Consider the following 122,548-nt stretch of genomic DNA (forward strand, 5'->3'; position numbering starts at 1 on the left):
AATAGTTCTGGTAATGTCCTGTTAAGTGGTATTCTTGTATATCTACTACCAATAATAATAATTTAAAAATATTCGAATTTCATTTAACCCCAAATGGGAACATGAATGGTCAAGTTTGTCCGCACGGAGCAAAAAATGTACAATTATAGTCGATACTATTTACAATGTAGAATAATTTACTCGTACCTATTTACACACCATTTTAAAAACTATATCACCTTAGTACCATGTTCTTGCAAATAAATATTTTTGATTTGATTACTAAACTGTATCAAAAACGAATGAACAGATTTAATTAATGGGACGCTAATTCATAAACACATATAAAACGCAAAACCAAAAACATAAACAAAGATTGAAATCTAATTATACTAACAAAATAATATGCAAAATAATTCACACACACAGACTAAATAACATAACAATCTATATCAAAATAACAAAATAAATTAGAAAAAAAACATATATTTTATGTAAATATAACGTTTTTTTGTCGAACAAGAGTAAATTCTTAGCATACTACTAACATACTACTAGTATCAAATGACATCGAGTTTTACTTCGAATGTCATTTTTATAGGCCTCGGTTCTATGTGATATATTGTTATAGTGACGCTACTACATAAGTTTAAGGTATTAATTACATATGGCCATGTATCATAAACCGTTTTCTATCGAATAACAGCATTTTGAAAGAGCCACTACTACAATGTTATTGTGAAATGATGTAGTAGTAAATATGCTTAATTTTTTAGGTGGAGATGTTTATCTGTTCTGTAGTGTATCGTAATTTTTTTTTTTCCTTAATTTTCTTATTAAGGAGTCTTAACGTAGTCAAACGAATCTTTTAGAAACAACTTAACAGATCATATGCAACGTCACGCCTTTTTATCCCCGAAGGGGTAGGCAAAGGCGCACATTACGGCACGTAATGCTGTTATACAATGTACACCCACTTTTCACCATTTGTTTTATAATTAGTCCCATGAAGTAGGGGTGAGCCTATTGCCATATATTGGGCACAATTCCAGACTACGTGCTACTACTGAGAAATTTTCAAAAAAACTAAAAAGACATCATATCATAATACACCAAAGCTTTTAAATTAAAAAAAAATCAGTGATATCTATAGGAGCTACCTAATACAACATTAGTTGAAAACATAGTTTTATTTCTCCACAGTAAACAAACACATACTTCACACAGCATAACATACGATTCTCAAATGATTTCACGACAGAAAATAAACACAAACAACTAAATTCAATTACAAACAAACCGTTGCAAAATAGGAAAATAGAATTCCAATGGAAACGACATACCGTATACGTATAAAGAGAAACAAAATAAGATCGTAAAATGAATAGATAGCCTCGATCCATCAATAGTATGGGGAACATCTTGTAACTGAATCCCGCGGTATTGTGTCACCGAGCCGGCACGAATTAGCCCGACGTGCTCCGAACATGTAGTGCAGGGGCCACTATCATACTCACCACTCGATTTATTGATAGGAAGATCATGTTCTGGAAATACCCCAGGTAGTAAAAGGAATCACATTATTTGGCCACTGTTATTTTTTAAAGCGTTGACTTGCACTTTTTTTATGATATAAGCCGATAAACGAGCAGACGCATCACCTGATGGTAAGCCATCGCCGCCGCCCATGGACACCCGAAACACCAGAGGCGGTACAAGTGCGTTGCCGGCCTTTTGGGGGTAATCGGAGATTGGAAAGATTCGGCAGGGGCTAATTGGGCCTTCGGTAGAGCGCTCACTTTTTAATTCGTCAAAAACGTACATTATTGCCAACATCTCAGGATAATTTTATACCTAATCCAAAAATGTTTTGCAAAGAAATCACGATGTGAATGTCTGTATGTTTGTAACTGAATCCATTATAAAAGTGCACCTTCCACAAAAAATAATTATTTTCAAGTGTTTTCTATTTATCCATGCCCAAAAAACTAACGTCAACACGTTAATTGATATTCAACCATTGGTATTAATTTTAGTATTCAACCTAACCTATCCTACCCTTAAACCTAATAGTCTGTGAACTCCAACAAGTCAGCAGTTCGTGCTGCAATGCTAACAGATTGTATTTATAGAGCAGTTACCGATTACCGAGCACTCGAGTAATCGAGCAATCGAGTGGCTCCGACTATTTGTTGCGCTAAACGATCTTAATGAGATGGTATTAGACCGACGAGATGTACAAGCCTGTATTGTGTAGTTTGTATCTAACTTACCAATGTATACTTAGTAAAGGGAGATGCATAACTTGGTTCAAAATAATCTTTATACTATATTAAACCTTTGGCTGTGACAAATGTACCTACCTCTTGCCACTCCCTGACGCTATAAGAGGCACAGGACATAATGCAATACTTAGGTTTCTCTGAGAATCCTTCAAACTTATGCCTGTATTCGGATGTATGCAAAATGATAAGTCCAATCGAACCTATTATGGAGACCGATAGCTTATTAAATATCTGTTTATTAAATATTTTGGCTGGGCAACCGAATGCCGCGTAACGTGTAGTGGGTTAGATTTCCGCACGGAACAATTCTTTGTGTGGTCCATAAATTGTTTGTTCAGTTCTGGGTGTCATTTATATGTGAACTGTATGTTATTATGTGACTAAGATAATATTCAAAAATACAGATTCATAAGTGAAAAACAATAAATCATTTTAATACCTCACCTATCTAATCTTGTAACATTAAGAGATCACGATAGCCTTCATTTTGCAAAAATCCGCCAACAATTTTAATAACACACTAACGCACCTACTTATTAAAAGCAACGATTTAACTAACACTGTCAAACCTTACGTAACCATTGATAAATGAGTGTTGCCAAACTATAATAATACTTTCGAAAAATTATTAGAAATATCGAGTGTTTCGCATAATAGCGGGTCTTCGCGAACCAATACTTTATATCTACGATTGTGTTCAATGGAGACATAGGTCACAAGTTCAGGGGGGGAGCCTTAATGACTTATTCATGATCCTCAATCGTGAGCACCTGGCTCTATTTAGACGATGAAGTCATACCTTATATGGTATCGAAATATTGATTTTTTGCCGAATAATCGATGATCGTTATTGTAATCGGTCACTTGATGAGCTTTCGGCAATTAATTTGGTTCAAGGAAAGGGAGTGTCAGTTTTGAAGATGTTTGGAATTTCGATGGTGACGGTGTCTTCCGCTAGAGTTAGGTATTTGGTTTGGAATTTAAATTCGATTAGTTAATTAGGTTTGGTACAATATTTACACTAGCATAGATTGGAACGTGATATTGAAAAGTCAAGATTGTGAGATAAAAAAACAAGATTGTCAGGTACACGAAAATTAACGAAAAGGTATGGGTGATATACCATTTAAAAGACATAATCTGAATTCCACGGGTAATAATATTTAAAATCTGTATTAACAGTTAAATGGTTAAATAATACGGACTTTTCTCCGAATTACATCCAAACATACTAAACTGTATTTTAATTAAAAATAAACTACTTTTCTCCTCATAAAGAAGCATCTGCGAGAGACTTTACCAAAAAGAAATCTGCGCTACCACCCAAAAACAAAACAAACACCAATCAACCACACACAGCTTTCCAAAACCAACACAAATATAGTTTCCTAGCAATTAAATACCCCATCAAACCAAGAACTATATTGGAAGACTATCAATTAAGAAAACCAACAGAAAATAAATGTAAAACATGTTAACAACGATGTAATCAAGTCAATCAAACGTTGTGAGTTCATAAATTATATAAATTACTAGTGCTTTGCTCGCGGCTTCGTCTGCTAGGCACTACGTTGTGTAACAACCGATATAACTCGCTATTTTCTGCAAAACATAGATACTGTATCATTATTCATACCTAAGAAAAAAAAAATATCGTCACGTGTTTATCCCCGAATCCCCTGCGCATTACTGCACTTAATGTCACTGTACAATGTACACCATATGGGTCCCAAATAATAGGGAGTAAGCCTATTTCCATATACTGGGCATAACGTCAGACTGCGCGTTACTACTGAGAAATTTTCCGCAATTCTGTGCCCGACTCGGGTATCGTACCTGAGACCCCTTGCCTGGTATTCGAACTTGCGGCCTGTCGATTAACGAGGCAGTCTCTCCTCGGACCTAAGAAAACAATTATGAAATAATACATCAATATACTTTTATTTCTACTAAACTTCTTATACTCCTTCATAGAATAACCAACTTGTAAAGCTATATTCTGTACATCTTCCATTACATACATTTTAGTAGAAAACACAAGAACACAACAATATATTACTTCCCCCATTCTTTACACAGCGCATGGGAACAAACGAGAAACATTTAGACGTACACTATTTCGGCGATTAGATTAATGATGCAGTACTAGAGGTTGATAACTCAATCGATGGGGCTCATGAATAAAAAACACATTAAATCGATGGTGTGATAAACAGTTCGGATGCCGTGAGTTATGTTTGTGTAACTTCAAGTTAAAGTTAAGCTCCTCGGTTACTTTGGAAAGAGTAATCTGGTCAAGCATGCTGCCCTCTTGTTACAGATTAGGTGTGTTGACTAAGGATGTTGTTGTATAGCTCGTGTGTTGGTTTTAAGTTAAAGCATTTATTTCAACTGATCCCCCAAAAACCGTTCACTTGTAATAAATGTCAAAACAGATTTTTTTCCATTACAACATTAAACGTAGGTCCTAGAACATCCTAAGGTCCTAAGATCGGCGCATCGCGTTCCACGCGCAATGGCTGATGGCTGATGCTCGATACCACGGAAGACTAGACGGCTTACCGGGGCTCCGGGTCGGAGAACGGGTGTAGCAACGGGGTGGTTTATGGTCAGTAAGAGTCTGACATTCCGTCTCACCTCAACCAAAGCGGGAGAAGTTACTAAATGATTTCCTCCATCAAAAAAATGTTTTATTAAATACCTAAATGACCAATTGGATATGAGACAATCATACACGTCAATTACTACAATAAAACTTCCTCCTCCATATTTACACAGACGTTAACAATAAACCTAAGCTTTTAAATTGCGAGCTAATGTACCAGCATGCTAGCTAGGTAGCACCGACCTGCCACGCTTCATCACCGCCTCCTTACAAACAGTTTTCCTCATCCTCGCAGAGCGAATGGATTATCACAACTAAACATACAAATAGAGGCGCAATGCGAAATTCCCATTGGCATTTAATCGATTTCAATGTCGATAAAACTTTCTAAGGCGCGAAATTTGAATGCGTGTCGGGTTTGCACGCGATATGCCGTCAGTTCAATCCGTTTTAATTACTTGTACGGGTAAACAATTAGCGATTACCTTGTGGGTTACTGACTTCTCCGTGTATAGGCGGTGGCTTTGTGTGATAAATTATCGTGTTTAGTTTCATACTTTCTTTGCGGTTGCGAATAATTTGATTTGGTAGCACGAGATTCTGTTTGCGTAGCGACTAACGGTGCTTTTCTATTAGCTTAGTGACAGATGGAACACCTCTTGTATTATTGTGTTAAGGATGTTTTTTGTTAGCCAATCTAGTGTTATAAAACTACTTCAGATTTTATAAGTGGGCCAATTCAGTTATACAAGACTACTTTGGTGTTTGCAGGTCTTTGAGTGCGACTATCAAGTGTGAAGTCTATATTTCCAATCAAGGAACTATTTTTTTACTTTGATGTTCTCAATTCGGTATCCGAAATTGAGCTTTGTAACCTTCCAATACTCGGGTGAATCAAGATTTAAAATTAGTTTGTCAAACTGCCACAAGGAATGGTATACATTTCTAGTGAAAATTAAACTAAGTCTCCTGGCTCCTGACATGAAACTTTTAAAACGCGAGCCTCTATCTTTATCTTTCTCATCAGCGCAAGGCTTTAGATTTTCACGTAACTTAAATTTTCACCACCTATTGTCTAAGAATAAAGAAAAACTTAAATGGCCAATTTTACCTTTATCAGCAGTGAGTACACTATCATCTGAAGCTCTCGACGAAGTGTCGATGTTGTGCATCAAGCCTAACCCGCGCCGTCGTTATACTGCCCCGTGGTCGGCGCACGCGCCGCGGGACGCTGCAGTGATAAAAACAAACGGACCGCCTTGTTTACCACTTTTAAATACTTGGGTTACATTAATTTGTGTTACTATTTGTTTAAATTGGTAGGGAAGTGATTTCGAAGTGAGTTCGAGAATTTTCATCCTTTTAAGTGTCCATTGCAAGTTTTAATTCTCGAAATAACAAAATATTAATTAATATACTGATATATATTTTTAATACAGCTGAAAATAATTACAATTTTGTAAGATTTGTTTCACAAACAAACATGTTTGCGAAAATTATAAACCCTTATTTCATTGAAGAAAACAAAATATTCATTAGACGCAACTGATAAAATACACACATTATAATTTTATTGGCATAACTACATACAAATAACTTTCCTAACACCACTTAAAGAAATTAAATGCCAATATATAATTTTATTAATTTGTATTGAACCATTAAGTGTTTATAATACTAAAAGTACACGAATAGTAGTATTCCATTAGTAGTGGTCCCCATTAAAAGATCTCACATAGAAAGTCGTAGTTATGGATCTAATTATACACATACAGTATGTTGTTTGACCCTTGTCTTGTTTGTCTGTCTGCGTGTCACAACTGTTGTTCTTGACGGATATTTGTAGCAGGTATGTTTAAGATGTGGTTAGGCATAAGTTACTAGTTACAGGTTACAATCATCTTCATCAGAACTAAAACTTGTGATCAAAACTTTCCTCGTTGTCTTGAATAGACAACCTTCCAACATCCAATGGCTACCCAGCAACTCTGATTATGTCGCTTTATCTTGAGACACTTTTTTTGGGAAATATCATCCAATGACTTCTCCAGCCTTGGGCGAGGTGGAGAAAGAGTGTCAGTCTCTTATTGACTAAAAACACCCCGTTCTTACTCCTGTTTTTCGGGTATTCACCTAGTAAACCCGCTTGGCATTTCGCAGCTCCGGCTACCCTTGCTCGCCGTCCACAGACCCGCACTTAAGATGGCCAGAGATCGTCACGCGATGCTCGAAGCTTGCCGTGAGGAGGTTCGTTCCCTCACCCGCCCCGCATTAGTGGCACCTACATTATTAAGAAATAACTCTAAGAGTAACATCTACAATAATATAAATAACAGATAACAAAACTTAAAATGAGACCCAAGCCTCGATAAAAAAGAAAACAATATTAAAAAGTTCGCCATTCACCGGCAGACGGCCTTTCGACACCTTCAATATTATCGACAAAACATAAACAGCTTATTAACATTCCCACCGTTTATTTGAATTATTCCAAAGTTAATTACATAGTATTTGTGTTAATAATGCGCAATACATCATCGCAGCAGTGAGGAGTCGGACGTAAATTAAAATCAGCAGACAGGGACAACGCCGAGAGCCAACACACTAATGCAACACAATTTATGGACCTTAAGAACTTACATTTTATTTTAATAAATAATAATTAACTTTACCCCGGTCAGAGGTCGCTACAGACTATGAAGAAATTACCTTTTTTATCTCTCTCATGTCGTAACTTAGTGATCTCGTTTCGTATGAGATATGGCGGCCATTTTTCTTGACGCACGCGCAACCGCCCGTCTTACTAATTGGTCGATGACGATATGTTTAAGTTGCCTTTATTTATGGCACTATTGAAAGTTTAAGAGAAACGATCGTGATAGATGACCAGCAAACGTTATTATTTTTGATAGCTTTATTTATACTAGAGCTTTAAACTGATGTAGACTGATGACTGTTGATGAAGCGAAAGACGTATGTAAGATTCGTAGCAATTGGCGGTCCACTGTCTCTGCCTACCCCCATGGGAGATAGGCGTGAAGTTATGTATGTATGGAGCTTTAAACTTTGAGAAATTATTAACTGATTTGCATTAATCTAAGCATCACCTCTAAGTATACTTAAAGAACTTATATCTACAATAAAAAAGAACTATAGACCAAACACCGAAAGGGAAAAGTCATTGGATGATTTTTGCCCTCAAAAAAAAAAGACTAAACGCCAACACCTAACAGGATGTAAACCACATCACATTAGAACCTAAACCACTAGATGACACATGAATGACATTCGATATAAATCAACATAAAACAAATCTGTATAGAAACACAGAGCTATACAAAACCAGTATAAACTGACCGTTGAATGTGCAGAAAGAACATACGTAGCGGGATCATGTTAAACTGGTTATGTGTAACTCTATGTGTAGTATATGTGCATACCACAAAATCTAGGCAGACGGTTCGACGGCGACGCGACGGGAACGAAAGATGCCATCGATCAAATGATTACGCACAAACTGCCGACAAATTGCTTGTGTCGAATGTTAATCTATCACCATGACTACAACTGACAACGGAGATCGATACATCCCACGATTTATCGATACATTTGCCGATTATATCGGTTGGTCGGTTGGAAAAACTGATGAAGAGAATGGGGATAGTGCATTTGTTGGTGATGTCATTTGCGTGTGTTACGTCATGGTGTCAAATATTTTTAGGCCAGTTTTTAATGGTATTTCTTCACTGTATACTAAAATCGTAATGTGCATTTTACCACTGTCAATAGCTGAATTATAATAAAATTAATAAAATCGCAAGCAGAGCAGCTTGGTTTAAAAATGAGATTACATTTTGATATTTTTAAATGTAACATTTTAACTACAGGTTAACGCTGCACATAAAAGGGTCAAGTTTGCATGTATTTTACATTGAGGGAACAGTCTATAGATTGACTTTCCTTGCTCGTTCTTCTCCATAAGAATCTACACTTTAGAACAAGCAGATAGTTTTACTAGAGGACTGACCAACAGACAGACATTTTGTTTATTTTTTAATATTGTAATATTTGCTTTGACGTTCAAAAGTGCCTTCCCGGTCTATTTGAAACAAATAATTTTAACTTTGACTTTGACTACGGATCTGATCTAAGTAAATAGAAGAACCAAACTTTTTTTATACTAACTTCTATGTAAAGCCAAGCTTAAATACCATTTTTCGGTAATCGATCTGTCGATTTCGAAACCGTTACATGTAATGACGAAATTGACAGGTGTTCTGATGCCAATTTCACACCACCGTGTAACTGCATATTGTATCTTAACACCCACTTTTAGAAGGTTTTGCATGTACAAATGTTGCTAAAAGCTACTGTTAGCTCCTAGATAATTGCCTTAGCAGTTGCAAATGCGTAACTAAACATTTAAATACAAGCATAAGTAAACTTCACTAATTATTGATTTTTTTGCACATCTATGGAACATATCGATGTGCTACGTACGTACATACGCTTGTAATCGATACGCTATTCGATTATGGGATAGATAGCAACTATCGATTGATTCGTTCCAGATGTGCTTTGTGATCTACGTACGGACCTCCCGATAGAGTTTGAGAAACAAGTGAAGGTGTGTTCAGAATAATTTTATTTTTCTTATTTAGGGAAACTGTTATTTTTCAGTTTTAATATGTATGTTAAGTAGCAGTGCCGACCTCTATACTAATGGCATTGTATTGTTTTCCGCAAGCAGCTTGCAAAGTATGACAAATTACGTCAATTACGGTAGCACTTAAAAAGGTCCATCTCTTACATTGTGACGCTCACGTAGCGTTCCACTTATGCTGATAATTTCTCAATTGCGGTGGCTCACACAAAACTGTCAGTCTGTGATCGCATTAATGACTGACCTCTTCACAGAGAGTTGCGCTTGCGACGGCGACCCAAGCAGACCATTACCTTAATATTTTCTAAACCATTCCAAAACTATGGTAACAAAAGCGGCGTCTATTAAGGCACTAATGTCGCGTTGAAATGAATCATTATTTTTAGTGGCATCGCCGCCATATTGGGAGGTCAATTTAAAATTTAAGCAGTCGGGACCCATTCTAAATATAAAGACTTTGTGAGGGCACATACGGCTTGCTATCTAGAATGGGTCCCGACTGCTTAAATTTTACGATGACTTTCTTGTTTTAGGGTTTTTTCATTTTAATATTATAAAGAAACGCAGTCGGGTTTTTTTGTTTTTTAAATTACTTTTTTTTATTTATTTATTTTTTTTTTTTTTTTTTTTATATTGAATGGGCCGACGTTTGGCCGCTATCTCGCCTGATGGTAAGTGATGATGCGGCCTACGGTGGAGCACGTCTGCCCATAAGCAACCTATTCACTCGGGCTTTGAAGACACCCAGGTTGTACCCATCAGGAAACACAGACTCCGGCAAGGAGTTCCACTCCCTAGCAGTTCGCACAAAGAAGCTTGAAGCGAAGCGCTTCGTGCGAGTGGGTGGGATATCCACCATGAAACGGTGACGCCTCGCCGATTGTCTTGTGGTTCGTTGATGGAAAGGACTAGGGGGAATCAAGTTGTGCAGTTCCCCTGCACACTCTCCGAAATGTATCCGGTAAAAAACGGAAAGGCTTGCGACCTTGCGCCTGTGTTCAAGGCTTTGAAGCCGGGCCTCCACAAGCGCATCATCATTGATGAGCTTCTTGGCACGCCTTTCAATGCGCTCGAGCGCATCCAACTGGTGTCTAGCCGAGCCGTCCCAAAGGTGAGAACAGTACTCCATACATGACCGAACCTGCGCCTGGTACAGGCTCAGTAGTTGTTTCGGTGTGAAGTACCGTCTCACCTTCGAGAGGATACCCAACTTCCTACCAGCCAGATGCGCCTTCGACTCTATATAAGAACCGAAGTTTAGCGTTGGCGATAGAGTTACGCCCAGAAGCTCAAGATGATCCGATATTGGAACGGATACATTTCGGAAAGTAGGAGTCAGTGGAAATTGACTCCGTTTGGCAGAGAAGAGACACGCCTGGGTTTTGGTAGCGTTGAACTTGACCAAGTTGGCGCCACCCCAATCGGAGACCGCCTTCAAGGACGAGTTCAACCGTTCGACCATTGATTCTCTTAGAGACTGGATCTGTGTTCCGCTAGTCCGCGCATCGGACACATACCTTTCAACAACTGTGCTGTCATCCGCATACCCAAAGATACCGGGCTTAAGCAGGTCGTTGATGTGCAGCAAAAAGAGCGTTGCTGAAAGTACTGACCCCTGAGGGACTCCGGCGTTGATGCCAAATTGGTCAGACGAGCAGCCATCGATGACTACTCGAATTGACCGATCCGTCAGGAAGTCTGCAATCCATCTGCACAGATCAGCGGGAAGTCCATACGCAGGAATCTTGCCGATAAGACTGTCGTGCCATACCCTGTCAAAGGCCTTAGATATATCGAGCGAGACAGCTAATGCTTCCCCGTGCTTCTCGATGGCCTCGCTCCAAATGTGAGTGGCATACGCAAGAAGGTCCCCAGTAGATCGGCTGCGGCGAAACCCATACTGCCGATCGCTGAGGAGGTCGTTACCTTCAAGGTATGCCATGAGCCTGTTGTTAAGCACACGTTCCATACTCTTGCAGAGTATGGACGTGACCGAGATAGGTCGGTAATTATTGGGGTCGGCACGACTACCTTTTTTGGGCACAGGCTGCACGTTGGCCAGCTTCCATGCAACCGGCACTTGACCCGTCTCTAAGGAAAGGCGGAACAGACGTGTCAGGATTGGAGACAACTCAGGCGCACAGGTTTTTAAAACCACGGCTGGGATTCCGTCGGGTCCACTGGCCTTATTCACGTCGAGATTACGCAACGTCTTATATACCTCCTTCTGTCGGATGCGAATTTTCGACATTTTTGTCTCGCAAACGTTATGTAGAGAAGGAGGCATAGCGCCACCAGTATCAAGACGTGAAGACTCCGCAAATAGGGAAGCAAACAAGTTCGCTTTCTCTACTGCGGTGTGAGCCAGCGTCCCGTCAGGCCCCAGGAGAGGCGGAAGTGAGGGGCGGCAGAAGTTCGATTCAACCGCCCTGGCCAGGGACCAGAACGCTTTACTCCCCGCTGGGTAGGAAGCCAGTTTGTTCCCTATTCGGCCAATGTGGTTGAACCGAGCCATCCGCAGTGCCTTTTTGCATGACTTGGCAGCCCGGTTGAAGGCTCTCTTCTTCTGAGGAGTGTCGCCAGCCTTACGGCGCCTGGCATCCGCCCATGCCAAGTATGCCGCATGCTTTCGCGCCTCAGCACGTCCGCAGTCGGCATCAAACCATGGACGAGTGCCACCGGAAGATGCTGCGTCCGAGAATGGGATGTAGTATTCCATGCCCTGACGCAGCACCCCCGCTACGGCATCCGCACAAGCTGACGGGTCACTGGATGAGAAGCAAACAGGCCGCCAAGGATAGGATGCAAAGAAAGATCGCATCCCATCCCAATCTGCTGACTTGTACCGCCACATCCGCCGAGATCCCCTGGGACTGCGATCCTGCGGCGAGTGTGTGGATACAGATTTCACCAGACAGTGGTCAGAACTACCCAGGGGTGATGAAACTGACACTGAGTAGCTGTCTGGATCTGTTGTCAGCAGAAGGTCTAAGCAGTTGGCAGTTTGTGTATCGACATCAGGCACCCTTGTGGCCTCATGGACCAGCTGGGTCAGGCCAAGCGTCAGCGCAAGCTTACGCATCTCCCTCCCAGCATGGTCAGTGCACTGGTATGGGAACAGCCACTCCTGGTGATGGGCGTTAAAGTCCCCCAGTAACACCAACTGGGCCGAAGGGTACCTCTGCCGAGCTGCATCCGCCGCCTCCACTAGGTATTGCGCTAATCTGGTCGTCTCCAAATCTCCGCTGTGCGACCGATAGACACAGGCATAGAGAATTTTCTCCATACCTGTGCTCATCAGTATCCACAATGTAGAGTAATTGGGGTCTTCAAAGTCTCGGAGACGCCGGTAACAGACGCCGTCCTGGACGTACAGGCAAACGCCTGCACGGGCAACAAAATTGTGCTCCAGGGTAAAACCTGGGTAGTTGAGATAAGAAACGTCGGACGGACATCTGATCTGGGTCTCCGAGAGAAACAAGAGTGTAGGGTACTCGGTCTCAAGATGGTGATGGACCGCATTGATATTTGAGTGCAAGCCTCGAATATTCGTGAGGTGCACTTTGAGGGAGAGGAGTGCAGCCGCTGTTGTACCCTTTTCTTTTCTCTTGTTCTCATGGTAGGAGTGTAAGGTTGCGGAGAGGATGGCAGTGAAATGTTCCTCCACACAGGCGACCCCAGACGCGCACTGCAGTTAGCTACATCATTGGGAAGCCAGCCTGGAGACTGCGGGGACGCCCATGAATATCCATCGGGCCCTCTCGTCCGGTCGCCAACCGGCACGATGGCGTATTCATGGGATTTTTCGCTAGATGGCGGGGCAGCCTTTCACGTGTGGCTAGCACGCTAATTGGGCCCCCAACTATCTGCGGTCGGCCAGCGGTGCACCGTGCCTCGGATCCCGCTACCCTCCGCGACTGGCCACCCGATGCAGCCACACCAGCGCGCGCCAGATCGGTCTACCCATAGTGGAACAAACACTTCGACCCATCCTCTCATACGGCGTCACCGAGCATCGTGGCGGAACACGGCTAGGCCGCTTGGCGACACGGTTTTGCTCGGTGGGTGGTCATAATGCCGTCGGCCGAAGCCTACCACCAAATTGTCACCTGGTTAGCACCACCCAGAGGCCACGTGTAGGGGTTCATTTTTTTAAGGGTGCTCTCCTACGGACGAGGGTGACTCAGCCTCCAGCAACTTATTTTTAGTTTTATTATTTTTTCATTTTGATATATCTAGTGTCACTCTCACAGTAAATACGAATCAAACGACCCCTCTCAAGCTGAAATCTATCGAGTCGTTCAGGTTAGAGAGTGAGCAATATTCGAATTTGGTACCAAAAATCCGCCATTTTGTTTTTTTATTATTTTTATATATCCAGTGTCACTCTCACAGTAAATACGAATCTAACGACACCTCTCAAGTCAAAATCCATCAAGCCGTTTAGGCTGCAGAGCGTGCCAAACAATTATACATACATACATACATACATACATACACTCGAAAAACATAACCCTCCTTCTGGCGCAGTCGGGTAAAAAGCGGCGTCTATTAAGGCACTAATGTCGCGTTGAAATGAATCATTATTTTTAGTGGCATCGCCGCCATATTGGGAGGTCAATTTCTCTCGAACAATAGGAGGTTAGGTCAGCTTCGCGCCAAAAACGGACAAAATGTCAACGGCGATCTAGAAACCGAGTCAAGTACGTATTTGTGAGTGAAGTAAATTGCCGCGGAGATGAATTAATCCTCGTTTATAAGAGTCGCTATTGAGAAATGACAAATTGCACAAGTCATGAAATAATGGATGGCCACGTTAAAATAATACTTTTATTTAAATGTGAATCTGGCAGTTGTGATGGTATCTGGCCCAGGGGTCAATTATGTGTACAGAAACAGTTTGTAAGACGCAATGTCCTCCAAGGAGTTGTACAAAGAAAACACGTGTAATATATATTTTGAAGAACAAGTTCATTTGACAGCCTTATACTATACTACATAAGAGACGATAGTAGTCACTAGACTTCCGTCTCAGTCATGAGACTCGTGACTGTTGATATCGAATTTCTGGGAAAGGAAATTGGAATGATATAGAAATTGAATTTCAAACTTAAAACGACCCACATTTTCAGAGGATAACACACGTGTGATAATTAAAGTTACTAAGAAAAGTAACAGAAAAATCTTCAACATTTTCAATTCGACAATAGAAGTAAACAATAAACATTAACCTAATACTTAGAAGCAAACCATCGATGCCAACTATGAACCATTTTTCAACCCTCAAACTGTATCACATCATACCAGTAAACACATGAGACCCTTCAGTACCTATCCAGATCCACCAGTTGACCCTTCACCTGCAGTTGACAGGCGAACAAAACGGACGCTGCGCCTGCGCCGCAGGGCTGCCCCACCCCGCGCTGAGAAAGCCGTGTCCTTTGCGCGCGCGCATTGACGGATAGCTCGCATTATTACGTCGGTGCCATCAGCGGGTAATGAGCGCACAGAGTAGGCTTGACGACAGAGACTGAGTTATGATTTTTAAAGCTAATTAAATTGTTTTATTTGTATACTAGAGACCCACCCCAGCTTCGCATGGGTGCAATGGCGATATATTATGCATGTTATGTATATATAAACCTTCCTCTTGAATCACTCTATCTATTAAAAAAACGCATCAAAATCCGTTGCGTAGTTTTAAAGATTTAAGCATACAAATGGACAGAAAAAGAGACTTTGTTTAGTACTATGTAGTGATAAGTAATGTATGTGATCAGAGTAATTAGGCAACTCGCTGATTCGCAATGTATCGCATATTTGCTTCAGATAAGAAACAATTTTTTTTTATCTTTTTAATTATTCTTATATTTTCATAAGAACAAATTCAGACAATAAAATAAAAGATTTCAGAACCACAACCTTTCACACCGGATCTTACGAACTAGCACCGAAACATATTTAATAATACCAGTTATATTATAACCCACTATGATAGTTCTGCTTTTTCCGTTAAATCGGAATGACCGTGAAGAAACCAAAACATACATAAATATGTTGAACGTTATACCTAAATTGTAGTGATTTTTCAATTATCCACGCTCCAAGGAAATTAAACTGTTGATTGTTGATTTTTTTTTTTTTGTTCAACTATTATTATCATAACAGGAAGAACTCATATCCTGTTCATATAAAAAGTGATCATTTATCGATTATAGTATAAAATACTTGTGTGTGTATGTTTGTATATCTGGATGGAACATGAAACTAATTGATTTCAAACTCTTGATGTTTGATTGTAAATCAGAGATTACTTTCTTTTTTTACTGTAACAATCGCTTTTAACTGCCGTACTCCTCTGAGTACAGCAAACATTAAATGATTACTTGGACTATTCCTTGGTAACGATTTTGTTCTGAAAACAATTGCTAAGGACTGGGTTAAGGAATCATTAAATGACTCTCAGTACGGCGGTAAAAGTAAAGTATGAACAAGTGCATGTTGAAAATCAACCTGTTACAAATTTTTGTGAAAACCAAAATTATTGTTTTTCTAAATACTGCTTGCACTTATGTGACGTAATTCTGGCTCGTTTTCGTATCAACCTAAAGCTCAACACAATAACATGGTTTGTACTTACAAGACATAAGTAATCAACTTATGTAAATAAAAGAGTACAATATTATTGCCAACGACTTGATTTCTCTGTTCAGTTAAACTACTCTATGCAATTGTCGGTCACATCGCTTATCGGAAAAACGTCTTGCGGCCTGTTATCTTTTATAGTTTGGCAAAATTGTCGAGCGTTATTTATTAAAATGACGCTTGCGACCTGCTCCGTGAAATATGCGATGTCGTAGGGACTTGTGTCAACAGACTTGTTACATATACATATTATATTACGTTATTTTATTATAGGTAAATATGGGTGGGTACATTTATGAGCAGAGTTTTAATATTTCTTAATTTAGTTTGCTAACAAACATTGTTGCAATAACACTAATAGACCAAAATCAGTAAAGGTGTACTATACTATAAATGGCTAGAATACTCCACAACTAGACAAATGAAGCTCCACATCATCATGTCACTCAGTTTAACAACTACATACAAAGTATAATGTCCCTTAAAATTACTCAAGTACCGAAAGACAAGCCTACAAATCAAGCTGGTCGTGTCTCGAGTCTGGGGACGATCCTTCAACAATTACTTAAAGGTCGTGACCAAAATATACTCATAAATTGTTATCGAAACGAGGGCGAAGCATGCCGATGACAATTATCCGCTATTACGCGTCCATCGACGATGCACTTCGCGAACATCAAACTGCAACTAATGTCTTAATTTAACCACAAAGTCTGTATCAGGGATGTTGCGAATATCTGCATCCGCATCCGCATATGCGGAACATCCGCATCGATTTTGGCATCCGCATCCACATCTGCATCCGCAAAAATCGATGCGGAGCTGATGCGGATGCGAATGTGTTGCAGGTCAGGACAAGAAAGAAAGGGGCGGGTCCGGCGAGTGGCGCGTGTCGCGCGCTCGTGCTAATTGACCAATAAGAAATCAATTATTTTAATTTCGATGTCAGTTATTCGGTGAAGCGCCGCGCCTCGCTATTGTTTTTGTGTTTCCGTAGCCAAATGGCAAAAAACGGAACCCTTATAGATTCGTCATGTCTGTCTGTCTGTCCGTCCGTATGTCACAGCCATTTATATCCGAAACTGTTGGGCCTACGTAATTGAAACTTTGTAGGATAATGTATTCTGGTAACCGGTATTCTAATTTCTAACAAAAAATAATAAATTTAAAAATAAAAGGGGGGCAACCCATACATGCAACTGATCCAAAAAAATTTTATTCAGCTGACATATCCGTAATGGGTGTCTATGGATAGGTCTTTAAAAAAGACGTTAAAGTTCCTTAAACCATTTTTCTTCAAAATCAATCGTTTGAAAGTTAGACGCTTCCAAAGTGGCGAAAAAAATAAGAGAGTGAGAAAACTAAAAAAAATATATGCTGTAGATTTCAATGGAAACTAACAACGAAAATTGATTTAAATGAGATACAATTATTAGTTTAAAAAAAAAACCGCAAATATAACTTTGTCGTTCATACAAACACTATATAAAACCAAGTTATTTTACAACTTTTATATTATGTCATCTACTTGCTGTTACGGAACCCTTCGAGTCGAGAGTTCGACTCGCACTTGGCCGGTTTTTGTGTTGTGTTGTGACAAGATTCGACGCGCACGTTTGTTAATCTTGTGAATATCAAGTTTATTACTTGTCTTTTAAATGTTTCTCCCAAAACTTAAGATTTTTGTAAAGATCCGCATCCGCTTCCGCATCCGCGGATGTTTGCCCCCTGGAATCCGCATCCGCATCCTCATCCGCGGATGTGAAAAAATCAGCATCCGCAACAACCCTGGTCTGTACCTCCGCAGCTCGCATTTAGAACGTATTCCTCTAACCTTCGACTTTGACACCCGCATAAAAATCTTTGTAGAACATTCTGAAATACATACCCTATTCCCCAACTCATTTTGAACTACATTTCCATATGGACACAGTTTTAAAGTCGAATTTAGATTAGCAAATACTTCTTTGCGCGTAAAAATAAATTTGTAATAAGAAAATAATATGGCGGCCCATCAGTTGCAGTTTCCCGCGTAAAAAGCTTCTAAACGATTGCAAATTGTTGCTAGTATTGGAATCGGTTCCGAGTTAATGGGCGCGTCGAGTTGGAAAACTTTAGCGTCGAAGTACAAGTGAGAAATCATAAAAGTAGCTTCACTATGTTTTATGGAGCAACCAGTCGTCAGCAAATGCTATCTCATCAGTGGAAAGCACTTTCAAACGTATCATGGTGGAGAGCATTGTTCGTGAAGATAAAATTTACGATACTTCGTAACGTACAGTAATGATGAAATTAATTAAGGTGTCAACATTACTGGTTATACGCAATTTTCATCAAGTTAGTGGTCTTGAGGCGTATTTCTCATAACAAAATGTCTTTAAATCCCATAAAATGAGCAGTTCAACAACCATGAAACATCTTTTATAAATTATGTTTTACATTGATTTCGAAATCGACTCGAGAACGACATAAAATCGATGGGATTAACAATATTACTGGACCATTAACTGTAAGCAGTGACAGTTTGTACCAGCAATTAATTATGTGGATGCACCGTGAGCATACTTAACTAGCGTAGATTTCCTAAACAAACAGTTACTTCATTAATCGATTCGTGGGAAACCTTGATACATTAACATTCGGTGTATCAAAATAAATAGATCAACCTGCCGACATTAACATCGCGCGAACGCGTCCAATAATTTAAATAAAGAGTAATGCGCGCGTTTCAAAAATTTCGAATGCCACAGATTCAATATGGCGTCAGTGTTTTTTAAGCAAAGGATTCCTGTCATTATGGCCATATATTATCTTCACGGGGCGCTGGATTTGAGATAAAATTGTTGGTAACAAATGTTTCACGTAGTGTTTGATAAATTCCACATGATTTTATTTTCGTTTTATTGGAGTATGACACCGTTAATTAAGCAACATATTTTAAGGTAATTTAAGGGTCGTTAAAAATAAAACGATGTTCTCTCGTGTTTTATGTTGGGTGTTACACAGTTATGACACAATTTTATCTATAAATAGTTCCGTTTATAATTTTATGTTTGTTTTAGTAAAGAGTGGAATGAACTCGTTTTATGAACATTATGAGATGCTCTGTGGCACATGCTGGGAGACTTGTAGTTAGTGTCCAGTAATTACAGAACAACTTTTCAGAGTAACTCGCAGTGGTGAGATGCGAAAAGTTAAAGATTGAATTTAATGATATGCTATTAGAGAGGCTTGCATCCAGTAGCAAGTGGGTTGATGATAAAGGTGATGTATTTTTCCAAAGTTGCATAAAGTCCGTTTCACCATCATACTATGGTTATGGTTGATATTCCACCAATTTGCACGAAGTGTTTATTCGAGTTTCCATGTGTGAACCGCTAAGGAATGGAACTCCTTGGTGGAGTCTGTGTTTCTTGTAAAATACAACTTATGTATCTTCAAGAACAGATTGCTCATAGGTAGGTGTGCTCCATTGTTGGTAACATCATCGCTTACCACCAGTTGAGATAGCTAAGTTGGATGGGCAAACTGCGATATCTAACTTATAAAATATATATGTTTTAAAGTACAATTATAATTATATTAAATTATATTCAATGCTTGAATGACATTTACATACAGGAAACAAATCTCATATTAGCAAATAAGTGAACTTGTCACAAACAACATATGACCCCATGATGCAACATGTTGGTCATCATTATCATGACAGTAACGCCAAAGTTCATGCGTGATCTATGCGTGCCGGTACAGCCTAGGGCACTAATTATCTAATATTAGTCCGTCTAGAAGTCAAATCTAGCCTCTTGTATATTACAGTCAAAGTGATCTAATAAGACTCAACAAAAGCAAGGTGTGAATAAAATTAAGTTAGGTAATGTGTTCCTTTTAATGTGACATGTACATTATTACACTACACTGAAACATTTTTAGGAATATCCTATGCTTTTGATATCCTAAGGTAAGCTTCCAATAGAAATTCAAGTAATGACATTACATTTCCGTATATTACATAATATATGTTGTTATGACCCCGAGTAACTAAAATAATGGTAGACAAAAACAACTAAGTATTTAGTATTTTACTTAGTAAGTTCTCCGACTGAAACTTTCTCCTTTTTGAAAAAGATTCAGCAATTTCTTTTTTCAATTTCAAAAAAGCAACAGTAACAAAGTTCACACAGTTTAGTACAATCACAACACGACAACAACGTTAGAATTTGTCGCGACAACAACATGGCAACACGGGGACAAGCTGTGGCGTCTGTCGCGTAACTCAACGTTCATATCTGGTGATCTGTGGACGCAGTGCCCCGCGGGGCAATCCTTTACGGGACAAAATTATTGTTATTGCCACCAAACTAATGTAATTATTTTAACCTATACAGCATGGGAGCGCTTGAGGTGATCCTAAATATCTCTAGATACGTTTTTTGTCTAATTATGATTTTTTGTTTACGTTATCAGGAAATCATTTAGATCTTTTGGGATTGCTAATGAATAAATTATTGGCAGGTAGAATATGAATCTACATATTATGTTTTTCCCTGTGTTTTTCACTATGTTTTTCCAAACTGCAGTAATGACGATGACGTAACCAAATGCAATACGTTCATCTCTATTATTATACTAGGTATTGCAAAATGAGGATTTAACATTGAGTATTATAGTGCAGCAGTGAAATAATGAAAAGTTAAGGGGCTCTTACATAATGAAAGAATATTAATAATCATCCTCAACGATAATATTGATTTAAAAATGTAAATCAATACATCTTCTATAATAATCTATCTTAACCTGCCGTCAACAAATCACGTCTACAAACAACCCTAAACTCTAAATTAATAACCTATTTTACGACACACTAAACAGTTGCCCAAATCACTTAAATCCTGTAGGTATTGGTACTAAAGCTTCTGAAAGATGGAGTCCACAGCCCCTCGGTGGGTGCACCTTGCGACCGATGGGCGACGGGTGACGGGCCAACCTGTGCACCGCCGCCGTGAGCCGGCGAGTAATTTATGCCACCGTGCGGTCGCAGTGTCCCGCGGCCTGCGCCGGCGCAGTGGGACACTTGTTACACCGATTTATGGGGAAGGAACGCTCCGCATTTTATTGTTTCTACTCCGGTAATGTCCACTCCACGAACAACTTTTATTATTTATTAATTGATTCAAAATGTCTCTTGTCGATTGAATAAAATTTTCTTTATGTCCCCATCTACGGTTGGGACGACATTTTTGTCTGTCTCCGTATAGTTTATTTATCAGATACAGCTTAATAGATTTGAGAAATGGGAATAGATCCGATGAGATATTTTTTTGATATGAGAAATTATGATCGTAACTTGGAAATGAGGCGCTTACTTTCTAAAAAGATTAAGAGCCTTTAGTTTGCCTTTTGTTACTGATAATGATCTCTTGTCATGCGTGGAATTTAATCAGCTAATTACTAATGCACAGCTTGAAACTTGTGGTATACCGGCGAGAAACTTAGATGACATTTTTAGTAAGATTCATATTTTCTGTTCTTAAAATGCCCCGAATTAATTTAGTACACACACGCGGCTTGCATACAAAATTTCGCCAAAAAAATGTCGTGACTCAGACGCTGAATTCAAATCTTTTCCTCGTTGTTTCATTCACGATTGCACCTGACGTGAGATAGTGATTTTACCAAGAACCGCTTACAAGGAAATCACAAGCCCCATCTAGCTAGGAGCGAGGTACGCCGTACGAAACATAAATGCGGTACATTTGACCACAAAATTGCTTCTATTTACTCTCGTTTAGGGTTAATCCGTGATTGCACGCCGGTTGCGGAGATGAAAGGTTGCAGTCGGCGGGTTAAAAATAGTGCTCGCCCTAATTGATGACCCTTCACCTCGACGGAGATGTCTGGTCGCTGGAAGTGCTACGGTGTAGATATTTACTTTTTGATTGTAAACTGTTTTTGCTTATACAGTATCCTACTTATCTATACATATTCTATTGAAGCATCAACCTCAGGTTTGATGAACCAGGTTAGTCAGTGTTATCATATACAAAATGGAAATATCATATATGAAATTACCTGCCGTAGCACGAAGTCTGAAGTTGTGCTGGGACTTTGACCATTGATCGAAAATTAGGCTGCGGAAATAAATAACACACTAGTTTATAATAATTATTTGAAAAAGTAAAATTTTACCTGACATTTTTGATACATAAATCAATTAGTTTTGTTTTACTTTCAAGGCTTGTTATTTTGTCTCTTCCAGCATCTCTAAATCTGCACAATTTCGTCGTGCTCCAGATGTGTGCTCGTGTAAGTAATGTTACGTTCGTGATCTACCTACATACATGTATAGGTACCATATACTATACACCACCTATAGCTATACTTGAATCTAACCTTCATCCTTGAAACTTCACGCGACCACAGAATATTTTGATCACACGCCGTTTACAGAAACCTTATTTTTATTATAGATTTTTTTTTTTTTTTTCAGGGGGAAAATCATGCAATCACTTCTCTCGCCAGGGCAAAGCGAGAGGGAGTGTCAGACTCTTACTGACTAAAAACCACCCCGTTCCTTCTCCTGCTTGTCAAGCCGGAGCCCCGGTAAACCCGCTAGGTAGTCCGCAGCTCCGGATTAAGCATCAGCCCTATTGGGCCCCATCTGTGGTGGTCTGATGGCTCTTTGAGGCGCGCGCGGAACGCGACGCGCCGCACGCACGGGTCTGGTTCTGGTCGGGCGGCGAGCTACCCTTGCTCACCGTCCGCAGACCCGCACTTACGGTGGCCGGAGATCGTCTCGCGATCCCCGACGCCCGGAGTGTCTCTCGCGACGGCTGGGGCGTGAAGAGGTTCGTTCTCTCACGCGCCCCGCCTCCTCCTTAGCTAGCATGACTGCTTCGCAGAAGGAGGAGACGGCATCCCAGTCCCCCTCGCTCCGCACCATGGTCTGAACCAATGCCGGACGCGAGAGGTCGCCGTCGCCGACCACATCCCTGAGGACACGGCGGTGCTCAGCCCATGCAGGGCACACCGCCACCGTATGCTCCACCGTATCCTCCGGGCGGTCCGCACAGTGATGACACCCGGGCGTTTCCTCCCGCCCAATCAGAAACAGGAACCTACCGAAACTTCCATGTCCGGTAAGCACCTGCGTCAGGCGGTAGGTGAGGACGCCGTGGCGCCTCTCTAGCCACTCCTCAAAGAGGGGACTTACCGCTGCAATGACAGCGAGCCCAAATTTTATTATAGATAGAGCTTTATTCTTAATGTGCTTAGGTTTATAATAAGAATCGTGTATCTATATACGGTCATTACTATTGATATATGTCATGTTTGATATAAATTCTAAGTCATACTATCTGTTTGACATCTATCTGGAAGTCATTGGAAGAGGCCTATGTTCAGCGGTGGACGTGTTAAGGCTGATTTGATGATGATGATGATATTGTTGTTTGATATGCAACTGTAAAGTAATAAAGGTGAAATGGCAGTAGGTAAATTTGTCCATAAATATCTATGACAGTTTGCAGGTACCTACGACTCAAAATATTTTGCTTGCCCCGAGCACACGACACAAGATTGTATTCTCACGTCTCTAATACTTCAAAACTAACCAGGCTTTCTTTTTCTCATAGGTAACAACCTTTAATTAATCGATTTCAATTATCTTTTAAGCGCATCAATACTAGATTAATCACAACACTAAATACATGCAAGAAACTAAGTTTATTACAACATCAGACAAGCAGCTTTTTCAAAATAATCGTTGGACATCAATCACACTTCTATCGATATCTAGAATCGAAATGATCAAATATCGAGTGTCACATTGATTAAACTATCATTCCAAGATTCTCTTTACAATTTGATGTAATTCAATTTTATCTGTCAATCGATAGATTCATGTGTCACGCGCTAACCCACAACACTATTATAATTAAATGCAAAATAAAAACAATTTATATCGATAAACAGTTAATCTATCGATAACCACGTGAGCACAGGCCGACGTGAGATATGTTCTGTGGACCAACGTTAATTACTAACACCAGGGCGACGGCGGAAATGTAACCGAGTGAAAATATTAACATGTAATAAACAACTGCGCGCGCGCACATAAGTCCAATGGAACATCTCATTTATCCAGAGAGCACTGATTAAATAAACTCCAAACGAATACTCATTAATATCGTGATCACACGATAAACCAAATCGTAGCCATTAAAACATACTGCCCTATACGCATTAGTCGAGTCGAAAAAAATCGATACCAAACAACCCGATTCGTCACGGCGTGTGATCGATTATAACGTCTACTCCAATTAATCGTTGCTCGATTATGGCTGTATAATTATATAATAATAAATCGTTTTGCATTATAAAGTTATTGATCTAATAAACGCGGCCCGTCTAAGGTTTCGAGGTGTTATTATTGGGGGTAATGTCTTCATTGCCTTTCATGCAAACCGACGCGTGATTGATGGCTGCCATATCGATATAATATCGATAAATTCGACTACGATATTAATATATTCAAATAATAAAACGTTGATGAGTAACTTGAGTTGTTGTTAAATTTATAGTGTACCATACCAAAAACGTAATATGCAAACATGTTTATGATTCGCGATAAACGTGGCGTTATAGCTCTCGTATCTCTGGAATATCGATATATAAAGTGACGTGCCTACGAGCCGCTAACATGCGGAGCACTAATAATAAACCGCGTAATAACTATGATTAACGCGAGTTTAGCTTTACATTAGCTCGTGCGGTGGACGTTAAGAAGTAACGCCTTTGGAACACATTTTAAAAATGTTAAAGTCGAACGTCCAGACGACGAAATTCACACGGTCGGTCAGTTTTATCGATGGTTTCAATCGGTAACTTTCACAATCGATTTTCATTACACTTTTATACCTATAAAAACGTTGTTTCGCTTCGACGTAACACAATCGGTTCCTATTTAAAGTGCAGCGCCGATTTTTCTAGTTAGGAATTAGTGTGAACAGTTTCTCAATGACCTTTGATCGCACTCCGATATCAGACGATTTATCTGATACCAAATCGCCGCTCAAACAAATTAAAATCATTAACAAAGCAATCCAATCCGTTGCGTTACCATTCACTATAAAGGCCGATAATTAAATATTTATTCGGTTCTATTAGGATCGATAGAACTGATACACTGAATCGATTCGTCACTGTGGAAATGTTCAAATTGCCGGCTATAAAAATATATAAAACGCCGTGAAATACATTTGACAGACGAGCGAGAACAAAATCTATATTTGCTCAGTCCATTGTCAGAAACACTTCTATATATGTATAAAGTTCTGTCTGTTCTGTTTGTACGTAGTACTGGGTGTAGCACCTTACACATTTAAGAAGTAAGTTTTGTGTTTTGCAACTGGTTCCCAAGTCAGAATGTAATCCCATTAGAGACGCTACCACCTCAGTCAATAGCACTAATGTAATATACGAGGAGCCGGTAGGTGTTTCAATTATATCGGAACGATTCTCTGCGCCCAACCACTGACCACATAAGTACATAATTTAAAATCCTCATTAGAATCGAAATAGTTTTTAATAAATCCAGCATATTCATTCGAAATTAAAATATTCACATTGGGGCAGCGTCGCCGCGTGTAAACGCTAGTTAATTATAATAGACGATTTATCGATATAATTGAAAGCATTTATCTACACTCACACATCGGAATCGGACTGTGTTCCCGTAAACCGTGATAAAAATCGATATATAATCGATATATCGATGGAATTTATTCGTCACGCGATCGTGATCGGCTGAGATTACTTAAATGCAACCTTTTGGCCACACGCTTTCTATACAAATAGTTGGAGCGGTGCGCATGCGCCCTGTATCAATTACTGAACACATGGTTCTAAAGTTTTGTAAATTGGAGTAGTATCGCTTGTTTGTTTCGATTGTATGTGTACAAATCGATTTTATTGCTTTATGGTATAATATTGGTAGAAAGGCTTAGGTACTTAATTTATTTGGTTTGAAGTAAACTGGAACAACTTTTAAAGATTATAAACGTAAATTAACCAAAAACTATAACACTGATACATTTGGTTCATATAATTGCGGTTTTTGTTTCTTGAAAATGAATCCCTTCAGTAGTTTTTGTGTGAAAGAGTAACAAACACTCATACTCACAAACGTTCGCGTTTATGATATTAGTAGGATAAAAATGTCCAATTCAGAAATATACTCGTCCTTACAACACTTGCATCCAAAAATAACTTGAACAGTTTAACAAACAGTTTAACATTACGGCGCTAATATATTTCGGTTAAAAGTTTCGATCTCGCGCGAAAATTATCCTGTTAATGTATGAACCAAGTTTAGCAATACTGTGTTCAAGATCATTAAATATTGTCAAATGTCAATATTATTACATTTAGATACTTAAATCTTAATAAAAGTTCAACAAAATAGCTTAAGCGCGTCACACAAAGAATTGCACCGTCCGGGAATCGAACCCGGTACACGTTACGCAGCCTACGGCAGCCGGTTGCCCAGCCACCGCCCCATCTGTGCCGTCTAAGTCTAGTATTATACACTTTAATAATATTATGCCCCACCTAGGAATCGAACCCGGGTCTCCTTCCTTGGCTGTGGCACTTACGATCACTGCACCAATGAGGCAATCAAATACAATTTCCAAACTTCTTAATAGAATTCAGTACAATAACAAAATTGAACCTGTACCCACTACACAGTGACGTGTAGTTAACGATCATCTCCTAACGCGAGATATCCGACGGACGCTCGCATCCGTCCACACAAACTTACACACGGCTTTATTAACATTACAAGTATACAGATTGTAATTAGATTTAACTTGGTCTATGAGTAGTTACATGTTTCAATTTTTCCCCCACTTTAAGCCAATTATAATTATCGTCACGCCTTATTATCCCCTAAAGAGGTGCATTATGGTACGTAATGCCACTGTACAATATACATCCACTTTTCACAATTTATGTTGTAAGTCCCATGTAAAAGGTGGTGAGCCTATTTTACTTCAATTATAACTCCTATGTGACAGCTGAACCGATAGGCAAACCTAAATTGGTTATTCCAATTAAATCAAAATAGGTACTTTTGATGTCAACAAATAAAGAAATAAATATAGTCTGTTAGTCTGTCCGTCAGTGAAGCTAGGTGATTGTTCCAAAGTGAAGTTTCGAATGGAGTCATAATCTGGATGCAGTTAGTTACAACTAAACTATTACTGATTAGTTTTTAAAATCAGAAAGCAACTACCTAAAACCTACATATTTCAATTTGTAACCCGAACCTTGCACACCTTACCTGGTAGTCACACGTACGAGAAATCGCCCAACGAGACAATCAAGTAAGATAAGTAGAATTTTGGAGGAAAATTATGCTTGCTTACGTAACTAAAGAAAAAGTTGTATAATCATGATTGTAATATTGAGGATCATGTAATATCCTAATAATTAAACCTTAGTTTCACATGTTAAGCTAAGTTCTTCAAGCCTTTAGGGCTTATATAAAACTCTCATGAATGGTTCCCACTGAACTTTTCGTTCAGAGAAAACACCTACTTGAGAACACTAAAAACATATCAAGTATAATATTATAAACAGTGTAATTTGCAAATGGTTTAAGACAAGCGTCCATTTACGGGTAACAACTTCCATAAACCTTGCACATGCTAATAACTCGACCACCAGTACTGTGTGAGCCAACACATAAGTACAACACATAGCTTTCTGTACTTAGAGAACTAATTGTTGTTTCTCACTACGACCTGCAAACAATACTCACTCAACCGCATCGAATCTGACTCTCTTACGTAGTCATTATATTACGACATTTTACAAACAACAACTATCGCCGACACTTCGAATGCATCAATTAAACCAACCCGCCCGATACAAGACCGCACGACACATCACCATTATTATATTTAGTCATAAAAGGCCCGCAGAGAAACACGACAATTAATTTTTCGAAAAAGAAACTCTCATATTTTAAATAAGTAATTGAACGATGCTAAATGTCAACTGTGACCAATTAAAAAAATTACATAATAGCGCACAAAGTGTACGCCTGTACGCGTTACGGGACGCCTACGACTGCGAGCCGACGCCGTGACGACTACCAATAAAATAAATCGCCACAATCGACACACAAACGACAATATCAATTAAAAAAATTATCACCAATTACGACGCGGCGGGTCGTCAAACATTGTGTGTCCGAATTTAAATACTAATCGACGTTTAATTTAAACGGGAATCGATTAAATCGTACCGATTCTCGACGCCCGCTTATTTTGAGTGTATGTCTTAATTGCAACATCTTAGGAGAGGATCTTTTGGGACCGTTTATCGGTAAGAGTCGGCGCTTAATTAGTACGTATCCCCTGCGCATGCGTCGATGCAATCGCCGTCTCACCTCTCTATTCCTTATTCGAAAACCGCGGCTTAAGCAGCGTCGTCCCTCTCACTCGGGCTGCCGTAGCAGTGGAGTGAGGAGGACAGCGATACATTTATGTGTAGTGAGATTGTGATCGTGTCGGGCGCCGGCACCCAGCGTTCCTAATGCGTGTTTTAAATGTTTACTAATGAACACGATTATTTAAAGTGACATTTTCGGATTTCCCTCTCGGCCATTACAGATACTCGGTATAAAGTCGGACCGCGCTTTATGCGCCGTATTAAAATACAACAATTTTATACATTTTGTCTATGGCGAGGCGTTGGGTGACATTCCGATGCATTCTGAAGGCACTATATAGATTGGTGAGTGGCGTCCACTCGAACTTTGACATCGTCATATATATTGGACTTTTATATCGACACAAAAATAAATTATACGGCTTTTGGGTGATATTGAGTGAAATGAGTGGGCATTAATGGTCCACGGCTGGGCATTGGACATGTAGAACAGATGAGCATCAAATAAAAGTTACAGCTTTGACAGTCGTTAATCTTGTGTTATGATTAGAGATTACATTTGAATTGATATTCTGTAATATGGCGGCTTTCACACTAACCGACTTGGTAATAAAAAATATGTAATAGAATATAAACTTACTACTGGTTACACCTATAATATATAGTTATAACACATATAGCACAAATTGTTGCAGAATCTTCTTCTCTGGGTGCAAGTAAAGCATAAAGTTGTGAATTATTCGCATATACCTATAATCTATATGTATACTCAAATGCTGATCTCACCACGAAAGTACTTAGATAGAAACTCACTACATGTAGAATCAAATCACGCGAAAATTTTCAATCTCAACCAAACTCTTTAACTGTACAGGTTTTCATTGGCTTTCGAATTTAAAGTTACAACTAAAGTAACCTCAACAGATGATATTTAAAAAATAATAAATAAGGTGAAACTTAATCCAGCTCCTTAACTTGTCATGACGTTAAGTATATACAACATACCGCTGTCAAGCTGTCGCCCTAAAACCACAACGTAGCATTAGCATATGAATACTTCGCACAAACCGACGGACGCAACTAATGGCGGTTCCCAAAATTCACGAGCTTAACACCCAAACAGAACAAATATTGACTTATTTAATCTATAACTAATGGCTGCTTCTATCCGATTTTAAAGCAAGATTAATGTCCGAAACTCACAAACCAGAACGAGACTTAATATTGTCAAAGTATTTTAAAAATATCAGATTTGTTACTGATTTCATCTCCTTAGGTATTTTTGGCAAAAAAAGGTTCGAAACTAAAACATAATGTTATGCAAATGTGGCGTGGGCGTCGCCTCTAATTGACCAGTGAAGCGGGCGGTGCCGCGGCGCGCGCTAGTCTCAAATTATAATTTATATAACCGCCTACTTTCAACTTTTAAGATCGACAATTCATTGACTTCATGTGTTTATGTAGCTCACGTTTAGCGCAGTACAGTGATTCACCGTTCTCTTACACGTTACAAGTTCAATACATATTTTGCATGAAATAAAATAACAGTAAGATCATACATACATATAACTGAAGATAAACCATGTCCAAATGATTTTTATGAATATTTATAAACATATCATGTACATATACTTAGAATATTTTAAATCGTCTTTTATGTCTATGTTATAAATTAATCCATTTTTTGCCTATATCTATGAGTCAGTTGTCAAAGTGCGTAGGGGTAACATGTTTATAGGCGTTGAATGTGTTGAACGTGTTATGATGTACAAATATGTGATAGGCACCAATCAAACACAAATGGCGTGAGTTTAGCAGCGGGATTCTGTGATATTAGTTTTTACCAAATTAAAATTTCGAATTTAAAATATTCAACAAGTCTTTTTGATTTATTGTTCAAAATTAAATTTATGTAAAACGTCTGAAATTGCACTTACTCACATTCTTAATTTTGTATCGGTTTTTTAGCTGAGATTTCACATAAATCGATAGATAATGTAACATTATACATTTCGTTGGTAGTATTGCAGCACTTATCACCAGAACATAGAGTTCTTTCTGATTATGTTTCTGATCAATTTATACGAGATCTATTATTGATTTTAATAGATAAAGCCCAGGTCGCTACTAAGAAATACAAAACTGAACATTCCAACAACACTAGAACAACAAAGGAATGTAACAAGCATACCAAACTAAATTCATGTCACAAACAAAACAGTTTTCGTTGAAAACTCCAATATAAATAACAAGATGGCCTCCCGCGGCGCTGGCCAATAATTCACATGTCGAAACCTCATCGAGTCCAATAGAAAACGTATTAATTTGAGACAAACGTCATTAACAAAAGCCGTGAAATATAAACAATAGATTATGTATAGGTACGTGCGCCTCATCAAGACTATATGTATAATGATAATATACTAGGAAATAATCAGGCCACATTAATGTAGAGGGTGTCCTGGTATTTAAGAGAAGGAGTATACATGATACTTATTTTATTTATTTATTATAATCAAAATAGCACAACATTACAGTTACATGAACCAATGCGTTATACATTTTATATTTAAAAGAGATAGAGTGGGAGAAAACTATAATTACAAACATTATACACATTATACTATGATTTGTAATCATAGTAGATGCTCATGAACATATAAGCCTTAAAAACTAAGAGATGCTATACAATAAGTGAAACAATACAACAATTATTACTTATATTGAAAAGTGGAAATTTCTAATGTTATATTACTAGTTACAGTTCAGTATTCGTCTGAAATCGATATACGGTAATTATGCTTTTTGTGAATAGAGATTTTTTGTTCAATTATGTTGCTAGTACCAAATTATACATCAACTAATCGGCATTGGGCATTCTCGTAGCCGTAACCTAAGTATCAGTTGAATTAAACACTATCTAAATTGTATTTAAACAATGTGAACTCTTTTCAATTTTCCTAAACTTTTCTTTACGAAAATATTTTCTTCAAACAACTAAAAATTAAACACTCTATACATAAAATATATCAAACATAGTTTTTTGATAAAATATCGTTGTGTTAATAGTGATATTTGCATATGATCAACAATTAGGAGACCTCCCATCGGTTTACGGTTGAAATGTATGGTTTTACGGCAATTCCTATGTATATGGACGATTGAGGCGCGTGTCTAAAGCCGTTGCCTTAATGATATAGCTGATTATATATAGTATATATTATATTAAATGATGCGGTACACTGATTGTGTATTATATTAAATGATATATAGTTATGAGATTCTTAGTTCTAATGATATATGTTGACTAAGTTATGCGAGTGTCGTTGTTTCGTGTTTCGAATAAAGTCGATAATTAATATGCAACGATTTTATCTAATTATTATGTAAACAATGTTTATTTTTAATCTGCATCACATTTTCTATTTTAAGTGTGTTTGTAACATGGATATATCTTATATCACTTTTAGTACCGTACCTACGTACTTTTAAGGCACAGCGTTTTGTTGTCCAACATTTTTATGTACTAACATCTACATTATATGGGTGTAATATCTATGTTCTTAGGAAAACCCATTAGCGAGGTAATCCTACGTTATACACAATTATTTGTCCATTAAAAACATTGAATTTGCTGAAATCAAATCCACTCTCCTCCAAATCTGAAAGAAAATAATGTAATTAACTTGATTCACAAAATGTTTAGTTAATTTAGTATGTTTCACGATAATTATTATAAAAATAACTAATTTGCTTAAAATATAATCGTAAAGTATACTAAACAGTATTAAAAACAATTGTAATGAATAAAGTGTTGCGGTACCTACGGTACGCATTACTACGCAAGTACGAACGCGCGTGGAAAAGACATCAACGCGCGTACGGTACGTTGCGTGGTACTACGATTTTGTGCTTTTATGAGTGTTGTGGTTTTAAAGTTTAATTCATGTTATTTTTATTCCAAATACTAATTTTGTTTTTTGTATATTTTGTTAACTATACGTAACTAATTAAATTAATGAAATATTCATTTGATGAATGTAATATATTCTGCATCTACAACTAAAAATCGAAACCTCGTTAATGCAACCTGCAGAATACCTTGACATATAAAGGAACAATACACAGGCCCACCACTGAAACTACAAAACTTTATAAACATAAAACTATGAAAGTTCTAAACAAAAGACATCAACGCGTGGTAACATCTGAAACTAAAGAAGTATGTTATTTTGTGTTTGAATTAAACATATTGTCATGCTCACTCAAAGGTCTCATTGGCGGTGGCACGGGCATTGGATCGCTCGATTCCCTGCAACATGGTTGAGGGCGGTGCTGGTGTACGTGTCATGTTCGTGAACGGGCGCTTTCAACTGGGACTGGTCAGCTCCGGACTGCATTAATTTTTATTGTCCTCTAGGTTATTTTCTTTTTCTGTCGCTTGGACTGTATATTAGTTTTATGAGTACATTGTTCTCACATAGTTGAAGTAATCGAAACAATGTAACCAAGAATTGTATTGTAAATCTGATTGAAAAAGAGTAACCTATGGGGTTTCTTGCTCGTTCTTCTCCATAGGAATCTACACTTAGGAACGAGCAAATAGCTTCACTAGAGGACTGACCGACAGACAGACGTTATTAATATTATTATATTTGCTTTGACGTTCAAAAGTGCCTTCCTGGTCTATTTGAAATAAATGATTTTGACTTTGACTTTGACATAATTGTATTGAATGAATTGACACTGAAGAAAAAACTAAAAAATTTCAACTAAAACTCAACTAATTCTAAGCTACAAGCTAAGCATTAACAAATAAAATGAGTACTTAAAAAAGCGAAGTACACACCGACTGATATTAATATTTAATTTTATGTAACACTACACTTTCTAAGGTAGGGATTACACGATATTTTTCAATATGAAATAATCTAGCGTTTATCATAAATAACGTTTAAAATTGATTGTATTTAGTTTATTGTATAATCTGTATATTATCTTACATATTACCTACCAATATTGTTATCGTGTCACAAAATCTTACAACACAACTACAACCATCTCTATTTTAATAGCCATAGAGTTTATTTTTGTTTGACTCAGTCGTATAGTAAAGATGGTCAAGAATCAGTAGCGACACCCTATCCGAAGTTATTCGATGCGCATGCGCAACAATTTGAACGTTATTTATGTGGAGATCGGTCACAACCGTTACGAATCGGATCAGACGTGTTACATATTTTTATATTTTTATAATCAGTTTCAGTTTTCCTCAAATCTCTTCGTTCCTTTGAAATAAGATAAATGAGTTGTGACGTCTAAGATTTATCTAAAGATTAGCTACTTTCGCGCGGTTTCACCCGCTTTACTTGGCTCCTATTGATCGTAGCTATTGATAGCGTGATTTTTTTTTTCAGTTCAGTTTATATACGTATTCTATATTCTTTCTCGTAAATACACTATCCAACACAAAAATAATGATTTAAATCACACCTATAGTTTCGGAGATTAGCGCATTCAAAAACAAAGAAACTCTTCAGCTTCATATATTTGTATAGATGTGGCGATGACACAAGTTTTTACTTCATAAAGAAATATTTTGTCGCTTTCCATCCGTTACTACCTAGATTTCTGTTCAAGGCACAACAATTTGATCCACAAATTGTTGTGTCGGTTCGGGTGTGATGTGTATGCGAATTCCATTCACAACGCACCCACGATACAGTAAAAAATATTAAAACAATTCTACAATTACCACGAAACTACCTACCCTAAATCACTCGTAACCAAAAACAATACAATAAATTACATCATCGTAACGTCACGCCTTTTATCCCCGAAGGGGTAGGCAGAGTTGCATGGTACGGTACATAATGTCACTGTATAATGTACACCCACTTTTCACCATTTATTTTACACGTCCCATATAATAGGGGGTGAGCCCTGTAATACTACCGGAGGCCCAATTCCCCCCTTCCCAATCTTCCCCATCCCCGATTCCCGAACATAAATTCCTAACTGAAAAGCGGCAACGCACTTGTAACGCCTTTGGTGTTTCAAGTGTCCATGGGCGGCGGCGATTGCTTACCATCAGGTAATACGTCTGCTCGATTGCCGGCTTGTTCCATAAAAAAAAAAAAAAATACTTTGCCCGACCAAGACTCCTAGCCTAGTCGCACTTACGACCACTCGACCAGCGAGACAGTCCAACAAAACACAATAGCAATATAAAACCAAGTTGATCACCATTGAGCATCACTTACCCGGTAGCGAAATAAAAGCCATTTACTGTGAACATTACGTTTTATGTTAATTCAATTATATCTTAACGGTACTATAGTTCTACTAAACTGTCGTATATGTATGTTGCTGGTATGTAGCGATAATATGACAATAATAAACTTTACTAGGATGATGGAGCTTAGTCATTAATATGATATGAAAATTAAGTAGAACGCATACGATCGATAGCAATATATTTTTCAAGATATACAGTAAATTAAAACAATTTGATTAAATTAACTTTATAACTGACTTTATGTACTACCTATAAGATTAATATTATAATCAGTAAATATGTTTTCTTTATATTTATAAGTATTTAAGATGTTGATCTCTAAATTTGTTTCAGTATACATAAATACAGATTACACTTACACAAAATTGATGATAATAAGGCAGTAACTGATTGAAATATCTTTTGAATCGTTAGTTTAAATCAAAATTAAGTACTGAAAGCAAACCCTAAGATACACCCTAGGAAGCAACTAAAGTCTACCCAACGAGCAATAATCTGGAAAATGTAGAAAAGTCATATTTCAAACTTGTACAGTTACATACACACATATTTATTGTACAGCACACATTGTCTGCGCGATGTAAAAATTGATTTTCAATATGGAGTTTATGGCTATGTGTGAGTGGGCGTCATTGTGTGTTGGGTCAAATATGGCGATAAATTGTCTTATAGGAATGTAGTGTTAAAGAGCTTTCGTATTTTTATGATGGAACTGTTAACAGATATCGTCGAAATCGAAGTGTTTCTAAGACTCTTATCGATGTGAACTCGACTCTAAGACGGTGTCTTAAAACGTCGCTTGAAGTATGAGTATTGAGTATACTTTTTGTATAAATCTCGTGGGAATATGGCTTTGAAAATTTAATGTGAGTTTCTTGTTGTTGTGAGGAAAAGAGTTTGTGTTGTGTTTTGTGGTTGGTTTTTGCGTGATGAAGTTGAGGATAGATGGGTGTGTTTGTTTGATTCTGTTTTTATTTTTACTTTGTTCTAATATAGTTGGTATAGATGAAAAATTTGTAATCGAAAAAGTAAATTACACTGAAGACTTCAAAAAGAAGAGGTTTTTGCAGTTCGGCTATATTTTATTACAACTATTGTAGAGACATATTAATTAAATAAAAAACACGGTTTACCCATGTACATTAATGAAGAAAAGCTCTACTAGTTTTCAATTACTAGTCTACCAGTAGGCTCTTCAACTAATCTACCAGTAGTCTGTTACGTCACCGCGTCTGCTCACGCTGCTCATGATGAAGAGATCCTCTGCGACTTGAAACTAGCTGTTTCTCCATTAATGTGAAAACCGTGATTTTTCTTATTCGTTCGGGTTCGGTTCGGGTTTCGGGAGGTCAAACCCTACGTTGACAACCACTAAAAAAATATTTGAAATAAATACAAAAGTAGTACAATCTTGACTTTTGAACACAAACATAAAACGAACCACCAATAAACCGACGAAACCAATCTCAGAGTTCTCTCGTCATTTTTAATTTTATTTTTCTCTCATTCTGATTAATGAACAAGTACGATTGGTAGTAATTACCGCTGTCAAGCCGTACTATACCACATTTGTCTTATTAATGCGTTAATAAGATATCTTGTTAAAGTATTAATAAACCAAGATCTCAGTTCGCAATCTTTGCATATCTGTATTATTAGTTCAAAAATAAAATGAAGCCGTGCAAGTCGCGCTTAATTTTGTCCTTAAAACAACATAAATTAATTAAGCTTATCTTTGAAATGTCTTGTTCTTGAATGTGAACATCCTGTATCGTAATAATTGAATTAATCTTTATAATTACATGCTGTACTTTCACAATGTCAACCGAAAATTTATCAAGGGAACATACCGCCATAGTTATCAGCCTACTTACTTTTCTTACACAGGTTACAAATGCTATTTTCACCTACTCTCCGATGATAATTCTAATTCTAGGAATCTGAAGAATTAACTTTATATCAAGTTATTTAGGATATTCTAAAACACGGTGATTTAAAGACAATTCTCAAAAGATTTACAAATCTAGCAACATAAAATCAATCACAGCGGGCGGATCAAAGCAAACAATGTCACATTGACGTATTAAGGTTCCGTCAAATTACAATTTTACACCCATGGAGCCTACACGCGACACGCAATAAAGGCGACAACACACTTTTCCTTTATAATCGAAATTTCTCAACAATAACAAGGCGTCAAGTAATAAAACAGTAAAAAACTCGCGAGTATCGACCTAATCCGCGACCAGCGTCATTAGCACACAGATAGATTTACAATAGCCATAATCCTTTCTGAAACTTACTTCCACACACCATCATATATCTACCATCGAATCAAGTACATAACAAAGGAAAATGACCTTTATTGACAAAGCTGTAAAGAGTCCCAATGTCTTTCAGGATGGTAGTTGTGAGTTGGTGTTAGCTCGCCACCCAGGGCGCACACAGCCTCTATAAATGCGTACAATTTACAACGTTCTTAACTTGAAGTTGAAAAGTTGGTCTTGTTACGTGAACCTGTGAAGATAATGGGATATATAGGAAAAAATATTAAGAGGATATATAAAGTGAACTAAGAAGGTTTTATCTCGGCTCCGGGATAATATTCGCGACTATGTGTGTGGGGTATTTTATCGGTGCGAGTAATGCGGTGACGTCATTTATAACCTAGCCAGTGTTGTCTACTTTATCTGTGCCGTTAATTAACTTTGTATAATCTGTAGCGTAAATTGGAGCAAATTCGAAAGGGATATTTTAGCTGGTATTAGAGATGTTGTTAAAACAAGAACATGGACTCGAGAAAAGTCGAGGGTGAAACTTTGTTGGGGACATTGCTGGGCAGCGTGATATTTTCATAAACACAGTTAATATACGGCATAAAACCGAAGGTTCAATTATTGGGTCCATGTCCGCGTGATGTAGTTAAATGGTTAGATTATATAACAGAAAGTATTTGAAAGATAGTGCTCAGAACACATGATCCTTGCAGTATTATTAATGAAGAAGAAACTTAAAATTTGTCAGGCAGGAAACAAGCAACATCTTCAGTTAACTTAACCTATGAAGTTTCGCTCGTTCTTCTCCATAGGAATCTACACTTTAGAACGAGCAAATAGCTTGACTAGAAGACTAACCGACAGACAGACATTTTTTTAGTAGTATAATATTTGCTTTGACGTTCAAAAGTGCCTTCCTATTTGAAATAAATAATTTTGACTTTGACTTTGTCTTTAATATTTTGCAACAGAGTGTACCCAACAATGTAAGTCCAGTAACATCGATTGTTTTGTTTTGAATCTATTACGCTAGGTTCGTAAAGTGCTCGTAAATCAGGGGAGTTATCAAAATGCCTCGACTGCAGCAAAATGATAAAATGATAGATAGGTCTCGGTTTATAGAGCGGCTCAGTTAAGATAATAAAAGTGGATGCTGTGTGAAGGAGGGTCGCAAAACAGCGGCATGCTAGTACTAGATTACAGTGTAAAGCCAGCATGTCAAACTACACTATTTGGTAAATGATTTCAGTTAGAACGCAGCAGTCCTTTAAGGAACTTAAACCATAAATTAAAAGAGTTAATGTATTTATGATGTATGTATGAGTTGGTACAACATTATTTGTTTTATTGTTAAGTTATATGTCACATCATATACAAAATCTTACGTATGCCATGGGGGTAGGCAGAGCACTGCGAATCTTACAAGAGTCATCAGTTTTTTAATTTTTATCATTATTTATATCGTATCGTATCGATTAATGTTTCGGGCCGAATCATTTACGTATAATACCTCTATAATAAAATTATTTCATAATGTCAAAAGCTGCTTGCCCATACCAAGCCAATGGACAGCCACCAAAAAGTTCCAGCTACCGTATTGGTTGTTTACAACACCGATGCTAATTAATCACAAGGTTTTCAATCATTAAAAGACGTTTACCATCCTAAAATATCACAACAATATTATCGTCTCAATGTTTTTCACATTTATAATCAATCTGACCTTTAGATATAATTAATAAACCCAGTTTCTTGTGTACATTATATATTAACACTCGTTCTTTTGTCAACAACTTTAGGTCTTGTGTCATTCATTTAAGGTATAAGTTTAAATGTAAATAAATGTTTGGAAATCCTGTATAAGGTTTCCAAACAAGGAAGGAACCTCCTCAAGGAATAAATTATTATTATAGTACTTACGTTTTGCTGAAACAAACACATTATAACATCATGTTTTTGTCGATGCTCTCCGGTCAAAAAGGGTAAGCGACATTTTTCATTTTCGAAATCAGCAAATTTTTCTCCATCGAATGATGTGTATAACTCCAAATCACAAAAAAGAATGTCGCCTACCCCCTTTTGGCTGGAAAGCATGGATATTAAATAAAAATTATCCAAACCAACAATTTATTTTACGTTGGATGCGTCGACGTTTGGCCGCTATCACGCCTGATGTTAATATTAATACATACATATTAATGAAAGTAAATCATTTCACAGCCTCAAAGACCAAAATGCGCAATTAATCTGACAAAACTGTTAATTTCCTTACCTCACGACAGACGAGAAATAAATTCCTCAATCACTCACATAATTGTAACATTAGCTCACGACGTCATAAATTAAAATAACCGCTAATTAATATAATGAATTACTGTAAAACACAAGTCATTAACCGATTCCAAACACATTGAAATGTTAGATTGATTTATTAAAGTAATTTGCTTCTAATTTATATTAGACCTAGAATTCAAAATGCTTTATTTGTTTATTCGTGCCATAATATTTAATTACTGACTTAAATATTTATATCATTTATTTGCTTTTAGCATAAGACACCGTTCGATTGCTGTTTAAACTTTTAAATTTTTAAGCAGTTCGTTAGTAGTTGTGTTTTCTGGATAAACGTCAAAAAAAACGGTTTCAATTTTTTTACCATAATATTTTTAGACTATTTTTATAACATTGTTAGGTAAGGTTCTAGTATATCAAGCATAAGGATACAGGTGAAGGGAAAAGTACTAAAACCATCTATGTTTATTCCTTTACAATATAAATACCTATATAGCCTAATAGAATTGACAGAGGATACTAACGGACCTGTATAACGCGTCCTCAATTTTTTTATTGTCACGCAGAAAAACTGCTAACTATAAAGCAATATGAAGTAAATTAGCAGAAAGCAGCTTTACTCATAGTTTCTTCATAACAAATTCAATGTTAATGAAACATTTAATTGTGATTCTAATTCAATGAGAATGTGTCGTGTGAGTGCTAACCATTTTATTGACGTGTTTACTCCATCCTTGCATCCGTGCGGTCGTAATGGCACTGCCATCGCCATTTAATTTTCGCTCAGCATTCAAGTGTTAAAATATGCAGATGACTAGAATCTAAGCCATGTCAAAGGCCAGTAACCAACGTCATGTTCTAAGACCATTTCTATGAAAAAGTATTTATATGTGTTGATATAATTAATCTTTTTTTGTGTCTGTTGATGATTCAACCCCAAACTTTTCATCAGTGACATAAGATTTTAGTGTGACTAATATAATGATTTAAGTTTGACCACAATGACTAGTATAAATGATATCGTGCAGCCTAAAAAAATAGATTCTAATGTATCACAATCCGCAATAAAACGACACTTTACGACACATAGATAAATTAAAAGAGTTTCAAATACAAAAAAAAAAGAAAGCCAACGAAAAAGAAACAAAACAGTTCGAAATTCAAACACACAAATTGAATTAATATTGTTTATGGCATCAATATCTAGTGATGTCACCGGTGCTATAAAACTAATTAGAGCTCACATGTCACAGGTGGACGGTTTATGGTCGCCATTACAGTAAAATGTCACCTAACCCACCTATACATCGCGTCTAATAAAGTTTTATCTGTTTGCACATCGGACTTCACAAATATTGAAAAGTTCACGATCCGAGATCGGCCTTAATATGCGCTTCCGTGATCTGCCGGGGTTTCCTAGAACCAGCCAATATAGTGGTAATGTCAAGAGGTGCTTCACTCATTTTACTGGCCATATCACTTTTATTTGAACGTTGATCCTCTTACTGCGGTTACCGACTTTATGACAGATGAAATGATGATGTTTTCTGACATATGTCAGATGATATGTAAAGAATATTCTATTGACTGTTGACTTAAACTTAATCGATAAACCTATTGGCCTGATGAGAGGTTCGAGTTCGATTCTTACACGTGACATCCGCAATAGGTTTTTTGCATTTAGGTTTAATAGTAAGTGAACATTGTGATATAAAAGAATATGTAGAAAACACATGCAGAAAATCCTAATGAGAGTATTCTTTATACTAAGTAAATCCACAATAAGAAAAGCACTTAATTGCAAAGTACACCGTATCAGCATAAAATAACTTACACACATTAACGACAATGTCCCGTCATGAGCAAGATAAATAAAAATTTATTATAGAGCAATGAAGATAAACTCCTTGCAATTACAACACATTACAAACTAGTATAAAATAATCTATTCTACATAGTTGCAAGTTGCAATAGTTAGATGGTTATAAAGTATAGATTTTCTTATTAATAATGGCGATCGGTCTGCTGACCACCCAATACGTCAAATTATTGAGACGATTAGCCCCCAACTGCAGTTAGTGCGCCGGTAATTGTGCACACCACTTGTTGCACTCCCGACGCATTAGTCTAGGGGACACCCTGTGCGGACGGTAGGGGTGTGCTAATTAGTTAGTTGCTAATAAAAAAGATGGCTGTATAATTTGTCGTTGTGTAAGTAAAATAGTAATTAGTAAATGAGTGTGAGTGAGTTTATTTATTAAGGTCAGATTCGAATTTATGTAGTTTTCAGTGATTGTAATAATTAGCAAAAAGTATAAAAATAAATCACGTAGAAAATATTTATCATTAAAGTGAAAAAAACATGAAACGTATCAACTTTCTAAAATAATTTCCCTTAAAAACTGACTGAACCAACTCCTCGTGTTATTACAACAAGAGGAACTTTATAAATATAACATGAATGAATTATATTGTGACCAGAACACCCCACATATCATTAGGCTTAAATATATCATCTTCGCAACAACTGCTTAAGTAAATCACCTTACCAATAAGCTCCCATCCCTACCCGCTGCCGAAGACACTGAGCAATAACATCCTCCTACGAACGCGTACATTTAACACTATAAAACAAATCCATTTGACCAACACAAAGAAAAACATCCTCTAACCCCTTAAAAATAAAGACTATCGCTAAAGCATAAGTAACGTAGCAGATAACACAACAAAGTATCGGTATAAAAATTAAATTGAACTTTATCACGTTGAGTTAAGGGTTGATGTGACTGCATCGGTTACGTGGTAATTTATAGCGGTCAAAACAACCTGCCGCGCGCCGCTCAACATTTGATTTATTCGTACAAAAGCGAGTTGGTATTAATTCACTCGCTATTTGTCAATGGACGTGAGAAAGCGTTTTATTGTTGGTATACAACGGGACATATTATTCAGTATTTGTGATGTGACAGCTCAGTTATTTATTGCTGAACGATATTTCAGTTTGAAGTAGCTGGTCTATGTCGATGTCTACTGAAGTTATGGTTAGATAATTTGTCTAGAGCAGATCTTTTGGTGGGAGATGTCAATGAAAGTAACTTGAAAGAAGTAGCATTCATTACACTGTGAAGACATTTGTTTTTGTATTACTTAGCTAACAGATTACAAGGTCTACCGCACCAATAGTCCAAAGAGGTTTGCATTGAAATTTTCAGCCAGATATATTTAGAGGTCTTAACAAGTCTTCGAAATTTAAATTATGAGTTTAAACATCTCACTCTCCGCCTGCAGTTCCTCAAGAGAAGGTGACCACAACCCACGCGCTTTCGCTCTTTGTGGTCTGAACTATGACTGGGGGCGAGAGGTTACGAGCTTACAGGCACACCGCCCGAGGCTTTGCGGTTTAGAACTATCCTAACCGATGACCAATGGCCACTTAATTACCACAACCTAGACTGGCTTGTTTGACATACAAATAATTATGAAACATATCTTTTCTTGCAATTATTAAACATGACAAGTTTATTCGTTCAAATCGTCGCTAATGTTTCAAGAGCAAGCTTAAAATCCTGTACACCCACGCTTTAACTAAACGCTACTTGAAATTAAAAAAGCAATACTTTCGCATCAACCAACAATGACCCGACAGTGTACTTCAGCCTTTATTTTTGTTACGCCCACGCGTGAAAGTGTACCATTTTATAAAACAATTGTTATCATATTTATTTTGTAAGTATTCATTAGATATGAACGTTGTGGAGGGCTCTAGAGATGGGAAAGTTGGACGAGTGGCCGATTCGACACCGGCCTGTGTTTCGAGATCCACAAGTGTCCGTTGAAGATCGGGTGCGAGTAATAAGTGCGATTCCCAGGCGCGATGACTGGACTCGACTGAGCTTCATACTGTAGCCATACTTTGGAATTCTATAGGACTTTTCAAAGCCATAATTGCGCCTACATGCGTTTCAATGGTCTGTCCTGTCTCATACGAAATAGCTAAGCCAAAATACTCTCCACTATTAACCAATCCATATCATTTACTGAAAGTTTTTTGCACAGATATACTACTGTCAACATTACATGAAGCGGTTAAGAGAGAATACTAACTGCTAAGCATGCTAGCCATTTGAAATAGGTAATTATTTTCAGCTCTAACAAGTCACCTAGCAATGAAATGAAATAAATCTATTTTTGTAAATGGGCTACAAAAGAGCACATTACCACGTCAAAAATTATGATATAAAAAAAAATCTAGATTTGGTCGGCAATAGCAATAGGTACCATTCAAGTATCCATTCAAATCATACACATTAAAAAAGAGTCCCAATAAAACACACACACTGGCCACCCTACCTCTCAAGTTATGAGCCATTGTTGTTTTTGTCTCTACTCTAGCTTGTCTCTGCATTGTGAGATAATTTGTGATGTTACAACAATATTCGGACAGAGGACTCGACTCGAGTACTTACGGTTACGGTAGGAACCATAAGAATACATTAACACTGTTTGTTGAATTGATTACTTCATGATTACGAAGTCTAAAGGGAAATTTTGAGTGTTTTTCCATTGACGAGATTTGTGAATCATCTTCTTTAATAGTGGTACTAGTGACAGAATTTTTTAAAACCATGTCAGATTTTAGCGACTTCAGTAAAGGCTCCAGTACCCTTATTATGAGTTTGTTTTACGTTGGACGAAAACGAAACTACAGCTCGTTCGGCGCCCTGATTGGCAGACGCGAATGAACCAACTAATGAGAGCGCCAAATAATCTCGTTAAACGTAAAGCAAACTCGTACTAAGGGTACAGCATTAATACACCACTGCGAGCTTTAGATAGCTTTGGAGAAATAATGATTAACCAAGACTTAGGTAACGCTACATTAGCACCATCTAGCGATAATATTTATTCTAAAATAAACAATAGAGCTCATTAAGCAAGGAACACAAACCTAACGGCACGTTAATTCAACAGCGATACGACCATAATTAAGAATAATTCAAAATATCCTGCAGACCGGACAAACTCAAACAATTATGTAATACAACCAAAAAACAAAGCACTTGCGCTTGCGCACCGACCGCGTGCAAATATTGGCACAGATCTGTGAACATTATACGGTCAGCAGTGCCAAGTGGTTTATTATCTAATGATCCTAAAGGTCATAGGTACGGCTTCCTACAAAAACACAAGAATTTTGTAGTCTAAAGCGTTTTACAATATTTACTCAGATACGGTCCAAAAGAAATGTTGATGAGGTCTTTTTTGAGAATTATTCATAACTAGCTTATGACAGGGACTTCACCTGCGTTCTCGTGAGATATTTGCCTACGTGTTATTTCAGATCATATTCTACCTACGGTACTCCTATTCCAAATTTCACCCCAATCCTTAATGCCACTGTTATGTGCACCCACTTTTCACGATTTGTATTTATAAGTCCCTCTAATAGAGGCCTATTGCTGTATACGAGTACAATTCCAAACTACGTGCTACTACTAATAGAGGCCTATTGCTGTATACAGGCACAATTCCAAACTACGTGCTACTACTGAGAAAAATTCTAAAAACCGAAAAAAGGCCCAGTAATATTTTGGCCTCGATTTTACCACCTGCGTAAATACAAGCACAAAAATAAGCTGATGCTGGTAATGGATCACCTACCTCTGTTTGCAGGAATTTCTCACACTCCGACCTCCACTTAATAATTTCGCCCACACCCCTAGTTATCATGATATAGGTGTTAGCTCTAATGAAGATAAGCACTCAGACAGTGACGCATTTATAAACCTAATGTCTTTCAATTAACATGCTACTTACCTATACTAAGTACTTCGATAGGTTTTCTAGTAAATAGGATACGAGTAATAAAACCAGTTACCAAATTGCGTCTTTATTATTTCAGTGGTAAGAGTGTTTTTCGTTAAAAGTTGTGACCACTAAAAAGCGACTGATCTGATGTGTATTTATTTTATAATGATAATGTTTGGTTTGGTAGCTACAGTAGCGATGATATGAATAAATATTATTATTCGCATTAACAACCCCTGACTGCCCGCTGAAGGATTATGAGCTCATAGTATGAGCTTGACTCCCATAATGGTTTACTACATACATACAAACATACATGCATAAACTCACACCTGTCTCCTATGGGTTGACAGAGAGAATAGAACGCCAATTGCTACGAATCTTACATACCTCTTTCGCTTCACCAACAGCCATGTCTTTTCATGCAAGCTCGTCGGCGGTACTTTTAATTTGGCCCTTATTTAATATATCGGCAATCTGCTCTCTATATGTCCGTCTAAGGCGCCCTCTATCCTCTAATGGTTTACTATAAACTCCATACTTGACAGAGGGTGTAGAAATCGCAGTTATGATTTAGCTTTATCCACGAGCGTAACTGTAACGACTCGGACGATAGGAAGAAAAAGGTTGATGTCAAATATATTGTGTTACTACAAGACTAACTAATAATACATAGGTAATATGATGACATTATTTAAATTACTACTAAGGATCTTAACCCCTACCATTAAGTATATGACATTTAACAGAAACAGGCCATGGGTTAATGCGAGTACATAAGATAGCAAAACGTTGGCTATGTAATTACTAACATGTTACTAATCGTGTAACACTAATTAAGATGTTGAGCCTCCTTTGACAACGAGTGACCCGGGTCACTGATTAATCCACACAGTAATTAAAGGGTTACAGAAATTGAATGTTTTGACGGAAAGCTCTCTAGGTATTTTAGGTAACTTATAAACGAGTAAAGATGAGAATAAAAAATACAACAGAAAAGTTTTTGCTTTAACGAGTGAATTTAAATATTTGTTAAATAATAAAAAAGGAAATTACGTTGTATTGCTAAGTAAACTTTAACGTTTAATTATTTTCAGTAATACTTTCAGTGTTATATCCTTTACTTAACAGCTGAAGACTTCATATTTAACTACAAACTTTGGCTATAAACCTAACCTGTTAAATTCCCAAGCCTACCAACATTTTTATCGACATTTATTATTTATAAATGGATAATAAAGAATGCTTTATCTTGGAACAGTAGAGTAGATGTGAAGAGCTTACATCGCCGAGTCACAGGTCAACCGCCCACACATAATACGCAATACAGAATAGACCACATGCCTAACGGAAAAATGGCGGCTATTTTTTATCTATGGAAATTACATATTTTCACCGGTTACTTACATGGGAACTTCTGGACACATTTCGGTGATTGTGCGGAAGAGTCCCACCTAGTCCTTTCCACCATCGTACCACAAGACAATCGGCGAAGCTCCACCGCTTCATGGTCGATATCCCACCCAAGTTTCCTTGTGTGAACTGCTAAGGACTGGAATTCTTTGCCAGAGTCTGTAATTCCTGAAAGTTATGATCTAGGTGTCGTCGTAGGCAGACGTGAAACCGAAACCGTGTTTTCTGTAGGACATACGGCTTTTTAAGCTACTCTAGGTAGTCGCATATACATATACTTAAATAATAAAAATTGTGACATTGTCAACAAAAATAATTACCTACAAATGGGTACACGTATTTAATAGAAGTGTCTTCGTAATTAAAGATTCAGGTTTAGCCTCCAATCAGCTTCTTAGCTTAATAGACATGTTATTGATTTAGGCAGATACGTGACCACCTGTACGCTTTAATACGTGCCTACCTACCTGATTAGCACTGTGTATGAAATTAATCATAATACCGTAATATTTTCGCGACTCGCTGCCACGCTGGGCGCGGTTTTATAAATGATACTAATTACTTAATCACACGACATTTTGTGACCGAAATATGGATGACATTCTGCTTTTTTATTAACGTTGTCACTACCTTGATTTTTTCGTATTTTTATTAAGTAGGTAGGTAATTAACCTACCCACCGAACTTACAAAAGTAAAACTTTTGGTTACTATCGCAAACAGTTGTAGATAAGATACAAAATATTACCAATTAAGGTACCTATAATTTAGTGAAAATAATCAGGTACTTAGGTAACTTTAGCTAACACACAATATTGGCCTAACCTTCGTTAAAACTGCAATTCTCTCTGCCTATTTCTTAAACAAATTAACTGCTACGCAAACACTATAAATGCCAAGCCTATAATTTCTATTTATCCACCCAAACAGCCGAACAGCTACAACTTTCCTAACGCAATATCTTTATAGCTGAATAATTAGTGAGTTAATAAAGCAACGAGTTAATTTACATCACACCAACGTCTTATTAAAACTTAACAAAGAGGAGAAACGTCAAGAAATCCGTGTTTAAACAAACATATGATCCAAGTACCGTATTAGCTCCACACTTCCTCAATTAACAGGTATACGGAGGCATGCTAGAATATAATTACAACTGCAGTAAACGTGCTCTGTAAACAACTAACACTCGTTTGGTTTGACGCACCAAACGTTTATAATAACATCTTCTAAGAAACCTTTAGGTGGTCGCAAACATTAGCTTTGTTTGAGCGCCAATTTGGACTGGCCGAGCATTCACACTGGCAAACATAACTCTATCAGTAAACCACTGTAAAATAACCTTTTTTCCTATAAGCACAAGAGTTAAAGCTTTAGCAGAAGAAAGCAGTATTCATGCTCTTAAATTTTAATTGCGAAACACAGCGGACGCACACGTCTTGTGTATTCGCGAATGTGTTAATTCAAAGCAATGCAGTATGCTTTTAATATGCACTTATATGGCGTGCACATTCCTTCACACTGAGTTTGCTGATAAAAGGTAACTTTTGTTCGAGATACAAAGACATTTTGTGACTCAATGCAAACAGTGGATATGAGAAGTGCTGCTTTTATTTTTTATTCAGGCGCTCCGTTACAAAAGGAAAATCGTTTGTAAGCGTACAGAAAAAAAGGTAAAAACATTGTATTGTAAATCCAAATCATGTTATTTTTTTCGTTTTTCCTTGAGATATGATCTTAATTGGAGGTGTTGAATGCCGATAAGCTAACAACACGCAACGGCTTATAAAACGTCACACCCTTTGGCGTATAAGTACTGAAATAATAAGAGAATGAAACAACGCTGTATTAAAACTTAATTATTTTTTATTATTCACTTACAACTAAAATTTATTCTAATTGAACTGTGAAGTATATTCACAAAAGATCTTGTTACCCGGCTGAGCGGTAAATGGCTTTATATCCAGTACTTCATTGAACAAATATGCTATTTACAAAACCAACACTATTACTAGACATTCTGGTTTCTTAGGTACACAGGATTGAACACATTATTATAAAACATGCAATTCATTCGAACAAGCGCTAAATAACAATGACAAGCCTATGATGCAATTTATTAAAGTCTCAACATCTAATAAGCGAATAAACCCTTTCGCACACAACATAGTACCGTATCAGATGTTTATTGTCATTATGATAATCAATTGTCTTAAGAATACCATGATTTGTGTGCGAAAGCGCTAACAAATTGGGGCAATTGGAATCCTAAGGATAGAGGGAAAAATTTCACAACACCACAACAATCTTGAAATGTCTTGCTCCTCAACATGGAAATGAATCATTCGTTGAAATCGTCAGTCAGTGTTCAGGAGTCCAATTTCACCCGTATCTTAAGCTACACTGTCTGGATACAGCCATTTAGTACGATGTCAGCCGGGCATAGTCCACTTCTCATTTCGGTTTAGTTTCTTGGTCTGTTACGTATCGAATGTAGATAGTATCTTCTGGTTTCGGGTCCTCTATTTGTGTTTCATCAAGCTGGGAACAAGCAATGGCTAGTGCGGATCCATCGTGGGAGAAGCTTAGAGATGAGACGGCCGTGTTGTATCTATGGAATTGACACAGCCTCTTCTTGTTGAAACCGTCCCAGATGTTGACGTAACCATCTGAGCCGCCAGTTGCAAATGTATTGTACACAGAATGGAAGCTGATTGCATTCACTGGGTAGATTTTTTCTAGACCTGTAAGGAACAACATTTTTGATTTTATTACTATTTGAAAACTAGCTAGTTGTATGTTATTTACATCCTACCATAATATAAATGCGAAACTATGTATTTGTTTGTTACTTACTTCACATAAAAACAGCTTAAAGGATTGAGATGAAATTAAGATTTAGATTGAAGAGATTCAATATTTACTTAAATACAAAATCGATCCGCGAATAAAGAAATTTTAGACCGCGAATATGGGAATTGGGTCGCAATTTTTCAATCCGCGAATAGTGAAAACGCGAATCATACTGTACACAAAATCTCATAGGATTTCAGTAAGTAGGAGGAATATAAATCAATAATATTTACCGCCATCCTTGATCCGATGACACTTGAATGCATATTTCTTCTTTTGAACCTCAGGATTACTGTCCAGATACTCCACGGCTACCCTACCCTCAATGGAGCTCAGGACGTAACCCTGCTTGTTAGGGAACACTCGGATACACCTTGTCTGGTACTTAAGGGAGGATTCCCGTCTTTGGTTTACGTGTCCCATGTTCCTTACGTCCCATACAAAGATTTTGCGACCAGATGTGCCAACTACAAACTTCTCGCCCACTATACTCATTGTGTATACCTGGAAGAAGGTTTATAAATAATTTAATACCTTGTTATTTTAACTTGCAAAAGATAAAATCAAACAACAGTAGAGAATTTAATAGTTTTGCTACTGGAACTAAAATTATTTCTTTTCTTGTGTAAAACTTAAAACTTTTTCATTCAAATGAGGATATTATTTTATAACTTACCCTCTCATTTCCCTGGTTATAAGTTCCAACGCAGTTGGGCACACGGCTGTCCCACATTTTGACAGTGCCGTCCCAACTACCAGTGAGGACGGCATTCACTTCGGATGCAAACTCCACACATCGGATTGCACCTTTATGTTCCCCCAGTATAGTTTCCATACTTGCATTCAAATCATACATTTTAAGAGTCTGATCTAACCCACCGCTGTATGTATGAACAGCATCCTGGAATAAACAAACATAGTACCTATTATTCACTTGTAAAACCATTCCAATTACAATAATACCTGGAAACACGTAACTATCAGTGTTTTAATTAATTACAACTACTGTTTCGACACTACCTAGTAACCAAACTAATGAAAACAACTGAACACTTACCCGAAAACAGACGTCCAGGACGGGCAGTTCATGGTTGTATTTATGACGCTCCGTATTCGATGTGACATCGTACAGCCTCACAGAACAGTCCCATGAGGACACCAGCAAGAATTGATTGGATTTTGGAGCAAATTTAACGCTCGATATAGCATCGTCTGGTAAGCTCTTTAATTTAAACTCGGTGCGGGACTCCGCCACCCGCGTCACTGTCATTGTGGAAGCAATTTTGTTGGCTAATTTAGAATAACAAAATAAAATAAAAGGTGATCTTCTTTTATGAAGAATAACACTGTGTTAACGAAAATATAGCGGGTTAACCGCAAAGGACTCCTGCCGTCAGCGACAAAGCAGATTAAAAATGACAATTGACTACGAGTCTGCGAGTTGCTTTGTCAGTTTGACATTACACACAATATTCGAGGTAAAACTAAACGTGATGGAATCAAAAAATAAAATAAAACTTATTTAATTTAGTAACTGAGTTTATTAATTACATGGTAATTGACAAAACTACTTTTTTCTTTAAAAAATCCTTAATTTTTTGTATTGATTGACTTTATCAAATTGTACAATACCTAAAAACTATGGAATGGATACCATTAAATATGAACGCATCAAAATAACAATATATTATCATTGAATATCATAACAAAATTACCTAAAAGACCCAAAGTAAATATTTCTTCTGATTTAATATTTTGTTTAAAAAAAGCCTTACCTTACCTTAAAAAGTATCAAATTGATTTTAATTAAAAACCTCATATAATTCTGTATTAGGCACAATAGTGATATTTATGAACGCAGCTTTATAATTGACATGTTTGTGATGAGGTGTGAATCGTAGAAAGAAATCTCCGTCTCGCAGAAATGATTTCACAAAAATCCATAGTTCCATAAAGTTTTGTGATGTTCTATTTGTGCTACATCAATACGAGTACACAATAATACGATAACAATATAACAGTGCCTCATTAAGTAATATAAATGAATATAAAACCACCGTGCAACTAAGTCGGTTCCGAAAGGAACGAATGGAGTGATCAACTTATGAAATAACGATGCAAACCAACTTGAAAACTAAAGAAATGTTTATAGTCAGAGCTTTAGAAAAGATATTGGCTGATAAGGACATAAAAAGGTCCTACCACAGCCAATTGAAAAAGTCGTGCGAAGTCGCTTTAGGTAAGACCTGCTGACATTTCCAGCTTTGGGATAACATAATATGTTCTATATTTCATATAATACATGTATTTATCACCTGTCACTAATTAAGTTAGGATGTCCGATGCGATAGTTTTATTGTTATTGATAATTTATTAGATAGTGAATGTATTGACCTTGGTTTTAAAAGTCGAAACCTACTTTACGTTATCATAGATTCTTGTGAAGTGTTTTCGTCACAGTATCGAGTCGAGGTAGGCAGTGGATCGAATGTCGGTGGTGTGTGTGAAACCAATAATGTGTATAATTTGTAGTTGACCCAGTATGCTTGTGTATAGTATAAAATATGAACAATGTTCACTAACAAATACCTGTTACTAATGTTGGGTGAGCTTAAGTGTTGGTGTGAAGTCTTATAAGTACATACATTACATCATACCTACTTGTGATAACAACATACAACTATAACAATATAGTTAAAATGTATCATGTATCGATTTGATTGTTCATTTCAAATGTTTACTACAACCAAAACTTATAATCTCAGTGTAGGCACCATAGGAATCCTAACGAAATCTAAAAATAGCAGATCAATACTAAAATAATATATAGTGTGTGTGTTAGAAATAACAATAGTACTTAAGTACTTATATCCTAGTTGCCTATTCTGTGTGCCATTCAATAACACACTTAGTATGCATTCACACTTCCTGTGTACTATGGTATTGTGCTACGGTAGGATTGTAAGTACTATATTATGTATATACACACCAAACATGCATGGCTTCATTTATATTTTAAGTCTATAGCTAGTAGGAAACAGCGCCATTAAAATTTATGTTAATCGAGCTTATATAACAGTATACATTGTATTGCAATTATTTGGTTCTTTAGTGCATTGTTTTATAGGAATATTGTTAGCAATTTTAGTGTTATATGCAATTTTATTATTGCTTATAATTACTAGTATCATTGAAGAAATATGAAAGAAAAATTGTTACTGACACACACATACATAATAATTAATTAACCAGAGTATTTGTTTCAGTTTTCCTTTTGATTTTAAATTTGATTATGTCTATTATTATGGACATTTCCGTATATTTCGTTTTCAATGTATAAAAACTCAACATTACAAAATATATCTCTGATTCAGTCATCAAGGAAAATATAAATAAAATTTTCTTATATTTCTGAAACTTGAGAGATTTTTCCTAACATTTTCCTGTTAAGATAGCATCTCAGAGATAATACAGAATTGTATTCAGTACACACATTATTATAATCATATTTTCTTTCACTTGACTAAAAGATTAAAATGTTGAAAACTTTCCATATACTTTGAGGAAGCCAAACAAGTTTTGTTATATCTCCACACTGAAGTTAAACATATTAAGTTTTTTTATATTTTAACTTAAAATGTTGCTCTCTTACCTTTTCTATTTAATGCTAAAATACTTCAATCCAATTACTCAATGCTTGCAACCTCAACGCTAACAAGGAGGTTGTATTGTCTATATATGGAGGCATGTTTTAGAGGTCAATATTGTGAAGGTCCTTTACATATTAATAATGCTCCAATATATTTATTCATCTGTGCTGTTTTATTCACTAACATAATTATTGTTATAATTTGTGTTGAAGTGAATATTTGAACAAACCATTTGCTTATCCTGTTACACATCTAAAATTATTATCAGTCAAAAAATTAGGGACATAGCCTGTTTCAGTTTCTGATAAGAACTTGTCAATAAATGTTTTTATTTTAATCTGAATATTGTTATCGTTTTAGCTGTGTTACTTATTCAATAACTTTGTTTTTGTTTACAGAGGAAATCAAAACTGAATTGAAAAATGGAGGACAGCCTGAATCGTCAGAAAGTCCTACATCAGGGACTCTACCACTACCCAAAAATGATGCTTCAAACATTATTACTGCAGAGAAATATTTCTTGCCATTTGAATTGGCGTGCCAGAGTAAAGCATCCAGGATAGTTGTCACAGCTTTGGACTGCCTGCAAAAACTTATAGCTTATGGGCATCTCACTGGTAACATTCCAGACTCGACAACTCCAAGGAAACTCCTAATTGACAGAATTGTGGAAACTATCTGCAGCTGTTTCACAGGACCACAAACAGATGAGGGAGTCCAACTGCAAATAATAAAAGCTCTACTAACAGTAATCACAAGTCAACATGTCGAAGTTCACGAAGGCACAGTACTCCTCGCTGTCAGAACATGTTACAACATCTACCTTGCGAGTAAAAACCTCATCAATCAAACCACAGCGAGAGCAACCTTAACACAGATGCTTAACGTTATATTCACGAAAATGGAGAATCAGGCCCTAGAATCCGAAACGAATGACAATGGTAATAACCATGCTGTAACAGAAATACCACACAAAATCCCTAATGGCAATGTTGTCTCTGAAGAAACACCTACCAATGGGAATGAAGAAGTAAAAGAAGGAGAAGAGACACCACACGAGGAAATCGATGAAGTATTAGAAGCTAAAATTATTGCTAAACAAATTGTAGATTCAGTTATAGATAATGCCATAAGTATTGCGTCTAAAAAATCATCTGAAGAAGATGTGACTAATACACCTGATAACAATGAAAACCCGTCTGATTCACAAGATAGTGGGAGTGTGTCACAAGAAAGCAATGGACAGGTGCCGACCGAAAACACTATGACAAGGATACCATCACAAGAAAGTGTGGATGTTGCATCAGAAAATGACAACTCAGTAACAGCAAAATTCACGCATGTGTTACAGAAGGACGCTTTCCTAGTATTTAGAGCTCTATGCAAACTTTCAATGAAGCCCCTACCTGAGGGAACTCCAGACCCTAAGTCACATGAGTTAAGATCTAAAATTCTTTCTCTTCATCTTCTATTATCTATCTTACAAAATGCTGGTCCAGTATTCAGGAACAATGAGATGTTCATTACAGCCATCAAGCAATATCTTTGCGTGGCTCTTTCAAAGAATGGCGTCAGTTCAGTTCCAGAAGTATTTGAACTCTCCTTAGCTATCTTCTTAGCTCTATTACAAAACTTCAAGGTACATCTAAAGAAGCAAATTGAAGTTTTCTTCAAAGAAATCTTTATGAACATTTTGGAGACATCAAGCTCGTCCTTCGAGCACAAATGGATGGTCATACAAGCACTGACCAGAATCTGTGGAGACGCACAAAGCGTCGTTGACATCTATGTCAACTATGATTGTGATTTATCAGCAGCTAATTTATTCCAACGCTTGGTAAATGATGTTTCTAAGATCGCCCAAGGAAGGCAAGCTCTCGAATTAGGCGCTACGCCTAATCAGGAGAAATCCATGCGTATTCGTGGACTCGAATGTCTAGTGTCCATATTAAAATGTATGGTAGAATGGAGTAAAGAACTTTATATAAATCCTAACCTTCAAACTACTTTGGGAGAAAGAACAGCAAAAGAAGATCATGACCACCACAGTATGAAATCTCACGGAGGATCTAGTCTAAGTCTAGTCTCAACAGGGTCCAGCAATATTGGTAACAGAGAGACATTAGATTCTCCAGAACAATTTGAAGTATTGAAACAACAGAAGGAAGTTTGGGAAACAGGAATTGATTTATTCAACAGGAAACCAAAACGTGGAATTGCTTTCTTACAAGAGCAAGGGCTCTTGGGTGCGTCGACTAAAGACGTCGCTGAATGGCTATTAACGGACGAAAGACTTGATAAAACATTTATTGGCGAGTATTTGGGCGAGAACGAGGATCATTCTAGGGAAGTTATGTACTCTTACGTAGATTCAATGAATTTCGCTAACATGGATATTGTTGCTGCGTTACGTTATTTCTTAGAAGGATTCAGACTTCCTGGTGAGGCCCAAAAGATTGACAGATTAATGGAGAAGTTTGCGTCACGCTACTGTGAATGCAATCCGAACAACACATTATTCACGAGCGCGGATACTGTTTACGTACTAGCGTTTTCCATAATAATGCTCACAACAGATTTACATTCGCCTCAAGTTAAGAATAAAATGACAAAAGAACAATATATCAAGATGAATAGTGGCATAAGTGACAACAATGACCTTCCACGTGAATATTTGTCACAGATATACGATGAAATCGCCGGTCACGAGATCAAGATGAAGAGTTCTTCTAAACCAGGAAAACATATGATCGCCAACGAGAAAAAGCGAAAGCTAATTTGGAACATGGAGATGGACTTAATATCGACAGCTGCGAAGAACTTAATGGAATCTGTGTCACATGTTCAAACTCCATTCACGACCGCCAAGCACGTCGAACACGTTCGTCCTATGTTTAAAATGGCTTGGACGCCCTTCCTTGCTGCGTTCTCAGTGGGATTGCAAGACTGTGATGATCCTGAAATCGCATCACTTTGCTTAGACGGTATTAGGTGCGCCATCCGCATTGCGTGCATTTTCCACATGTCACTTGAAAGAGACGCATACGTACAGGCTCTTGCGCGCTTCACTCTACTCACAGCTAACTCGCCTATCACAGAAATGAAGGCTAAGAACATTGATACCATAAAGACGTTGATTACTGTCGCACATACTGATGGTAACTACTTGGGAACGAGTTGGTTGGATGTCGTTAAATGCATTTCTCAGTTAGAACTGGCACAACTTATAGGAACTGGAGTGCGGCCGCAGTTCCTATCAGGATCTGGCATAAAACCTCAACCAGATTCATTGAAGTTTAGTCTAATGTCATTAGATCCTAGCGTCAAAGAACACATCGGAGAGACAAGCTCTCAAAGTGTAGTCGTAGCAGTAGATAGAATATTCACAGGATCCACAAGACTTGATGGTGATGCCATTGTAGACTTCGTCAAAGCGTTATGTCAAGTGTCTTTGGATGAGCTGAGCCATCCGACTAATCCTCGAATGTTTTCACTGCAGAAGATAGTCGAAATTTCGTACTACAACATGGGTCGTATCAGGCTGCAGTGGTCTCGAATATGGCAAGTGCTGGGTGATCATTTCAACAAAGTGGGTTGCAGCAGTAACGAAGATATAGCATTCTTCGCAGTGGATTCCTTGAGACAACTATCAATGAAGTTTATCGAAAAAGGAGAGTTCGCCAATTTCAAATTCCAAAAGGACTTCTTGAGACCGTTTGAGCACATCATGAAGAAAAATAGCTCTCCTACTATAAGAGATATGGTAGTTCGTTGTATCGCACAGATGGTAAACTCTCAAGCATCCAATATAAAATCCGGTTGGAAAAATATATTCTCGGTATTCCATCTTGCTGCAAGCGATCAAGATGAAGCAATTGTTGACTTAGCATTCCAGACTACCGGCAAAATTATAAATGAGTTATATGAAAAACAATTCCCAGCGATGATAGACTCCTTCCAAGATGCAGTGAAATGCCTATCAGAATTTGCATGTAATGCAAAGTTCCCCGACACTTCAATGGAGGCCATAAGACTGGTGAGGTCTTGTGCGACCGCAGTGGGCGCGTCACCGCAGCTGTTCGCGGAGCACGCGGGGCTTGAAGGCGAGCCGGGCGCTCCAGAAGTCGACAGAGTATGGTTAAGAGGGTGGTTTCCACTGCTCTTTTCGTTATCGTGTGTCGTCAGTCGCTGCAAGCTCGACGTACGCACACGAGGACTCACGGTCCTGTTTGAGATTATTAAAACTCATGGTGAATCATTCCGTCCACATTGGTGGAGAGACCTATTTAATATATTATTCAGAATCTTTGACAATATGAAGCTACCCGAGCATCAGTTGGAGAAGAACGAGTGGATGACTACAACCTGCAACCATGCGTTGTACGCCATCGTCGACGTCTTCACGCAATACTTTGACATTCTCGGTTCTCTATTGTTAGAGCAACTGTACGCGCAGCTGCACTGGTGCGTGCAGCAGGACAATGAACAGCTCGCACGCTCCGGCACCAACTGCTTGGAGAATCTAGTCATATCCAACGGAACAAAGTTCAACGAGGATACTTGGAGCAAAACATGTCAGATAATGTTGGACATCTTTAACAGCACGCTGCCCACCACATTGCTGACCTGGAAACCTGATGACAACGACGAGAGCGACCAGCCTCAAGTCCGACATGGCATCTTAAAGAAACCCCAGGGAGGGGACGAAATCAAGTCATCCAACCGAGTATTCAACAGCCTCCTCATCAAATGCGTCGTACAGTTGGAGCTGATACAAACGATCGATAACATCGTCTTCTACCCCGCCACGTCGCGGAAGGAAGACGCCGAGACACTGGCGCTAGCGGCCGCAGAGCTGACTGGCGGCACTCCCGGCACCGAGCAGGAATGTCAGCGTGAAGAACAGGGAATGTATAGATTGCTTAGTTCGCCACATCTACTCCGACTAGTAGAATGCCTCATGTGCAGTCATCGCTTTGCTAAAACATTTAACACTAATAACACGCAAAGGAATGTGTTGTGGAAAGCTAATTTCAAGGGTTCGGTGAAGCCGAACATGTTGAAACAAGAGACGCAGTCGTTGGCGTGCGTGCTGCGGATACTGTTCAAGATGTACAGTGATGAGACGCGGCGGGACCACTGGCCTGCGGTACAGAAGAGTCTCATCACCATTTGTTGCGAAGCTTTAGAATACTTTGCTGGGGTGACGAGCGAAGCACACAGAGACGCATGGACGTCCATACTGCTGTTGATTCTCACAAGAATACTGAAGATGCCTGACGAAAGAGTAAGTACAAATTAGTGGAAAATTGTACATAATATGTACTCAGTTACACTTTATCGAAACAATAATGGAATTAGATTGTAGATGCTATCAGTTATCGTTATGATAATGATAGAAGGTATGCGTCGTATACGGATTTAAAATTTGATCTATCCTTTTTTATACGGTAGTCATATTACGACGTGTTTACCTATTTAGAAATGAATAAGTAGCCAAGTATTTAATACTCATTCATTGATAATTATTGGAATCAATTTCATAAAACTCTACGAACTATACCCGCTTTTATTAGACATACACGCATTATTTAGAATAATGTACCTCTTCACTTCACCTACATGTTGACATCGATACGCTGTTATTGCTGTTTGATAAGCAACAGCATAACTTATAGCAATAATACAAGTTGTGCAAATACCTGAGTAAAGGTTTTACCTCGTCACTACAAAGTCAATGTTAATTTGTAGAGCACAATTACTCTGCTAATAAATTATATTACACGTGAATCAACATGGACTTGTTATAAAGCAATAGGTACCTATTTATTTTCTCAATGCTTTGCTAATCGCACATTTCTAAAGACAAAAATCTTATTTAGTGTGCGATTATCTCGCTAGTAAAGCTGTACACAACTTAACACGGATTAGTTATTATGTAGACAGCAAGCCAATTTAGTTTGATAATCTGTATTCATAAATGAGATCATCACATGTAGGCGTAGGTACATATAGTTGTGTCGGTATGCAAATAGTAAGTTGTCGTCGTGTTTCAGTTTGCGGCTCACGTGTCCAGCTACTACCCGCTGCTGTGTGAGATCACGTGCTTCGACCTGAAGCCCGAGCTGCGGTCGGTGCTCCGCCGAGTGTTCATACGCATCGGGCCCGTCTTCAACATCGTCACCAACGCCCAATAACGACACAATGTTAACAAACAATATGGCCTTATAGTTCTCTAGGATAAAGTATGACTTTGATGTTAATGTTAAAAATAATACTTCGGTTGATTCCTTAAAATTTAATGTAATATTGACAGCAATCAGTACTTCAGTAGTATTAAAAGTGATCTATCATATTTTATAGGGTGTAGTAGTCTTATTTCTAATTTATATTATAAATTATTGATTTGATTATCAAGTTAAATTTTTAAATTGTATATTATAAAAGCATAGAAGTTGTATCTATAAATTATAATAGTTTATTCTGTATATTTGAAAGTTTTTACTGTCTGGGGAGCTGAATTCACTCACTGCTACTATTGCTTGGTATTCCTTCTAGCTAGACTGATCAGACTGTGATTGTGAACTTTTACTTTCTCACTGCTTTCCATGTTTTATCATTTTTCTTGGAGTGACTTCAGAACTCGCACGCAAACTGATTATTATATTATTATTCCTTAAAATAAAAATCATAAATTTAACAGAAGTCTGATTTAAACAATCTTCAGTCCCTCAATGGACCTCTCCAAGGAGTCCAAGTCCCAGATGACCAACTGTCCATCCAGTCCAGTGGTGCTAAACTTGTGAGTGTTAGCCTTAGTGCCCTCGAAAATGCGGATGGAAGTGATAGCGTTCTGGTGAATAGAATCCAGGAGAGTATCATTGGTTTCAATGCGTGCTTGGCGATCCAGAGACTGGAACTTCTTCATGGCAGACAGTCCACCAGACTCCTTTCTCTGAGTATTATCCAACTTGGCAACAAACTTAATCTGATCACCTTCATGGCAATACATTAGAGGAATGCAGCTATGTCCTGCCACAACCAGGGAGTTGTTGGTTACCCAACTGCATCCCAGGAAAGGCAGGTACTCAGTCTTCAATTTTATGATAGCTTTCCCTTGAGTAGCATCAGCTACATTTATGGAGCTATCATGTCCCACCCATGCAACTTTATTCCCATCTGCTGAGAAAGACACACTGTGCACCCATCCACCACCATTGGGTGAGTTGGGGAATTCAGCCAACATTTGTCCCAAAGGAAGCTTGGTGCCCCAAACATTTGGTCCAGGTTGATCTTCAATATCCTTGATGTATGCAGAGTAAACCCTTACTTTGAAGTCAGCTGAGCCAGCAACCAACAGTATGTTGTTTGGGTGCCAGTCAATGCTGGTCACAGTTGAGCGTATTGGCTTCTTGATATGCTTGGACACCCACCAATTGTTTTCTTTTTCAAAATAACAGATGGAGATTAACCTGGCTCCAGAACCAACAGCAAACTTGTTCTCCATGGGTGACCATTTGACACAGGTGGCAGCACGGTTGATACGGAGAAGGACAAGTGTTGTAGTCCACTTGCCATCGTCTCCCTGGGTCCAGACGTAAGCATTGCGGTCAACAGAGCAGGTGACAATGCGGTTGGTGTTTGGCGCCCAGTCAATGCCCATCACCTTCAAGTCATGCTCCACCAGGTTGTTGGTTTGCTTCCAATCATTTCCTTCCTTTTGATAGATATGGACTTCATTGTTGTTTGGAGAGAATGCTATTTCTGTAACATGAAAATTAGGACAGTCATTTACAGATCTTTCTAAACAGTCTGGGGGGTCTAGAGAACTAAATATAACATGACCATAAATGATAAATGATAAAATGATAAATGATATTTATTTCTGTAAATAGATTATAAAATAACACTTTTACACGTCAATATTTCAAATAGCTAGATGAGGCCGGCATTTCCTATCCGACTACTCTGAGAAGAAATGCCGAAACAAACTCAGAGGTCATAGTCTCTTTTAAAGTCCAGACAAAATCAATTAAAGATGTCGGAGAACCGTGCAAGTTTATTCTGTAGTGGTCTTTTGAGGAAAGAACCACAGCAGTTTGAGCGGACCTGTTCAGATGGCAGCACGCATGTGTCAGTTTACAATGAGCTCAGCTGACGGCTGTTGCTGAATGATCCGACGAACAATACCTACCAAAAGAACATTTGGGTAGGCCACACAAATGCTCACACTGTCAGAATATAATTAACTAAAAGTGAAATGACTAGGCAAACTCTCGCACGGTCCTCAAACTAACAATTTTAAAAATAATATGTGAAAACAAAAAAATATCGAATGATATTAATGTATATCATGTCAAATTGTATAAAAATGTAACTTGTGTTACAAACATGTCAACATGACCTGTGTGGACATTATAGCGGCTCACTCCCAAGCCTGACTATCATCTAAGTAGTCTTTAATTTTATAAAAAGCTTTACTATACAGTTTTTCTTTAATAACATTTTTAAATTTATTCAGGCTCAAACTTTGAATATCGCTGGGAATTTTATTGTAAAAGCGTATGCATTGACATCTGAACGAACCACTTATTTTCTTAAGTGTAGTAGTGGGAACAATATATTTGTTTTTATTTCTAGTGTTTATATTATGTATATCACAATACTTTTTGAATAAATTAATGTTTTTGTGAGCATACACTACATTTTCATAAATGTATTGAGAAGGAACAGTCAATATATTAATTTCTTTAAATAATTCCCTAAGAGAGTGCCTCGGACTAAATGATTGATTGTGGTTATAACTACTATAAATATAATTTTTCTAAAGGGTAATAAACTGGGCGTGAATTATATTGAGAGCTATAGAGATTACTTACGAGTTCTATCCTTGTTCCATGCATGACAAGTCACCGGTGCACATGAGTCACCGAATGTAAGAGTTTGAGACATCTTTCGTGAGCTGTACAAACAATAAAAATTATATTTTAATTCCTGTTAATGTTGTAGAATTAACAAATACATGTTCCATGTACGATTTTTACCTGGAATTCCAAAGCAAACGGGAAATCGGTCACACCCAACGATATCAGTTGATAAGCGGAAATTCGCGGACTCTGGGCAGTCGACACGAATTCCTGTAAATGTACACATGTTTTATATTCTGCGTCAAAACGTTACCAATTATCACAATGCCTATTTCACTTAGTTTCTTGAATTTCTACATCTATTTACCTATTTCCTTTCGAAAATTTCACACGAACCACGAATCGAATACGAATTCATTCAATGAATGAAATGATGCTGTCATAATGTCAATGTCACATGTCACTGTCAGAAACTCGGAGCAATCCATCTGAGACTGAAACTCTCGCACACACACACACAATGCTTTTTTGCCAAATGTGTAGTTTCAATACGTTTTTATTAACTAGGAAAACGAATATGATTATTCGTCATCAAAATATAAATCTTATTTTTCCACATCATGATTCTATCTCTTTCTGCTATGATGTGAAATGTGAATGTCTGTGTATCCTGATGGGTATAACCTGAGTGTTTTCAAAGCCCGAGAGAATAGGTTGCATATGGGCAGAGGTGCTTCATCGTAGTAGGCGGCATCATCACTTACCATCAGGCGAGATACAATAGAACTTCTTGATAAATTGCACAGATAGTTAATCTAAAATTGACACCTGCTTGACAGTTACTGCCAAAAGGGACAATGACAGCAAAATATAAATAAAAATATTGGAACACGGCAGCAAATGACCGCACATGTTATTATTTTATCGTAATTATTAGCGGTAAAAAGGCTTTACGAAAGTAAACAACATTCATTTTCTACTCCACTACAAATATTAAGAATGCCACCACCAGGTTTGTAACTTTTTTGTATGGAATGAAAGCCAAAAAGTACAGTATTGATTAAAAATTTACATATTTTGCATTTGATTCGTAAATGTAAATGCTCTTTTAAGAAATCGTTTCTTGTAATTAAACTGTTTGTTGTCCCCAGGAAAACATTACCGCGGAAATCGCAAAGGTTCTAATCAGACCCACACGCTAGCCTCTGTCGCGCGAGAGACGGCTACTTCTCTGCCGGCAGACAGCCCCGTGCTTGCGATATTCAAAGATGCTGCTCGCAAGTTAAATGAACGTCAGGACAGGCACGAGCGGCTCGTCAAACTCTCGCGTGACGTCACTATTGAAAGCAAAAGAATAATTTTCTTATTGCATTCTCCTATAACGTAAGTACATTATGTATGAACTACGCTAATGTATAAAATAGGAAAGCACTTTGGTTTATTAATAAGATTGTTGTATATCTTAGGTCTTATTTACATTATTTAACTAACTAATCAAACTTAGATTATTTTTCATTCAGAAAAGAATCATCTGAAAATACTCTTACTGAAGCCAAGGATCGTGTACAAAAACTGATCAATGGACCTATTAAGAGTATTGGCTTGGAGTTGGAGAACAGTCCAGCTCACTTACATGGCAGGGCTGTCACTGCCGGGTTCCAGGAATTCATAGAGGCAAGGACTTTGCTGTCTCTGATGGCTGAAAAAAGGATCATTACTTACCCAGAAGTGCAAAAGGAATTGGAGTATGATATCACAGATGATGACAATCAGAGGTCTCTAGTAACAATGTTACCCGAGTCTGATTACATGCTAGGTCTTGCTGATCTGACTGGAGAGCTGATGAGGAAGGCTATCAACAGCATATCCAGTGGAGACAGTGAGGAATGCTTCCAAGCTTGTCAAGTTGTCAGGCATTTGTATACTGGATACTTGGGTAAGACATCAAATGTATTATTTGCCTTCTAATATAAAAAAAGGTCCTGGAAATTAGCCCAGCCTTAAACTAATGTTGTAATCAAAAATCATGTGTACCAAAATTAAAGAGTAGCATTCTATTTATTAATATTGTAATTCAACATTATCAACAGCCAGAAGATGTTGACTATTGGACAAAGGTCTTCCCCTTCCTCCTCTACTTTTCCTATAGGATGATCTAATACTGATAGCTCAAAACTATAATTAAAATGCATGGTCTATCTAAAGGAAAAAAGCTGCTAAAAGTTAAGTGTATCCAATTTATTTCAGGCATAACAGGCAGTCGTCTCTTAGTCCGTAAGCTGCCGACAACTCGCGCCAACGTCAACAAAGTTGAGATGGCCGTGTATGCTCTTAAAGTGCGCGGCGGAGAGACGCCGGCACCACTACTGCTACCTGCCGCTCCTGCAGAGTGGGAGCCACCGATCAACTTATCCGACGATGAAGGATACTACTAGACTATGCTAGACATAGCACTAGTCTATAGACTGAATGAAAAGCCTGATTCAGATCTATTTAAGTAAAAAAGTATTAGAAACTTAATGCATAATTGTCATTAACATCCCACATTAGAAAATCTTTAATTAAGCTAGTGGTTCCATTTTAACGTCATTCACATTTTGTATCTTTAATGTTTTAAACTTTTCCAAAGCAATATGCCTGGTTGTCTGGCGTCTAGAGTTTAATTATTAGGATATAAGCTTCAATAGACAGTTCATTAATACACCTTTGGATTTTCATTCCCAATCCCAAATGAAGAAAACAAGGAAAGTTTCGTTGAAAAAATAACAAATTTTATTGAGGAAAAATAACACTTAACTAAAAATCTTGAGAGTAATCTCCACTGTCTGGTACATCACTGGGAGGTTGCCACTCATCGGATTCATCTGTTCCATACGGATCCGCTGCGTCTGAGTCAGAGTCGCCCCAACTTTGCCTATTTACAGTTTTCCGAGTCCTCTTTCCTACCACTATGAGATTATCAACAGGAGAGTCTTCATCACTTAAAGATACTCTCCTTTGCCTCCTTTTCCTTTGTTTACCTGGTTAAAATTATATCACTTATAAAAACAGTACATTTCTTCTCATAATATATAACATAATTAAAGTTTTATTTGTATAATTTTTGAAAGTCATTCATATTTCAAAACTCATAATCGTAATCGACGCTGTCCCCATCTGAATCTTCAGTTTCAAAATGGTCGTCGTAAAAGTTAACTGTGTGTGCATTTATGTAGTAGATGTTACCGTGACGTTCCACTCTTCGCATACCTGTTGGACGCAAAATAATTATGAATTAGTACAAACAGAAATCAAATTATAAACTTTGAGAGCCAAATAAAAAAAAATAGTAACAGAAGCGGATTATGCGATTGCGAGGGCCTCAGTAATTTATATTGTTGTGTTAGTTTTTCAAGACTGAGGTGGATTTAGATATATGGGAGCTCTCATTTGCGCCAGTCGGGCAGTAAATGTTATCAAAATCCTAAAATGATAAAAAGTTTGTGGACCTGGCGGATGTTGACGGGGCGCGGGGGGGCCAGTCCCCGCGGGGTGTGAGTGCAGCTGCCAGTGTCTGGGGTCGCGCCGCCTGCAGCCGCTGCCATAGGGACACGGTCCCTGGTCACCGGTGCCCCAGTCTGAGTCATTCGGGTGACAGAAGTCCACACGATGCTGAGGGTTGCGTCTACAAGAGGAACACAAGTTTTAAATCCGAATTAATTGAATATATGAATATTTTATTTTAGTCACAATTAGGTAGTTACTAATAATACTACAAACTAATTTCGAATACTATTATTTATGGCAATGAGGATAAACCTACTAAGATAAGCGACAATTGCACTTGATATGAACTAAAAATAAAGTTATTAAAACAGGAAACAATGATTTTTATACACTATTCTCATGGTATAGTAAGTACTTATTGTAGTCATGCCTGATCTGCAATACCGCATGTTGGTATGGGGTATGGGAAATGGGAGTAAACTTTATTAGATGATACAAGTTCAAACATAGGTACATTATGTAGATCTACAATCTGTAATAGAAGTGCTTTACCTATAACAATTGGCTCCATAAAAGCATCTCTCTCGTAACCGCACTGTAGGTTTTACAGGTGACGATGGTGCAGCATTATCACCACTTTGGTCATTATTTGAAGTGCCCTGGAACATTATTATATTACTTCAAGATAACAAATTATTTTAGTGATTAGATAATGTGTATAATAATCATGTCAAAGAATTTCAATTAACTGATGGGGCAACAATAAAAATATAGAGTTTACACTGCTACAATATTAATTAATACTTACAGGTTGAACATCGCTCGGACCTGCCGCATTTCCAGTGTCAGGGTCAACCTTTACATCCGAATTATCTGTGGGTTCATTTTTGACAGTGGTACTTTCTGTAGGCTCAACTTTTACAATAGTGCTGTCTGATGTCGCATCTGTGTTTTGTACCGTAGGCTCAACCTGAATATTGCTTGTGTCCATGGGTTCTGTTGTCACAGCACTACTGTCCACTGGCTCAGTTTTAACTTTCTTAACATCTACAGGACTAGTATCCATAGAAGTATTGTTCCGTTTAGTTGGAGTAATGGCACTGTCTACTAAAGGTACTTGTGGTGATAGTCCATTAGTGTCTGTATTGTTTGGTTCAGAAGTAATTTGGTTAGCTTGAGGGTCATCATCTTCACCTGGAATCAATTTTATTGTAATTAATTTTCTTTTTTTTACACAGTACATATCAGTTTTGATTATCCTGATTAACTTAACACTTTAATAAAAGGAATAATTAAGATATTTTTTAGTACTCAGATTGTATTATTGACTACCATATACTTACTTGTTGATGTGCGATCATTGTTATCTGCAGAAACTCCATTTGGTACAAGTACAGTATCATCTTCGTTACTTTCATTTGAATCTTCATCAGTTAACTTGTGCACTTCATACCAGAATACTTCTGGTAGCAGTCCGAACTTGTTACCATGACTGAGTTCTACGGAACAATCCTGTCTCAATATATGTATTTCTTTGCCATCTTTAATGTAGAAACATGGATTTTTGTGTAACTGAAAGTTTAATAATATTAATTTTAAATTATATAGCTATGAATGAATAAAAAAATACAGGAATTTTAATTTGCATACTGATTTTAGGGTGAGCTTATCTGTTGTCACTTCGAGCTGAGCATGGTTACGTGATATTCTTTTATCCTCATCAATCTGGAACAAAAAGAATAGAAGTTTATCAGTGGGCTGTCTAAATCATAGATTTATTATTTTACTTAACTATTTCATTATTATCTCAATATCCAGGAAATTGTCATAATATCCTTATATAATGTATATGTTATGTATAAAAAAATACTATCATTTGGTCAGTGAATATCCTTATGTTGGGGCGGAGTTTAGATACAGTAACACTTCATGACACAAGATATTAGTATTTTATAATAAAGGGAAAACCAATAACAAAATAGTTATGAATAATCAATGACTCATATGGAACAAACACGAAAAACATAAACGAGAAGAAATACATTGATAAGTAAGAAATTATCTTAAAAATAAATACTATACATACAAGCTCAAACTTGTTCGTAAAAGTTCAAGGTTTTCGGTTATCGGTATCTTTATGTTATTACATCTAAAACACTAAAATTAAAGGTATTTTATAAATTATCACATAAAATACGTATACCAAGCCGTAGATTTTATACCGATTGTGTGAATGGTAACGTATAAACTAGTAATTTCATTAAAAAACTTACTTTAAAGTGGCCCCGACCAATCGGAAATACACCAAACGGAAGTTTTATTTTCTGATTATCATCTGTATCAATCCGCACTACTTTGAAAATCATGGTAAAAGCCGAAGAACAACGAGTAGGACAGGTAATACTTAGTAGAATTAATTACAATTCACCAACTTTTAAACAATAACATAATCTTTCGCTATCGCTGATCACAAATCACAATGTCTGTTGATCTGTTGACGTTTTTGAATTGACATTGAGTCATAGTCGTTGACATAACTTTAGACATTTCATGTCACAATTTCACAATTTCACAAACAACATCTATATAGAACATCAAGACCGTAGACTGCAAGACCTTTATCCCTCGAAATAATAATTATAACTAGAAACCTGATTCAAGTAACAATATTTACTAAAAAAATGCATTTTGAATTGTAAATTTTCTATCATTGATATTTATCAAAATTATGTAAAACTGTAATGTTATTTTCATCCTGAGTATTGGTGAGTTAACTAAACGTAGTTTTCATAAATGTCAAAATTCTGAGAAGAAAATAATCGAAGTGTTTTACTCAGTTTTGTCGATATTAGCTTAACAAATTTCAAAATGATTAAAAATACAGTGACAGGGGCTCATAGGCCACTATCTGGTCAGTTATACAAATACACGAATGTTGTAAAAGGCTGGCAGCAGCGCTGGTTTGCAGTAGATCCCGAAACAGGAGTTTTATCTTATTATCTTTTCGATGGACCTGGAGATACTATTCAGCCTGGACAGCCAGCCAGGGGCGAGGTAAGACATTCCAGTGTTTACTGTACATGCATAAACTAACTTATTTTTACTACCTACTACGTTAAATACCCTACATAAAAAATGATAGTTCTAGTACCTAAGTATCCATGAACCAGATTTTATTTCAAGCATGACAATGTTAATCAATGTAGCAATATTTTGTACACAAATACAGGCTCAAGTTTTTGAAGTGAGTTTCTAAATTTTTTTACTTGGATGTTTCAAAACAAATAGTGTTCTGTAAAGATGTTGGTTTTTGCTAACAGGCACATTTAGCTGCTGCCGTGATATGTCCAAGTGATGAAGACTCCCGTACCTTCACCATCAACTGTGCTTCCGGAGATATGCTCAAGCTGAGGGCCACTGATGCTAGAGCTAGGCAGGAATGGGTCAATGGTCTGAGAGCTATTGCTGAAATCCACACTAAGGTAATGATTGTAAACTGAAAATGTTTTTAATAACTATTATAATAAAATTAATCTATTGAATCTTTGTATACCAGTCACTAGACATTTACTGCTGTTGTCAAAGACAAAGCAACTTGTATTCATATTATATCCAAAATACTAGTTAACTATGTAACATCTTAGATTAAAATTATTGTACTGGATCAAAAACCTATTTTAAGAAGCATGTATTATTTACCACTAATTGGTCTCTTGTGTCTTTCAGGCTATGGGTGCTAATCCTCCTCTGCAGCCCAGAGAGCAGCTGGCTGTGCATGATGCCATGGCTTCTGCTAGGAACCAGTTACAGGCAACAGAACTCAGGTAACTATACCATAATAGTTTAAAATAATTACTACCAACATAAGAAACACCCATGCAGACTGCCTAGCGGGGCTGTTACTGGGACTCCACATCGAGAAGCAGGAGTAGGAACAGGGTGGTTTTTAGTCAGTAAGACACTGACAATTCCTCTCTCCTCTCCCAAGGTGAAAGCAGTGACTGGATCATTTTCCCCCTCAAAAACAAACTTGGGTAGAACTATTGAAGAGTCAGATAAAAGTAATAAGTGTGGGAGAACCATACCTAAAGATAAATTAGGAACTTATAAAGACAAAAGAAAATATTGACAATCATTTCTTGCACTATGAAATGTGTTTTTTTAATTTCTCAGTGATGCAGCTCTGGCAAGATGCATAGAATCAGCCGACTCACCATTCCCACACACAGATCCTGACTTATTACTGTTAAAAGTAAGTAGCTGTATTAAAATAAGGCTTTACTAACTTCTTTTGTTGTTTTAAACCACTTGTGATAGCATTTATCAGTCAATGGCTTTGTGTTATTCTTGAATAACTTTTAGATTCTGATTTTGAAGATAAATATAAGCTGAAATCTATTTAATAATAAATATGATAGACAAAATTGCAAACCTATTTAGCTAAATAGTATTATTGTCATGTCTGCCAATAAGTAAGAATTTATTGAACATATTTGTTGTAGTGCATAAACTTTAAATGTACCACTATCCTCATCTATTGAATGTTAATTTTTTCAGGCTACCTCAGCTGCCAGCATGCAGTGCCTGCTCCAATGCCTTGGCATCCTCCACAGACAACAACAGTACACCACAGTGAGTGTCTCCAGCAAACACTCAGATGACCACCACTAGTACTGACTGCTGATACTATTGTTGATACACTGTGGGCTAATACATTCCATGTTCTGTGAAATGAAGGACTATGTGATAATTATGGTTGCTGACAAGTCTTCTTAATAGACAAGGCTTTAATTAAGATCTTATAGTAAAGTGTTGTAAGCTATGTGGGGTTTCATTCGTGTAATACTTCTGTACCCTTAGTAGAGCGCTCTGATTCGCCGGCTTGAATAAACCAAGCAATTAGAGCGCCGAACGCGCTCTCGTTTCGATTTCTTTAAACGTAAAGCAAACTTATACTAAGGGTACTGACTCATAAAACAGCTATTTAAGTTAGTATATTTATGGTAAAGTTAGCTGTAAATTGCAATACATGATGCACTATGTATTGTCCCACATTGTATGTTTAATTTATAGCTTAAAATAAAAAGACAAGCATTGTTGACATATCCTAATGTTTTCCTCATAGTTATTGTACTCCATTGGTGTTATGTAAATTGTAAATATATTTTATCTAATAAAAATAGTTGATATCTTTCTTAACTATTGTAATTTTAGATTTACACTTTGGTGTAAATTCAATTTTAATCCAAGAGATGTTTTATTATTTTATTTATAAATAGATATGGTTAATTTGTACCTACTTTTTAGGAAAACTTAGTAGTAGTGGCTACTAAATAAAAGTCTTCTCATCATACATAGGTTTGGTTTAAATTTATCCCATATTAATTGATAATTATATAGATGCTAGCCTATACACTGCATTTTAACACTCCGTGTACGTAACCCACGTCGCCAGTTGGCTGAATGTTTTTCTTTTATTATCATTATGCACCTACAATGTCAGCGTAACATTATTTATCACTCATACCGTTTTCTTAGCTGCTGTTCCTAAAAACACCGCAATGCAGCAGGCTTTACGAGTTATTCCTGGAATACAACTCGTTAAAAATTACTGGAACTCTGGCTTTGTGCCAACTTAAAATATTCCTAACTTGTGTAATATGTAAGGTCAGGGTGGCATATTCCGTCTATGGGGCGTAACCGTCTACTTGAAATAACGCTCCTTACAGTCGAGTTACAGCGTTTGTAATACGGTCGGTAAAACAACATTACTTTTAACTATAAATAAAATTCATCAGATTGGCGTTAGGCGCTATAAAAACGGGTAAAACAGTCTACAAAGTTTACTTACGTTTTTAAAGTGAAATGCAAGTGCCCTACGCTCCTGTATTTTTGAAGATAAGTTTAAAATTATGTTATTTACAGTGTCGAATGAATTCAATATATATAGTGTAGGGTCGTTTTTTATCTTCAGTGTATTTCTTTGCAAGATAACGCTACCAATGATCAGATTATTTAACGTAACAAATTTGTAACCTCGAAATGATTAAGTGCATAATTACGGCTATTTTGAATGGGGCAAAATCATCATACGACGAATTTGCCCCATTACAGAGATCGTAAATCTTTTTTGTGTGTAACATTTACAGAATAATTGCCACCACAATATTGTTTTAAAATACCATTTGATTTTGATAGGTTTTAAGTTTTTGATTGAATTAAAACGATTTGTGAATTAAAACGACCTTAACAAGACGATTACATATTTTTCTGTGTACGTTTATCTTAAGTTTAGTTTACTTCATCTGCGCCGTCTTCATCATTAATATGTTTATTTTACAAGAATATGTTACTTTGGGATGTTTTTAAATGTATATGTGTATATAAGTGTATACTCAAAAATCGAATCACCCAATGTTTTGTACTGTTGTATAAGGAGTAAAATCATAATTTTCGTAAATAGCGGTACTTATTTAACAAGTACCTATTTAACAAATGAGATGATAACGCTCCACTAAAATATGTTGACCACCCCTGTTGGCTTAAACATACCGAAATAGCCCCTAAAAATGATTTTTACGTATTTAACCAGAACGAGACGTTATTTTAAAGATTGTGAAACACAGAATTCATTGTCACTTACAGAAGTATATTACAAATACGTATTTTATTAAAACAATTAAAGATTTCAATAAATTCTTCGATTATGACGGATTTTTCCGATTTTAGAAGGGAAAATCCGTCTACTGCTCAAATTTTAAAAAACAGTTAATATCCTGGCACTGGCGACAATTTAATTAAAAAAGGTCCCGGCATTTCAAAGCTTAATAGATTCTCATTTCGATGAGACCATATCATTGATCATACATCAACACGTTCATCCGATACGGAGACTCAAATGTGAGTAAAAAAAAAACTATGCCGGCATTAGCCCCCTGACCGTACTCTATTTCCTATTATGGTAAAAAGGATGAGTTTTAATATCTAAAATCAATGTCTCATAGATTGTTTGTAGTCTTTTGTTCCAGTTTTTTATGTCAATTCGTGAAAACGAATCATTTTACAATTTACTAATCACGTTTTTGCGTTTATTTTTATAAATCAAAATGTGTGACCAAGAATTTAGAACCCAGCGCATCGACCCGCGCTATCCAAATCAAAATCAAACCAAGTAAGTCGGAACAAGTTATTGCCTTCATAAAATTAATTGGTAAAGTATTTTATCAAATTTCTTTCAAACTGATTTAATTTACGAGTGTACTAACATTACAGGGCCTGTTACGACAATTACTGCGACTTTTACAAGTGCCAAAGACTTCTAGGTGAGGCTGATGACTGCAGAATATTCAAGCGTTATTTCGAGACGATCTGCCCAAATTTTTGGATATCCCATTGGGACGAACTTAGAGAAAAAGGAGCATTCCCAGGTCCACTATAAAACGACATAATTGTTTTCTTGGAATAAAACACTTTAAATCTAATAAGATTCTTTGCTGCTTTATTCACAGTGAAAATAAATGCGCAACTTAGTTCTGCTTCAGGTAAGTGTATTATCTAATGGTGTACAAATGTGTGGCTTGCATGAAAAGAAAAAGTCAGAACATGATCTGTTGGGTTATTTGGTAAATGATAATACAAAATGGAATCAACACGTTTATTCCCTAAATCACATAATTGGGCCTAAGTAAAAATAAAACTCGCATAAATTAACAAGTCTGCGGCGACCAGTGGAATACTTTAAATCCTTCCAGCGAAGGTGCCCTCAGCACGTTGGGAGTCCCACTTCTCAACCCATTCATTGGGGCAGAGAGACTTGAAGCAGCGCTGGAAGTAGTAGCATGGCTCGTACTTCTCGCCACGTACCTTCTGGCAACGGTGGAAGTCCAGGTAGCTGGAGTAGCAGTACCTGTAAAATAAGATTTATTGTTGTGATAGGTAGCCAAACAAAATATGAATTAGTTTTGACATTTACCAACACCATACCTATAGTGGTTGAAATGTTAATGCCCTTGTTTACAAGTACCATGCGTGGGCAAAGTATTCAAGTGCTGATAGCATATCAACACTGGTATCAGATTAAAGTACGCATTTTAATGGGCCATTGATGCTCGGCGTTAAATTTTAGACAACCTTACTACTTAGCCAGAGATGCATTTGAAGACTTGTAGAGGTGATTTACCAATGTTTGTAAATATATAGGAATTATCGTACTTACAGTTGATAACAGTTGCGTGTACTGCAATGACTGTAGATGCACTTCTCTTTGACCAAATTTACGAAATTACAGACTATGTTTTTTACTTACACACAACAAAATTCAGTTGTACTGCACAAGAGGCCCTCAGAGAAAGTACTGGACACGCATCACAAAATAATCAAGCTTATGTTACCTTGTCTGGTTCTGGTTAGGGAACCGCGGGTCGAAAGGTGCGGTTTTGATGTCGGCGGGCGATTTGATCATCTCAGGCATGATGCTGCAACGAAACACAACCTAGTCATTGAAATAATTCTTTATTTGGAATATTTTTTATAATAAAAGTAAGATTAAATGGTATCTAGACATACTAATACAATAAACACTGTTATAGAGTAAAATAAAAATTGTTAATATATTGTAAAATACATTGCAGAGGTCACAATAAAAACCTTAATTCTAATCTAAAATTAGTAAGTTTATTTGACGAGAGGTCTTGTTTTCCTCTCTTCTTCACATGAAGTCTCTCTATATTTCTTCACTTCCTGCATGTACAGAGACCATGCATCCTTAGGGGCATTGTCTGTAGTTTGTTCATCTATAGCTTTAGCCTTTTTCACTAAACCAGTCTTTAGGACCCTCCCACCTCGACGCTTCCCAATAAAAGGCAATACCGGCTTTTTTATTTCAGGCTTTTTTTCTGGTTCAGCCTTTTTGGTCACCTCCTGCATCTTTTTGAACATTTCCAAGAAACTTCCATCATTCTTTATAGGAATTGGAACTGGCTTGGATTTTGAGGTTGAAGCTTGCATGACTTGATCAGGGATCAATAGTTCTGCAAAATTAGGTCCTTCAACCTCAGGAGGGTCACCATATTCAATATCATCAACAGTCGTTGATTCTACAGCACCAGGGGGAGGTTTCACTTCTTTGGGTGGAGTTTTAGCTTCTTTCACTTTATCCTTCTCTTCTTGTCTATTTCTATGCATTTTCCAGAAACGCTTTCTATCTGCCACTGTAAACTGACCGCGGCGCTCGTCATCTGTAGGCGTCCCAGAGCGACTACGTGAACTCTTAGATCTAGAACGAGATTTGGAACCTCTTGGGCTAACTGAACGATTTCCTTTCCCTCTTGACTTTGATCGGCGTTGCGAACTCGATCTTCTTTTGCTCTCTGAGCGTCGTTTAGAACGACTTTTCGATCGCGACTTTCTTTTTGTCTTCCTTCTTGATTTCGATGGTGACCGCCGCTGAGGGGTCGATGACCTTGACCTACTGAACGAGCGAGATCTAGAAAGGCGTGAGCTTCTAGAACGTGACCGTTTACGTTTCGATCGTCGCGGGGAGTGAGAAGGCGTCCGCGACGCCGATCTAGATCGCGATTTTGAACTTGATAACATTCTTCTGCTATAAGTTTTGGGTGGAGTCAAAGAACTGTCTCTTCCCTTTTGGGCTGGAGAAGGAGATCTTTCTTTGTATTTCTTATTAGTTTTTGGGGGTGGTGATGGTGTAAGTGAGGACCTTTTGGACTTTTTATGAGACACTTTGGAATCTTTCTTTAATTTTCGAGGTGGTGTTGAAACCTTTCTAGCTTTTTTGGAATGAGATTTAGATTCCTTATTTTTCTTTTCACCTTCTGGCGATGACCTGCTTAATCTATCATGACTTGGTGTTCTTTGTACTTCTGATCCATTTCGAGAGCTTGAAGAGCTCCTGTTTCTCGACAATGATTTGTCACGTCCATGAGCTTTGACAGATTTTTTCCTATAAGATCTGTCAGAACCAGAAGATTTGGACGAAACTGATTTCCTTTTCTTTTCTCTCTTCTTAGGTGAACGAGAGTAGGAGCGGGAGCTTGAACGTTCACTAGAAGAATACTTCTTGCGTTTTGTCGATTTGCTCCTGGACCTACGACGATGGCTATCTTCATAGCTGCTGTCCCGTTTCTTTGAATAGTCTCTCTCTCTCCTCTCATAAGGAGAAACACTTCTAGAGTTAGTACGATAAGATCTTCTGCGTTCATATCTATGGGAAGCATTAGGCGAACGACTTCTTTCGCGTTGTCGAGCAGGGTAATCATAGGCACTGTGCTGTTGCTGCTGCTGTGGTTGTTGATGCGGGTATGTCCTAGATTCAGGGTACTTTCCATAATAGGTGCCGTCAGCACGCTGATAATAGCTTGAGTCGTAATTGTAGCTGTAGCCAGGCGCATACGCCTGGTAGTCGTAGGGAGGCGCGCCGTACTGGCTGTAGCTTACTCCGGTCCAGGGGTCCGTGGTAGGCATGGCTCGTGGCGGGGCGGCGGGCGGGTAGCGCGGCGCGCCTGTGTAGTCTGCCTCAGCACCCGGCGGCCCGCCATCCCACGCGCCGCCCGCGCCTCCCGCACCGCGATACGAGGACATACTTATCAGAGTCCCCTCGCATAACCTGCAGCAGTTTGTAGGTGCGCACACACCTACAAACAGAACAACTTTTTGGTGTAGACAGCAGCTCTACATAAACTTCGCTCGAGAGACACCCTCGCGCATCGATTACATTTTTCATGTTTCGTTGATAAATAATTTTTAGACGAGAAACAACAAATTACGTAATCCGAAGACGGAGCACAAAATGCGCTGACAAAGCATGCGTTACATATACAGCTAACATGAAACAAGAGAAATATCTACAGAATACCTCGGTTACATGCTCACCTTTTTTCAAAATAGCTTTTCCTCAATATTTCAATTCAATAGAAAATGGCAGCGCACACATTCGCTACTCAATGCCCATAGACAATATCCTAAATAGAAATAGACTATAGAGTTTTAGTAACACTATAGATAAGAAATCGATAACAATCTGTTAGTTTTTGATACGCAACTTGAAGCCGCGCCAGCCGTACGTAAGTAGAATTATTTTTGTAACGTAATTATTGTTTTCATCGTTCTTTTCAGAATTTTCACGATTCATTGCACAATATTAAGTGCATTCAAAACATATTTATATCAATAAAATAACCACACAAGATAGAACAGTAATTTTTAGTAGTAGGTAGGCATGAGCAATTTTTTGATAAATATTCCAATATTCAAATGCATGAGCACTGAATATTTACTGGAGTATTCACTCAAAAAGGAAAAAAAATACAAAGAAACGGATAAAATTAGTCTATGGTTGTAAGGACTGTTGTTTAGCTGTCATACTGTCAACAAACAAAAATGTCAAAGTAGTATCAAAAGAGAACTGTCACGTCGCCGGCGCGCCAGTATTTTTACACCTGGAAACGTAATTAATTTTAGTGATTATTTGTTATTATCTTATTGCTAATCGGAGTTTGGTCGTCTCCTGTGATTTAATTGTTGTCCATGAGTAAATCTAAAGTGTCAGCAGAATGGAAGAAGCGTGTGAAGTCGGAGTACATGAGGCTCCGCCAAGTCAAGGTAGTTATGCTTAAACAAAGGTTTTACTATAGTGTAATGTTCTTATGTTTTTAAGAAATAAGATCATGATAATATAAATGTATTTGTAACTCTCGGTCGGGGGGTCGTCTCAGGGGCGGATTTCTTTATTATTTAATTTTTGTCGAGTTTTTTTCATCTTACTGATACAAGTCTTGGTCACAATCCTTAGTTAGGTCCTAGTCTAAATCAAATTCATCGATTTATTTTTATGGATAAGCTTAAAAGATTATAATAAGAATATTGTGTATTTAATTACCGAATTAATGTTGTTTACAGCGCTTCAAACGCGTAGACGAGGTGAAGGTGGCATGGGCCCGTAATCTCAGGATCATGTCCGAGTCCATAGAGGCTCAGGACTCGGAGAACAATGAGCGTGCTAGGAAACCGTTCTGGCCACCACCAGCTACATTACCCAACCATGAGAGCCTCATGAAGAGAGCTGAGGTCACTTACACTGATGGTAACTATTATATTTATTGTTGTACAGTAACTGTGTATTGTGTATTTAATTTAATCTTATGTAAGCTATTAGTTTGATATTAAATAGCTGTTAATAAATAATCATAATGTTTTTGATTTTACAGTTTCAATATAACATGATGTCAAAAGCGTCTGCATCCATATTAGATCAATATTAATACTTTAATAATTTCTCAACAGCCTCAGGAGTAGTAACAACCCAACAAGTTCCCATCCGTATAATAAACTCAGTGAATCCGATACCAACGATGTATACCTGGGCTCCTACGCAGAAGAACTTCATGGTGGAAGATGAGACAGTTCTTCACAACATCCCGTATATGGGAGACGAGGTCCTGGATCAGGACGGTACATTCATCGAGGAGCTCATAAAGAACTACGACGGGAAAGTGCATGGTACATCTGCTTAACATCATTATTCTTATGTTTGTGGACTGTGCCATTTTGTGCATGATTAGAATAGGAACACTGTGCATCCTTTTATGCATTTTTGTGTCTATGTAGCTAACTATATGTAACTAATCTTTAACTGTATCTCCATCTTCATATGATACATAATCATCTTGTTGTCTTAGATTGCATATGGTTTTCAAATGTGTGTTTCTCATTACCAACCTTTTTATTTGGGTCTTATAAAGCCTCCTAACTACAAAACAGAAGCTGTTTTCGACAAGAATAAAAGATCTGCATTGTAGATCTTGTATAAAAAAATGTACATTTATGTGCAATACAAGGAAATTCCATTCTATTAATTCAATCTGTCCATGTAACATCCATAGGATAAGTTATAGATTTATTTCAAAATTTAAAAGTACTTAGTTATTTCTGTATTACATATCCTATTGTAGTTAAATGAGGAAAGAGAATAGGGCCTGAAAGGTAGAATGTAATGTATTGTGAAGACAAGGGCTCTGTCCACAGACTGTCACACGAATTTAATACACATTGGTGTGTGGTGCACACATCTATGCTTTTAGATATAAAATATAGTAATGTAAGAGCTTCTCAACCATAGACATGTATCCTACATTTCTTAATTGATAAGAAAAGCCTGTAAATATGTCCCCTTTATGATAAAACTTATATATGACAAAACTTAGCAAAAATTCTCAAGGGAAACTATGTCTTATTTGTGCATGTCTCTGGTTTTGTATAAAAGTGCCGTTTTAAAATATGGTCGCAATTAGTATAGTGTACACCTCATAGGCCTTTGCACTCACACAGTCACGCTTGTCGTGCTTCACACCACATCTGCCACTAGATGATAGTAATGAGTCTTGACATGAATAAACCATTTAGACGAAATTTAGCTAAAGTCCAACTGCTAAGCGTTCTATGTGTAATAATGTCGATTCGTTGGACTGCGACAAACACATTGAGAATTATGAGATGAAAATGTACTTTTCTACATTGACATCCAAAATGTAGCATTTAATAAAACTATGTCATTATGTGCCAGTTTTCTGACAAAGTCAATAGAAAAATATGTTAGGTTGTTGCGATCCTAGCTCCTACACTTTCCTATAGTTATGTTTTTAGTCTCACTGTGAAGTACACATATTTCTAGTAAATTCCATATTTATACTGCGGATTTTTAAAATAATATTTTATCTTACATCGTCTAAACTTCATCCGCAGGGGACAAGGAAGGTGGTTTCATAGACGACCAGTTGTTTGTGGACCTGGTGCACGCGCTGATGGCATTCCAGACTAAGGAGGAAGTGGCGGAGGAGCGCAGGGACAGAGAGGCTCGGAACTCTAAGGAGGAGAAGGAGAAAGAGAAGGAAGTAAGTTGAGATCGTATTTATTATAACTACCTATATTCTAGTCGAGAAAAAAAAAATTACCTCTTGTTATTAATATTTTAAGCCTTTGTATCACAATCGGACCTACTTCCCAGTAGCCTCGTCTTTAGTGTAAAATTTCTTGTAAAGAATGTGGATATTTAACCCTCTACAGGTCATACTTCATAAATAATAAGATTCTGAAAATTTAATTAAAAAAAAAAGGAATTTTCGTCCAACTGTAGAAGTCAGCAGCAAAAACGAATAGATAAATATATATATATATACGATGTTGCAGGCTAAAGAAAAAGCAGCGTCTGAGCGGAAAGATAGGGAAGCTCGGAATTCCAAGGAAGATAAAGAGAAAGTAAGTATTCTTTATTATAATCAACTAAGTATTTAGTTAAAAAAATCATAAAGTTATGAATTGATTATCTTATTTACCTTTATTTCGCCCAGGCACACTCAAGTAAGGATAAACCAGAAGATCGTAAAGACAGGGAAGCTCGTCTCTCTAAAGAAGAAAAAGAGAAAGCAGTAAGTACAAACACATATTACTTTGTGCATGTAATCATTGAATAGGTATTAAGGAGCGGGAGAAAGCAAGAGTCAGCGGGACAGAGACGGAGAGAGAGATGGAAATGAAAGTAAGCTTAGACCCGTTATTGATACATGTATACTGAACAGGTACCAACAGTGATGCCCTTCCAGTCTAACGATGACTTAGCCGAGGAGCTTAAAGAGCCGGACACTCTGAAACCTACCGTGGAAGAGGTAGAGGTGAGATTTTATATTATTTTCAAGTTTTTATTGCTTTGAGTTTGACCTTCAAGGTGGATTAACCTAATAAAGTCGTAGCTGCTGGATGCAGGCTGCGTCTGGGAGTCATTGAGAGGCCTATGTTCGGCAGTGGATGTCTTATGGCTGATATGTTGATGATGATTGCTTCTAGGTCAAAGGCAGACAGGAAGGGAGTGTTGTTATTGCCTTACGGCTCCACTATATAAAACAATGATGTAATCGTTTCGTCTTTTTCTAGAAAGAAAAGGAGAAGGATAAGGAAAAAGAGAAAGAGAGTGAGAAAGCAGTGCTCAATGACAAGCAGTTCCCAATATTCACGATATTCCAAGCGATCAGCATACAGTTCCCTGATAAGGGGACTGCTCAAGAGTTGAGAGAGAAGTAAGTACCAGATTTTAATGAGCTCTGTCAATAGCGTAATACTTAGAAGTTTGATTTCAAATTTTTCGTTCGATTTTTTGTCCGTCTATAAGTTATGATAATAAGAGATTTCAACAAAAAAATCACAAGTCATGCTTTCTTCGAAATTAGTAAGAAAATTAACCGAAACTTACTGCCACACTCAGAGTCATTTAATGCTTACTTAAACTATTCTTTAGTAACGATTTTGTATGGAAAGCAATTGCTAAGGACTAGTTTAAGTAACCATTAAATGACTCTGAGTGCGCGAGTTAGTCTTCTACATTACTTCATAAAACCATAAGCGTAGTCATAACTACTCATCATTATCACAAACAAAAACAATCCTTGTCCCCAGGTACATAGAGCTGACATCCCGTAGCGACCCCAACGCTCTGCCTCCAGAATGCACTCCCAACATAGATGGTCCACTAGCGGAGTCAGTGTCGCGAGAACAAACGATGCACTCCTTCCATACACTCTTCTGTCGACGTTGCTTCAAATACGACTGCTTTTTGCACCGTAAGTAGACCTAAATATTATTCCCGAATGTAGCTATGTAGACAGATATTTTTCTTTTAATTTTATTCTTGGCCAGATTGATCAATTGATATTAAAGTAGTCGTTGATTTCTGTAAAGTCAATTATTTAAGACCCCCATGGTATAAAGCTACACTAGCGCCACTAGCGGCGACTAGAACAAATTACAAATAAAAAAAAATGTTACAATTTTATACAAAAGACTTCTTAAGAGCTTGATTTACCAAAGTATACCTTATATTCCAAAGAATAGAGTATATTTAGCTAAAAATACGTAATATATTAAGTATAAGTAGATATTATATTCTAGGGCTGACTAGTGTTTGTTGTTTGTTTGCGTGCAGGAGGTCAAACGGCAGGTAAGGCCGTACAGACAAACATTACCATCGATATTATTATTATTTACGCTATTCTACCTGTTCTGACCAATGGTTGTATTAAAAAAAATATTGTTGCAATCTGCTAGAGATGTATTTTTACACTACATTTTGATTTAAATCACAATTAATAAACAAACTTGTTATTACAAAAAAATATATCTCTAGCAAACCAAATCCAAAAACGTTATTTTGCGTCATTATGCCGGTCACTTATTATTTCTCATTTATTATAATTATACCTAAGGCAATTATGGCACATTTCCATGTCATTCAAATTTTTTTATCATAATTTTAGTGTCATCATCATATTAAAATAAATTCATCATAAACATCTCAACCCTATCTATTATTATAACATAACATATTTGAGCATCTATCATTCATGTAAATTATTTTACAATAGATATATTTCTACAATTTCCTCATAACATTTTAACTAAACAAACACGTAAACCATAAAGAAAGCATTATTCAATCTTGAATAGTATAACAATATGTCACACCTTTTCTTATTAAGGTGAATGTTCCGAGCTCTTCATGGCTCGTTTCCCGATAGATGGCGCTGAATTGAACATTTTCAGTTTTATGTTGTTTTGAGTGTCATTGGAACAATATTAAGTAACAGAAATAATAATGCGAAAATCAGGCATCCCACTTTATCGGAATTAGTCAAATTATCGCCTCAAAACCCATCCGATTTGCCATAAAAGCGAAATATTAATATCCAACTCTGTTTACAGTCATTTATACACACATAGACATAGCGCCTACTTTAAAATTAACCTTTCTTCAAAATTAACCACTAGATGGCGTGCATTTAAAAGTTAATAGGCTGGTACCTGTAGAAATTATGTCTTGGGGATTAGGAACTAAAGAACACCATCTGATGCTATTATGTTCTAAAAATAAAAGGTATAAGTAGTGTTATATTTAGGTACTAAATAGCATAAAACAAAGTCGTTTTCTCTGTCCCTATATCCATATGTATGCTTTCTACACTAAGGATTTTGATGCTGTTTCTTTTAATCGATAGAGTGATTCAAGAGGAAGGTTTATATGTATAATACATGTATATTATAGTAGGGAAACTGATAATTTTGCACCCGTGCGAAAACGGGGCGGGTCACTAGTTTGGGAATAAAATGAATGTCAAGAATGCAATGTAAGACAGTTTTATTTTATTATCTTATACATTATTTAATAGAATGTATATACTAACCTGCAATTATTACAAGTATTTATGTGACATGAATGCTTGATACGTGACTGATTATTAAAAAATAATCTCATTCAAAATAATAATTCATAAACAAGGCAACCAGAATAATAGATTGCAATCAAAGCGGAAAAATGTTTGAGAATATCTAAGCATCCATAATCACTATACTACATAAGGAAATAAAAAAGCAACAACTTTCCTTTTTGTTTTTCAGAAACCTTAAAATAGGTCAATGTATTCATATCACATTATGAACATTATGTTCATTACGACGAGTACACCATTTCAGTTTTCTGACATCAAAAAAAACATGACTGTAAACATTGATAATGTAGATTCTAAACACACTACTATAATAGTACAATAAAAAGACATTTGTCGTGTTGTTTTCGCTCATCCTTCCTCATTATTGCCTGGAAACTACCGCTACACAGCTGCTGCGAAAGAAAATTACTATAATTAGTATATTTTGTGTTTAACTTTTGATGTGGATGAAAACAATATCCCACAAGAAAAAAATATAATATAGATTGAAATCAATGGAAATCATAAAATAAAATAAAAAAAAATTGTGTACCTTTCATACCTAGGTATACATTTCGCATTTTTTAAAAATGTCTCAAAACTATTTCTGGCAGAATACATTCTTTAAAAAAGTGTATTAACTTTGGCATCATATTGCTGATAAAGTCATTATATTATCTCGACAAACTTCTATAACAGTCAAAGGTTCATTGACTGAAATAAAACATATGAAGTAGCATTTATCCATGTTACTGACACGCATTTGTCCTTGAACCTGAAATAGATTTAATATTATAGTAAGAAGATGCTAAAATAAATTATACAGTGAACATGCAATAGAATTTACTTGATAGTAATATTCATGCTTTTTATTCATAACTAGAACATTATTATCCAATGATAGAGCAAAATTGAAAGGAAATCGTTTTTCTTGGTATGGTCATGTGAAGAAGAGGGATGAAACGCTTATTACTAAAAGAGTTCTAAGTTTACATGTAGATGGCTCAACAACTGATGACTCTATACGTACTTGAAAACTAAAGTTTGTTTACAATGAAGCTGGCCACAACTTGAGTTATAATTTACAGGTTTACTATCTTGTCGTCCACATGTATCCAACTGAATGCGCTTTTCACTCGTTTTGACGATTTACGGGCGCCTGAATATTCGTGGCGTTGATACGCCAGCTTTCTCGTAGGACCCCGACATAGTAGGTACCTAGATGTAAACGGAATCCGAAATACACAAAAACTAATTATATAAGTACAAGACAATATTATGTTACTTTTATAAACTCAGTACCTATTCGCATAAAATTGAAACGAAATTATAACAAAACCAGATCAAATCGCTTATAATTGCAGCAAAATGTAGTCACATGTCATGAAAATTATTGCAAAGTAAATATCCATACCATAGATAAAACAGATTTTATTAAATACGTTCCGAAATTCAGAAAAATTATAGCAATAAAATTTTACTTACCCAAATTATGATATAACATCAATTGAAAAATCGCTGCAGAACAACCATAATAAAATCATAAAATGATATTATATAATTATACTCTATTTACTATAACATTAGAAATTTAAAGATACTTGTTTTACCGTCCGTTCAACTGATTTTGAGTGTTTCGGAACGCGCGGGATTCATGTAGCAGACGCAATATAATGTGACAAATAATACTAATGTTTGTCCGTCCAAAGTTATTTGTATTACTAATCTGAGAAAACAATATAATATCGATCGGTGATTTCTAATATGAGGATTTTAGTTTGTAATAGCCAGCTAAACTCACGGGCTGACTTGCTAATATTTATTAGTTGGTAGGTATTTTTATTTTGAAATAAAATTACTTACTTATAAACAACATATACTACAATACTTTGCAATAATCATATTAAATTGGAAAGAAATACATACAAGAAATATTACTTCGAATCAATGAATTTTCATTGATCAAAAACATACAAGAAATTCCGCGCGTAAAGCCTAGCGTAATGCTACGCAAACTCTTCGAAATGTATTTTATTTCAAGTCAACCATCTGATGGTACTAAATAAGTTTGGCAACGTGTCAAAGGTCATGTTCGACGGAACGGCAACATCGTATTTTGTCTACGAACGAATTTAAAAATTTTTATTGTTGCCAGTGACAATAATAATAACTAACGCTAACATTTTTTTCACACACGACCACAATGTTTTATATTTTCGTTTACGATAGTTAGTTTTAAATTATTGTAATGTTTTTTAATGAAAACTATTGTTATAAAATTAGTAATGATTCTTCAAATTTACATTATCGGGTGCACGCCATCTAGCGTTTAATATTATAACCTATCCAGACATTCCGATATGTTTGATTGTCAAATTGCACTAACACTAGTAAAAGAAATGCCAAATTTTTCACGGTTTTCAAGACTGTTTTTCTCCATATATAATGCGAATTATTTACCAAAAAGTTATATGCAGATTCTTGACCGTACAAAAGTGATAAAGTGATTAGTTTTGTGCAAAAAGTGTCTATGTACGGAGAGTATACCGTGAACGAAAAATGTATGAAAAGGCGATCGGAACATTCACCTTAAATACTTTGTAACTAATAAAAACTAAATACTTATAATAAAATTATAACCTAACATAACATACTTTTTATTGAATATCTCTTGCATAATTTATTTCTTTATCAAAATTTTGTTATTTCACACAATATATTATTTTAATTGGCTTATTTTCAAATCAGCAATATTATAAATTCATAATCATATTTACAACTACATTCAAAACGCTAATATATTTACTCAATAGAATAGTGACGTTGATACATTATTGGTATAACACAGGTCTGCAGGCATGTCACCCGGGGCCCAACTTGACAAAGAGGAAGGGGCCCGACCTGAAACCATTCTCTGAACCTTGCGGTTCCAGCTGCTATATGCTTTTGGTGAGATATTGTTACATTATCCTCTAAATCTAAGGATTATCTGTGAAATTAACTGTGGTGTTTCCGAACTGACAAGATGTCCAAATCTGTAAATGAATGAATGCGAATTTAAAGAAAAAAGCGCATTCGTTTTTAAAGGCCATTAATGCACTTGTGTCTGTAGGAGGCGCTAATCGCTTACCATCAGGTGATCCGTGTTTTCGTTTGGCACATTTTTGTAGGAATCCTATAAGAAAATGATCTCAAAAACTACTGAACACATTTTTACGCAATTTTCACCATGAATAGAGTGATTGTTTAGTAAAGGGAACTTGGAATGAATAAATATGCAATTATGTAATTGCGACTTTCCTCAATTCTAATTCCTTACCTATATTCTCACTGCGTATTATATTTGTGATACAGGAAGGCATGCGTGAGAAGCTAGCTCGCGAGAAGGCGGCGGGAGAGGAGGACAAAGGGAAGACGCACGCGATGGACTCGCCCAACGACGCATCCTCCGAGGATAGCAATGATAGTAACCGCTTCCAGAAAGGTAATCAATGGTTCATTGGTATTGATGTTGAAATAGTCCTGAGATTTTTTTCTTTGAGAAGGAAACTAGTAACAGATTTCAATGAAAGTCTCTGGATCGACGGAGGTGACCGAAAAAAAAATGATATGTAGTCTTATGTGCGGAAATAAATAATGTTTTGTTGTGTAATATTGCAGGTAGCAACAGTAACTCCAGTAACAGTAACTGGGGCAATGGCCAACTGAAGGCGCCCGGCGACGGGGCGGCTGAACCAGCGTACAATGCACTGGGTAAATAACATCATTTATATATTTGTAATACATGAGGCGAGTAAACCTTATTTACAGTGTAATATGGTCCATTTCAGGTCTGACAGTGGGCGACATAGACTCTGAGTGGACGGGGTCTGACCAGTCCCTGTTTAGAGCTCTGCATAAGGTGTTCCCCTCCAACTATTGCGCCATCGCTCAGGTCATGCTCTCCAAGACTTGTCAGCAGGTAAGGTGCACTTTGGTATACTAGCAATCAGCGTAGTCGTTTACCAGATAATCCCATAAAAAAATCTTTTTGATTCCTGACCATATTTTCCTGACATCTTTAGAAATCTTGAAATCTGTAACTACTTTTATTTGTCCCAGGTGTACACATACTGGATCAACACGGGTCAGGAAGAGTGTCGCGTGGAGGCCGAGCTGACCCCGCCGCGCAAGAAGAAGAAGAAGCATCGTCTCTGGTCCGTGCACTGCCGGAAGATACAACTCAAGAAGGACTCCGCCTCGCATCATGTGTAAGTACTACATCTATTTTTTATTACGTGTAAATGAGATAATTAACAAAAACGCTTTGTTGTCACCGAAAAACAAAACAAATGGTATAATGTCAAGGTATATTGGGTCAAAGTAACATTTAACCAATCTAGCAGAACTGATCTAGTAACATTTCACACATGTTCTTTATCCAACATATGTTTTTGTTTATGTGGTCTAGTGGTTAAATTTTGGCCAAAATGTAATGTATCATGAGCGAATTTCGTCCATCCATTCAATCCATTCACTACCGGACCTGAGGTTTTTTAAAACTACTGTTACCGTATACAAAATGTATAAGTATTGTGTTGCTTCCAGTTACAACTACACGCCCTGCGACCACCCCAACCAGCCGTGCGACAACATGTGTCCCTGTCTACAGTCGCAGAACTTCTGCGAGAAATTCTGCCAGTGCAGCAGCGATTGTAAGTATATATTGTATCATATTATAATACCTAAATAATCTTGTAGTTTTTGGTTTTGTTACCTAGTCTCAACCAAATGCGTACGAATTTGAAGTTTTTATATGACAGTATTAATCTGTTTCTGATTTACTTACTTAATTAAATAAGTATTCGCAGGCCAGAACCGTTTCCCGGGGTGTCGCTGCAAGGCGCAGTGCAACACGAAGCAGTGCCCGTGCTACCTGGGCGTGCGCGAGTGCGACCCCGACCTGTGCTCGGCGTGCGGGGCCGACGCGCCGCACCCCCACCACCACGAGCGCCCCGCCGCGCGCGCCCGCCCGCCACAGGTCTTCTGCAAGAACGTCTCCGTGCAGAGGTACAGCCCACTACTTTCAGTTTCTTATAATCATACAAAGAGGTAACGGTCAAAATTCTTTACCACCTTATCAAGAAAAATGTTGAAAACAATCAATCTAGACTTCCTGATGTTCAGTTCAGAATTTGTTGACATGATTTAGCCGATTTGGATACATAGATTAAGTTGAAGCCCGCAAAAGAAACAATAATCAAGCGAATATCAAAGCAGTGACAGTTTCTATTGTGACTGTGTTCTAACAGCACCAAAAAAACCAAATACTAAAAATATTCACAAAATAAACCAGCTTAAAGCAAATATTAGTTAAACTTACTTACTTAATAAAATTAATTTAACATTACAGAGGTCTCCACAAGCACCTGCTCCTGGCTCCGAGCGACGTGGCAGGGTGGGGCATATTCCTGAAGGACGCGGCGCACAAGAACGAGTTCATCTCCGAGTACTGTGGGGAGATCATCTCGCAGGACGAGGCCGACCGCCGCGGCAAGGTCTACGACAAGTACATGTGCTCGTTCCTCTTCAATCTCAACAATGGTAAGCTTTTACACAATGTATTTGAAGTACTTGATGTCTCTTCAGGTAACTATTAGGGACAGGACACAAAATCCAAACTAATTCATCAATTTTTTTTTATTTGTTATTCAATGAAAATATTTCATGCTTATGGCATGCTTGTCTCACCTTTATTACTTTATAATCACCTTATTGACTTGCTACATATGTAGTAACTATAATAGTATTAAACATTATTTATCAAATTCAAATTATCTCTATTGATGTAGTTATTAACATTATACATAACATAAATTACTTTTTATTTTTATTAATTAAAAAATACAAAGTGATTTTAAGTTTTGTTTAACAACAGGTTGTATTGTTGTAACAACAAGTACCATAACTAATTTAACTATTTTTTCACAGACTTCGTAGTAGACGCGACACGTAAAGGCAACAAGATTCGTTTCGCGAACCACTCCATCAATCCGAACTGCTACGCCAAGGTCATGATGGTGAACGGAGACCACCGCATCGGGATCTTCGCCAAGCGAGCCATACAACCTGGGGAGGAACTGTTCTTCGATTATAGGTCTGTGCTCATACAAAATTTTATTTCATATTTTTATATAATCAGTCATTAATTCATCTTCATCAAAATTATCAGCTACAAGAGTATACAATATTGGGATCTTTCAAAATGAGGGGTGATTGTATATAATTCAGGTCATTTCTTATGCATGCTACACACCATATATGTATTCTAAATCGTAAGTGCAGTTTAAACGGATGGTGTTTAGCTTCCATTGCTTTATTATGTAGTTTAATAAAGGTAATAACCCTCCTTCTGGCGCAGTCGGGTAAAAAATAAATACCTACTTAACATCTGTACATTATTGCATCATGCAGGTGAACATGTTTTTACCATGTAGTGATGCAATCTCAGAATTGATTATCCAATTGTATCTAATTATCTGATGTAATAAGTGACTTTATGGTGGTCATTAGGATATGCTCTTACTTTAGGTGCGAAGATTCTGTCCTTTCTAGAATTCTGTCTGAAAGTAAACTAGGCGGCCGGTGTTATGATAGTCGTAATAAAATATAATGTACAATTTCAGATATGGCCCCACCGAGCAATTGAAGTTCGTCGGCATCGAGAGGGAAATGGAATTCTTATGAGAACAATCCAAGCAGTTCTAGGACAGACATCACGCCGCGCCCAGTGTCCATGACACCTCACTGGACTCTCAGACACACGAGATTAGTGTCAGTGATGTCAAATAAACTGTTGTTATTAAGACATAGTTGTAAGATACTGTTTTACTCTAAGTACTGTGTAGGTACTATTGATTGGCGAATAATTAAGTTTAAAAATATGAACTGATTAATTAATTTCAATATTTTTTACAATAAAGGTTTTTTTAAATATTTTTGGCTTGTTTTAATTCTGTGCCTAATGAATGCGCTCCTGTTCCCCACTACTTGTATACAAAAAATAGTTCCATTATTTGTAACAAAATATGTCATAGTAATATTTGTTTCAAAGGACTAAGAAAAAAGTGAGTAGCAATAACATTCTTTAATCATATTTGAGTTTCAATGAAAATGTTCCAGGATCCCAGAGTAGTATAAAACGTCAGTAAACTAAGTCACAAGACACACACAATCCACTTCTTAGTATGTTATGGAGCCAAATATGTCAACTTCAGAAAAAATATTACATTTTTTTAATCAGATAAGATTACCTGTTTGTATGATAAGGTACTTAATACTAGCTAGGTACTCTATTTTATTGACATGACCCCATTATGGCAAGTTAAATATAGAATCATTTGTGTCCATTAAATTGAAATATTTTTCGAAGGAAATAATAAAACTCCAAAGTACTCAATAGAGTGTGTCATTATTATATATTAAAATTAACAGATAGTAACAACATTTAGGTACACTTTGACACATATACAATTGTACAAAAACCCATTTGAACTCTGTCTAAGGCCGCGTTTCCATTGACGCGGAGCGGGGCGGAGAGGAGCTTAGCGGTGCACGAATTGACCAATCACTATGCTCAAAATCTCCGCACCGCTTCAATGGAAACAGCATGAGCGGGGCGGAGCAGAGCTGAGCGGATATTCATACAAATATATAGTGAGACGATGCGGTGCGGAGGACAGCGGGGCGGTGCTGTGCGGAGAACAGCGGGGCGGTGCGGAGCAGCGCCGTGCGGAGCGGGACGGTACAGTACCGTCAACGTAGTGGCGCGTCTATACGCCAATGCTAACGTGTGACAGAGACATATAACCGAGTACCGAGTATTGCCGAATAAGCACGAAGATTCACGAAGTAACCAAAAAGGGATGTCCAAGTAGCGTGGGTGAGGGTGTTGTTTAATCGATTTTCTTAAAATCGATTACTACGAAACAAATTACTTATCAAAAAAAAATATATTTATTTTCAATGTTATATTGATGTTTTGAATTTTCTTAAACAGTCGTTACTCAAAGTTAATGATAATTGATATTTAAGTAAATCATAACTTTCAATTGAGAAAATACTTTCTTTTAGTTTTATTTTCATGTCGAAATATCGTTTATTAATGACAAAATTAACTATATTTGTACGTACAAATATAGTTAAAGATGGTGGAAATAATATGTTTTATTTTTCGTTTAATATATCATATAAAAAAAACAATAAACTCTAAATAAAAATATCGATTGCGATATTTGAGCGATAAAAGGTCTATTGATTATATTTAGACATGGTCAATCTCTCAATATGATTCGAAAAGTATGCTCCGCTCCGCCTCAATCGACTCCGTTGACCATTTTTCACCGCTCTTCTCCGCCCAGCTCCGCGTCAGTGGAAACACTGACCACTTTTCACCGCTCTTCACCGCTCCTCTCCGCCCCGCTCCGCGTCAATGGAAACGCGGCCTGATGAATGAAAATCACAAATTGCTTCAATACTACAACAAACTGCTTGAATACACCAGTGACTACAACACTGAACTAACATTCCTTACAACTCTCTAATACTTGGCTCAGAGCCTCAAATGTTCACTAACTAGTGTTCACAGACAAATGTGTTCATACTGCAATAAGGCATTAACAAAACATATTTCAATATAATACAAAATTAAATCATTCCAACATCGATTTCATAGAGTTAGAGCATCTCAGTGCTTGTATTTACAGCATTATAACAAGGAAATAAAAAGTTTTATATTGTACATCTTTTACTGAGGTATAAAATAAATATAGTACTTAACTATAATATCACAATTGTGGGCCCAAAACTTACAGCAAGATGTAAACAACATTAGAACACTTATTGATCAATATTTGACATTAGTCTGTGAAGACGACTGTTAATCACAAGATCCGTCCAGCCAGCCGTCTCGCCACCTCTCGTGCACCTTGGAGCAGTCAAACACAGGCTTGCCAAGTTTGACATTGACTGTGTTGTGACGCTCACACAACCATTTTGCTAGGGCATCTTGACTTTCTGTCCTTGGTGGATGTTTTTTCAAGCTGAAAAAAAAACAACTCAGATTGAGTAAAATACAGTACAGTAATGTTTTGTGATAGTTTTCTATTATGAGAAATTTAATCAATTTATTAATATGTAGTAATACATACTCTGCCTGGAAATCCAGTGCACATGGCTCACATGGATAAAACTGTGCGAAGATATGGAAAAATTTTGCCATGTCTTCTGATTGTTTATTTGTAGGCGTTTTGGGGTAATATGATGCCATAGAGTGCAGGAACCCCCATGTTGCTGTACCTATCTCATCCTTGTCTAGGGGACAGTCTTTGGGTCGTGGACTAGGCTGAAAAAATGCATATGTTAAAAAACTGGAATTAAGTATCAATTTACTTTATTGTGTAACAGTATGATGTAGCATTGTATGTTTATGTGAATGCGTTACAATTTATTCAGAAAGTCAAAAAGAAACAAACAAACATAGCCTGCTACATAGTTGTGGCAATCAGCTGTTGCATCATTCAAAGATCACCATGGTAACAAATATTAGGCAACAAGTAGACTTGATGCCTAATATTTATATAATGCAGGGGTTATTAGAACTCCGTATTCAGTCAGGCCGGGATAATAGGAGGGACACTACTAGAACGTTCCATTTATTACGAAACATAACCTCACCTGTTTGTTCGGTGATGTGAAAGTCACTTTGTTCTGTTTTTTGGCCCACGTCTTGAAGTCTGAACAAGCCCGGCAAGGCTTATCCTCGTCGGAAGCAGAATGACCAGGCATCTTGGAACATTTGAGGCTACGCTAGTGCCCATGTAACGAAAGGTATTATTGTGCAATATAGAAGCTCGCAGTATGTGATGACACTACATTACATTCACTTCTACACATCCAACTGAGGTAAGCAATGTAGACTGCAGTCTAAATCCAATATTTCGGGATTAAATATTTATTTATTCGCCGGTTTTTGAAATATTTTCAATTTGTGGTGTAGCTGTCAAACCAAATTGTCAATTTGGCACGTGAAGTTGACATCGTTTGACGGAAAGAAGTACTCAATGTTGCAAATGTATAAAAATAATATTATAGACCGTAGAAGTCTATTTATGACTTTGTATTCGGCTCGTTTCTAGAAATGATCTACTCAATATATCCGATAATGATGTGTGTATCCGACAAAAAATACTTCTTAGCACGATTATTAATTTATCAATTATCGTGTTTAATGAATGATTCATTAAGATAAGTAAAAATAATACATTACAAATATGAAACACCTGTTAGAAATGTTTAGTCTGGACAGCATAATCAGTATTACACAAGAGCGCTCAAACAGCCAGAGGCTGTCAGCCCTGAGTACATATTATGTGTACCTTCCTGGTGATGTCAATAGTACAAAAATTCACAATGATTCATCAAAAATAAAACACAATTTTATGTAACTAATATATTTCTCACAAAAAATAATTAAAAATAACGTGTCAACTGCACCACTTATAAATAGTAAGTACTGTCAGACATTTACATTTATACAATATTATTTTAACAATGACCTTGTAAAATATGAATTGACTAGGTCATTTATAAATAACGGCATGATATTTTTATTTGATAAGGCTTCACTAGATTATATCAGAGGATCAACTCGAGGTATTTTCACAAGTGGCAACGATTTCTGCAACAAAAAGTTTTAATTTAAAAAATAAAATAAAAATAACCACATATTTTCATGTAAAATGTATTAATGCGTATTGACTTACTATCTACAATGCTGCGTAGAGCTATAACGGCAGGGGAATTGGGTAGCTCTTGTAGGAAGTCTCGCCCGTCATCGCAGCACCGCGCCAGTATGGGATCTAAGGGCAAACTACCCAGGAGCGGCACGCCTAGCTCTGAGCACATTTGAGCAGCTCCACCCGTCGTCGCTGGGAATATCTCACTACGGGTCTGAAAACAACCATAAATAGTCTATTAGTTAAATAGTTTGAGCTTTGATACAATTTAGTCACTAGTGGTGCTACAACAGAATTTATTTCTATCAACATCACATATATGTATATCTGATTAAGATAAAATAAAAATGTATTGCGTGGATCTGGTTGTTCCAAGCGGTGGATAAATGGATAATTGAAGAATCTGGATAATTCTAGATAGTGAAGATTAGAGTACAGGTAGTAAAACTTAATGTTGTTATAACATTGTAATAGATGTACCTTGCAGTTAGGGCAGATAAACAGCGACATATTCTCAAGCACCCCTAACACAGGGACGCCGAGTTTGGTGCAGAACTGTAGTTCCTTCCTGACATCTAGCAGAGCCACCTCCTGCGGCGTCGTCACTACCAGCGCACCGTCCAGGCCGGCCGATGTCAGGTATTGCACTGCTGAGAGGTGCTCGTCTGATGTGCCTGGAACAAATAGTTTTTTTATTGGATATGGAGCAAACGAGCAAGTGGACTACTTGTAAGCAGTTAACGCCGTCCAAGAACCCCCGCAACACTAGAGATGTTGTATATACGTAACCGGGGTTTTTAAAGGGGGTACACCCTTTTCTTGAACCGTACAACTAGTTCAGGCGCCACTCGACTAAAAAGGCAGACTAAACAATGCAATAACTGCTGTTTGACTGACTAATGAATATTTACCTGGAGGTGTGTCTATTAGCAAGTAATCCAATTCTCCCCAGTCTACTTCACTTAGGAATTGCTTGATCATACCTGAAATAACAAATATCACTTATTAGTAAACAATACTTTTTAGTACCTACTTATAATTAATTTTATCGTTTAAATTATTTATAAGTTGTATAAAAAGAACAATTATACAAAAGAATCTATATTTTAACATTGCTCTCACCATTTTTCTTGGGTCCTCTCCATATGACTGCATCATCTGGGCTTCCCAGTAGAAAGCCGATTGACATCAAAGACAAATTGTCTGTGACGTACTGTGGACAGAGAAGTTAAAAGATAATAAATTATTTGAAGTCTATTATATAATATCTTAATGCCGTTCTGTTAAAAAGAAAACGAAACAATTTATATTGAAAACGAAGGTCGCTTCAATTTGTCTAATTTATCAACAAAACATGACATCGCGTTTTGTAATGCCGACTCATAATTTGACAATTTGAAAAATGTACAAGTCAGTATATTGATTGATAAACGTGTCGGTCGAGCAAAGGGTTTTGGGTTCCAATCAAATCATTTATTGTTGTGATTTGTGGATACATTTTATATGTGCGATTGCCAGATCGGATATAGTATTAAATAAAAAATATTAAATAAAACTATAATTAGAACTTATGACGGGATATTTACCATGTTTATTGAATTTGGTGAGTTTCCGATATTTCGGCACTGTTGCAAGCGCCATGATCACGGATTAACTCATAAACATGGTAAATATCCCGTCATAAGTTCTAATTATAGTGTTAGTGACCATGTCAGTTTAAAAACTTATATATTAAATAAAACTTTGGAACTGGCTTCACTGACGGACTATTTATTTGTTGACGTTTTAGAAGTACCTAAGTATATGGTTTAATTGGAATAAATGATTCGACTTTGGCTTTAATTTCAGTACTTACTAAACCTAGGCTATAACGATTATCATAAATGACTTACAACAGGCGACCATCCAGAGCCGGAGTTGTGAACCTGTTCGCCGCGCACTCCTAGCACGCGAGGCTGGCTGGGCCCACAGATGTCTGCGTCCAATATACCCACCTGGAAATCATTACACTGCTTTGAAACATTTATGTAATAAAAATGTTGATATATTACAGTATAAACGTGTCAGCGTTATTGACTACAAAACATTTTAGTTCGTTTTATTGTCTGGCTTGTGCAGGCTGCAATGAGAGAATTTGACTGCAATGCGTCGGTGTAGTATAGCAGGTTCGATACCTGATGTTTTGAGGCTGAGAGTGATGTGTTATTTGTATCTTGCAGTTAGGGCAGACACGGAAAAGAGTTCTAGTGTGGGGAACAAAGAATACCCAAATTTTAAAGCAACTTAAGTATATTTATAGGAACGCAAAACAACATAGACGTATTCGCCCTATGTTTTCGTGGTTACCGCTGCATCGACCATAATAAATAACCCATAAAACCTGACCTATATACAACTCACGAAGGTTGTACCAGCCCGTGACATCGTCAGCTTGGCTGAACCGTTGCAAAATCTTTGCCGCCGCGTCTTTGGAATCGATACACGTGTAATCTGTGCTTGATTTCTATTTTTAAACGATATTTTACCGCGAAAATGGAATTCGGAAACGCATACGAACGACGCTCGAGATACAACAGGGTAATGGATTTTTGTGAATATTTAAAAAGTAATTAAGTTTCAATTAAGTGTGAAATTAAACAGGTGCACATTTCTATAGTAATTAAACAAAAATATTAACATAAAATGTGACGTGGTTATTAATAGGTATACTCATGTTTTTAAGTGATAAAATTGTGCTCTTTGAAACTTTAAACTCTGCCAAAAAAGATATAAATTGCAATTTAAACCAGTTTTGTCTAGTCACAGCTGTGCATAAGGAGCTATGTTAATAAAAATCTGGTCGGATATCACAAGGGTTATCCTGTAGGTCGGCCACACCCCCTATCACATGAGATATATTTTATTTACTCAAAGCTACATACAGAAGTCTCCCAAGTACATTGAAGTGCATTGATATAAAAGGTTCAATGGCTTCCCTAGATAACTAGTGATTGATTGACCATTAATCTAGTTGTTTTTTTAATAGAGTTGTTGATGTTTTTAATCTGTATCCAGTCCAGAGCCAGGTCACAAGATAGGCTGCATAGAGAAATTAATTTATTTATGTACATTGTACACAAATGCAGTTAACAGGATAAAATATTTAGAAAAATACAAACAAATAGGTACTGGATATTCCTGTTGGCATTTATTTCTGTGACTGAATATTTCAGTCAGGTGTACCTACATAAATATTATAGCATTTTTTTAAACAACTAAGTGTAAAGCAGGGTTCCCAACTTTTGGATTTTCGAAATCAGTTACTCTTCTCAGTTGTCTCCTTTGGTAGAAGTTGAATTTGAGCATTAACCATGGTATATTGGACAGAGGTGTAGTCTTGTGTATTTTTTTTTATTTCGCCCCTTTCATCCACCATCCACTGATTGGGAACCACTGGTCTACAGGAATGAACGAATGTGACAATTATAATTCTTTTACCAGTAATTTGTAAGACTTATGATAATTGCTCTACTCTAGTTAAGTCACAATTAACACAACTGGCCAATAACAACATAATACAATTACATATTAATAGTTCTACTTACATTAACATCGGCATTCCTTGAAGCTAAAGCATGTCCAAGTAGAGAGGTGACAGTACTCTTGCCTACTCCACCCTTGCCAGAGAGGATTAATATTTTATGCTTCACATTTGACAGACGCTCCTTAATTATCTGTATCGCTGGGTCAGGTCCAGAGGCAGCACCTGTCATACATGGAAACATGTTGGTTATAAGTTCTAGATATTTTAATATAGGTTTTGTTTCAGTTTTATCAAAGAATTGAGCTAGTGATTAGATGGAATAATGAAATAAAAAAGGCCATTAAAATTTAATGGTTTGCAATTAAATTATAAATATAGAAATGAATCATTGTTTAATACTGTTGAAGTATTTACTATTTCCCTAAGCACACTAATATTATAAATGTGAAAATTGTTTGTTGGGATGTTGGTCTGTTAATCACGCTGAAACTACTGAATGGATTTTGATCAAATTTTATATACAGATAGGGTATGAGTTGACTTGGGTGATAAGATACTGTTTATCTCAAGGAAACGCAGGTGAAGCTGCTGGTAGTGCCTGTTATTCCAGTCATAATCTACCCATTACAAATTTCATCTAGATTCCTTCAGTTGTTTTGACATATAGGAGTAACAAACAAATATACAAACTTTCGCATTAATATTAGTGGGATAAATCAATACATGAATGTAATGAAATTTGGGAAAGACAACATTTGTTGAATTGTTGAGGTTGAGGTCAGACAATGTCACAACTGATAACAATAGACCAGTTTAGAAACCAGTAATTGCATCAGTAATGTTTATAAAAGTCATTGTGGTGGGCACATTAGTTACTATACATAGATAACTCAAGTGATGATAAAAAAACATTTGCAAGTAAAATGTTTACACATCTCGAAACATTGATAACAGTAAAACAGTGATAAGCTGTTATTCACTTATTGATTTTGGATTCTGTGACGTTTATTATAGTTAATTTTACAGTCAATGTATGTGACTAATTTTTAGACAAGATAATATATTATGACATTATGAGTTTAGCAAGTTCGAGTTTTATTTACTGATTAGTATTAGTATTATTATAGAACAGGTTATTATAAGAACTTCTCAATAGCCATAAAGTGTTGAGTAAGGTCATTACAGGTTAAAGTCAAACTCATTATGACAAACAACAAGTTTAAATAAATAAATAAAGACGGAAGGTAACACATGTCATTCTCTAGTGACTGTCCTATTTCAAATCCAAGCTTAAACATTCAGAGATTTTCCACTGCAATAACTAGGCAATAAAGTGTGAGATTAAAGCAATTTATAAACATTTATAGGTATCAGGTAGATACCTATGCAAATAACTGATGTAATATTAATATTTGTTTTAATACCAACCTGACGCGCATATGTTCTGGTTAGGGCATCCAGCGCATGCAGACGCCTTCCCAGCATCGTCACTTTGTGTCCCAGGACAGTCTATAAACAAACAATTAAAATAATTAAAATTCTAATAAGTCCAAGGGTTATGATTCAGATTATTTGGTTTTTACTTACGTTGCGGAGCGTTGTCGGGAACGCCACTCATATTGACATGTAGCTAATTAAACAGTACCTATTGTAAAACACCTCAAAGGTTCTTTAATAACAAATGTTTTTCAATAAGTAAAAATAAATCAAGCGCACAACGTCAAGCACTGTTTTCAGTTTTGACAAAACTAAAGCAAATGTGATTGACGTTGACATTGACAAATGACATTAACTAATTCTGTCAAATTCGAGTGGGTTGGTTTGGTGGGCTTGGGTTGGACAGCCTGAAAAAACATAACAAAAAAACTTGGTACAAAGGGCGGTTTTTTCAAGTAGCAAAAAATATTAATATTTTTTGAATTTGAGAATTTATGAACAAAAATCGTTTTTTGAACTGTCCCGTGGATCGAACCCAAATGCACCACATTTTCAGTTAATAATATTATTTGGCATTTGATCAGTAAATTAAAAAAAACTGGTGAAATTAAATAAAGTGGCCTATGGAGGTTTTCCCTAAAATATAATTTTTAATGCTATGAATGTATCATTGACAGGATCAAGATATGTCATTTTTTTATGTTTCCTGATAAAACATAACGAAATTTTCAATTTTGAATTTTCATTTTTTCTTTCTGATGAAGTAATTAGTTCTTTTTTTATCAAAATTTACATTATTTCGGTTTACTACAGCTTTCAAAATGGCTAAGGAAGTTTCTATGTGCACGGTAATACCTATATTAAACCGGATGGTTTAAGCTTTTTTGATAAACTTATGTCTATAGACCCTTTTCTTATTTTGTAGCAACTCCAACAATGGAGTCCGGTAAAGGAAACGGCTGGGGCTCCAAGTGTGCCCCCACAAGTCGGCTATTGTTTTCATTCTCCAAAGAAGCACCCTTGGAGACCTATTATGGGTTACGAGGAAATCGAAGTCACCCCTATGTAAGATACTTTTATGTTACTAAATATTATAATACTTACGCACATAATGTAGGTACATGGTACTAGGGTCTGTCTTTACTCAGAAATAAACCTGTCTGATTAAACACAAAACTTACTTTCCTTCATCATCTGTTTCTATCAGGCCATCTCAGCCGATAACGAACACAATGGTGGATCCGTGCTATACTCCGGCGGGCATGGCTGCTGAACCGCTGCGCTTCCCCAACCTGGTGACAGGGTTCGACCGAAGCCCTGAGCATGCCGCCCGCGCCGCTCTCTACACGCGCTACACGCAATATGAGTGGAACCAGAACAGCATCAAGAACTATAACGAATCTGATGCTAAGAGGAACTTCTCCGAACGCGTGAGAAATGATATCATGAGGATGCTAAGGTAATACACACATACGGTTAATTTAAGAAGAGAAAATGGATCTAACTGTTTACTGATTATTACAGGGAAACTGATGAAATCGGAACACAGGGACAAAGGGACTCGGGTAGGAGAATCGGTGAACGTATTACCGATACTACATTTTGGAGGAATGAGGTGAGTATCTATTGAGTAGATTAGATCACTTGGTCTGGATCTTTTCAACCGTCACTTCATTTTTATAGGCGCTTGGTCAATAAAGCTTTAATATTTGGAAATACTAGGTATCAATAGAAATGGAGCGTTTAGTGTCGACGTGTGAGAAGTTGAATGACACTCGGCGGCAGTTGGAGCGCGCTATCGCTGGCATTGAGGGTCCTCTGCATATCGTGCAAGAGTGCCTCTACCACAGGGAGAAGAGACAGGGTGAGAACACGTTTCCAGATTTCTTTAACTTTTATGAGTTTTTTCAGTCGCGTAACTAATATCGTTAGGAGCAAAAGGCATTGAATTTGAAGAGACGCAAAAAGAGTTTCTCTTGATATGGAGCATTGCATGGAGACCGATTGTATTAAGCCTTTTTTCCCAACTTATACAACCCATTCGTGTTGTAACATCGTACGTACATCCATGTAAGTACAGTTGTGCTATTCCATTTTGTCTCTCATGTCATGCATTCTACTTTCAGGTTTGGAACAGGTGCACGATGCTGTGGAACAGTCACTCCTTAAGGAGGTCGCCATACTGCGTGGGGCTCAGGACAAATTCCGCAATATGCTCGAAAAGGTTGGTACCCACAACACAACGGCAACATAGGTATGTACAACAACTTCATCAGAGAGAGAAATTTTATGCAAGTATTTCTATCATCAGGTGCGTGCACAGTCCAAGAATTGTCGTGCGACACAGCATGAGTTGGAGACCGACATGCGCAACAAGGAGTACGCGCTTGGCATAGACTCCATGTGCCACCAGCTCAATAATTTCTCCAAGGTACGGAGTTGAGTTTTAATAATAAGTAAACATTTCTACGCGACCAGTTCTAAAAGGCCTATAAGTTTGTTGTTAATAGGACAATAAAATTGAGTAGCTAGCAGCCCTACCGGCTAGTACTCCTAACTAGGATGTATCGTAGTAGAGCGAAGGGCAGCAACATACTGATTTTTTTTTTTTTTGTAAATGCTGCCTTCACGTTTCTTGCTTGCTTGTTCTGTGCAATTTGTGAAACCTGGTTGAGTAGGTCGTCTGATATTACAGGGCCTGCAATTCTACGCGGGTATCGAGCGCTACGACCCGACAGTGTGCGACACGGCGCGCTGGGCGGCCGCGTCCGCCGCCACGCTGCAGCGCAGCCAGTCCGAGCGGGCCAAGGCCATACAGATGCTTTCTGGTACCAAATCAACATTTTTTATCAAAATTACAAGTTGAAAATAGGGTAAATGTGTACTCAAACTAAGCACATAATTATTTTCCAGACACCGAGAATCTGATCAACGTATCAGCGACGGAGATCTGGGACCAATGGAGCAACTCCAACAGTGCGTTTACGCGGCGCATCGCAGAAACTATCGAAATCAAGAACAAACTGCAGTTACATCTGCATAAGGTCAGAAACTTCAACTGCTATAATTATTTTTTTGATAAAATTTGTTGAAGGGATTTTATGCAACTTCCACCAAATATCATTTTGACATTTAAGCAGGAGGAGCAGAAGCAAAAGAATACCTAGTTTGTAATAGAACAAAACATGCCAATAATAGAAGGATCAAATATTTCAGATACAACAAGAGATCTTTGACATCGAGAAGACCCTAGAGTTGTTGAATAAGGCAATCGAAGACAAGCTGCAGCCCATGAAGGTCGCTCACACACGTCTACAGGCGAGGACCAACAGGCCACATCTTGAAAAGTGCAGAGATGAGGCACAGAATAGGTAAGTGGACATAGATTTTAAACTTTATGGCAAAACAATAGGATTGAAAGTCTACCAAAGAAATTCGACTGGTTGAAGTTGGTTGATTTGCTGGTGTGAACTTCTTGGTTTGTTTGCTGGAATAATCTACCAATTTTTTAACCAACATTTTACAGATTGGTAAAGGAAGTATGCGACCTGCAAGAGACGATGGAGACTCTCCGTTCAAAGATAGCGACAGCAGAAGGTACACATCAGACCTTGTTGGGCGTCCGCGCAGGACTCGAGGCAGAGCTTCGCAACAAGACGACGACTCTGTTCATAGACCGCGACCAATGCATGGGGCTCCGCAGGGGATACCCTGTTACCGCTGCCATCAAGTCCTAGACATTGTTATGTAATGTTTGTTTTTCCGATGGGAGAAATTTGAAGTGCAATAAAATTTATTAAAACCGGATGTTAAAGTTGTTTCTTGTATATTTTACGTTTGCTTCATTGGTCGCGTTAGTCACAAGCGTGTCCGCCGTGCAGGGAGGGCTTGGATGCGATTCCCAAGTTAGATATTTGAGTGATTTGTACCCTTTGTAGGTACCTTGTGCCATGAAGTTTGGAATAGCGTCTGATAGACGTATCAATGAAATAAAAATCATATTGAAAATAAAAACCAACAAAGATGCTGGCTCACGTCTATTTCAATAATAAAACTTAACAAATTCATATTTCTGTACACAGCTCTACTCTCACTTGCAAACATACCTTTTCTTAAGGCTTTGGTTTAAGTTCTCCCTTTACACACTTAAAATTCATTTACAAGTGAATGTATAGTAAAGTAACTTCATTTATCTAGAATCTAATACTCTTTACTTGACATATGAAGGCACAGGCAGTTTCATGCCCTCCTTAGCCTCAAAGAAAGTGTATGATAACACAATCTCATCCACAAATTCCATCTTTGGGTCATCAGTAAACTCTGGATCGATGTAGAAGAATACTGGCATGTCCACCTGGAAATTATGAAAATATTTTTATATTAAGTGGATTTCTATTCTATGATTTCTCTTGTAGTCAGAAGTTTCAATTTGATTTGATTTGATGATGTGGAGGGCAGATAATCTTTTAGTCTCTCAGATTAAGACTACTCCAAAATAATTAAGAACAGGCAAGAAAGAGGAGTTAAATAATTGCTATTGAGAAGAATGGGTAATAAATTTGTAAGCAATCATTAATTATAATTTTACAGTATCACATTTTACAACATTATTTAAAAATAAAATATGTGGCAACAGTTAAACATTATATTACCTTCTCGTGTGGGTTAAGCTGTTGTTCCTCAAAGCAGAAACACTGAATCTTGTTGAAGTACTGGCCAGCTTCAAATGGGATCACATTGTATGTACTAATGCCAGTCACTGGCTTGTCTGTCGGGTTCAGGGCAGTGTAAAATGCTAGGGCAGTTTCGCCAGGCACTACCTGTAAGTTAGAAAGTATCATAATAAATAAATGACTTGTATTTTTTTTTTATTACTTTTTGATGGGCACAAACCTCATACAGATAACAAATTAAAAAATGTATAATAACTAATTTTGACATACTATGTTGTCTAAGAACAGCAATAAATAAAACTAGATTGAACTGAATATTTTTAGAGTTAGGTATGTTCTATGGAGGTACAAATACGCAATGTTAACTTACAGTGATGTCCATCTGCTGAGGTTTAAAGTTCCACTGCATAGAGGATGCAGTGTCTGCGTTAAACCTGATCTTGATTGGTCTATTTTTGATGGCGGCCATGTGGCTAATATCATCTGCTTCTGCTAAACCTGTGGTGCCACCATAACTGTAAGCCTGGAATTACAGTTTACAAAATAGTAAGTGGTTTAATTTACAAACTTTTTATACTATGTCTATCCAGTTCACCGGGTTAAGCAGTAACTGCAATTCAACCCACCCAACTGAATCCAACCTGATCATGTTTAAGTGTTTATAAACGAAGACAAAATAATAGTTACATGATAGCGATTATCTAATGGAGGTTATCTGCTATCTCCAGCTTACCTGACAAAATATCCTGTATAATGGTACAGCAGCATAACTTAAACCTACAGTCATTACTCCAACAGCTATCATATAGTTAAGGGTTGACTTAATTTTATGCTTCTGGTCATGGGTTCCGCGACTAATAAATAAACTAGGCTGTATCGGCCTTTTCGGGGCAAGTATTGAGGAATTAATAACAACATTATTTCTCAATGTATTGATGTAGCAACGGTTCATGCACACAAGACGGTTCATTGTTAAGTTTTTTATTTAACTAATTATTAAATAAATTAAAACATTTATTTCATTTTACACAAGAAACTAATATAATCTTACAATACATTCCCACTTTCGTATCTTTACGAAATTCGATTTGACATTGACAATTCGACATTTTCCTGCCTGACATTAACTTTTTTACGCATTTAGATGTCATCACTGAGTACAAGGCACTTTAGCGCCTTTTTAGGTACTTAGATGTTAGATTATTTTGTACTATTAGTCCATTCCAAAATGTATACAAAACTACTGTAATGTAACTGTTGTTACATAAAACTGATTATTTTAAATAAAACTAACATTATATTTCATAGTTAAACAGACGCTTATTTTCATAGACAAAACGTTGTGGGACAAGCAAAATGAAATGGCGGCAAGTTTAAAATGACTAGTTGCTGTACCTAAGTGCTTAGATTGTAAATTAGTAAAACAATCAATATAAAAACCAGTTCGGTTTCTGTATCTACAGAGTAAGTGGTTTATGATCATAAGTTAATTGTGTAGTTTAGAAATAACTAGACAGGTACTTAGGCTCGTAAGATAAGAGATGTGAAAAAATATTCTACTTACGAATGTCTTTGAATAAAACTTCGATGTTCATAAAAGATAATTAACGTTTAATATCACAATATTCTTAATACTTGCATGATCTTAAGATCATCGTTTATATTCTAATGCCATCACTTTGTGTTTCGTCTTGATGTGAGCATCGGTGTGAGTCTTTTGATACGCTTTGTATGTACAGTCGAGAAAGGGACATCTGAACATGGGCTCTTTGCCACATTCGTAGGTCACATGTCTTCTGTACGTGCTTTTATGTCGGTACTTCCGTTTACATTTCTCACACTCGTAAGACATATCGTATTGTGACCAATAGTTTTTTGTCTTCATGGGCATTATCGGCAACATATTTTGCATCATGGTTTTAAAGAAATCCACATCACCTGGAACAATGAGACGAAAATCTGATTTTCTTTAATTTACGAAGGTCCAGAGCGTATAGAACACGTCAACTTTAAATAAAATTCGAGTAACTTTGTGTTCGATTTGAGCTTGTTTGAAAATGAACATAGAACTAAGGCATATTAAAGTTAACGAGTTCATAATGAGTTAACCATAAAGTATTATTATTTACAGGTTGAAAAATTACCTCACGCAACAGCTAAGTACCTATTCTAAATTAATTTAGAAGATATGTTTTCCATCTCTGTGGGAAATAGTCACTCAATACAAGCGTTATTTATTTACAAGAAACGATTGCATTAGTGTAGATTTCACAACCTGATTAAATTGGTACAAGGTAAAAAATACATGTAGTTATAGACTACTCTGTAGTTTTTTAGCTTCTGAAAATTAAGTTGGTACCTGCTCAGTTAAGAAAAATGGTCGATCATTTCGGGTGTTTGTTAGACAAACAAGTTATGTATTGAATCAAGAACATTTATTCACATGCATAATCCAATTTAAAAAGAACAAACCAAACACACTCGACTTCACTGAAAACAAATAAAAATACTTCAAACATTATTATTAATATAAAATTAACATTATTTTGTGCTGCTCTCACTAAGACGTAATATCAAGTATGGTTTGTTTCGCCGTAAAGACGAATTATGATAATAAATATGACAAAAATCAACAGTTTGAGAAGTTTGTCTGAAATTATTAAATACTGTAGAGGAACTTCTTCATAATTCACTACATTTTGCTGTGTTTCTGTAGACAACTCTACTCTCTATTAAAGACGCGTTTGCAAAATAAATAAATATGTAGTTGACCCAACATGTCTTTACAATTTTTTTGTGCAGTAAATCGAGAAATATAATAAATTATCCCATAAATAAAAAAGTAAGTATTGTGTTCTCCACAGTTGGCGTAGTGGTTAAACAACAACAAGCACATAATAATTCTTTGTGTGATTTGTGTTTACAGACTAACAACAAAAACTTTGATGTCTCAAAAATAAATGCTTTAACTTTGATGTAGATAAAACAACGAATAAAAAAAAACTCATTTGCAAACGCGTCTATAAATAGGAAACAAAATGCTTGTTTTAATTAAGGCCACTGCTTCGCTTAATTTCTTTAGAAATTATCTTTGGTAGTTGAATTATTATTGATCTGTAGGTAATATATTTTAATAATTTAATGGCTAAAGTAAAAATATATTTGTGAGTGTCAGATAACTACCACCGATTATGTTAATATCTAAACTAATTTGTTGGTGGGTCTATAGGTTAAAAGTCGTAATAAAATATAAAATTCTAATCTATAGGTACCTACTTACACCATGAACACTCATTACATTGTTATTTCAGATGGTACGTTCATAATTCTCAACAACATTGAGAAGTTTCTCTAAAAAACTTAACATTAAATAACCATAATAATTTACTTAACAATAGTATATAAAATAATTATTATTTAAGGCACTAATTTCTTATTATGGCTAAGAATCGACTGGAAGATTCTTTGGTTTATAATATTGCATGATTCAAAATTTGAACTCTTTTAAGGTAACTTATTTAACAGTAACAAATGCAAATAATAAAATAAGACATTTTTAACAGAAATACTGTATCTGTAACCTATAATACATTGTTTCTGTCTCAAATTACATTGTAGCAATAATTTTCTTTGGTAACAAGGAACACACACTAAACAAACATTAATAACAAGAACAAGAAAATATAACAATCTATTAATATTATGCTCTATCTTTAAAATATAAACGAAAAACACTCATGTCTTACGTATATACTGTTGTCTATATCTTAGATTATACTCTTCTGAACTGAATCAACATAAATACTCTGGGTAACAAGACATTAAAATAAAGCTGCCGTCTAAGCTACCGAGTTTCGTAGACAGGAACCCTAATTTTAAGTTAGTAATATTGCTTCTAGTAGTGACGTAATACTTGTTGTTAATTGCTAACTTTAATATACATTATTATGTTGTTTAAAGATTTGTCTTTCATATTATGTTAGGTACTGAATTTATTACATATTTTAACATTATTTCACCTTGAAATAATGATGAATAACAAATAGGTACTTATTGGTAACTGACGCCTTTCGATAAAATCAACTGTGGTATCAATTACTCCAGTGCGCTTCTTGGTATAAGTATTTATATTAATAATAAGTCATTTAGGTTGAACTCTTAGGTACTAGAGGTCAATTACTTCTCATAAGAACAATTTGGTTCCATTTAATTTCGCAAGATACGAAGTAGACCAAAAGGGGCGCTCTTTTGTAATTAATGTTCTACTAAAACTAAAGTGTTAAAAAAATGTTGCCGTGAAAGTATTTGTGATTAACTGCCGTAAAACTTTTCAACAATGGCAAAGCAAAAAATTTACTTGGATTTAAAAAAATCCGTTTAAGATCTTAAATTCTACAATGGTTCATTTCAAAGGCTGACTATCAGCATAGTGCCGTTACTTACATTACTAAATAGTATAAAGTGTATATAGGTCCATGGCCAGATATTTGTTGGTGGGGGAAAAATCACGCGTAGTGTGTATTTTCTAATTACTTTGTGCCATCTATAGTTTGAATCAAGTATATTTGGAAGTTAACATAAGAAAAAAAAATGTGTTGGAAGTAAAATTTAAACATAAATAATATTTTTTATGTTCAATGGTTTTAATCGAGAGTGTGTACAAAAAATCAGATTGATCTGTCGACGGAAAGGGGGAGAAGTCCACTTATGAAATTTGACCCAAAAATGTTTAAAAAACAGTGAAAATACGCAATGTGCCAATTTACCCCCACCAAGAAAAATCTGGCCGCGGTTCATAGTTATGGCCAGCAAAAACGAGTAAAATAAATTATTGACGGCACGGTGTAGTTTTCAGTATTCTTACCAGTTACACATAAATATTCATCTACTATATTATTTAGTATTTCGGATACAAAAATAAGTTATGTATAAGGCCTACATAAATTCTTTGGCACTGAAGATTGCACTGGATACAAAATAATATCAACTTTTCCTTATTTTCTTTAAAGTCTCACCAATCTCTTGATTTGTTTGAAGTCTTGAGTTAAGTATAAGGTCCAGATGTTTCGCTTGTCGGTAACAGTTACAGCTGCAACAGAACAATAGTCAAACGCATTAATCATCATAAATATATTATCAGAGAAAAGTTAGTAATTAGAAAGATAAGTAAATTATTGCTTATGTAGTGCTTAGCAAAATTGCGTAAGTATATATTAATCACATGCAGTATTATGGAGTAATAGTATACAATAAAAAGCAAATTAAAACCAGAGTAGATATAAAAATAAAATAGGTGTGTTATTTATTATTAGTTACCCAGTATGGTATAGTTGAGAAAAGAATATTGGGTGGATATTTAAAAATGGCATTAATAAAATTAAGTGATGGATTGATATTTAAGAGACTGGTTATTAATTAGATTGGGCCACATACAACTATAGATTTCATTATCAGATTAATTTTAAGAAAATAATCAAGTATTCAAGCTTTTAGAAGATCAAATGGACTAACATTAATATTCATTAGGTAGTTCAAGATATTATGGATGTTAGCATTGACATGCTCAACAAGAGGTAGGTCAATTCGGTCAATATCAAACGGTTAGCGATTATTTGAACGAGAGCGTTAGTAACAAACGCAAATTGAACTTGAAAGTTAGTTAGGAAATAATATTATTATTACTGACATTGGAGGCCTTTAGCGGCGGGTCATTCAGACACGAAATCCACCTTCTCCGGCATATCTTTGTGTAGATGGCGCTCATGTAGCAACAGATTGTGCTTCTGATAAGCCCTGTACACACAGTACGGACACTTGAAACTTGGCTGTTTTCTACATTCGTATTTTATATGCCGTTGGAGTGAGCCCTTGTGCTTGTACTTGTTCCCGCAGTCGACGCATTCATACAGAGTCCACCCAGCTTTACCGCTGCTCAACCCAGGCGTACCATAACTCAATATATAAGGAGTGTACAACTGTGCAACTGAAATTAAAGGCAAATAAAAATAAATACGTGCACATAACAGCTACCACCGTGAAGTGTAAAGCGAAGCCACCGATAGAAAATGTGCTACCGTGTGAAAGCTTAGGAAAATGCACCATGTCTCCCATTAATTTGCTCATGTACTACAGATATTAATCTAACACTAGCTCCCTTAATACTATTTTAAATTCGCATGCAACCAGATATGCATAGTATAATTTATTAGTTACAATATGAATTTGATAGAATTCATTGAAATAGTTAATTTCAACAAATCACCTTACACCGGAACAATGAAAGTTTTACATGCATAATAATATTACCATAAATTAAGTACTCAATAAAATACAGATTACTCAATGACATTAATATTATCTTAATGCCATTAAGTCAGAAGATAAAGCCAGCCCTTAATTACCGTAGTTATTAAAACAAATACATACCAAGAATAGCAACTTTATTTAAAATACAAAAAGGTTATAAAAAATACAATCAAATGCATTTTAATCACTGTAACTTCTTATTGACAGTAAATTGTATCTACAATAACTACAAAAATATTCTAGGTAGTAATTTCTTAAATATAAAAAGTAACTAGGTTTTGTTCGTAACATCACTTGGGTCATGATACTGATTGGCGAGACGTAGTCGACTCAACTTTCCTCTGCTCTACTTCATCTAGCAACGCTTTTTACTTTATCACAGCTATATGTGCTTTACTCTGCATAAAAATATGTTGTATATTGTATTGTCAAGAGTATATACTTATATTTTTTATAAAAACTACAGTGATTTTATAGGTAAATTATGGTTGACCATGTACTGTTCATATCACAACCTAGAAATTTTGCAATAATAAGTTACGAGTCATCCATTGATTGAAACCAAAAGTTTTTTACTGAAATATTTTAAATCCTAATGACTAACTTTTTGAAGGCACTTAGTTTTATACTGACAAGATTTATATGGTTGTACTTTGTGAACTCTACATTTTGATTGTATGATGGTAACTCCAGCGGATAATAATCTAATGTGGTAGTCTGTTGGTAAATTCACTCAATTGTAACTCGGTATTTCTTCTGGCTGTAGTTTTAGTGTAAGTAATCGTTATAGAGCTAGAGCTACGACGGTATGAGTTTACATACATGCTACCACGTCCTAAACTTAAAAATAATGTCTAAATGGTAATGTATAAAATACTTATTCTATGTGGAAGATTATGGAACTTCCTTGACATATCAACATGATTGTGCTTAAGTCATTGTAACAAACCTGTAATGGCAGTGTATCAACCTAATTTCAAAAGATTCAACAATCAATTTAAGGCACTCTTTTGACCAAGTATTCACTAATAAATTGGCCCCAAATATAATATCAATCAAGTACAGTACTGATACTCATCTCGAGGAACTAAAGAGAACCAATCTTCACACATATTACGACTGAAACGTATCAAGCTTAAATTAAAAATAAAATAAATGCATTAGATGTAAAGAGATCTAAAAATAAATTGAAATAAAAAAATTAACTTATGAGTATTACAATAATAATGGAACATGCATTTATGGCAAAGAACTAGTGCTTGCTAACTAAGCGAAAATAGCTTCATTTTCATTAATCTATGATATATAGTAGGTAGAAAACTTGTACACGATCGTGTGTCTGTCAAGTACACCCGATTACATCAATAATATAATCAATCCCAATCAAAACTCAACAGCTCTTGCTCTCACAAATTGAATACAATTTGGTCTTTTGAGTTTCAGCAATATATCGATTCTCAGTGTCTTATAAACTGAATATCTAATTATTATTAATCTATAAATTTAGTTTTAGAAGATAGTAACTGCAATTGGTAACAACAACATTAATCCAAATCAACTTTTTATCAAACTATCGCTTTAAAGTTCATTATACGCAACCAGGAATGATAGTTTACAATATTAAATGCTGTACATAAAAATATAAAAAGGAGAGTAAAACCGTAACTATACAAAATCACTTTTCCACTTAACATACTGGATAAATGCAACAGTTGCAAACACTGCTACAGTCGTGTAACAGCGTGAATACTAATAGTAATTCGCAAATTGTTCAAGTTCATTAAGGTAGGTCTATATTTCGTCATCATAACTTCGATTGTTACGTTAATTATTCGATTAGGTAACGATTTAAGGCACTGTTTGTGACCTCACGAATGGCGATTATATCTAACGTGACTGTCTGACGCCACTATCACAAAAGAGATTTCATCACATTTATCACAATAAGGATAACTTGGGAATTTGTAAGAACTTCTCTAACTACACGAGTTATAAAACTTTAAATTTAACATACTAACGATTCTATAACGCCAAAATAGATTTATCAAAAATGGTATCTACTCATAACTGTGTCAATAGCAGTAAACTTGATATGTAAAACCTAATTACGATCAACATGCTTATTAAATATGGAGTATTTATTTAGTGACTAAGTCGAAGAGAGTGGGTCGCTATGTGCAGGCGTCCACGTTGTCCTGCTTAATGTACTGCTCGGGTTTGATGTGTACCTCGCGGTGCATGCGTTCCATGTGGCGAGCAATGTGCATCTTCTGCTTAGCACGATACACGCAGTAGGGGCACTGGAACTGGGGCTCTTTGCCACACTCCCACTTCTGGTGATTTCGCAGTGATGATTTCAGTTTGTAGACTCTGCCACAGTCCGCGCAAGTGAAGCTCGGTTCGCCAACAGTCGGAGGTAGGGACGGCGCCGGGACCCTCATACCAGCGAAAGGCAGCGCAAGGCGAGCCGACCACTGGTCCCATGTGAGTCCTCCGATCCTAGTGAAAGACACGTCTTCAGGACCGCTGCAGCCGCCGCCTGAAATCGCGGAGATGTATCATAAAAAGGGTTCGAATCGCGGCCGTTCACACAAACGCAACATTCAACATTCCCGTGAGGTTAACAACAGTTACAAGCAAAACATAAATACATGTTATATACATACAATACACATGATACGTACAAATAAATAGATGTATAGATATAATAGATAATATATATATAAAGGTAGTATTCTACTGTGAGTGTCCACCGAGTGCTGTGATGAAAGCTTTGCAAAAAAGGAAAAGTAAAAAAAAAGAACAAAAAGGAGAAATAACGTTTATTTTTTATAATCGTCTTTTGTATCGAAGATTCACTGTTTCACAATAATTTTCTTGCTTACAGTGGTTTTGAAGCGACTCACAATGTTTTTTTTTAACTAGGCATGTAAAGAAATCTCATGGTGTTACTGGAGCATTTTAGTCACACAGCTTTTGTCATTGTAATAAACATTTTGTTAATGAAATGTAGTCTCCCGACCCATGGGCTTTCTTGTCTACCTGAAATTATTAATTATATTAGTATGAACGAAAAGGGAAAAGAATATAATGCAACATGCGCAAGTTGAAAACGCAAGCGAGTGGTTTCAGATGTTTTATTGACGACCATGCGTACATGCGTTGTTAATCGACGAACAGATAATATGCTGAACAAATTGACTTACCTAATAACAAGTTACAAACGTGTAATGTTACATACTGGAATAGGCAAAAAATGTAATGAAGCAAGGAAAACACATTTGTATCTGATATACTATAGCTATATTTGATTAAACTTTTCTACCAAGTAAACCCCAATATATTCATATAAAAATCACACTAATTGATAACTACTCCAATAACATTAACAAACAACATAACCAATTTTAATATAAATTCATACATCTGTACCTCATACCGCAATCGTAACATGATATGAAGGGAATATTGCATATATCAAAAACATTATTTTTCTATGCTTAGCAATGACTTGTTTCAACAAATAACATTCTTTATTTCTTATCATCACGTTAAAAATCTAATACTGACTTTGGTCAAATAGCTTTGTTATCCTAGTTTAACAAAAAATATCAACAGTCAATATGCTAAACGAAACATGAAAATATGTTATTGCATGTAAATATCAGTTAATATCAAGACAACACGTTTAAACAAAAATATAAATTTTGAACACATTTTATATCCCAGTTCACCAAAATTCTAACCAAAAATATGTAAAATATCAATAAATATGTTTAATAACTACAGGTAACATTGTAGGCACATTATTGATGAGCTTTTAACTAACTAATTTGCAATGTTCCGAATTATTGCACAGTGGCGACCAGCAGAACTAATGAGCGAATCACAAACATTCGGAACACTACATTACAAAGGACAAGAGTCCATAAAACATTATCCTAATAAATAAACAACATTAAAATAACTTTGGGTTTGCTACAAAGAAAGTAAGGAAGACAAAGGTAAGTGGTCCCATGTACTAAGAAATTAATAGAAATAAATTATAAACAAGAACAATAGGATAATATAGCGAGACTAAACATACGTCGCGACATGTTATGCTGTCGTTCATTATAAATAAATCTACCCGTGGCGGAAACTACCGTGGTTAATGATGCAGAGACCTGATTAGGCAGGTCAATGTAATATCAACTAACTATTTATTTAATATCATTGCACTAAATTATCAATTTGGAATTATTCCTTGCTAGGAATGATAATTAAAACTAAACAAATTCGAGTTAAATAATGGAAATTCCAAAAATTTGGTTGATGACCTCTATGGGTCAGTGACAAGACAAATGACGTCGTGTCACTCAAGAAAGGATTACTTCTTTACACTAGTTTCCATTTTTGTCTAATATTTAAAATTACAGCGACCTTGGGTCATATTCATCTGAATAAAATACTTAGGGTCAGTCTTAACTACCATAATAAACTCTAAAACAAAAACAACAAAATTAACACTAATGCCGTTAGGGAATGTGCATATTACAACTATTTCTTTAGTGTATATTAAAACGTCGTCAACAAAAAAATAATGTAAATATAAATAAAATTATTGCAGTACCGATTTGGTTAGGTATCTACTTTGGTCTAAAGATTTTTAAAATATATTTCTCTTCTTAAACATAACTAAATGGAGGTTTTTTTATTCCGCCTCACTTTGTTGCTGGCGTATATGTACCACTCGTTGTTGTGGTGCTTCCTTATGTGTACGCCTAGGTTGCCCCGCTGCTTGGCCTTGTAGGAGCAGTAGGGACATTGGTGGGATGGGGCCTTGCCGCCACACTCCACGTTCTCGTGGCGGCGCAGGGTGGACTTCCAGCGATACTTCTTACCGCAATGCTTACATTCGAACTGTCGGCTCGCGTCGTCCGAACTGTTTCCGTCTCTCTTCCAGTGTCCTTTCATGTCTGGTTTGGTGTCGAAGCCGTCGTCGCCGTGAATGCCGCCAGAGTTGCCGGGGAACCCGCCGTTGCTGTCGTAGAACGTGTCCGACTCTTCGGGCAGTACTATGTCGTCCGTGTCATCGTACTCCGCGTCAGACTCTGTATCGTCCTGCTTGATGGGTAGCTTATAGTCCATGTTTGGTGTGACAGTATTGTTGTTTTGCATAAAAGCTTGCTGCAAAAGATGCGCTTTAATATTCTCCGGGATCGAATTGAGCGTATCTAATGGCAGCTTGGGTATGTGCAGCGGCGAGGGATAGGGCGCAAGGTCTTTAGTGGCGGAGGGCTTCATGATGTTAGTGACCTGGATGCAGGACGGCACCAGCGACACCAGCGACTGCGACTGTGCCTGCTGTACTGACAGCAAGGACAGCAGAGCCGACGGCAGGTGGCTATCCTTGTGTAATTCTGAAATACAATACATTAACGGTATTGCAAATAATAAGTTAAGCAAAACTACATACTGAGTCTTGTTAATTCTACCAAAGGCTAAAATAAAATTAAGGAACCAAAGAAATGCGTTATAATAATAAAAAATATAAAAAATAATAATTTCTGTTAGAAATTATAAAGGCGAAGCTTCTAAATTCATGCAGAACATGCACAATCCAAATAACAGAAACTGATTTCTTTTAACTTATCTTCCCATAAAAACATTATCGGAATCGACTGGGTGACATTGAACGAATACCAAATTAAAAGCCTCTCATTACTAGAATCGTTTAATAGTTCAAAAAATATTGAATATCAATCATTTGTCAATACACAGGTAAACATGACGAATATAAAATTTAACTCCAATATGAACTAAAGGAAGATCAAATAGTTTCATAATAATAAGGCACTAGTGGAGCGGAGCGGACGACGTCACTTGGGACCGAGCGAGGGCTGGTCGGGGTGCTTCTTGTCGATGTGCTTCTTGAGCTCGTTGCGGCGGTGCTTGCTGTAGGCGCAGTACGGGCACTTGTACTGCGGCTCGCGGCCGCACTCCAGCGTCACGTGGCGCACCAGGTTCTTGCGCGCGTTGTAGCAGCGCTGGCACTTGGGGCAGCGGTAGCCCTTCTCAGTCTTGTACTGCGCGCACTCCAGCCGCGCGCTGGCCGGCGGCAGGATGTTGTAGGGCGACGTCTTGCCGCCGCGCTCGCCGCGCTCCGGCGAGCTGTCGGGCGACGCCTTGGGCGACACCTTGGGCGAAGGCTTCGGCGTTACCGGCTTGGGAGATTTATTTTCCAACTTTTTGTTTTCTTTCGTCTCCTCGGTCGTGCTGACCGGCGGTGGCGGGGGTGACTTTACTGTTTTCAATATCGCTAGTGTTGTGGTTTCGTCTACTTTTTTACTACGAGTCACGATACTATGTCGCAGCGTTGGATTTTGACCTGCAATAAAAAAATGGAATACAGTCCGTATATCAGCCAATGGTGGTCGCACGTTAACTCATAGACTTCAAGTATATATTTAAATAAATAAAAACAAAAATAATATCAAAAACAAATGTATTCAAAAAAAGAAGCAATAAATGAACAAATCGACTATGTCGAAAAAAAATCTTTCTAAAGTATATTACGATAACAAAAATAAACTTATGATTTACTTGAAAAAAAAAAAAATCAAGAAAACTAATAACAAAAAAATCTCACTGGAGATCAGAAACTAAAGCATACAAAGATTAGTCACAACTTAATATTCTTCTTAACAATTCATGTTTTATAAAAATCTTTTTTAAGAACAAAACCAAAAAATAAATGACAATATAATAAAAGAATCAAAAATAATATAACGAGAGCGCTAATTTTTCTTTGAGGCTTGATGCTCCTTCATCCAGTCGGGATGTTTCTGAGCAATATGCGAGATCAATGTTTTTTTCTGTGAATATTTTTTCCCACAAGACTCACAACCAAACTGGGGTCCAGTGACACATTCGTACTTCTCATGTCTCAACTTGTTCCTTCTATACTTATACTGTTTCTTCTTGCATATGGAACACACATATAAGCGATCCTTATTATCATTTCTACGGATCCCACCAGTGGTTGTGACACGTTTCATATTAGACCTTTTTTGTTTTGCAGCCACCATCTTTTTCCTCCCAATCTTTCTGACTTTCTTTTTATTACTTTGTTTACACCCATCTTCGTTCTTAACTTTGATGTTCTTAAAATACCCACGGGTTAATGGAAAAGGGGTTTTGGCGTAATGAAGGATAAGCGGTTCTGGAAGAGTAAATGAATAGCGAGAATAAATGACTTAAAAAGCATTTGTATGTTAGTGACAGAATAGAATATAAGTAAGTATATTGGAAACAAATCTGCATTGAGAGGAAGCCATGGTAAAAAGGTAGCGGCAAATAGTTGATGTGTGTGAAGCAGGTGTTGGTAAGTAGATGTGTGCAAGAATACAGCAGAGTCGTAAGGTATACAAGCGAGAGGTTTTGTTAGCAATGTCCTGTGGCGCATGTAAAAGGAAAAATGTATACTTCATCGATTTTTGGCCCGTGTTCATGTCCCGTCGTAGTCTGGTGTCTTGGCTTCAAACATGTTTTATTTAAATTGTAATGTCCTACGAAATAATGGCATAAATATATTGAAAAATGAAATGCGCATCCACTAGGAACTGGTAGTGTCCCACCATGCTTCCGATAATTTTTTAACTCTAATAAACCTAGTGAACATGCATAAAAAACGAAAACATTTTTCTTTTCGGTTTTGAACATGAATTGCTAAGAAAAAGACGTCTGCAGTGAAATCACATGTGAATGCAAAAAAACGAAAATAATAAAAATAATAAATAAATAAGCCACATAACCATCAACTACGTGGACAATATAAATAATTGACATTTACCTTCAATCGGGGCGCCTGGGTGCAGACCATCCAGTCTTCTACAAACATTAATTTCACACTTGTGCTATAAAAATGTATTCCACGATATTTTTACTTAGCGAAGGTGAACCAACTATTTTAAAAGACCCAATAAAACATGGGCAAAGTGATGTGTCGTGCTTTTTGAAATTAATTTTATTGTACTTTATGTTACAACTACTTATGTATAAGATAAATGACAATAAATACGTAAAAAGTTACTTACCAATAAAATAAACCGTTCCACTCCAGTGTTAGACTATTAACGTGTTTACAGTAAATGGTTGCACTATTTGCCAAAAGTTAATTGCAACGCGTGCTTTCTACGACAATATTACATTACTGAAGCATGCAATGATCTACATTCACTAAGATCCCATATCACAAACATAAGCGTAACAATTTGTGTAATATTAACGTAAACCTATACTTACCTTTTCAAATACCTCACCTTAAAAGGCTACATTTCATAAAACCTTATTACCAATATACCGTTACCTGATGCACTGGAATATCTTTTAAGTATCATAACGTAATAAAATATAGAACTGTAATAAGATTAGTAATTTATAATAATATTAGATACTAAATTAATATAAGATTGGAGTTTCACATGTGAAAACACTAGCACTCATATCCACTGTCGTGAAAATATAATATTTATATATAACATAAATAAATTATTTTAAGCAATGACTGTTTGTCTATATCAAATTATGGGAAGACATTGCGCATTTCATCCGTTCCTTGTATGTCTGGAACAATTATCTTTTAATTTTACTTAGTAACAACATAGTGGCAGGTACACCAAACAAGTAAAGTTAATTGTTCCAGACTATCAATCGAATCCCATGTGACATGTCGCGTTGTTTGTCCTTGTACACAGTAATACATCGAAAGCAGTGTCAACGCAACATGTTGCCTGAGGACGCGCCGCGTGCCACGGCCGGGGGCTTACCTTGCGACTCTCGCGCGCTGTCACTCGAGTTCATCAGGTCGTCTTGAGATCGTTCCATATGCCATTGGAAATCTGAAAAGATACAAACACGTGTTACCACAGCCTTACATGTGTGTACAAAATTTTAGTTTTCATCATGTGAAACAGTTTTAAAAATTATTAAATTTATACAATTACTATTATGAATATACATAAAAAATATTTTTATATTAACTTCTACAATTTAGCTGCGAATAAAATCTAACATAAAGATGAATAAGAGAGCTAATCAATACAGCGACACTTACTGCGTACAACGTCGTTGTGTGCCACGGCGGGCTGGTCATCAGTCTCCTCGTCTAGCGTGAGGTCCTCGACGCCGTCCCGCTGCAGTTCTTCCTTGCAGGGTGCGGCGTCCTCTCCGTTTCCCTGGGCGTTGTCGTTGGGTGGTGGAATAGGTACGGGCGGAATTTCACTGGACATGCGACGCGCTTTCTTCCGACGTCGTGTTGGACTGACTGATCCTTCACGACTGTCTATACTACCATCTCGGACCTGATGATAATAAAAACTTCTGTTTATTATCGCTGTGTTGTACTCATGTATCATGTAGGTTGTGGGTAAATATAGTATTTTTGTTGTTTTCTAAGGAGTTGAACTAGTATGCATAGACACTCAAGTATTTAATTTTATCATCAATGACAATTATAATCATATGACTTGTATTTTTCCTTCTGATAGCGACATTAATATATTTCTTTAGTTTCTTTGATGGTTACCACACTTCAATGAATGACAGAGTTGTACTATACTTTTTTAACATACACACAAGTTTGCAAGCAAGGTTAAAACTATCATGCAAACTCGAACATATATATACATTTATGTTTATTTTTGTTAAATACTATTTAATTGTTCAAAAATGTAGTATAGAAACATTTATTTTGTAGCTAGCTCTGTAAAAAAATCATGGTGCCTTTCAAAAATATCTATAACCTATATGTATGAAGAAGATAGATGAACACAATTCTTTTAAATGAATGTATGAATGTACAATATGGAAACAACTGTTTTATGTGTTTAACAGATGACTTTATCTATTGTAGATGAATTGCACATTAAAACATCTGCCAACACACATGGCAGTGCCAAGGTTTCCCACTCTAACATTACTATTACTTGGTAGTTCCCTTCCAATTGTGTGTGCGATATAACTTTTGTCAACATTCCAAACATATCTCTATGTATGTAAACTGTCTCATCTAGAATATTCTTATAGATGTTTTACATTATAGAGTAATTTTGCGGTTAACACCAAATGTGAAATGACATTTTGTTTCAATTATAGGTGCACAAATAAAGAAAAAATGTATTAAATTTAATTTATGAATGACTAGTCATTAGAGCACAAACCTGTGGAGGAGGTGAGGGAGCTCGAGGCGGGTGTGCAGCGACAGCCTGCGCGGGGCGCGACGGTGGCCTCGAGGGCTTGTTGTCTGAGAGCCCTTTGATCTGTAGGGACTCTGCAGCTTTTAGCAGTGCGGCCAACTGGTCTTGAGATATGTTGACCTCACCGCGATACATATAATCCATCATTGCTCTCAACTCAGCGTATTTGACATCTTTGAGGATAATTATTGGATGCTTATCATACTGCTGTGATAGTACACTCTGAAACAAATTCATCCAGCCATTGTTCACTTTGTTTACTTTTACCTGTGGTTATGTTTGTAAATATTCTACTGAAAGTCAGTCTCAAATAACAACTCATTGTTAAGCCATTTGTTTCAATTTCACATGAAACAAAAATCAATTAAATGTAATTAGTTAATGCACCAAAACACTTAGCATGTCATTAAGTTAACAACAGTTAATGGCATGATGTTAGGTAATGTGAATAATTGCAAGCAAGCATTTGGAAAAAGTAGTAGAGGCAACTTTCGGTTGCCAACTCATCTATCCACCTATGTACACTACTTAATTGTTAAAACATGAAAGCTAGAATGGTACAAGTGGTATGTTTATTAGAGCACAACTGTGTTGCCTTGCAAGTTACTTAGACACGATTGTAGCTGACCTACATTACAGAGACTTTACGTACCTCGAAATAGGGACTGCACGCCGAGAGGACTACTTTGTGCGCCTTGAGCGTCTGTCCTTCAGCAGCCAGGGTGCAGTCCACGTGCATCCCCTTCTCAAGAAGAGTGTCGAAAACAGACACCAGTGTAGACTGATGGTTGTTCCACCTCAGGCAGAACTGTTGGTCGTCGTCCATGATGCCGTCTAGCCACTCGCCGCGCCCTCAGCCCTACAAACGTACAAATCAAAGAAACGTCTAAACAAGGTCTAATAACACACGCAATAACTAGGCCATTAGGAAAACTTCACTAAGACTACACAAACATTAGATTCTGAATGATTATCACTGTACAACGTTAATTATCTCACCGAATCACTTCATACGATGAGATCACGCCCCAACTTAACTAAATTAACTTTACGGACCACATACGAGTCGTCGTAAGCGACGCGGCACAAAGAAAATGGCCGCTTTTCCAGCGCGACAAAAAATAAAATGGCGACGAAAATTCTAAGTTTACTATTTTCTGAGAGAACTTTTCAGGACACACTTATGCTAATCGAAGTAATCACGTTGCTAAGGTAAGATAATATCATCAAAGAACTTTGAAGTCAACAAAGAAACTTCAGAGAACTTTACTTCGAAAGTTCAAAGAGTGGAAATTTTCAAGATGAAAAGTCCTAGTAATAAGTAAGCCCTTATCGGAGCCGTAACGCAATACTAAGATTAAAATGCTTACCTTGACTATTGCATTAACTGATTAAACGTATTTTAACACTTTCAATTCTTTTAAAATTTCTTTCCACTTTATTTTTAACACATTTGCACACCCGCCAGCTTTCGTGAATGAAATTGAAAACACTAAACTAAAACTATGCTATGTTGCAAGTTTAGAGAAAGGCACCTCTACAAAAATCCAAACGAAGTACAAGTTGGAAGCGACGCGAATGACCCAAAATAAGCTCTATAATGTTGCCATTGATAAATAATAGGAAAGCTTGAAAAAATAATAAATGCGCACTTAAATTACATTAAATATAATGTAATAGTTTCAAATAAATAAATAATAATAATTGAATTTTATTTCTGTGCCCATGCCGTGATTTATTCTGTATTAAACCAATGGCACTTTGCATTTAGAACACCTTGTCCTTGACCTACTTTATCGACATATATCTCGTGATCTCAAAATTGTTTCAATCAAACAAAAGAAAACTTTATTATTTTGGAAAGTGTTTAGTAAAATAAAAAGAACATTGTTTTAAATTTAAAATGTCTTGCTTCGATATTATTTAATGAGTGAATGGATTACAAATTGAATATAGCGCCATCTGTAGGATATTTTTAAACATAAGCCGACACAAATGGCACGACATTGTTTTGTCTGTATTTGATCGTAACTAATTGACTTACTTAATCCAGACCTGAGTTTTTGTTATATTGTTATTTGATTTGTCCGAGTTGAAATACGTATTTCATTCTTTTTCAATACTAATCTGACGTAATAGCTTCGTGGGTACCTACTAGTAATATGACAACAATTTTAACAAAACTCTGGACTTCCGTTAAAAAATATCCGGCGTAGGTGAACGTTGTGAACAAAACAGCTACCTAGTTATTGTACTAGCAAATGGTTTCTAAACTTCTGGACAGGAGCTGTTCTTCAAACTCGGTTATACGTAGTGAACGGGCCCATCGTCTAGGTTGGCCGGTTGACCCGCTTACATCGCGTCACTATTGCGGAGTAATAAGAGAGATTTTCTATTTTCCTTATCATTCTAATGATGGATGATCTATTATACTATCACCCGAACCTAATTAATTTTTATTTCTTTTAAGTACTTATAAATGAAAAGACTTATTAGTATAGATACGTACTGACACAGAATTTAACAAAACGATGAAAATAATTTAATGAATGGCTTGATAAGCGACACAAATGAATCAAACAAAATATCCCGGAGGAGAATAAGATTGTTCCATTGTGACGACATCTTGACAAATGCAACCACAACACAGGAGCAAATAAGCCGGGTGTAGAATTATTATAAGTTTTGAACTGTATACAACTGGCTAGTTCTGAAAATCAGCGCCGTGACTCGAGCCGTTGTGCTTGGGCTACG

The 122,548-nt window shown here is 36.7% G+C and overlaps 15 protein-coding genes and 1 long non-coding RNA gene across 28 annotated transcripts; 6 read left to right on the forward strand and 10 right to left on the reverse strand.

Moving 5' to 3' along the window:
- Window positions 1-48,568: 48,568 nt before the first annotated feature.
- LOC118272682 (mitotic checkpoint protein BUB3) lies at window positions 48,569-50,995 on the reverse strand. Its single transcript, XM_035589316.2, has 4 exons — window positions 50,633-50,995; window positions 50,252-50,476; window positions 49,809-50,079; window positions 48,569-49,466 (listed from the first exon to the last, which is right to left on the reverse strand). The coding sequence occupies exons 1-4, from the start codon at window positions 50,843-50,845 to the stop codon at window positions 49,177-49,179; spliced, it is 999 nt and encodes a 332-aa protein (XP_035445209.2). The 5' UTR covers window positions 50,846-50,995; the 3' UTR covers window positions 48,569-49,176.
- Window positions 50,996-51,441: 446 nt separating this feature from the next.
- Window positions 51,442-59,930, forward strand: LOC118272918 (brefeldin A-inhibited guanine nucleotide-exchange protein 1). 2 transcript variants are annotated; one of them, XM_035589646.2, is made up of 3 exons: window positions 51,442-51,814; window positions 53,624-58,512; window positions 59,282-59,930. In XM_035589646.2, exons 1-3 carry the CDS (start codon window positions 51,691-51,693, stop codon window positions 59,420-59,422), a joined length of 5,154 nt encoding a protein of 1,717 aa, XP_035445539.2. In that variant the 5' UTR covers window positions 51,442-51,690; the 3' UTR covers window positions 59,423-59,930. The 2 variants fall into 2 exon arrangements, with proteins under 2 accessions (XP_035445539.2, XP_050549377.1); XM_050693420.1 differs by lacking the exon at window positions 51,442-51,814 and adding an exon at window positions 52,021-52,180.
- LOC118272919 (actin-related protein 2/3 complex subunit 1A-B) lies at window positions 59,509-62,750 on the reverse strand. The gene is made up of 4 exons (XM_035589648.2): window positions 62,460-62,750; window positions 62,270-62,362; window positions 62,105-62,187; window positions 59,509-60,989 (listed from the first exon to the last, which is right to left on the reverse strand). The coding sequence occupies exons 3-4, from the start codon at window positions 62,175-62,177 to the stop codon at window positions 59,938-59,940; spliced, it is 1,125 nt and encodes a 374-aa protein (XP_035445541.2). The 5' UTR covers window positions 62,178-62,187; window positions 62,270-62,362; window positions 62,460-62,750; the 3' UTR covers window positions 59,509-59,937.
- A 164-nt stretch (window positions 62,751-62,914) lies between these two features.
- On the forward strand, window positions 62,915-64,793 carry LOC118272920 (translin-associated protein X). The gene is made up of 4 exons (XM_035589649.2): window positions 62,915-63,104; window positions 63,244-63,475; window positions 63,613-64,028; window positions 64,340-64,793. Exons 1-4 carry the CDS (start codon window positions 63,092-63,094, stop codon window positions 64,525-64,527), a joined length of 849 nt encoding a protein of 282 aa, XP_035445542.2. The 5' UTR covers window positions 62,915-63,091; the 3' UTR covers window positions 64,528-64,793.
- A 48-nt stretch (window positions 64,794-64,841) lies between these two features.
- Window positions 64,842-68,098, reverse strand: LOC118272917 (aprataxin and PNK-like factor). Of its 2 annotated transcripts, none has more exons than XM_035589644.2 (7): window positions 67,852-68,098; window positions 67,229-67,303; window positions 66,922-67,150; window positions 66,387-66,772; window positions 66,131-66,237; window positions 65,581-65,756; window positions 64,842-65,112 (listed from the first exon to the last, which is right to left on the reverse strand). In XM_035589644.2, exons 1-7 carry the CDS (start codon window positions 67,942-67,944, stop codon window positions 64,889-64,891), a joined length of 1,290 nt encoding a protein of 429 aa, XP_035445537.2. In that variant the 5' UTR covers window positions 67,945-68,098; the 3' UTR covers window positions 64,842-64,888. The 2 variants fall into 2 exon arrangements, with proteins under 2 accessions (XP_035445537.2, XP_035445538.2); XM_035589645.2 differs by having other exon boundaries at window positions 64,842-65,341; window positions 67,852-68,096.
- Window positions 68,099-68,353: 255 nt separating this feature from the next.
- On the forward strand, window positions 68,354-70,933 carry LOC118272915 (oxysterol-binding protein-related protein 11). 2 transcript variants are annotated; one of them, XM_035589643.2, is made up of 5 exons: window positions 68,354-68,632; window positions 68,899-69,060; window positions 69,305-69,402; window positions 69,752-69,830; window positions 70,136-70,933. In XM_035589643.2, the coding sequence occupies exons 1-5, from the start codon at window positions 68,447-68,449 to the stop codon at window positions 70,247-70,249; spliced, it is 639 nt and encodes a 212-aa protein (XP_035445536.1). In that variant the 5' UTR covers window positions 68,354-68,446; the 3' UTR covers window positions 70,250-70,933. The 2 variants fall into 2 exon arrangements, with proteins under 2 accessions (XP_035445536.1, XP_050563960.1); XM_050708003.1 differs by lacking the exon at window positions 68,354-68,632 and adding an exon at window positions 68,729-68,822.
- A 1,647-nt stretch (window positions 70,934-72,580) lies between these two features.
- On the forward strand, window positions 72,581-73,064 carry LOC118272914 (cytochrome c oxidase subunit 6B1). The gene is made up of 2 exons (XM_035589642.2): window positions 72,581-72,749; window positions 72,851-73,064. Exons 1-2 carry the CDS (start codon window positions 72,685-72,687, stop codon window positions 73,014-73,016), a joined length of 231 nt encoding a protein of 76 aa, XP_035445535.1. The 5' UTR covers window positions 72,581-72,684; the 3' UTR covers window positions 73,017-73,064.
- A 154-nt stretch (window positions 73,065-73,218) lies between these two features.
- On the reverse strand, window positions 73,219-76,631 carry LOC118272913 (cytochrome c oxidase subunit 6B1). 2 transcript variants are annotated; one of them, XM_035589641.2, is made up of 3 exons: window positions 76,466-76,631; window positions 73,969-74,052; window positions 73,219-73,484 (listed from the first exon to the last, which is right to left on the reverse strand). In XM_035589641.2, exons 2-3 carry the CDS (start codon window positions 74,046-74,048, stop codon window positions 73,316-73,318), a joined length of 249 nt encoding a protein of 82 aa, XP_035445534.1. In that variant the 5' UTR covers window positions 74,049-74,052; window positions 76,466-76,631; the 3' UTR covers window positions 73,219-73,315. The 2 variants fall into 2 exon arrangements, with proteins under 2 accessions (XP_035445534.1, XP_035445533.2); XM_035589640.2 differs by lacking the exons at window positions 73,219-73,484; window positions 73,969-74,052 and adding an exon at window positions 74,073-76,227 and having other exon boundaries at window positions 76,466-76,602.
- A 344-nt stretch (window positions 76,632-76,975) lies between these two features.
- On the forward strand, window positions 76,976-89,819 carry LOC118272912 (histone-lysine N-methyltransferase E(z)). 3 transcript variants are annotated; one of them, XM_035589638.2, is made up of 19 exons: window positions 76,976-77,194; window positions 77,492-77,675; window positions 77,876-78,091; window positions 79,334-79,482; window positions 79,778-79,846; window positions 79,939-80,016; window positions 80,167-80,259; window positions 80,519-80,661; window positions 81,038-81,201; window positions 85,691-85,791; window positions 86,197-86,326; window positions 86,503-86,595; window positions 86,673-86,803; window positions 86,944-87,092; window positions 87,430-87,536; window positions 87,693-87,891; window positions 88,235-88,425; window positions 88,813-88,978; window positions 89,508-89,819. In XM_035589638.2, exons 1-19 carry the CDS (start codon window positions 77,120-77,122, stop codon window positions 89,566-89,568), a joined length of 2,499 nt encoding a protein of 832 aa, XP_035445531.1. In that variant the 5' UTR covers window positions 76,976-77,119; the 3' UTR covers window positions 89,569-89,819. The 3 variants fall into 3 exon arrangements, with proteins under 3 accessions (XP_035445531.1, XP_050563952.1, XP_035445532.1); XM_050707995.1 differs by having other exon boundaries at window positions 80,167-80,253; XM_035589639.2 differs by lacking the exon at window positions 80,167-80,259.
- Window positions 82,756-84,223, reverse strand: LOC118262742 (uncharacterized). 4 transcript variants are annotated; one of them, XR_004782538.2, is made up of 3 exons: window positions 83,873-84,223; window positions 83,405-83,617; window positions 82,756-83,252 (listed from the first exon to the last, which is right to left on the reverse strand). It is a non-coding gene; the product is annotated as an uncharacterized LOC118262742 (long non-coding RNA). The 4 variants fall into 4 exon arrangements; XR_004782537.2 differs by having other exon boundaries at window positions 82,756-83,255; XR_004782536.2 differs by having other exon boundaries at window positions 83,396-83,617.
- A 454-nt stretch (window positions 89,820-90,273) lies between the features above and the next one.
- Window positions 90,274-92,909, reverse strand: LOC118272911 (FAD-linked sulfhydryl oxidase ALR). The gene is made up of 3 exons (XM_035589637.2): window positions 92,557-92,909; window positions 92,031-92,224; window positions 90,274-91,922 (listed from the first exon to the last, which is right to left on the reverse strand). The coding sequence occupies exons 1-3, from the start codon at window positions 92,665-92,667 to the stop codon at window positions 91,760-91,762; spliced, it is 468 nt and encodes a 155-aa protein (XP_035445530.1). The 5' UTR covers window positions 92,668-92,909; the 3' UTR covers window positions 90,274-91,759.
- A 407-nt stretch (window positions 92,910-93,316) lies between these two features.
- LOC118272910 (cytosolic Fe-S cluster assembly factor NUBP1 homolog) lies at window positions 93,317-98,900 on the reverse strand. The gene is made up of 9 exons (XM_035589636.2): window positions 98,728-98,900; window positions 98,569-98,649; window positions 97,202-97,362; window positions 95,510-95,611; window positions 94,740-94,830; window positions 94,529-94,600; window positions 94,098-94,291; window positions 93,645-93,831; window positions 93,317-93,559 (listed from the first exon to the last, which is right to left on the reverse strand). Exons 1-9 carry the CDS (start codon window positions 98,756-98,758, stop codon window positions 93,525-93,527), a joined length of 954 nt encoding a protein of 317 aa, XP_035445529.1. The 5' UTR covers window positions 98,759-98,900; the 3' UTR covers window positions 93,317-93,524.
- LOC118272909 (tektin-3) lies at window positions 96,042-102,384 on the forward strand. 2 transcript variants are annotated; one of them, XM_050707998.1, is made up of 11 exons: window positions 96,042-96,194; window positions 99,503-99,642; window positions 99,785-100,036; window positions 100,102-100,192; window positions 100,300-100,441; window positions 100,704-100,801; window positions 100,889-101,008; window positions 101,273-101,405; window positions 101,491-101,621; window positions 101,794-101,948; window positions 102,104-102,384. In XM_050707998.1, the coding sequence occupies exons 1-11, from the start codon at window positions 96,150-96,152 to the stop codon at window positions 102,312-102,314; spliced, it is 1,518 nt and encodes a 505-aa protein (XP_050563955.1). In that variant the 5' UTR covers window positions 96,042-96,149; the 3' UTR covers window positions 102,315-102,384. The 2 variants fall into 2 exon arrangements, with proteins under 2 accessions (XP_050563955.1, XP_035445527.1); XM_035589634.2 differs by lacking the exon at window positions 96,042-96,194 and adding an exon at window positions 99,249-99,425.
- Window positions 102,385-102,578: 194 nt separating this feature from the next.
- LOC118272908 (cytochrome c oxidase assembly protein COX11, mitochondrial) lies at window positions 102,579-104,348 on the reverse strand. Its single transcript, XM_035589633.2, has 4 exons — window positions 103,984-104,348; window positions 103,621-103,773; window positions 103,230-103,397; window positions 102,579-102,931 (listed from the first exon to the last, which is right to left on the reverse strand). The coding sequence occupies exons 1-4, from the start codon at window positions 104,218-104,220 to the stop codon at window positions 102,788-102,790; spliced, it is 702 nt and encodes a 233-aa protein (XP_035445526.1). The 5' UTR covers window positions 104,221-104,348; the 3' UTR covers window positions 102,579-102,787.
- A 7,379-nt stretch (window positions 104,349-111,727) lies between these two features.
- LOC118272904 (longitudinals lacking protein, isoforms A/B/D/L) lies at window positions 111,728-112,209 on the reverse strand. Its single transcript, XM_050693560.1, has 2 exons — window positions 112,191-112,209; window positions 111,728-112,095 (listed from the first exon to the last, which is right to left on the reverse strand). The coding sequence occupies exons 1-2, from the start codon at window positions 112,207-112,209 to the stop codon at window positions 111,728-111,730; spliced, it is 387 nt and encodes a 128-aa protein (XP_050549517.1).
- Window positions 112,210-112,836: 627 nt separating this feature from the next.
- Window positions 112,837-121,381, reverse strand: LOC118272907 (longitudinals lacking protein). 3 transcript variants are annotated; one of them, XM_035589630.2, is made up of 6 exons: window positions 121,165-121,381; window positions 120,447-120,653; window positions 119,759-120,016; window positions 118,654-118,900; window positions 118,367-118,438; window positions 112,837-114,958 (listed from the first exon to the last, which is right to left on the reverse strand). In XM_035589630.2, the coding sequence occupies exons 2-6, from the start codon at window positions 120,618-120,620 to the stop codon at window positions 114,234-114,236; spliced, it is 1,476 nt and encodes a 491-aa protein (XP_035445523.1). In that variant the 5' UTR covers window positions 120,621-120,653; window positions 121,165-121,381; the 3' UTR covers window positions 112,837-114,233. The 3 variants fall into 3 exon arrangements, with proteins under 3 accessions (XP_035445523.1, XP_035445524.1, XP_035445525.1); XM_035589631.2 differs by lacking the exon at window positions 121,165-121,381 and adding an exon at window positions 120,794-121,001; XM_035589632.2 differs by lacking the exon at window positions 112,837-114,958 and adding an exon at window positions 115,259-115,926 and having other exon boundaries at window positions 121,165-121,379.
- Window positions 121,382-122,548: the final 1,167 nt, after the last annotated feature.

The sequence above is a fragment of the Spodoptera frugiperda genome, chromosome 4 (assembly GCF_023101765.2).
Source record: "Spodoptera frugiperda isolate SF20-4 chromosome 4, AGI-APGP_CSIRO_Sfru_2.0, whole genome shotgun sequence".
NCBI classification, from domain to species: Eukaryota; Metazoa; Arthropoda; class Insecta; order Lepidoptera; family Noctuidae; genus Spodoptera; species Spodoptera frugiperda.

Excerpts from the sequence above, each read along its gene's own strand:
- LOC118272917 (XM_035589644.2), bottom strand. The coding sequence starts at position 67,944 with ATGATTTTCAAAGTAGTGCGGATTGATACAGATGATAATCAGAAAATA. Across the intron at positions 67,151-67,228 it reads ATAAGCTCACCCTAAAATCA|TTACACAAAAATCCATGTTT; the intron begins GTATGCAAATTA and ends TTAAACTTTCAG. Across the intron at positions 66,773-66,921 it reads CAATGATCGCACATCAACAA|GTGAAGATGATGACCCTCAA; the intron begins GTAAGTATATGG and ends AATTGATTCCAG.
- LOC118272920 (XM_035589649.2), top strand. Across the intron at positions 63,476-63,612 it reads TTATTGCATTCTCCTATAAC|AAAAGAATCATCTGAAAATA; the intron begins GTAAGTACATTA and ends TTTTTCATTCAG. Across the intron at positions 64,029-64,339 it reads TTTGTATACTGGATACTTGG|GCATAACAGGCAGTCGTCTC; the intron begins GTAAGACATCAA and ends AATTTATTTCAG.
- LOC118272908 (XM_035589633.2), bottom strand. The coding sequence starts at position 104,220 with ATGAACCGTCTTGTGTGCATGAACCGTTGCTACATCAATACATTGAGA. Across the intron at positions 103,398-103,620 it reads CTCAGCAGATGGACATCACT|GTAGTGCCTGGCGAAACTGC; the intron begins GTAAGTTAACAT and ends TCTAACTTACAG. Across the intron at positions 102,932-103,229 it reads AGCTTAACCCACACGAGAAG|GTGGACATGCCAGTATTCTT; the intron begins GTAATATAATGT and ends CATAATTTCCAG.
- LOC118272907 (XM_035589630.2), bottom strand. The coding sequence starts at position 120,620 with ATGGACGACGACCAACAGTTCTGCCTGAGGTGGAACAACCATCAGTCT. Across the intron at positions 118,901-119,758 it reads CTCCCTCACCTCCTCCACAG|GTCCGAGATGGTAGTATAGA; the intron begins GTTTGTGCTCTA and ends TATTATCATCAG. Across the intron at positions 114,959-118,366 it reads CAGCGCGCGAGAGTCGCAAG|AATTACACAAGGATAGCCAC; the intron begins GTAAGCCCCCGG and ends ATTGTATTTCAG.
- LOC118272912 (XM_035589638.2), top strand. The coding sequence starts at position 77,120 with ATGAGTAAATCTAAAGTGTCAGCAGAATGGAAGAAGCGTGTGAAGTCG. Across the intron at positions 79,847-79,938 it reads CCAAGGAAGATAAAGAGAAA|GCACACTCAAGTAAGGATAA; the intron begins GTAAGTATTCTT and ends TATTTCGCCCAG. Across the intron at positions 88,426-88,812 it reads CCTCTTCAATCTCAACAATG|ACTTCGTAGTAGACGCGACA; the intron begins GTAAGCTTTTAC and ends ATTTTTTCACAG.
- LOC118272909 (XM_050707998.1), top strand. The coding sequence starts at position 96,150 with ATGGAATTCGGAAACGCATACGAACGACGCTCGAGATACAACAGG. Across the intron at positions 99,643-99,784 it reads GAAATCGAAGTCACCCCTAT|GCCATCTCAGCCGATAACGA; the intron begins GTAAGATACTTT and ends TGTTTCTATCAG. Across the intron at positions 101,949-102,103 it reads AGAGATGAGGCACAGAATAG|ATTGGTAAAGGAAGTATGCG; the intron begins GTAAGTGGACAT and ends AACATTTTACAG.
- LOC118272919 (XM_035589648.2), bottom strand. The coding sequence starts at position 62,177 with ATGTCTCAAACTCTTACATTCGGTGACTCATGTGCACCGGTGACTTGT. Across the intron at positions 60,990-62,104 it reads ATGGAACAAGGATAGAACTC|AAATAGCATTCTCTCCAAAC; the intron begins GTAAGTAATCTC and ends TTCATGTTACAG.
- LOC118272682 (XM_035589316.2), bottom strand. The coding sequence starts at position 50,845 with ATGACAGTGACGCGGGTGGCGGAGTCCCGCACCGAGTTTAAATTAAAG. Across the intron at positions 50,080-50,251 it reads ATAACCAGGGAAATGAGAGG|GTATACACAATGAGTATAGT; the intron begins GTAAGTTATAAA and ends ACCTTCTTCCAG. Across the intron at positions 49,467-49,808 it reads TCATCGGATCAAGGATGGCG|GTCTAGAAAAAATCTACCCA; the intron begins GTAAATATTATT and ends TGTTCCTTACAG.
- LOC118272914 (XM_035589642.2), top strand. The coding sequence starts at position 72,685 with ATGTGTGACCAAGAATTTAGAACCCAGCGCATCGACCCGCGCTATCCA. Across the intron at positions 72,750-72,850 it reads CCAAATCAAAATCAAACCAA|GGCCTGTTACGACAATTACT; the intron begins GTAAGTCGGAAC and ends CTAACATTACAG.
- LOC118272915 (XM_035589643.2), top strand. The coding sequence starts at position 68,447 with ATGATTAAAAATACAGTGACAGGGGCTCATAGGCCACTATCTGGTCAG. Across the intron at positions 69,061-69,304 it reads TTGCTGAAATCCACACTAAG|GCTATGGGTGCTAATCCTCC; the intron begins GTAATGATTGTA and ends TGTGTCTTTCAG. Across the intron at positions 69,403-69,751 it reads TTACAGGCAACAGAACTCAG|TGATGCAGCTCTGGCAAGAT; the intron begins GTAACTATACCA and ends TTAATTTCTCAG.
- LOC118272918 (XM_035589646.2), top strand. The coding sequence starts at position 51,691 with ATGCAAACCAACTTGAAAACTAAAGAAATGTTTATAGTCAGAGCTTTA. Across the intron at positions 51,815-53,623 it reads GTCGTGCGAAGTCGCTTTAG|AGGAAATCAAAACTGAATTG; the intron begins GTAAGACCTGCT and ends TTTTGTTTACAG. Across the intron at positions 58,513-59,281 it reads TGAAGATGCCTGACGAAAGA|TTTGCGGCTCACGTGTCCAG; the intron begins GTAAGTACAAAT and ends GTCGTGTTTCAG.
- LOC118272913 (XM_035589640.2), bottom strand. The coding sequence starts at position 76,174 with ATGTCCTCGTATCGCGGTGCGGGAGGCGCGGGCGGCGCGTGGGATGGC.
- LOC118272910 (XM_035589636.2), bottom strand. The coding sequence starts at position 98,758 with ATGAGTGGCGTTCCCGACAACGCTCCGCAAC. Across the intron at positions 94,601-94,739 it reads GAGAGGACCCAAGAAAAATG|GTATGATCAAGCAATTCCTA; the intron begins GTGAGAGCAATG and ends TTGTTATTTCAG. Across the intron at positions 93,832-94,097 it reads TTATCTGCCCTAACTGCAAG|ACCCGTAGTGAGATATTCCC; the intron begins GTACATCTATTA and ends GGTTGTTTTCAG.
- LOC118272911 (XM_035589637.2), bottom strand. The coding sequence starts at position 92,667 with ATGCCTGGTCATTCTGCTTCCGACGAGGATAAGCCTTGCCGGGCTTGT. Across the intron at positions 92,225-92,556 it reads TCACATCACCGAACAAACAG|CCTAGTCCACGACCCAAAGA; the intron begins GTGAGGTTATGT and ends GCATTTTTTCAG. Across the intron at positions 91,923-92,030 it reads GCACTGGATTTCCAGGCAGA|CTTGAAAAAACATCCACCAA; the intron begins GTATGTATTACT and ends TTTTTTTTTCAG.